The 144,179-nt window shown below is 39.5% G+C and overlaps 3 protein-coding genes across 4 annotated transcripts in view; all 3 read left to right on the forward strand.

Annotated features, from left to right (window-relative positions):
* The first annotated feature begins 841 nt into the window (after window positions 1–841).
* On the forward strand, window positions 842–81,516 carry LOC307169623 (uncharacterized protein). Of its 2 annotated transcripts, none has more exons than XM_079890351.1 (3): window positions 842–946; window positions 16,292–18,440; window positions 24,674–25,751. In XM_079890351.1, the coding sequence occupies exon 2, from the start codon at window positions 16,297–16,299 to the stop codon at window positions 18,409–18,411; it is 2,115 nt and encodes a 704-aa protein (XP_079746477.1). In that variant the 5' UTR covers window positions 842–946; window positions 16,292–16,296; the 3' UTR covers window positions 18,412–18,440; window positions 24,674–25,751. The 2 variants fall into 2 exon arrangements, with proteins under 2 accessions (XP_079746477.1, XP_079746478.1); XM_079890352.1 differs by lacking the exon at window positions 24,674–25,751 and adding an exon at window positions 81,461–81,516 and having other exon boundaries at window positions 852–946.
* LOC307169526 (uncharacterized protein) lies at window positions 52,867–82,628 on the forward strand. Its single transcript, XM_079890225.1, has 3 exons — window positions 52,867–52,944; window positions 70,541–73,517; window positions 81,458–82,628. The coding sequence occupies exons 2-3, from the start codon at window positions 70,546–70,548 to the stop codon at window positions 81,462–81,464; spliced, it is 2,979 nt and encodes a 992-aa protein (XP_079746351.1). The 5' UTR covers window positions 52,867–52,944; window positions 70,541–70,545; the 3' UTR covers window positions 81,465–82,628.
* A 22,339-nt stretch (window positions 82,629–104,967) lies between these two features.
* The window catches only part of LOC307169556 (uncharacterized protein), a 42,930-nt gene continuing 3,718 nt past the window's right edge, over window positions 104,968–144,179 (forward strand). The window contains exons 1-2 of the mRNA XM_079890283.1: window positions 104,968–105,056; window positions 135,893–138,074. Of these exons, the coding sequence (XP_079746409.1) occupies window positions 135,898–138,074 (2,177 nt within the window). The 5' untranslated portion in view covers window positions 104,968–105,056; window positions 135,893–135,897. The remainder of the gene's footprint in view (window positions 105,057–135,892; window positions 138,075–144,179) is intronic.

Consider the following 144,179-nt stretch of genomic DNA (forward strand, 5'->3'; position numbering starts at 1 on the left):
AAAATGAGGGCAAAGTGAAGTTTCATAGCTTTATTTAGTCTATTTAACTTTAACGTTGTAGCCTAGAGATGTAGCCTAACGTTGTAGCCTAGAGAGTCAAACTTATGTTTGACTGAATCGTTGGCTTTATTATTGTATATTATTGTATAGCTTCTTATACCTTTTACTTTTCTTATACCTACTTATACTTTTATAATGGCTATTACTGATCATTAAAACTGACATTTAACAAAAAAGGTTATGTCATTTTATTTTATATATTTAAAACATAAAATAGCCTACATGTTGCCTACATCCTCTTCCCTGTATGCACATATATAATAAAATAAAATGACACAACCCTGTCTCTTTTTGCTAAATGTTAGTTTTAAAGATCAATATTATAATGTTTTTTTTTTTATTGATCATATTTTTAAAATGAAAACAAAAAGAGTCAGAGTTGTGCTTTATATTTCGTGTTGTTATAAATATGCAGTGAAGATAATCAATTGCGTTGCCTGAACCACATTTGTGTGGCCATTATGTTTAAGATTTTTTTTAAATGAAAATGAAAAGAGCCAGAGTGGTGGTATATAACATATTTTGTTTTATTTGTAGCCTAGATATACATAAAGAGATGACCGGAGTAGCCAGAGCGAGCTGAGTGACGCGATCAAGTGCGCCACTGTTTCCATTTCAGAATGACCGGACTCGAGTCCTTCCGTCCTATAGGGAGTTCGTTCTCCTGAGTCGAACTTCTTGGTATTGAGAAACGGCTATTGTCTCTTATCTATTACCCACAGTAGATGGCGGTAATGGTCTTTTAAGAATGCGAACCGCCAATAAAGCCCAAAGAAGAAGAACTGAGGAATGCGGAAGTGACGCGTGTCGCGTAGCAAACACCGACAGCTCCAGCACTGATAAACCCCATTCATTCATTTCCAGTGTTTGTGAAGCACGCTCGCTGGTAAGTTGATGAAATTACTGTTTTTTTTCACCTTTAAACACTTCAGCCGTCCTCTCATGAATCTAGGCAGTAGTTGTGTTTTATGTAGCCAGCTTTAGTTAGTGTTTATTGGAAGAGAATAGTTAACTGCAGCTAGCTTAGTGACCAACACTTCACTAATGTTCGCTACCAGTCAGAAATGTGTAAATTAAACCCTGAGGTCATAGTTAAATAATGTGATGTTGCACTTCAGAGTTTTTCTGTCAGCCCTGTTTACATGCATGAGGTGGTCAGAATATTAGAAACACATCTGGATATATAAAGCACATAAGTACAGCAGCAGCACCCCCACAAATCCTCAATGCTAAAACCTGTAAATGTGTATAAAATCCTGAACATTATAGAAAAGCTGAATGTATGGCTGAGCATACAGTATCATAATGCAATAGACATATAATTTGCATATTGTGTTGGATGAGCAAAATGATCATCCGCCTTCTTCCATAATGTTGTTGTGTAAGAATAACAATTTGAATAACTAGGCCTATAGTGTTTTGTATATATATATATATATATATATATATATATATATATATATATATATATATATATATATATATATATATATATTGTTTTTATGTGTGTTCTCATTTAAAGGTACAATATGTACAATTTTTTTTGTCAATGACGCAATATCCACGCTATCCTCGGTTTCCGAGGTTATAAATGTTAATGTTATAAAGCTCAACCTGATGAAATGTTAGAATATGATCATCATGTTATTCTTATGTTGATCTAGCTTACTGCTAGTTTCATATAGCAAACGAACTAATACATAGAATAACATTAACTTTCACCACACTCAAATGCATTGTATATAAGTATGTTATGATCGACAGTGTCAAATGCAGCACTGAGGTCGAGTAGTACCAGCACTGATAATTTTCCTGAATCAGTATTTAAGCGAATATCGTTTATTATCTTTATGAGCGCTGTCTCTGTGCTGTGGTGCGGTCGGAAACCAGATTGAAAGTTGTCAAAGTATCCATTCAAGCTCAAGAATTTGTTCAGCTGATTGAAGACAACTTTTTTAATGATCTTGCCTATGAAAGGAAGATTTGAGATCGGTCTATAGTTGCTTAATATGGTCTTATCCAGATTGCTCTTTTTCAGGAGGGGCTTGACAACTGCAGTTTTCAGGGAGTATGGAAAACTCCCAGAGAGAAGTGAGGCATTTACCACTTATAGAAGATCTGCTTCTAAACTGTTTAACACACTTTTGAAAAATGATGTGGGAAGTGTGTTAAGAGCGCAGGTTGATGTTTTAAGGTGCTGTACGGTTTCTTACAAAATTTTGCCATCAATTTCTTTGTCAACAGAGTCAGCAGATATGCTTGGTGTTAAGGATATAGCCTTCATAAATAGTACACTAGTGTTCTCATTTAAGCATCTCTTCTTGACAGACACAGATCTAGCTTCAGTGGCAGGAGAGATCAATATATCAAAGAAAATACAGAAATGATCAGACAGCGCTACATCCTTAATAACAATCAGTGAAATGTTTAGACCCTTACTGATAAGTAAATCTAGAGTGTGTCCACGATTGTGTGTGGGTCCATGTATATGCTGAGTCAAAAGTTTTTAAAACAGTTATTAACAGATATTCAAAAGATGTGTAACTCCCAAATGATATTTGCTTACATTGATAGTAGGGCTGGGCGATATGTTCCCAAAAAAAAATCACAATATTTTTTTTATATCAGTCGATATCGATAATTATCACAATAAAAGTTTATAGGCATGGTTTATTTCTTTCAAGTTTATAGGCAGATTTTTGCTCCTAAGTGAAAGTTGTAGAAACCAGAGCGTTAACTGTGGTTTTAAACTACTCTTTTGTCAGAGCATATCATGACAAACACTTGCCAAACAGGTGAACATTTCACAAATCTGAGGTGGAACATTCAAACATTTGTCATTTTTCCTTATCAAAATAAATATATTTATTGGACAATTTCTTAGTTTCTGCATGTGCTAATTTTTTTTTTTATTATTTGCATGAACATATGAAAATGAATAGACTTTGCTGCACGCCGGAATGTTATTGTGTGTAACACAATGTAGTGTCAGGTTAGAAAGCGAATGCGAATGGTCATTTACTGTGTCTGTCAGATGTCTGCTTCACTTCTGAGTGGCTTGTTTTACGGTGCTGGGCGGAGCAGAGCGAGTGTATTCAGTTCATTCACGCTCGCTCTGTTCGCGTCAGTGGAAAAAAGCGCTAATGCAGTCACAATGTAGTTTACATTTACATTTAGTCATTTAGCAGACGCTTTTATCCAAAGCGACTTACAAAGTAGGACTAAATTAAGCGAGTCATCATGAAGAGGCAAAAACAACAACAACGCAAGGAGTGCTCAAAATACGAAGTTCAGGCATTATTCAGAGTAGCATAAGCCTGATAAGTGTTGTTTCAAAGGGAAAGGAAGTTTTTTATTTATTTATTTTTTTATGAGGTTAAGTGCTCACGGAAGAGATGGGTTTTCAGCTGTCTTTTGAATGTTGTCAGGGATTCTGCATTCCGGATGAGGGTGGGGAGAGCGTTCCACCAGCAGGGAACTGTGAATGAGAATGTTCTGGAAAGTGATTTTGTGGCTCTCTGTGATGAAACCACGAGGCGTCGCTCGTAGGGCTGTCACTTTACGTTGAAAATCGATTGCACAATCGATCGGACCAACCAACACAAGTTTCGAAAACGAAAATAGGGAATCGATTTTAACGGTCTTTTCTCGGAACGCGTCCAGATCGTAGGCGTCTGGTAGGGATGTAGACTCCTAGGAGTGAGTGAAAGTAGGAGGGAGCTGAGCCTGTGACAGATCTGTAAGCAAGCGTCAATGCCTTGAACTTGATGCGAGCAGCGAGAGGTAGCCAGTGCAGAGAGATGAACAGTGGAGTGACGTGGGCCCTCTTGGGCTCGTTGAAGACAAGACGAGCTGCAGCGTTCTGGATCAACTGTAGGGGTTTGGTTGCACATGCTGGAAGTCCGGCCAGAAGAGCATTACAGTAGTCAAGCCTAGAAATGACCAGGGCCTGGACGAGAAGTTGTGTTGCATGCTCAGTTAGGAAAGACCTGATCTTCCTGATGTTACTTCATCCTCTACAGTAAAAGACCTGGGTGTTATACTTGACTGCAACCTGTCTTTTGAAAATCATATTTCATATGTTACAAAAACAGCCTTTTTCCACCTTAGAAACATTGCTAAGCTACGTAATATGCTATCAGTTTCTGACGCAGAAAAGCTAGTTCATGCATTCATGACCTCGAGACTAGATTACTGTAATGCTTTATTAGCTGGTTGTCCTGCATCCTCAATAAACAAGCTACAGTTAGTCCAAAATGCTGCCGCTAGAGTTCTAACTAGATCAAGAAAATATGATCATATAACACCAATTTTATCATCACTACATTGGTTACCTATAAAGTCCCGTATTAATTACAAGGTATTGCTACTGACTTATAAAGCCCTAAACGGCTTAGCTCCAGTCTATTTAACCGATCTTCTATCGCCCTATAATCCATCGCGCTCTTTAAGGTCACTAAATTCGAGGCTTTTGGTCATACCTAGGATATCCAGATCCACCAAAGGAGGGAGAGCATTTTCACATTTAGCTCCAAAACTCTGGAATAGTCTTCCGGATACTGTTCGTTGCTCAGACTCGCTCTCCCAGTTTAAAACTAGATTAAAGACGCATCTCTTCAGCCAGGCATTCATATAATACTTTTAATCTTACAGTTAAATCCGGTCTCTAGTTCATAAACGCCAGAGGAGAACTGGCCCCCGACTGAGCCTGGGTTCTCCCAAGGTTTTTTTTTTCTCCATTAGGTCACCTGATGGAGTTTTTCGGTTCCTTGCCACTGTTGCCTTTGGCTTGCTCAGTTGGGGATATTTGGATATTTAATTTAACTAATCAATCAACAATACTATTGATCAGCATTACCAAACATGGACGTTCCATTAGAAACAAACATTGATGTATTGTTTTAATTTATTACTGTGAAGCTGCTTTGATACAACCTATCTTGTGAAAAGCGCTATATAAATAAACTTGACTTGACTTGACATGTTGTGCAGTGCAAACCTGCATGATCGAGCTGTCTTTGAAATGTGATCTGTGAAGGTCAGCTGGTCATCAAACGTTACTCCAAGGTTTCTGACCGACCTTGATGGGGTGATTGATGATGAATCTAGCTGGATGGTGAAGTCGTGCTGTAGTGACGGATTGGCAGGGAGGACGAGAAGCTCAGTCTTTGCCAGGTTGAGCTGTAGGTGATGTTCCTTCATCCATGTGGAGATGTCCGCCAGACAGCTTGAGACCCGTGCAGCTACTGTGGGATCATCTGGTTGAAACGAGAGGAAGAGCTGTGTGTCATCAGCATAGCAGTGGTAGGAGAAGCCGTGTGCCTGTATGATGTGTCCCAGTGATGTGGTGTAGATGGAGAAGAGGAGGGGACCAAGAACTGAACCCTGGGGAACCCCTGTGGTCAGTTGATGTGCTCTGGATACCTCGCCTCTCCATGCGACCTTGAAGGACCTACCTGTGAGATGGGACTCGAACCAGTGGAGAGGAGTTCCTGTGATGCCCAATGCTGAGATGCTGGACATAAGGATCTGATGATTCACAGTGTCGAAGGCAGCAGACAGATCCAGGAGAATGAGGACTGAAGATTTGGAAGCAGCTTTTGCGATCCGTAGGGCTTCTGTGACTGACAGTAATGCAGTCTCAGTTGAATGCCCTTTCTTGAAGCCAGATTGGTTGACATCTAGCTGGTTGTTCAGAGACAAGAAGGATGTTACTTGGTTGAAAACAGCTCTTTCAAGTGTCTTCGCAATGAATGGTAGGAGAGAGATGGGTCTGTAATTCTCTACAAATGATGTGTTTAGCGTTGTTTTTTTAAGCAGTGGAGTTACCCGAGCCTGCTTGAATCTTGTGGGGAAAGTGCCAGTATGGAGAGATGAGTTGATGATGTGTGTGAGTGATGGTAGAAGTGTGGGAGAGATGGCTTGTAGAAGGTGTGAGGGGATGGGGTCTAGAGGCCAGGTGGTAGGATGACTGGAGAGGAGAAGTGTAGATACTTCTTCCTCGGTTAGCGAAGAAAAGGAGGACAGAGGGATATTGGCTGTGGAAGGGGTCAGTCTGGGTTCCTGTGTGTGTGGAGCTGAGAACTGACTGCTGATAGCTGTTGTTTTGTTGGTGAAGAAGTTCGCAAAATCGTCAGCAGTGAAAGAGGAGGCGGGTGGTGGTGAAGGTGGACAGAGGAGAGAGTTGAATGTCTTGAAAAGTGATCGTGTGTTGGAGGAGCTGTTGATCTTGTTGTGGAAGTATGAAGATTTTGCAGCATGAACATCCACAGAAAAGGAAGAGAGGAGAGATTTATACATACTCGGGTCAGATGCGTCTTTTGATTTGTTCCATTTCCTCTCCGCTGCCCTGAGTTCGGTCCGGTGTTCACGAAGAACCTCAGACAACCAGGGGTTGGAGGGAGTAGCGCGTGCTGGCCTGGAGGAGAGAGGGCAGATAATGTCTAGAGAAGAGGTTAGAGTGGAGCATAAGGTGTCCGTTGCGGTATTCACATCCAGAGATGAGAATTGTGAGGGTGGGGGAAGAGAAGATGACACGGCAGAGGAGAGATGGGAAGGGGAAAGTGAGCGCAGGTTTCGTCTGAAAGTGACTGGTGGTGGGGGTGCAGGGGTAGAGAGTTGTAGACTGAAAGTAATGAGGAAATGATCTGAAACATGGAGAGGTCTCACCAAAATGTTCTCTGTGGTGCAGTTGCGTGTGTAAACCAGGTCCAGTTGGTTGCCTGATTTGTGAGTACCTGTAGTGATGAGTCGTTTGAGATCAAAAGAGGCTAGGAGAGAGGTGAAGTCTGTTGCATACAGCTTTTCGAGATGGATGTTGAAGTCACCGAAGACTAGAAGCGGGGTGCCGTCCTCAGGGAAAGTGGACAGCAGCACATCCAGCTCATCTACAAAGTTACCCAGCTGACCTGGGGGGCGATAAATGACTACAATATGGATCTTAGTGGGAGTTGTAAGTGTAATAGCATGATATTCAAATGAGTTATTGCATAGAGAAGAGAGCGTGGAGTATTTGCAATTGTTAGAAACGAGAAGCCCTGTACCCCCACCTCTCCCAGACTGGCGAGGGGAGTGGGAGAAGGAGAAATTGCTAGAGAGAGCAGCAGGGGTTGCTGAGTCTTCTGGACGAATCCAGGTCTCAGTCAAGCCCAAGATACTAAGAGTAGAATGAGATGCAAAGGCTGGAATGAAGTCAGCTTTATTGACTGCTGACTAGGGCTGCACAATGTGTCGTTTAAGCATCGATATCGCGATGTACGAATCCACGATAGTCACATCGCAGGGTGTGCGATGTAGGCTGTCGTAGTTGATCCGTTATACATTAACTGTACAGGCCAGCTGCTCCCCGGCCCTTGACGAATGTGATTTGCGGATTAATTGCTCAGCTTATGAGCGAGAGAGCGAGCGAGCGAGCCCCGGCCGCGCGCGCTCACCTTCACCATCTTCAAACAACACGAGCGCTGTCTTGCTCTCTCTCCCTTGTGCACATTAAAGGAACACTCCACCGTTTTTTGAAATAGGGCTTATTCACCTTCTTTCCTACCTTTAGATAGGTGGGCAAATGCATTTTTGTCTCAGTGCATGCATTGTTTTAGTTTGACAGGGTCGGCGCTAGCTTAGCTTAGCATAATGAATGGAATCCTTTGTTGCCAGCTAGCATGTCCTGAGTAAAAGTGATATAAAAAATATAAAAAACCCCACCTAATTACTTCTTGTGGCCTGCGTATTCACAACAAGTACAAATAGCGATGCAGATTAACACTAGGTGATTTCCTAGGCAGATATTGACTTATATATTAAGGACTATATTAGGGGGAAGCACAGGCGAAGCACTGCTACTTGGGCGTGATATCTCTGCGCCCAAGAAGCAGTGCTTCGCCTGTGCTTCCCCCGAATATAGTCCCAAGTCAATATCTGCATAGGAAATCGCCTAGTGTTAATCTGCATCGCTATTTGTACTTGTTGTGAATACGCAGGCCACAAGAAGCAATTAGGTGTTTTTTTGTTTGTTTTTTATATCACTTTTACTCAGGACATGCTAGCTGGCAACAAAGGATTCCATTCATTATGCTAAGCTAAGCTAGCGCCGACCCTGTCAAACTAAAACAATGCATGCACTGAGACAAAAATGCATTTGCCCACCTATCTAAATGTAGGAAAGAAGGTGAATAAGCCCTATTTCAAAAAACAGTGGAGTGTTCCTTTAATCAAAATAAATTGACACGATGGTGTTGAACAAAAGAAAAAAAAAACTATCCAGTGATGAAATGTTTTCTGTGTTGTCAAATCTTGTGTGATATCCTAAACTGCCGAGATAATTACACAATGCGTGCCGTAACCGTCCGATTCGCGAACTAATGATTCCTTTGAACCTATTCAATTTAATGAATGGTTTAAACAACTGACCTGTCCAACACTGAACTCACGAGACGTCTGAATTGGTGTATAAAAAAATGTGTAACACTTTACAATAATGTTCTATTTATTAAACTATTTAACTACATTAGTTAACATTTACTATTACTAAACTGCACTTCGACAACATTGTTAATTTCAACATTTAGGCTATAGCCTACATTTTTTAAATCAAAAGTTGTACAGTATTTGTTAACATAGTTAATGCACTGTGAAGTAACATTACCAAACAATTGAACAGCTGTGTTTTTATAAACTAAGATAAACAAAGATTAATAAATATAGTAACATACGTATTGCTCATGGTAAGTTCATGTTAGTTAATATGTTAACAATTCAAACCATATCCTAAAGTTACAAACAAATAATTTACTCTAATTTAAATAATACTCTGATGTTTAAATCATTTAAAATGAGAATGTAAGTGTGCTCACCCCATTTTTGTTTATAAGAAAAAATTAGATTAGATTTCATATCGCAATATATATCGCAGAAAAATAAAATATCGCAATGTTATTCTGCAGCCCTACTGCTGACTGACAATTCCATAGACCCACGGAAAGAGAGAGAGGAGTGTATGAGGATGAGAGAATGGGACGCAGATTGGCAGTATTGCGCTGCCTTTTGCGCGTGATGAAAGGGCGTTGCCGAGAGATAACAGGAATGTATTGAAAGCACATGTTGATTAAGGTGAATAATAAGATAAAAAGAGGGAAGGAAAGGGGGGAAAGGAGATACTTAAGTGCTTTTCTGGTGTCCTTGCTCGGTGGAGTCGCGCAGGTAGAGTCGATGGTCTTTACCCGAGTCGGTCTTCACACGAGGAGGCTGAACACGAGAGCTGAACGCTTCCGCTGACGCTTCCGCGACAGCGCGCAAATTACACCGATATACAGATAATGCTTTCACCGCTTGAGTGAGTACAGCTGTTTTGGTCGGGCAATTAAGTGAATGACACGAAAATGTGCCAAATCGAAAGTGCTAGGAGCAAAGGCTTACGTGCAAATTAGACTGCAACAATAATAAGTTTCACTCGCGGCTGTAACTTGTTAACTAATGAACCTTATTGTAAAGTGTTACCAATGATTTTTTGTCTGAAGGATTATATTGCTCATTAGAAATAACAATAGGATGTTGGTTAGAAGTCTATTATTAAATGCCAGAGATTCAGAATATGCTGAAGTTTGTATTAATTTACTACAAGTACGCTGCTAGTAAAGGCACACATTTATTTTCCTGTTGGTTCTTTGCAATTTTGGGACAAATGCTGGCAAATGTATCCTAACAGTTAACTTGCCAAATCACTTCCATTTGTTTTATTAATAAAATTAATATATTGGAAGTAAGTTTGTTATGGGTCATCATAAATAGCCTACTTTGCTTTAAAAGTACCAAGTAAGTAAGTAAGTAAAAACATTTTTGCTTAAGTTAAAATTAGATGATAAAAGGATATAAAATATAAAAATATAGAAGATAAAATATAAAAGCGATAGAGCAAAGTACGTCCGAACATTAGCTGAGCAGGAAGTCAAAAAAAGCTTAGCGCAGTTTCGTTCTGCTTGTTGGGCAACGTTGTGGTGTCAGCACGACTGCTAACAAAATTTTGCTCGCACAGAATCGTTTGGTTTGTAATGCGTACCGAACGCTTTAATACGAATATGTGTATTGTTACAACCCTAGCCTGGACACGACAACAATGCAGTCCTGAAGTGTCAACTAGTGTCCTCTCCCCTGTGAAGGTCGATAGGTATGCGCGTTTGAATACACTCACCTAAAGGATTATTAGGAACACCATACTAATACTGTGTTTGACCCCCTTTCGCCTTCAGAACTGCCTTAATTCTACGTGGCATTGATTCAACAAGGTGCTGAAAGCATTCTTTAGAAATGTTGGCCCATATTGATAGGATAGCACCTTGCAGTTGATGGAGATTTGTGGGTCGAAGCTCCCATTCCACCACATCCCAAAGATGCTCTATTGGGTTGAGGTCTGGTGACTGTGGGGGCCATTTTAGTACAGTGAACTCATTGTCCTGTTCAAGAAACCAATTTGAAATGATTCGAGCTTTGTGACATGGTGCATAAAGGGATGGACATGGTCAGAAACAATGCTCAGTGTGCCAAGAAAACATCCCCCACACCATTACACCACCACCACCAGCCTGCACAGTGGTAACAAGGCATGATGGATCCATGTTCTCATTCTGTTTACGCCAAATTCTGACTCTACCATCTGAATGTCTCAACAGAAATCGAGACTCATCAGACCAGGCAACATTTTTCCAGTCTTCAACTGTCCAATTTTGGTGAGCTCGTGCAAATTGTAGCCTCTTTTTCCTATTTGTAGTGGAGATGAGTGGCTTCACAAATGCAATTTGCTGCATACCTTGGTTGTAACGAGTGGTTGTTTCAGTCAAAGTTGCTCTTCTATCAGCTTGAATCAGTCGGCCCATTCTCCTCTGACCTCTAGCATCAACAAGGCATTTTCGCCCACAGGACTGCTGCATACTGGATGTTTTTCCCTTTTCACAACATTCTTTGTAAACCCTAGAAATGGTTGTGCGTGAAAATCCCAGTAACTGAGCAGATTGTGAAATACTCAGACCGGCCCGTCTGGCACCAACAACCATGCCACGCTCAAAATTGCTTAAATCACCTTTCTTTCCCATTCTGACATTCAGTTTGGAGTTCAGGAGATTGTCTTGACCAGGACCACACCCCTAAATGCATTGAAGCAACTGCCATGTGATTGGTTGATTAGATAATTGCATTAATGAGAAATTGAACAGGCGTTCCTAATAATCCTTTAGGTGAGTGTATGTGCGCAGGCGTGTATTCCTTCACAAATCAACCCTCAACAAACTACTTGTTAGGCCTTAATGTATAGTTCAGAAATTGTCACGTCTGCGTAGCCACACAAACCGGAATTATCCCGACAACGTTTTATCTGTATAGACGTAAAGGGAAGGAGGCCTTCACAGGGGAGAGACTAGTTGACACTTCAGGACTGCGTTGTCATCGTGTCCTGGCGCTGGTCCTTCATCAGATCTGGATATGGCCTGGATCCGGCAGACAGCGGTCCCTTGGGATAAACAGAGAGACTAATATTAGCGTATACGCCATCCTTTTTATGATGTACCAAGTACATCAGGATTTATGGGAAGTGTTCCCGGTCCTTATTCATTAAAGTGAATAAGATATTGTTGCACCCATTAGAATAAAAAAGGTCAGAGAGAAAAGTAAAGCACCATGGTACAACAATACTACGCATGTTCTAAAGAGAAAAACACGTAATTTAGAGCGTAAATGGAAAAAATTAATTAAGAGGTCTTTAGAATCGCATGGAAAGACAGTATGTCACGTTATAAAAAGGCCCTTAAAGCGGCCAGGGCTGAGCACCTCCGCAAACTAATAGAAAACAACCAAAACAATCCTAGGTTTTTATTTAACACCATGGCTAGACTAACAAATAAACAGATGTCACCTGAACAAAATATTCCGTTACAGTTTAGTAGTAATGATTTCATGAAGTTCTTCACTGAGAAAATGGAAAACATCAGAACCACAATTGTAAACGTTCAATCCTCAATAGCGCCTTATAATTCAGCCTCAATTATCACCCCGCAAGAGCAATTACAGTGCTTTACAACTATATGAACAAAATGAGTTAAATAAACTTATCACTTAAAGGGGTCATGAACTGGATTGTTTTATTATTTTATAATGTTGCCTGGGGTGCCCTTATAATGTTAGTATGATTTTACATCAAAAATTGTCATAATTTATAAATAAAAGCCATTTTCCCAAGCCTGATTTCAGCTTCAGATTTGAACGCTCTGTTTTAAGGGCCGTGTCTGCTGTGAGACTGCAGTGCAAACGCCCACTGCTGTGATTGGCTGACATGCTTGCATATGAAATGGCTAGTATTACATGAACTCTCTCTAAAACTTTTACTACGTTTTTACTGTTACAGCCATCGAGATTTTACAAATCGTGAAAAGTATCGTTTAAAGCATTATATTTAAATCTATTCCATCACATGAAAGGTTGCAGCATGATGAGCACTGACTGAGCAGATGACAGACAGTCTGTTGATCGCGTGAATAAAGATCTTATCATTGCAACGCAATTTTTGCACTCTCACAAATGCTTACACCAAATCACAATGCAAACACGATGTGAATACACAGTAAGAGCTTCGTTGTGTAGTGTAACAGTGTCATTATTTCATCACGAGTTTGGTAAGTGTCCAGATAAGCTCTCACGGCTCGAGCTGTGCTGTTTGATTGACAGCTTGGGCGATTGGAAAGGGATCGTTCTTTGATCGCTTTCTGTATATAATTTCATAACAGTTTAAAAAAGATTATTTTCATAATACTACGAGAAATTATGTGAAGTTGATCGTTTAGTCACTGATGCATAAACAGTAGCCTATTGAACGATTTTAAGAGAAATATCTGTATAATATAATTACACAGAAATCACTGATCGCTGATCAGGCATTAGAATACACATGGTTACTTACATGTTGCTGGCAGATCCGTGTCGGGAAATTGTGATTGACTGATTTAATAAAGTTTAACCATGCTGGAATCCGAAGGAAGCTTATGCAGACGGTCTTCTTCCACAAACAGGCACTGCACAATATTTAGTAAACAGCATGTTTATTGCTTGGAAGTAGCTCGATCCGGTTTAGCAATTATCATGTCGTCCTATGTTATTTAGCATGTTTGGGCGAATCGGTGGGCGGGGCTAAACAGGCCGTGTTGAAGAAGGCGTTGATCTTCTTTTGTGGAGGCGGTGTTTTATCCTCTTTGACGTCATAGTTCCCCACTTTGAAAAACGAGTCGTTTGCTGAGCCTGATGTCTATAAAAGCTTTTATTGGACTAACAAGGTAGTTTTCAGTTCTGAAACTTACAGGATATTATTATAGTATGATTATCTCTTATATGTCAAAAGCTCAAGGAAATTTTGATTTCTCAGTTCATCACCCCTTTAATCTAAAACGACATGTTCATTAGATCCTATACCAACTAAACTACTGAAAGAAGTGTTACCTGTAGTGGAAGAGCCACTCCGCAATATTATTATCTCATGTTTATCTTTAGGTCATATTCCAAGAACATTTAAACTGGCAGTTATAAAACCTCTCATTAAGAAACCACAATTAGACCCACATAATCTAGCAAATTATAGCTTAAATCTACCTTTTATGTCTAAAATACTAGAAAAAGTTGTGTCCGCCCAACTGGGCTCTTTCTTACAAGAAAATGACATCTATGAAAAGTTTCAGTCTGATCTTAGTGCTGCGTTCGATACTATAGATCACACAATACTCTTAGATCGACTACAAAATTATACTGGTGTTCAAGGACAAGCATTAAGCTGGTTCAGATCATATTTATCTGACCGCTACCATTTTGTCTATGGAGTGCTGCAGGGATCTGTGTTAGGCCCTCTGTTATTCTCAATATATATGCTGCCACTTGGAAATATTTGAAGGAAACATGGAATGAGTTTCCATTGTTATGCTGATGACACTCAAATCTATATTTCATCACGGCCAGATGAAAATGCTAAATTATCCAAATTGACAGAGTGTGATAAAGATATAAAAGATTGGATAACGCGCAATTTTCTTTTATTAAATCCTGACAAGACAGAGGTACTAATCATCGGTTCAAAAAACCACCAACAAAACCTCTCACAATACAACTTTAATATAGTAAGATGTCCTGTTACTTTATCCTCTACAGTAAAAGACCTGGGTGTTATATTAGACTGCAACCTGTTTTTTGAAAATCATATTTCATATGTTACAAGAATAGCCTTTTTCCAACTTAGAAACATTGCTAAGCTACGTAATATGCTATCAGTTTCTGACGTAGAAAAGTTAGTTCATGCATTCATGACCTCGAGACTAGATTACTGTAATGCTTTATTAGCTGGTTGTCCTGCATCCTCAATAAACAAGCTACAGTTAGTCCAAAATGCCGCCGCTAGAGTTCTTACTAGATCAAGAAAATATGATCATATAACACCAATTTTATCATCACTACATTGGTTACCTATAAAGTTCCGTATTAATTACAAGGTATTGCTACTGACTTATAAAGCCCTAAACGGCTTAGCTCCAGTCTATTTAACCGATCTTCTATCGCCCTATAATCCATTGTGCTCTTTAAGATCACTAAATTCGAGGCTTTTGGTCAAACCTAGGATATCTAGGTCCACCAAAGGAGGGAGAGCATTTTCACATTTAGCTCCAAAACTCTGGAATAGTCTTCCTGATACTGTTCATTGCTCAGCCTTGCTCTCCCAGTTTAAAACTAGATTAAAGACGCATCTCTTCAGCCAGGCATTCATATAATACTTTTAATCTTACAGTTAAATCTGACCTCTAGTTCATAAACGGCAGAGGAGAACTGGCCCCCGACTGAGCCTGGGTTCTCCCAAGGTTTTTTTTTTCTCCATTAGGTCACCTGATGGAGTTTTTCGGATCCTTGCCACTGTTGTCTTTGGCTTGCTCAGTTGTGGATATTTAATTTAATTAATCAATCAAAAATACTGTTGATCAGCATTACCAAACGTGGACGTTTTTCACTAGAAACAAACATTGATGTATTGTTTTAATTTAATACTGTGAAGCTGCTTTGATACAATCTGTGTTGTGAAAAGCTATATATATAAACTTGACTTGACTTGACTTGTCTCTGTTCTTTTTTGCAAATTCCAGCCTGGCCTTCATATTCCACTTGCTAATGAGAGGTTTGCATCTTCTGGTCTAGCCTCTGTACTTTTGTTCATTAAGTCTTCTGCGAGCAGTAGATTGTGATACCTTCACTCCTGCCCTCTGGAGGTTGTTGCTGATGTCTATACTGTCCTATGATGAAAAACCAAACTCTTAATTTACTTTTAGAGAGGTCAAAACAATGTCACTAACAGTTGTTTTAGGGTCTTTCTTTACAGCTCTCACAATGTTTCTGTTGTCAACTGCTGATGTTTTCCTTGGTATACCCTTTTGAGGTCTGTTACTTAGTTATACCAGAGGTTTCTTTCTTCCTCAGGACATTCCAAATGGTTGTACTGGCTATGGCCAATGTTTGTGCAATGGTTCTGATTGATTTTCCATTTTCTCTCAGCTTCACAATTGCTTGTTTTTCACCCATGGACAGCTCTTTTGTTTTCATGTTGGTTACATGTCTAACTATAAATGCAGTCTGCACAGGCAAAACCAAAATCTGAAACTGAGCGCAGACATTCAGTGCTATTTATTGTTTGAATAATCAATGTAATTGGACACGCCAGGGCAACAAAACACACCTGCCAGTCACATGTTCCAATACTTTTGGTCACATGAGCAATGGGTGGATTCAAACCAAAGGTTATATCTTCTAAGTTGTGTATCAGATCCAGATGTAAATACCTGAAAATAAAAGCTGAAATGTTGATCTCTTTCCTCATATTCAAACCCAAATATTTTGAGTCTACAGAAAAATGAAAGGAATTGCCACTGTTCCAATACTTTTGGATGGGACTGTATATCTCAAGATAATAATAGGCAGATGCAAATTATCAATTTGTCACCATTCACTTGCCTTTTGATGCCACCTTTTTCACCTCTTCACAATCATGGAAAGTTTCAAGGACATATCAATTTATAAAAAGGCATCAAATTATCATAATATTTTATAACAGTTGTCTACCTTCTACCATTACATCAGGGCTCACTTTCATGTCCTTTCACTTTATATTTCTCTCGGTTAATTATTTTGATGTACTGAAAATTAAATTTAATATTTTTTTCTTTCATGTCAGACCTGATGGAAGTGAAGGAGGAGAGTGAAGAACTGATGGAAGTGAAGGAGGAGAGTGAAGAACTGAGTGAAGTGAAGGAGGAGAGTGAAGAACTGAATGAAGTGGACGAGGAGAGTGAAGAACTGAGTAAAATGGAGGAGGAGAGTGAAGAACTGAGTGAAGTGAAGGAGGAGAGTGAAGAACTGATTGAAGTGAAGGAGGAGAGTGAAGAACTGAGTGAAGTGAAGGTGGAGAGTGAAGAACTGATTGAAGTGAAGGTGGAGAGTAAAGAACTGAGTGAAGCGAAGGAGGAGAGTGAAGAACTGAGTGAAGTGGAGGAGGAGAGTGAAGAACTGATGGAAGTGAAGGAGGAGAGTGAAGTGGAGGAGGAGAGTGAAGAACTGAGTGAAGTGAAGGAGGAGAGTGGAGAACTGACATTTTTAAAGGAAAGAAGAGCCAAGAAATCTTTCACCTGCACTCAGTGTGGAAAGAGTTACACAACCAAACAAAATCTTGAGATTCACATGAGGATCCACACCGGAGAGAAGCCGTTCTCATGTGATCAGTGTGGAAAGAGTTTCACAAGCAAACAAAATCTTGAGCGTCACATGATGATCCACACCGGAGTGAAGCCGTTCTCATGTGATCAATGCAGCAAAACATTTCCTAGTGCATCAGTCCTGAAGACACACCTGAGAGTTCATACGAAGGAGAAGCCACATTTATGTTCTGTGTGTGGAAAGAGTTTTTCACTTCTGCCATATTTACACGCACATCAGAAAATTCACACTGGTGTGAGAGAGTACATGTGCTTTGAGTGTGAGAAGACTTTCACTACAGCAAACAGTTTAAAACTGCACCTGAGAATTCACACTGGAGAAAAACCTTACAAGTGTTCACACTGCGACAAGAGAATCAGTCGATCAGGACATCTGAAAACACATGAGAGGATCCACACTGGAGAACAACCTTACAAGTGTTCACACTGTGACAAGAGATTCAGTCAGTCATCAGCTCTGAAAACACATGAGATGATGCACACTGGAGAAAAACCTTACAAGTGTTCAAACTGTGACAAGAGATTCAGTCTGTTAGGAAATCTGAAAACGCATGAGAGGATCCACACTGGAGAACAACCTTACAAGTGTTCACACTGTGACAAGAGATTCAGTCTGTCTGCAAATCTGAAAACGCATGAGAGGATCCACACTGGAGAACAACTTTACAAGTGTTCACACTGTGACAAGAGACTCAGTCAGCCATCAACTCTGAAAACACACGAGAGGATCCACACTGGAGAACAACCTTACAAGTGTTCACACTGTGACAAGAGATTCAGTCTGTCTGCAAATCTGAAAACACATGAGAGGATCCACACTGGAGAAAAACCTTACAAGTGTTCAAACTGTGACAAGAGATTCAGTCAGTCATCAACTCTGAAAACACATAAGATGATCCACACTGGAGAACAACCTTACAAGTGTTCACACTGTGACAAGAGATTCAGTCAGTCATCAACTCTGAAAACACATGAGATGACCCACACTGGAGAACAACCTTACAAGTGTTCACACTGTGACAAGAGATTCAGTCTGTCATCATCTCTGAAAACACATGAGATGATCCACACTGGAGAACAACCTTACAAGTGTTCACACTGTGACAAGAGATTCAGTCAGCCATCAAAGCTGAAAACACATGAGATGATCCACACTGGAGAACAACCTTACAAGTGTTCACACTGTGACAAGAGATTCAGTCAGCCATCAGATCTGAAAACGCATGAGATGATCCACACTGGAGAAAAACCTTACAAGTGTTCACACTGCGACAAGAGATTCAGTCAGTCAGCACATCTGAAAAGACATGAGATGATCCACACTGGAGAAAAACCTTACAAGTGTTCACACTGTGACAAGAGATTCAGTCTCTCAGGACATCTGAACAGACATGAGATGATCCACACTGGAGAAAAACCTTACAAGTGTTCACACTGTGACAAGAGATTCAGTCATTCAGCATATCTGAAATCACATGAGAGGATCCACACTGGAGAGAAGCCGCACATATGTGATCAGTGCGGGTTGAGTTTCTCTATTAAAAGTCGCCTGAATCTACACATGAAGATCCATGCAGTGTAGAAACCACTTAAACACAGTCTGAGATCACGGTAAGTAGTTTATTTTCATGTGCTGAGCAACAAAGTCTCTTCTGTGTAAGTTAGCCACACATCACCCTATAGCCAAATCTCTCCTCTACACCTATAGCCGGTGTGTGGTGTGTGGTGTGCCGGTTGTTGATTGATATCTACTAACTTGTGTCTATTTTGTCAGTTCAGATCAATGCAAAAAAACAAAACACAAATTCACTCTCTGACTACGGTTAGGGTTAGTAATAATGACATCAGGATTTATGGGAAGTGTTCCCGGTTCCAGCTGACCTAATCTATCCAGCCTTACATTGAATTATAGAAGTCTATAATGTACTATGTGTACTCCAAAGAGATGTCTTTAATCTAGCTTTGAACTGACAGAGTGTGTCTGCTTCCCGGACAATGGTAGGAAGACAGTAGGAAAAGGATCTACTGCCAGCAGTCGATTTTGATATTCTAGGTATTATTAACTGGCCGGAAGTTTGAGATTGCAATAGACGTGAAGGACTATACTGCGTTAAGAGCTCGCTCAAGCACTGCGGAGCTAAACCATTTAGTGCTTTGTAAGTAATAAGCAATATTTTAAAATTTATATGACGTTTAATAGGCAGCCAATGCAGTGTTGACAGAACTGGGCTAATATGGTCATACTTCCTGGTACTGGTAAGAACTCGAGCTGCTGCGTTTTGGACCAGCTGTAGTTTGTTTATTAAGTGTGCAGGGCAACCACCCAGTAGAGCATTACAATAATCTAGCCTTGAGGTCATGAACGCATGAACTAATTCAGTCCCTCCACGATTTCACGATTTTTTGTGTGATTTTTGCGATCAAAATGACTGATTTTGTGGTGGTGTAGCACATTAGCTCAATGAAATATGAATAGGCCTAATCAATAATAACTGGTTATAATTGATTATGAACATTTGGATCAGTTAATATAATTAACTTACTGTCTCTATTAAATGTCTTTTTTAATTTACAGTACTACTAAGAGCAGTAGCACAAATCTAAATGATTAGTGACTCCAGTTATGAGCTTGAGACATGGACAACTTTACGTGTGACATGAACAAGATTTTATTAACTAGTCTAAACACTTAAACTACTCTAACATACACACACATACATGCATACAGTTTACCAAGGGAAAGAGAGCTGAAGAAGAATGCAGAATGCAGGAAAGCAAGAAGTTATAGCATTGTTTGAAATTCATCAGATCAACAGCCTAGTTCTAACATGCCCTTCTTTAAAGGGGTAAGGATACTTAATGTATCAAATAATGAGACTAAGTTTGATACTTGCATGTCTCGCCCATTTGAATTAAACTGTCCTGATGCAATTTGTTGAGGCTCCAGTTGATCTTTGTTGATGTGGTCTTGATGAGAGAGAACCAGTGGTTTCCAGAGTATCTTTGGTGAATGGAAAGACAAGGCCGCAGCCTGGCACAAGCTTGGTGGGTCCTTAGAGGCTTCTAGTTCAGCATCATCTTCACGTCAGCATTTCAGAAAGGGACTAAGCGAGAGCTAAGAGCTGATCAGTGACTTTAAAGCATGAAGATGGCACAGCTTCTGGAGCTGTGTGAGCCAATGAGAAGATTTCCCTTTGGAGGGAAATTTTTCCGACCCATTGTCCCTTTGAACATGCAATTTGATTGGATGTTTAACACAAGAATCTTTAAGATGCTTATAATACTAATGCGTCACAAAGTTAACAGAATGTAATGTAAATTAACAAAACGGGGATGAAGATTGGAGTTTATAGATACCAAAAATGCCACACATTTGATTTGGTTAACCATATTATCCAAAGTCTGAAATATGAACCCAATAGAGTTTACAAGAATACAAAAGACAACCACATTAAAGGAAAATCATGAGATCGGAAAATTAGATACATGTTTACACATTTCTCAAATGGTTATATATAGAATACATAGAATTAAGTCGCAGCTTTCTGGACATTCTTTTGGATCGTAAAATCCTCTTATCAGTCTCTGTGTGTCCTGTAACAAGACACAGTGTTCTGCCAGTGTGTTAGCTTAATTTGGGATGTTAGTTTTTCGGGGAAGTTTCACAGGCATGATTATTGATTAAATAAATGAATAATTTTTGTGTGTCTGATTGGTCCAGGTGCTACAGTGGTAATTTCTTTATGGTGATTTTTATATTTTATAATTAGTTAACTCTGCTACAATAATATATCAGCAGCATGTATGTAAAAGTTTGTAGTTTTGAGATAATGACATTTATGCGTGGTTTGTGAAAATACAAAAAAAAAAAATTCTCACTGAAATAAGGTCATGAAACCCATACTGATTATTTCTTCACAAGACTTTTGAAAATTGTATGACGTAGCCTAGAATATTTGCTCTAAAACTGTGAAAATCACCCTGACTGCTCATTCAGAGAAGACAATATATTGATTTAAAAATTTTACGACGTGTTTTGTGTGAAAAAGCTTTATGCGGAGGTCATTAATATGTAATTGTTTTCATTATGTTTTCACACCTGAGAAAGACAAAGACCCTCCCCTAACGGCCCTATTAGGAGCTATCAGGCCCTGTCATTCTGAGCAACCTTGCACAATACTGTAAATGAGGAATTTAAAAAAGAATGGCTTTTAAATTGTTTGGATTTATTTACAACACAACGTAATCCAAAGATACACACAACAACTGCCAAAAAAACACTTATTGAAAACAATGATCCAAAGACAGAGACCTTTGTGCCATTCCTAAAAACATTATACATACCTTTCATTTCCAAGGTGTTTGATTTTCACTTTACCATGTTCATGTACAGAGAGACTCATGTGAATGTTGAAGTCCTCAGTGGCATCTGGGCCCTGAAAAAAAAAGTGAACATACTGATATCAAGAGAAAGGCCTGCACGATTTTGGAAATACATATTAGATTTTTCTGGTTAAAATTGCTTTTTAAAATTCACAGAATACACACACACACACACACACACACACAAATGTTTCCAACAATATATAATATAATGAACACCAGGTTTGTTGTGCCTTGTAGGCATAAGCTATGTGCAGTGCTGGATAAAATAATAATAACAATAACCTATAGCAGTATAAATCTTCCAAAAGATTTCAGTAACAACTAAGCTAGAGAAAAATATATTGATTATCATGTTACTTCAAATGTTTCCATTCGTTATGATGATATGAAATGAGATAATAGTAAAAACATGAAGCCGTTTGGTGCGAGTGGGCTTGGCCAAATTAAATCTAATGAGCAAGCGTTTGAGAAGCTGGACATCTTGTTGGTTTTATACAAATTACTTAAACAGAGAATATTTGTTTTCGTTTTGAATCCGATCATTTAAAAGTATACACTTAAATGTTTATAAAGGTATATGGCTCATAAACGTGTGACAAGTATTCGCTGAGTTTGGTTTCAGTTTATAGACGTGCTCAAGAAAAAAAAGTTCACCGCGACGGAGAGGCAGAACGCACACCCTCTTTATTTTCTTTATTTTACAAACGCACAATGTTTTGATTTGATTGTAAGTGGACACATACAAAAGTAGAAATATCACAGATTCTTTTTTTATATTTCTTTTTTCTGTATGACCATAAATGACGGAGTAATTTAAGTTTATAATGCTACAATGTGGAGAAAATCCAGCAAAACACGCCCGCGCGTTTGCCGACCTCAGAGGGTTAAGCTACGCAATACGAACTGACCATTCAAAAGAGAACTACTCGGTTACTATCGTAACCTCAGTTCCCTGAGAGTAGGGAACGAGTATTGCGTAGCCAGACGCACTATAGTAACCTGGCAAGTTGTCGCTTGGGACTAATATAGGCTAAGGCCGCGCCCCCTTGGCGGGCTCTGACGTGTAATGGTGTGATGCTGGCTCATTTAAAATAGTAATTAGACGTAATTTATAAATGTATAATTGTAAATTAGCAATGAATGAATACAATTTTTCGCCAGGGAGACTACAATGCACTGGTTGATGCGATACTGTAGTAGACGATTGCATAGTTATAATTTTGTCCATGATATTATTTTTAAGTGTAGAAGTTTATAAAGTCATTACTGCTGTGTTGCTTGGAAACTTCTGAGGTTGAAGCTTTCTTTTTCATTAGTTTTTTTTTTTTTTTTCAAATACCTAGGGTTTTGTTTATTTTCTTCTAATAAGGTTGAAAAATAAGCAGATCTAGCAGCTTTTAAGGCTTCTCTGTATGCAATCGAGCTCTCCTTCCATGAAATGCGAAGTTGAAGAGAGTTGAAGGTGCTGTATGTAGCTTTTCTACCAAAACGAATCCTTTTTTTTATTGCCTGTGTGAGAAGGGGTTGTAATCCCACATTAAAATTATCCACTTTGCGGGTTTTGCTATTACCTCTGAAAGCAAGTATTCTTATTTTTATGTGAAGGTCCCGGGTTGGATTTACCGCCAGTGACGTCACCTGCATGCGCGCTCCCGAGCCTCTCGTCTCGTCTAGCTTACTGACTTTGCACTCAACAGCGACGACACTGCAACTCATGACATGTCTGATAACACTAAGAAACGACCTGCGCCCAGCAAAACACAGACTCCAACAAAAACTCCACATATTGATATATATATTAAAAAAAAAGAAGTTTTTTCTGCTGAAGCTCGTAAGGCCAGACGTGAATCGGATGAACTTCGGATAAAAAACACGGCTCAACATCGGCAGGGCATTTGAATCATGGAGAAACCTTATCTACAAACCTAGAATGTACATTTCCTAAAGAAAAAGTGAAGTAGTGCTTGCAGTGGCAAAATTCGGCACGTTGATAGGGTTCCATACTTATCATGGTATGAGCATGGAGCATTAGTTCAACGTCAAGCTGATAAAAGTAGCCTATTATTGTAACGTTGCAGTGGGAGTTTACCTGAGTTTCCAGCATGCATGTTGTGGGATGCTTTCTCCCGTGTGTTGCGTGACTCGTCTCAGTCTGGCCAGTACCTACAGTGCTCGCTCATAAATTCGAGCACGCGTAAGAGCACGCGCTTGTAAACTTATTGGTTGCAATCTGAAACATCACCGCTAGAGGCCACTGAAAACTACATACAGCTCCTTTAAAAGTTTCCGTTGCTATATCTAGTTCTGCTAAGCTATCTGGGATGCTGAGATGATGAAACTGATCAGGAAGATTATTAATAAAGCATTCTTTAGTGGCAGAAGAAGTGATAGGTCTAACATATTTGTAACACGGAGTCGACTTTTCAGCCTTGGCTAAATGAAGTTTACACAAGACTAGATAATGATCTGAGATGTCATTACTCTGCTGCAGAATTTCAACGGCATAATTCACTAATATTAGATCTAGAGTATGATTACGACAATGAGTAGGTCCTGACACGTGTTGTCTAACTCCAAAAGAGTTAAGGATGTCTTTAAATGCCAATCCCAATGCATCTTTTTCATTATCTACATGTATATTAAAATCACCATCAATTAGTACTTTATCTGCAGTCAATATTAATTCTGATAGAAAGTCCGCAAATTCTTTGATAAAGTCTGTATGGTGCCCTGGTGGCCTGTATACAGTAGCCAGCACAAATCTCAAACGTAATTTATCATTTACACTAGATAGTGTTACATTAAGCACCAACACTTCAAAAGAATTATATTTTAAACTAGACTTCTTAGTAATTCTGATAATATTACTGTAAATTACAGCAACATCTCCCCCTTTGCGTTTCAGACGAGGCTCATGTTTATAACTGTAATCTTGCGGGGTGGACTCATTTAAAGCAATGTAATCGTTTGGTTTTAGCCAGGTTTCTGTCAAACACGGCACATCTAGGTTATTATCTGAAATCATATCATTAACAATGAGTGCTTTTGAAGTAAGCGATTGAATATTCAGCAACCCAAGCTTTATCATTTGCTCATTTGTATTATATCTGTCTTTTATTTGTTGGACATTTATTACATTTTTACCCTTGAATATATATAATATACCTTTAATGGGTTTAGGAGTTTTTTGTATTTCCTAATTCTGGGAACAGACACAGTCTCTATATGATGATATCTAGGTGAAAGAGGCTCTATGTGATGGGATTTATCTGACCTGGGTGACGTGAGACCGCTAGCAGACGGTCGGTTTAGCCAGTATTATGATTGCAAGTGACTTAAGATGTTTTTCAGTTCATAATCAATTAGCATTCAGCTGCAACTTCTACAATCCAACATAACAATATTAAAGTTCTGAGCTTCATTTCACTAAGTTTTCTTTCTACCACTGTGATTTTCAGGTGCTGAAGATGAACAAGATGATCAGGAGTGTCTGAGGATTGCTCTGATCGGGAAGACAGGAAATGGGAAGAGTGCAACAGGAAACAGTATTCTGGGAAGAGATGAGTTTGTCAGTGAATTAAGACTAGATTCAGTCACGACGGTTTGTGAAAAGAGAGTTGGTGAAGTTGATGGTCGATCAGTAACTGTTGTTGATACTCCAGGTCTCTTTGACACGACACTGACGAATGATCAAGCAGTAAAATAAATATTGAAATGTATTTCCATGTTGTCACCTGGACCTCATGTGTTCATCATTGTGTTGAGTTTGGGAAGATTTACAAGAGAGGAGATGGACAGTAGATCTGATAAAGATGATCTTTAGTCCAAGAGCTGCTCAGTTCAGCAACAAAAGAGTGAGAGAGAACAAATGAAGATGATGGCAGATCTTCAAAGAGAGAAAACAACATGGTATGAAATGTAATTATACAGGATTCGGGAGAAATATGATGCCAGAACTAAAACAGAGGAAATGTATAAGGAGCAGATTTGGGCTCTCAGGGATAAGCTGGAGGAAGAACATGATGGATAGGAGTTACTGCAAGAACAGAGTGAAATCCTTCAAGATGAACTAGAGAAGAAAAGAAATTGCTGTAATCTCCTGTGATCAGACTCCCAAATAACTACTACTGCTTATTAATATTACTACTACTGCTTACTACTATTAATATTCTGTTTGCTTAGGATTCTGATATTCTCTATTTGTATTTTCTCTGATAAAATTATATTGTGTCTGTGTTTGATTTGCCTTGACTGATTTTTGTCATAATTGTCTTTAATTCTATTTTTGTCAAAATGTTGGGGGAAAAAAAGTGTGTGTTGAGTGTGTGTGATGACCTACACTCATTTGACGTGTGCCAACAACGGTTAGTTGGCTTGCCAGTTTATCCTTGTGAGGGACCTGGAACATATTAGATAATTTTAGTGTTGACTTCTTAACTGTGGATAACTAAAAGGTATTGTGAAAGCAGGCATTTACTTCATTTTCTGTTGGTAATTAAAATGTATCATATAACTTCTTATTAGCTCTGTTCACTTGATTATGGTTATCTGGGAAATGTAGGGAGAGTGTGTTAGAGGTCTTCACGGGTCCAAAAATTCGTGCCCGAACCCGAAAGAGACCCGTACTGTGCTACACCGAACCCACCCGGACCCGTCTATTATTTCAAAAGCTGGACCCGGACCCGTGCAGATCCGAGAAATGCCTAACCGGACCGGACCCAGACCCGTCTATTATTTGAAAGCTGGACCCGAAACCGTGCAGATCCGAGAAATGCCTAACCGGACCGGACCCAGACCCGTCTATTATTTGAAAGCTGGACCCGAAACCGTGCAGATCCGAGAAATGCCTAACCGGACCGGACCCGGACCCGTCTATTATTTAAAAAGCTGGACCCGGACCCGTGCAGATCCGAGAAATGCCTAACCGGACCGGACCCAGACCCAGATCATCTCCGTGCTCTCTGCTCTGCATCGAGTCTGAATCTGACCACTAAAACTTTAAGATTAAACAAGACGGTTAATTTATATTGTAAAATCTAAAGCGTGGTTTGGCGGTCCCTCACTGAAGCTCTGGTAACTGGTTGCCATAGAAACATGACACGCGCTTGAGACTGCACATGCGCGCTAGCTGGAACAACCTAAAATATGCTTTTTAACGCAATTTATTTTGAGTGTTCTAATTTTACAAGTTGCAAGTTGCAAAAAAACACAAGCAGTGTCTAATCACGGCCTGGTTTTCTCCGAGTCTGATATGATGACTCCGATCGCACGGGTATTACACACAATGTTAAACAGACCCGGGACCCGAAGTAATAGATTCGGACCCGACCCGGACCCGGCTGATCATTTAAAATATAGACCCGAACCCGCATGGGTCCCGTGTCGGGTCCTTGGTCGACGGGTCTCGGGTTCTCTGTGAAGACCTCCAGAGTGTGTTTTTTATTTTTATTTTGTACATATATATTTTCTCAAATTTCTGGTTAGAGAGGCAGCTCATAGTGGAGCAGGTAAGTGATATAATCGTTCAGTTTATGATATAAGCGTGAAAATTGGCATGAGAGAATTGCTCCACTAAGGTGGTGGCCATCTTGAAAAATGGCCGCCATCTTGAAATTTCAAGTAGCTGTTGGTGGCTTATTGTCAAGTGACCCACAGAGACTGCTCATGCCAATTTTCATGCTTGTATCACCAAATAAACCACGTAGCTGTGTCCCAATGTGAAGTCTGCATCCTCCAAAGGCCGTATTTGAAGGCCGATTGCGTCACAGCGGCGCAACGAAACGTCACAGCGGAGCGACGAAGGATGTCCCAATTCAAAGGCTGCACACTTCGGAGGTCGCATTTGAAGGCCGATTCCGTCACCGCGGCGCTATGAAGGCTGTCCCAATTCAATTCTGCATCCTCCGAAGGCCGTATTCGAAGGCCGGTTGCGTCATCGCGGTGCGACGAAGTCTAAAGCGACGCCAAATGCACCCTTCGTTTCCCCGTGAAAGGAAGGATACATAAATGGACACTTAGCGGACTATCCTACCCCATAATTCATCGTTCGCTGGTGGATGGCAAATTCACATTTAAATGTAAGTATTATGTTTTCATTTACTCAAATAGCAACATATATATACGCGTATAGCGTGTTATCTATACGCATTTTAAGCTATCCGCGTGCATGTCCAAGCCGAAACGAACGGTCATCTTCCGCGTGTATGTCTACGCCGTTAAATGTCCGAGCGAAACGAAGCAAAATGTATATCTACATCTGGGGAGCGATATTTTTTTTCCTAGGATGGTAGGGGAGACTCATAAATGATATTAACCCCAGTGACGGGTAGGTTTAGGGACGGGGTTTGGGTAGTAGGTCATATATATTTATATATACAGTAATGTAACGTGAAGTCAACGGCGTTGATAAACACGCTGAAAGCACGCCAAAAATGGAAATACGAATTGGCGTGTCATACATACGGCAATTCATGAGATCAGTCTGCAAATAGCTAGTGAAACCTGAGTTAAAAGCCACAAGTTTTTCTTTCTTATAAACTTCACCTTAACTCCTTCTTCACCATTGCATGGCTTCATTTGTCAGGTGGTCTGAGGCAAAACTTGTGCTAATAGTTTAATAATTGTTTCAGAGAGCAAGGAGCAGACAGCTCAATTTATTATACTGCAGTTAAAAAAAAAAAAAACTAAATTAATTAAATTAAATTTTATTGTAATATTTGCACTAGTCTGTCTAACTTGTGTAAATAAGAAATATCACTCACCCTATAAAGCCCACAACAATAGGAAAATCAGTAGATAAGGCAATGGGGTTTCACTTTTATGTGTTTGTAGTGCTGTCATGCAAGCTATGTCTACAAAGGTTTTAACCAAATTTGAGTATTCATGAATATGATTTCTGAATATGAATATGATTTTAAAAAATACAAAGTAAGAAAGTTGAGATCACATCTTTGCTGAAATGTATTGTGCTGTTGTTGTTAACAAGCCATGGTTAATTTGCTCTGCCTTAGGATTGCACGTGTCCTGGGACAGGTGAGGGTGTGAGTGGGAAACCCACTGCTGAAACTTGGCCCTGGTTTGTCCTCATGGATGAGATGTTGGGACAGAGGCATTGCACCCTCATTGCCTCAATCCCTGAGGACACACCAGGGCCGAGTTCAGCAGTGTGTGACCAAGAAGAGGAGGAGCCAGGGGTAGCATCAGCACCAGCACCACGAAGAAGGCGAGACAGAGAGGATGAGTTTTTGGACTTGATTAGAGAAGACATGGGACTGCAGAGGCGAGGAGAGCACAGGAGAGAATGGACAGGCTGTTTTCTCTTCTTGAAAGAATGATTGAGAAATATGTGTATATATATATATATAAGGAAAAAAAAAATGATGCAACTCTAAATGTGTAAATAAAAGAGAATTCATTGCTCTGGACATTGTTTATTTTTGTAATGACATTCATAATTTCTACATGAAACAAATTCTTCTATAACGTTTTTCCCCCAACTATTTACAACGTACGTTAAACATCTCAAAATCAACATTAACAGTACATAAAATAAGAAAAATGATGTAGACTTTTATTCAGCTGAGTGGGAGACCCTGGTGTGCCGCTGGACCGGGATGGGCTCCACAATAGAGACCCTGGTAAGGCCTCCTGCTGGTGGGACATCATCTGGGATGCTCTCCAGAGTGTTTGACTGCATATTTACACTATCCACTAAGTTGTCTACCAACAGGTTTGCAGGGCTGACTCATGGAATAAATATTGAGATACTTTATTACACTAAAGTACTTTTAATAACCACTAATGCCGCATTGGGGAAAAACTACTAGTCATATTTCAAACCTTAGTTAAGCAAAATTATCTTGCATAATCTAATGTACTTAAGGTATCAAGAGTAAAAGTAAAGCCTTGTCAGGGTTTTTATGATGGTTCTGCTTTTATATTACTGCATATGTTGCATTTTACTTCTGAATATTTTCAAGGTTGATACATTTAAACTATATACTTTTGTGTAGTTTATTGTAAAACAATGCATCATATTGTAAAATAACATAATTTTGTAGTGTTGCTGTCCTGTGTGGGAAAATCACTTCGAGTATTAACAATGTAGTTCCTTACATACCACCACTGGTTATTTTGAAAATTAAAGTAAATATAGGCCTATTGTCACAATATTAACAAATTGTTGCTAACTACAGCTCCGTCCCATTTCAAAGGGCGCATCTGAAGCGCTCGGACCGGTCTAGCCTACGGAGGATTGTTCTTGTCGCCTAGCAACAGTGACTGACAGCTGCCGATGAAGAGCGGGAGTAACATTCGCACTGGACTTTTTATATTCAACTGGGTTTTATATTCAAATGTACGGAAGCGTATTGCATTCACTTGAGGAAAAAAAAATCTACTCTGTTTTTCTGAATTAATGACTTAATTATCTCAGAATTATGAGATCATTTTTCATAAAATATTTTGTTCTGTTTTTCTGAATTAATGACTTATTTATCTCAGAATTATGAGATAATTTTTCATAAAAAAATATTTTGTTCTGTTTTTCTGAATTAACGACTTAATTATCTCAGAATTCTGAGATAATTAAGTCATTAATTCAGAAAAACAGAGCAAATTTTTTTAAAATTAAAAATTATCTCAGAATTCTGAGATAATTAAGTCGTTAATTCAGAAAAACAGAACAAAATATTTTATGAAAAATGATCTCATAATTCTGAGATAATTAAGTCATTAATTCAGAAAAACAGCAAATATTTTTATTTCAAGAAAAAATTCTCAGAATTCTGAGATAATTAAGTCATTAATTCAGAAAAACAGAGCAAAAAAATTTTATTCATGAAAAATTGTCTCGTAATTCTGAGATAATTAACTCGTTAATTCAGAAAAACATAGCAAAAAAATTTTTTTCATGAAAAATTATCTTGTAATTCTGAGATAATTAACTCATTAATTCAGAAAAACAGAGTAGATTTTTTTTCCTCAAGTGAATGCAATACGCTTCCGTACAAATGGGGTTAAAAACCTGTGTAAATATATTTACCATGGTCCATTTATGTGCATAATAAAAAGAATACACTAGCCTACAAAATCGCATCCAGGTAAGATATAAATGAACATTTGAATCTTCGGCTAAGCCGAAAGTACATGACCTGAAACATCCTTAATACCATGTCCTCCAGTAAAATATAAAACATAAAAATGACAATAGCCAATTCTGGCTCCATAGCTGTTTACTCAATTATATCAAATGAATTATCAGGATGGCAGCATACTCTCGCACCGTTGCTTGCCGCCTGGAGCACAAAAAACACCTGGCTGCACAATAGGGTATATGTCGAACGTAGCATGACGAAACCGGAAACCTGGTCTCATCGCATCCGCTTGTCATAGAAAGTGTTAACAGCCGTATGAACTGATGCCGATATCTATGGAATTTTAAGGTAATCAGCTAACCTACCTATCTCACTTTGTTATTGGCTTTTTATTCTATTTAAATATCTAAACGTTAGTGTGAAGATTTTTTTTTTTTTTACTTTTAAATATCGATCTTCACATGCGAGGGACATTGGTTATGATCATCTTTGCTCGCTCCTTTTAAGTTATCTTGAGTAAAACAGTAAAAAAATGCATGAAGCACATACAAAAGACCTGAACCGGAAGCGATGCGTTCTGTTTTCCGGTTTCGTAATGCGGCGTTCGACATATACCCTATTAGGAAATCCTACAAAGGCTGCATGGTGTGCTGTTCGGAGGACGCATAGGCCTTCGAAGGATGCAGTCTTCACATTGGGACACAGCTAGTATCACTTAACTGCTCCACTAAGGTGTCGGCCATCTTGAAAAATGGCCGCCATCTTGAAATTTCAAGTGGTTCGGACAATTTTCTTGTCAAGTGACCCATAGAGACTGCTCATGCCAATTTTCACGCTTGTATCATAAACTGAACAATTCTGCCAAACATAAGCACTTAGCCGCTCCACTATCAAGGTAAAGTTTGTTGTTGCTTCTGTTCTGTTATTATTTTAGGCCTTACTCTCTCCTGAAGATTTATTCCCATCTTTTGTTAAGCCTTTTTGATATATGATGGAAATAAATACTTTTACTTTTCCTTAAAGCTGTGTTATGTTTTCACTCTTAGACTGAAGTGTGTTTTGCACATATTTCTACATCTCTACGTTATCATACTTTCTTTTCCTTTGTTACCTCTCCTCCGACCCCTAGACTGGGAGGGGAACGCGTCACGGATCACTCTGAGACTTTAGTAAGATCCAAGCGCAGCTTCACTGGAAAATCCAGAATCGTAGTCATATGCCAGACAAAGGGTCAAAACACTTGCAAACAATCCACAATAAAAACACAAGAGACAAGGGAGAGCACTCAGACGTACAGTGTGACAACTACAAAACCTCGATGAGAAATAACAGAGAGAACATGGTATAAATAGGCTGAGACAAACAATAATGACAAACAGGTGAATGCAATAATTCATGATGAGTCCGGACAAAGGATTATGGGTACTGAAGTTCATGGCTGAGTGGCACAGGTCAGAGGAGGAGTGCCCTCTAGTGGCCGACCTGGGCACACCAGCTGGTGACTGAGACAGAACACAAGATTAAAGGTGCACTATGTAAGAATTTTGCAGTAAAATATCCAAAAACCATTAGGCCATTGTTATATACTTTGTTTATTTGATTACTAACAATATCCCAAATGTTTCCAACTATTTGTAAGCCGTGAGAAAATTGCGAATTTAACCAAGGACGTGTGAGGGAGTCGCCAGTCAATGGCGTCAAACTGTGTTACCCTCGGTTTACCGCTCGTACTGCCAGTGCCGGCCCGTGGGGTTGTGGGGCCCTAGGCAAGATCATGAAGATTGGCCCCACCGGAGTAAAACACTGTCATTACACTGTTATGAAGGAAGAGAAAGCACATGAGACGACAATTTCAATATTTAAGTTTATAAATGTGTATTAAGTGTAGCATTCAACATACATATGAATAAATATTTACATGAAACTCAAATAAATAAAATTAAATTTATGAATTGTACATAAAAAAAAAAAAGTATATATAAATTATATACACTACTGGTCATGTAACGATCACCAGCTGGAGTGCCCATGAGAGCCACCAGAGGGCACTCCACACCAGACTATCTTGTTCACTCTCACTTGACTTGACTTGACTCTCAGATTACATTTCCCATAACTCACTGCCCGGACTCATCATCACTGATTGTATTCACCTGTATCTCATTCACCTGTATCTCATCACCTTGTTAGTTTCAGCCTATTTATTCCTTGTTCATTCATTCAATCGTTGTTAATATATTTTAAAATGTATTGTATTCCTGTGATCAAAGCTGAATTTTCAGCATCATTACTCCAGTCTTCAGTGTCACATGATCCTTCAGAAATCACTCTAATATGATGATTTGATGATCAAGAAACATTTATGATTATTATCAATGTTGAAAACAGTTGTGTACATTTTTTTTTTTCAAAATTCTTTGTTGAATAGAAAGTTCAAAAGAACAGCATTTATTTAAAATAGAATATTTTCTAACATTATAAATGTCTTTACTGTAACTTTTGATCAGTTTAACTCATCCTTGATGAATAAAATTATTGATTTATTTTATTTCTTTTCCCCAAAAATAAAAATAAAATTCTTACTGACCACAAACTTTTGAAGGGTAATGTTTAATGTTACAAAAGCTTTAGATTTCAGATAAATGGTGTTCTTTTGAACTTTCTATTCATCATCATGAAATAAAAATGTAAATAACTGTTTTCAACATTGATAATAATCATAAATGTTTCTTGAGCATCAAATCATCATATTAGAGTGATTTCTGAAGGATCATGTGACACTGAAGACTGGAGTAATGATGCTGAACATTCAGCTTTGATCACAGGAATAAATTACACTTTACTGTATATTCACATAGAAAACAGATGATTTACATTACAATAATATTTCACAATATTACTGTTTTTGTTTGTATTTTTAATCAAATAAATGCAGCTTTGGTGAGCAGAAGATACTTCTTTTAAAAACATTAAAAATCTTACAGATCTAAAACTTTTGACCGGTAATGTATATATAAAAAAGAATTACGCTAAAGATTGTCAATATTTAAGTGTAACATTAAACGTACACATGAAAAAAATATTTACACGAATGAGTGCAAGTGAGCTTGAAAAATGAAACTAAACATATATACATGACACACATATAATATAAATAAATTGTTCATAAAAACTAAATCAAAAAAAAAAAAAAAAAAATTCTATAATAAAATATAAGTCTACAGATTTAGATTTTTACTTTGCGTGACTTCAAAGTCGTCAATCACCTCATCGTATGACACAGTCTCACATGTTTGGTGGTTGATACTCAGAATAGTCCTGATAAGCGCTCCTGGGCCATTGTGGATCTCAGGTGTGTGTGGATTAGTTCGCGCTTTGAAGAGCTTCTTTCTGCACTGACTACAGTAACAGGTAAGGTCAATGCTGAGTGTGAATAAATGACAGGAGGCTAAGCAGGGTCATTTCGCTTGACGGCAGCTGTGGGAAGTTTGTCAACTCAAGAGCAAGTTCCCTTCCACTGATGTCTGCATCTTTGTTTGTCGATAGAGTTTTACTAAGTGTCTCACATTGTGCTCCCAATTCACCTAGTGTCAGACTCTTGAAGTTGAGGAGCACGCTGAACTTGTCTCTCACTTCACTGAAACTGACAAACCTGTCTTCAACAGAAGATTTGACAGCATCTACAACCGTGTAAAAGAATGTCACTTCTAGCATCTTCAACGCATCCATGAATGGTTCATCATGAGCTTCATAGGCGAAGTGTTTCTTTGTGCTTTAGTCAGGGGGCCAATTCTGAAAAGGGCTTCCGTTAAGACTTTTGCGGACATGTTTTGGTACAAGCTGTCACCCTATTTTTTTTAGTTAGAAGACACCCATAGGTAAGATATTAGGGTGGTTGTCAAGCTGAATGTTTTTTTTTATGACTTGGCCAATTTTTTGGTTTCCTGCTCAACACGACATGCCAACAGTAAATGTTGAATATCTCCACAACCACAAGGACCATATTCATAAAAATGGTATCAAATGAAAGCCAACACTCATGGGATGTCTGCTGAAGTGTCAGAATGAACATTTATTGTACAGTGTAAGAGACAACAGAACTAGAACATGAAAAAAACAATCTCCGCCTAAAGAGAACCAGTTTTCAAAGTGAATATCAGCTTGGAAACATAATCTAGTATCCCAAAACCTCTATCAATCAGTACCCATATCTATGGGAATGAGTCAAGCCAAGTTTAAAGCTTGTAGGGAGAGACAGTGCAATGCTGCACAAGTTATAATACTTTAATGTCAAGGCGGAAATTTAGAACTGTAGATGATGGTCTATGGTGCTATTTGACTTAATTAGTGTACCAGGTTGTAACACAAATTATATTTAATTCACATATCACTATAGTTATTAATTCCATCCTAACAAAACTGCTCTCTCACTTCTTTAGGGTTAGGGGTTAGTAACTAGTTAGTAGTAATAACTATGTAATAGTCGTATGGCAAAGGCATGTTTTTCCCCATCAAAGCAGTGGCTCTCAGGTTGGCTCTCAGGTTGTCAGTCTCATCCCTTTGAGACTGAATGGATTGAATAAGCAAGGTCAAGCTAAGCGCAATGCAAATAATGGTGTGTGTCGATTATATTGCAACAATATTGCACAATATTATACTACAATAATCTCCAGAAAGAGACCACTTCCTGAAAAATCACTTCAATCAAATGGCTTTATCTTGGCTGTATTTTCCATATTTGTCTTGACAAATGAAACATTTTTCCCAATCAATATCTCTTCCTATTTGTTTTTCTTTGGACGCTAGGCTTACAGCTCCCTCTGGATCCATGTTATCTCATCTGAAGGCAAAGAAATTTTTCACTACACTAGTCTGATTGGTTTCTGAGTGGATCACTACAATGTCCTCTGACATAAGCTGAGGGCTTTGCTATCTAACAAACTTATTAACACTTTTAGCTATAGCAGACTGTAAAATAGGCTGCTGTGCAGCAAATAAATTAAAAACATAATATTTTCCATTACACATCTGCACAAAACTTAATTTACCTATTAGTAAGTAAGCTAGTAATTATGGAAGTAAATTAGCCTAGCTATACACTCACCTAAAGGATTATTAGGAACACCTGTTCAATTTCTCATTAATGCAATTATCTAATCAACCAATCACATGGCAGTTGCTTCAATGCATTTAGGGGTGTGGTCCTGGTCAAGCCAATCTCCTGAACTCCATACTGAAAGTCAGAATGGGAAAGTAAGGTGATTTAAGCAATTTTGAGCGTGGCATGGTTGTTGGTCTCCAGTCAGAGGAGAATGGGCCGACTGATTCAAGCTGATAGAAGAGCAACTTTGACTGAAATAACCACTCGTTACAACCGAGGTCTGCAGCAAAGCATTTGTGAAGCCACAACACGCACAACCTTGAGGCGGATGGGCTACAACAGCAGAAGACCCCACCGGGTACCACTCATCTCCACTACAGATAGGAAAAAGTGGTTACAATTTGCACGAGCTCACCAAAATTGGACAGTTGAAGACTGGAAAAATGTTGCCTGGTCTGATGAGTCTCGATTTCTGTTGAGACATTCAGATGGTAGAGTCAGAATTTGGCGTAAACAGAATGAGAACATGGATCCATCATGCCTTGTTACCACTGTGCAGGCTGGTGGTGGTGGTGTAATGGTGTGGGGGATGTTTTCTTGGCACACTTTAGGCCCCTTAGTGCCAATTGGGCATCGTTTAAATGCCACGGCCTACCTGAGCATTGTTTCTGACCATGTCCATCCCTTTATGATCACCATGTACCCATCCTCTGATGGCTACTTCCAGCAGGATAATGCACCATGTCACAAAGCTCAAATCATTTCAAATTGGTTTCTTGAACATGACAATGAGTTCAGTGTACTAAAATGGCCCCCACAGTCACCAGATCTCAACCCAATAGAGCATCTTTGGGATGTGGTGGAACGGGAGCTTCGTGCCCTGGATGTGCATCCCACAAATCTCCATCAACTGCAAGATGCTATCCTATCAATATGGGCCAACATTTCTAAAGAATGCTTTCAGCACCTTGTTGAATCAATGCCACGTAGAATTAAGGCAGTTCTGAAGGCGGAAGGGGGTCAAACACAGTATTAGTATGGTGTTCCTAATAATCCTTTAGGTGAGTGTATGTCTGGTAAGTATATACTGTAGCTAGTTGGAAAACAGTTTAGCTTACCTGTTTCTGGCAACATTTGATGGTAGAATGGTAGAATCTTGAGGTAAATGTTTGTGTAGACAAATAGATCAAGTTAATCTGTTGTGTGATTGTGTGATTCACTCCTATATAAGTTTTGTTCAGACTGTACTGTTGACACCTGCTGTCTCAATCTGCTGCCAAATCACAGCTGTGCTGACACAACAGTGCCCCTTGTGGTGTGATACTCTTGTGGTATTTATTGATTATTATTTTGTAATCATCATGCTTGCACATAAGTTGGATTATATTGCACATTTGCCCAAAATTACAATAGGTAACATGGAAGAAAATGGAAGCACTTTGGGAAAAAAATCCGCTTTTACCATTTTTAAGAATATAGTGTTAAAATGGACAAAAAAACATTTTCTAAGCTGACAACCTGGCTAGAACACATGTTGAGGGGTTAAATATTAATACTGGATAGGTTGTATACTTGTACCAAAAAGTGTCCAACAAAGTTTTAATATCAGTTTTGGCCCCCTGACTACTTCTCAGCCTTTTCTGCTTCAGTGTGGCTGAACAAAACAAGAACGCTTCTAGCACGTGTATTCACCTGTGTCAGCTGTGCTGTGTGTTTGCCTGTGTCAGCTGTGTTGTCGATGCCTCAAGAGAAAAGAAAGTGCAAAGTGACTGAAGGATTGCCGTAAAGCAGTATCTCTGGTCGTACGATGTGTATGACGTCATTGACACTTTAAAAGACTTTTTAAACTAATAAGTGACTCTAAAAATCCAGCAATGTGTAATTTCTTTGCATCTCCTTTTGAATACAACATTCAAATTACTAGACAAAAAATTATATCCTGAGAAAAGTGGATTTTGAGGGGTATAGCGCCATAGACCTCCATTCATTCTGCACTCGTCCTGTGAGCGCCCTCATGTGGAGCCAGAGTGGAACTGCACTCGTCCTGTGAGCGCCCTCATGTGGAGCCAGAGTGGAGCTGCACTCGTCCTGTGAGCGCCCTCATGTGGAGCCAGAGTGGAACTGCACTCGTCCTGTGAGCGCCCTCATGTGGAGCCAGAGTGGAGCTACACTCATCCTGTGAGCGCCCTCATGTGGAGCCAGAGTGGAACTGCACTCGTCCTGTGAGCGCCCTCATGTGGAGCCAGAGTGGAGCTGCACTCGTCCTGTGAGCGCCCTCATGTGGAGCCAGAGTGGAACTGCACTCGTCCTGTGAACGCCCTCATGTGGAGCCAGAGTGGAACTGCACTCGTCCTGTGAACGCCCTCATGTGGAGCCAGAGTGGAACTGCACTCGTCCTGTGAGCGCCCTCATGTGGAGCCAGAGTGGAACTCACGTGGAGCCAGAGTGGAACTGCACTCGTCCTGTGAGCGCCCTCATGTGGAGCCAGAGTGGAACTGCACTCGTCCTGTGAACGCCCTCATGTGGAGCCAGAGTGGAACTGCATTCGTCCTGTGAACGCCCTCATGTGGAGCCAGAGTGGAACTGCACTCGTCCTGTGAACGCCCTCATGTGGAGCCAGAGTGGAACTGCACTCGTCCTGTGAGCGCCCTCATGTGGAGCCAGAGTGGAACTGCACTCGTCCTGTGAGCGCCCTCATGTGGAGCCAGAGTGGAACTGCACTCGTCCTGTGAGCGCCCTCATGTGGAGCCAGAGTGGAACTGCACTCGTCCTGTGAGCGCCCTCATGTGGAGCCAGAGCGGAACTGCACTCGTCCTGTGAGCGCCCTCATGTGGAGCCAGAGTGGAACTGCACTCGTCCTGTGAACGCCCTCATGTGGAGCCAGAGCGGAACTGCACTCGTCCTGTGAACGCCCTCACGTGGAGCCAGAGTGGAACTGCACTCGTCCTGTGAGCGCCCTCATGTGGAGCCAGAGTGGAACTGCACTCGTCCTGTGAACGCCCTCATGTGGAGCCAGAGTGGAACTGCACTCGTCCTGTGAGCGCCCTCATGTGGAGCCAGAGTGGAGCTGCACTCGTCCTGTGAGCGCCCTCATGTGGAGCCAGAGTGGAACTGCACTCGTCCTGTGAGCGCCCTCATGTGGAGCCAGAGTGGAACTGCACTCGTTCTGTGAGCGCCCTCATGTGGAGCCAGAGTGGAACTGCACTCGTCCTGTGAACGCCCTCATGTGGAGCCAGAGTGGAACTGCACTCGTCCTGTGAGCGCCCTCATGTGGAGCCAGAGTGGAACTCACGTGGAGCCAGAGTGGAACTGCACTCGTCCTGTGAGCGCCCTCATGTGGAGTCAGAGTGGAACTGCACTCGTCCTGTGAACGCCCTCATGTGGAGCCAGAGTGGAACTGCATTCGTCCTGTGAACGCCCTCATGTGGAGCCAGAGTGGAACTGCACTCGTCCTGTGAACGCCCTCATGTGGAGCCAGAGTGGAACTGCACTCGTCCTGTGAGCGCCCTCATGTGGAGCCAGAGTGGAACTCACGTGGAGCCAGAGTGGAACTGCACTCGTCCTGTGAGCGCCCTCATGTGGAGCCAGAGTGGAACTGCACTCGTCCTGTGAACGCCCTCATGTGGAGCCAGAGTGGAACTGCACTCGTCCTGTGAGCGCCCTCATGTGGAGCCAGAGTGGAACTGCACTCGTCCTGTGAACGCCCTCATGTGGAGCCAGAGTGGAACTGCACTCGTCCTGTGAGCGCCCTCATGTGGAGCCAGAGTGGAACTGCACTCGTCCTGTGAGCGCCCTCATGTGGAGCCAGAGTGGAACTGCACTCGTCCTGTGAACGCCCTCATGTGGAGCCAGAGTGGAACTGCACTCGTCCTGTGAGCGCCCTCATGTGGAGCCAGAGTGGAACTGCACTCGTCCTGTGAGCGCCCTCATGTGGAGCCAGAGTGGAACTGCAAGCAGTTTAGAAGCCGGAAGTGTACTGAGAGTGGAACTTCTCTCTGTGAAGCCTCACTTTCTGTCCAATCACGTGCACGTTTCACTTTGGGTGTCAGATTGGGTGTTAGTGTTTGGTGAAGGGTTTGTATTTAGAGCAGGGTTCACCAATCTCGGTCCTGGAGGGCCGCTGTCCTGCAGAGTTTAGCTCCAACCAGCTCCAACACACCTGTTTGAAAGTTTCTAGTATGCCAAGTGAGACCTTGATTAGCTGGTTCAGGTGTGTTTAATTGGGGTTGGAGCTAAACTCTGCAGGACAGCGGCCCTCCAGGACCGAGATTGGTGAACCCTGATTTAGAGCAATGGCAACAGCCAAAAAAAAAGGAAGACTTCCCCTATCTGGGAATATTTTGAGCTTATAGATTCCAATGTATGTATGCATTTCTAAAAAAGAAGAAAAAATAAAAATGTATTTATTTATTAATTTATTTATTTATTATTAATTTATTTTTTATTATTTTATTTTATAATTTGTTGACTGTTGATGTGTCTTATATTCAGTCAATGTACATGTACAGTAATTTTTCTCCTCACACTTCTGGGGTGGAAACCTTTGTCTTCTGTTGGACAGTGCTGTAGACCAGCACAAACAAAGCTCAAACACGCACTCTGTGTGTGTGTGTGTGTGTGTGTGTGTGTAGAGTGAGAGAGTGAGTAGGCCTACGTTAGATCTTATTGAATCATATAAGCTCATTTTATATTTTACTGTTACACTTTAATGGGTAAAATAATTTATTTAATGGACAAATCAAACACAAACGTGTAAGGCTTTTATTTGTTCACATAACACTGAGAGTGTGTTGTGGTTGCTTCATCTGCCCTAACTTAGGCTTCTGGCTGCTTTATTTTAAATAAGCACCAGGTGGCGCTGTTCTCCACACTCTCGAAACTTTGAGTCTTTCCCGGAACAGTCAGGGGAAAGCCTCAGTGATTCACGAGGCTTCATTTCCCCATCCCTACCACCATACGTCCCCTTTTCCCGGACATGTCCTCTTTTTGGACCTTAAAAAATGATCGCCCAAAAAGCCCGGGATTCAGCTTTTGCTTTATATACCCAGCAAACACAAAAACTTTGCAAAAACGTTTTTTTCACGTCGTGAAAAAGTTGTCACAACGTTTTTATCCTACGTATTTAATACGACAGATGTCGGGTTTTTTAAACGTTATAAACACGTATTTTCACAACATGGCTGAAACATTTTTTAAACGTTATAAACACGTATTTTCACAACATGGCTGAAACATTTTTTAAACGTTATAAACACGTATTTTCACAACGTGGCTGAAACATTTTTTTAATGTTATAAATACGTATTTTCACACCATTGATGAAATGTTTTGTAAAAAAACGTTGTTTTTTTAACGTTGCTTCGACGATATGCGTCATGTTCAACATTTTCAAAATGTCAAATATCACGTCTCATGTGGTACTTTTTTTCCTATTGGTTTTTACCACGTTCACCCGAAAAATTCACTGAAAGAACGTGTTAATCACTAAAACCTGAGATGTTTCCATCCTTGGATGTAGCCTGTAAGTGTTTGCAACTGCTGCCACGTCCGTCTTCAAAGAATCCAGTGTGAAGAGTAATCGATCCAGTGGGCTATAAACACAATTCTTTCTGGGACCCGTTAAAAACATTGAAAAATCACTGGACACAAAACATAAAAGTTAAGTTGATTAATAACACAATATGATTGATATATGATTAATGATTTTAATTAATGAGTGCATTTCTGTAATGTATTATTAATTCTAGAATAAATAATGATACAATCTATTATATATATATATATATATATATATATATATATATATATATATATATATATATATATAACATTTATGATTATTATCAGTTGTACGGCTTCATATTTTTGTGGAAACTATGATACAGTTTTCAGTAAGAGCAACATTTATTTAAAAAAATTTTTTTAAAACAATTTAAAAGTTTTTACTGCAACTTTTGATCAAATTAATCTATCTTTTCTGTATAAACATTTTTTTCAAAACAATAAATCTTTAAAATATTGAAAATGTTTATAAAACAGAACAATGGCCAATTATAACCACATTAGAAAACAGTAAAGGGATAGTTCACACAAAAATGTAAATTCTGTCATTAATTACTTACCCTCATGTCGCTCCAAACCCATAAAACTTTTGTGGAGAACACAAAAGAAGATATTTTTAACAGATACCTTATGTGCGCATACAATTACATCTTTATTCACAAATTATGTATCTCCAACGCATGTTGCGCCATGAGATCGCTGGCTCTCTCTCCAACACAACACTGATGAATCGTGGTGCTCCGTGAACACGTGTCAGAGATGTATATTTTGTGAATAAAGATGCAATGGGTTTTTTTGCAGTAAAGCTCTGCATGTAAGTGGACCTTGAGAGACAATGTTGAGATCTCCTGCAATATGTTCTGAACTTACAACACTGGGACACCTGAACACTGGAACACCTGAACACTGGAACACCTGAACACTGGGACACCTGAACACTGGAACACCTGAACACTGGGACACCTGAACACTGGGACACCTGAACACTGGGACACCTGAACACTGGGACACCTGAACACTGGAACACCTGAACACTGGAACACCTGAACACTGGGACACCTGAACACTGGAACACCTGAACACTGGGACACCTGAACACTGGAACACCTGAACACTGGGACACCTGAACACTGGGACACCTGAACACTGGGACACCTGAACACTGGGACACCTGAACACTGGGACACCTGAACACTGGAACACCTGAACACTGGGACACCTGAACACTGGAACACCTGAACACTGGGACACCTGAACACTGGGACACCTGAACACTGGAACACCTGAACACTGGAACACCTGAACACTGGGACACCTGAACACTGGGACACCTGAACACTGGAACACTGAGACCAAAGTCCTGCAGAGTTTCTGGTGATCCTTGATCAGCTGCTCAGGTCTGCTTAATTGGGTTTGGAGATAAACTCTGTGATCAGAACTAGATGGCAAACAATACTGTAAAGGGGAGAAGACAAACAATATTATTTTGTTGTAAATAATTTGTTCTCTGTTCATCTGCTTACCTGTACAAAGTATGCATCATGAATAAGCGGTAGGCTATATATTTAATTTGATATTTTAATAACACTGTTTTACTACATTAATACTAACTACAAACCTGATAAAAATGACTGGGCAGTGGAGGAAAGCCTTAGTTTGCCCTCCAGGTGGGCGTAATGGTGCGACGTGACGTCACATGATAACTATGAATTAACCATACAGTGCATACTTTTATATAAATAAATTAGCTTATTCCCATTCATCCATTGACCAATTGTCAGCAAAACCTTTACAAAAATATCTCATCTACACATAAGTGATTAAAAGCCCAAACTTACAGCTCAAGTTCAGTCAACCTAACGTTACCTCTAACGTTAGCTAGCTAAAGTTAGTTAGATGCTAACGGACTTTTTCGAAGACACTAAACCATTTCTATTAAGTAAATATTCAACGAAAGCGAGTGATTTACATGAAAGAAAGTCTCAGAAACATTTGTATGTACTATTTGTGTAATTTTATGTACTAAACTTACCTTAAAGTTGTTAAAACAACAGTGATAGACGGAGTTTCGCTGATTGTCGGTTGAGCTGCTGCCTCGTTTCCATGGTAACGCCCTCCGCTCCAGTTCAAATGCGGCTTGAATGCCTATGCGTCCTCCGAACAGCACACCATGCAGCCTTTGTAGGATTTCCTAATTGTGCAGCCAGGTGTTTTTTGTGCTCCAGGCGGCAAGCAACGGTGCGAGAGTATGCTGCCATCCTGATAATTCATTTGATATAATTGAGTAAACAGCTATGGAGCCAGAATTGGCTATTGTCATTTTTATGTTTTATATTTTACTGGAGGACATGGTATTAAGGATGTTTCAGGTCATACTTTCGGCTTAGCCGAAGATTCAAATGTTCATTTATATCTTGATGCGATTTTGTAGGCTAGTGTATTATTTTTTTATTATGCACATAAATAGACCTTGGTAAATATATTTACACAGGTTTTCAACCCTATTTGAATATAAAACTCAGTTGAATATAAAAAGTCCAGTGCGAATGTTACTCCCGCTCTTCATCGGCAGCTGTCAGTCACTGTTGCTAGGCGACAAGAACAATCCTCCGTAGGCTAGACTGGTCCGAGCGCTTCAGATGCGCCCTTTGAAATGGGACGGAGCTGTAGTTAGCAACAATTTGTTAATATTGTGACAATAGGCCTACATTTACTTTAATTTTCAAAATAACCAGTGGTGGTTATACAAAATTATGTTATTTTACAATATGATGCATTGTTTTACAATAAACTACACAAAAGTATATAGTTTAAATGTATCAACCTTGAAAATATTCAGAAGTAAAATGCAACATATGCAGTAATATAAAAGCAGAACCATCATAAAAACCCTGACAAGGTTTTTTTCCTGCAGAATTCCTTTACTTTTACTCTTGATACCTTAAGTACATTAGAGTATGCAAGATAATTTTGCTTAACTAAGGTTTGAAATATATGACTAGTAGTTTTTCCCCAATGCGGTATTAGTGGTTATTAAAAGTACTTTAGTGTAATAAAGTATCTCAATATTTATTCCATGAGTCAGCCCTGCAAACCTGTTGGTAGACAACTTAGTGGATAGTGTAAATATGCAGTCAAACACTCTGGAGAGCATCCCAGATGATGTCCCACCAGCAGGAGGCCTTACCAGGGTCTCTATTGTGGAGCCCATCCCGGTCCAGCAGCACACCAGGGTCTCCCACTCAGCTGAATAAAAGTCTACTTCATTTTTTCTTATTTTATGTACTGTAAATTTAAATGTTTATGTTGATTTTGATATGTTTAACGTTTGTTGTAAATAGTTGGGGGGGAAAAAGTTATAGAAGAATTTGTTTCATGTAGAAATTATGACTGTCATTACACAAATAAACAATGTCCAGAGCAATGAATTCTCTTTTATTTACACATAAAGTTGCATAATTCTTTTTTTCCTTTTAAAAAATATAAGTGAAAAAAGTTAAAGAATATATATACATATTTCTCAATCATTCTTTCAAGAAGAGAAAACAGCCTGTCCATTCTCTCCTGTGCTCTCCTCGCCTCTGCAGTCCCATGTCTTCTCTAATCAAGTCCAAAAACTCATCCTCTCTGTCTCGCCTTCTTCGTGGTGCTGGTGCTGCTGCTGCCCCTGGCTCCTCCTCTTCTTGGTCACACACTGCTGAACTCGGCCCTGGTGTGTCCTCAGGGATTGAGGCAATGAGGACAGGGGTTGGTGCAATGCCTCTGTCCCAACATCTCATCCATGAGGACAAACCAGGGCCAAGTTTCAGCAGTGGGTTTCCCACTCACACCCTCACCTGTCCCAGGACACGTGCAATCCTAAGGCAGAGCAAATTAACCATGGCTTGTTAACAACAACAGCACAATACATTTCAGCAAAGATGTGATCTCAGCTTTCTTACTTTGTATTTTTAAAATCATATTCAGAAATCATATTCATGAATACTCAAATTTGGTTAAAACCTTTGTAGACACAGCTTGCATGACAGCACTACAAAAACACATACAAGTGAAACCCCATTGCCTTATCTACTGCTTTTCCTATTGTTGTGGGCTTTATAGGGTGAGTGATATTTACACAAGTTAGACAGACTTTACAATAAAAATATTACTTTGCAAATATTACAATAAAATTTAATTTAATTTATTTAGTTTATTTATTTATTTTAAATTGCAGTTTAATAAATTGAGCTGTCTGCTCCTTGCTCCCTGAAACAATTATTAAACTATTAGCACAAGTTTTGCCTCAGACCACCTGACAAATGAAGCCACGCAATGGTGACGAAGTTTATAAGAAAGAAAAACGTGTGGCTTTTAACTGTGGTTTCGCTAGCTATTTGAGTAAATGAAAACATAATACTTACATTTAAATGTGAATTTGCCGTCCACCAGCGAACTCTCGGCCGTCATTTATTTATTTATTTTTTAATAAAAATGCTGTCGTCACCGCCGCACGATGAATTATGGGGTAGGATAGTCCGCAAAGTGTCCATTTATGTATCCTTCCTTTCACGGGGAAACGAAGGGTGCATTTGGCGTCGCTTTAGCCTTCGTCGCGCCGCGATGACGCAACCGGCCTTCGAATACGGCCTTCGGAGGATGCAGAATTTAATTGGGACAGCCTTCATCGCGCCGCGGTGACGCAATCGGCCTTCAAATGCGACCTCCGAAGTGTGCAGCTTTTTTTGGAGGGTTTTCCAAGATGGCGACCTAACCGCTCCTGTTTTACCGAGCGCGTGTGCAAAAAATACAAAAGTTAAGTGACTGACTATATTTAGATCCTGAGCAGAGTCTGGATCTGATCAATCGTTTACCCATATGTCTACACGGGATAAAAAGAGAGCGATGAAGGCTGCTAAACAGGCAGTTGCAACAGGTTCGGCAAACCCTCTCGTGTCCAGCTGTCATGACTACTCTAACTCGGTAGGCCAGCTGTCCTTGATGGCCTCTGAAGATGATTTTCCCTCGTACCCGGCTACACCATGTAAGCCTCCTGCATCTAAAAAAGCTCTTCTGAGAGATGATTATGCGAGCTCTCCATCTAACTCGGACATTGTTGATACCCTCTCGTCACTGATCAACACGAGATCGGACGCCATTGAAAAAATGGTAGGTGAAAATACTGTGAAAATAGAGGGTCTAAAGATGACAATCGACTTTGCCTGCAGAGAAATAAAGGATGTGAAAAAAAGGGTTGAAAATGTGGAGAAATGCATGAAGAAAGAAGAAGAAGAGGTCGTTCATCTTAAAGTCAGAGTCACAGAGCTGGAAAACTACTCAAGAAGATGGAACTTTAAACTTTATGGAATTCCGGAATCGATTGTGGATGTTAAGATCGAGACCATTCAGATCTGCCAAGCCATACTTCCTCAAGATCAGAATAAATTGGCGGAGGCAATTGACATCGTACATCGACTAGGAAAGAGGCAACCGGGTGTGACAAAACCAAGAGGCGTCATACTTCGCTTTCTATCGAGATCATATCGGGATGCAGTATGGGCCGCAGCGAAGAACAACTCATTTTACGCGAAAAGGGCCTCAGATTTGCTGAAGATCTTCCACAGGCTGTTAAGGAGATCAGAGCAAAATTATGGCCTGCCATTCAAAAGGCACGCAGTGAAGGGAAATCGGCGTACTTCGTCGGGGCGCGTGCCTTCATCGGTGGCGTTGAACTTCGTCTACAACAGATCGAGGAGGATCAGCGGAATGCAATTGGTGGCGAGGACATTATGTCTTAATATGTTAATACCCGTATCGTATGTTGCCCGTCTGGGTGCTTTTGGGACTTTTCAGTTCAGGTAAAGATCACCTAAGGTCTTGTTTGCTCAGCGGTTAATTGACTTCACTTGTCATATGTTATCGTTGGAGGGGATTTTAACATCACTCTTAATAACCAAATTGATCGCTGGCCCCCTGGTAAGGATTCTTCGACAACTAAGCAACTAAATCTTTTTTTTAGATAGATAGGATTTAATAGATATTTGGAGGGAAAAATTTCCAGATGATTCAGGATTTACTTGGTCCAACAAGAATCTTAGTAGCTGCTCGCGCATTGATTTCTGGTTGATATCAAAGGACTTAAATAAAGAGGATATCTCAGTTTCTGTTCACCCGACTCCTTTGACAGACCATAAAGCAATTATGATACGAATACATTTTTTCGCACTAGACAAGGGAATCAGAACGTCTTATTGGAAGCTAAATAATTCGTATTTAAAAATGGAAACTGTTAAGGTAGAAATGAATCGCTTACTTGATTGCTATCTAAAGAAAGCTATTTCAGAAAATTCTTATTCGAATAATTGGGAGTTATTTAAGTACGAATCCTCAAAATTTTTAAGGTCTTTTAGTAGTTCCTATATCCGGGCTGGAAGGGCAGAGGAGGATACTGTTATTTCAAGCATTTCTTCTATTATGGAAAAGGGGTTAGATACACTTACAAATGAAGATCAATTAAGTCTGGCAGAATTGCAGAACAAATTAGACGAGATCTATAAAAGGAAAGCTGAGGGCGCTTTTATTCGCTCCAGAAAGAAATGGCTCGAGGAGGGGGAGCAGAATTCTGCTTATTTTTTCCGCTTGGAAAAACAACGTGCTAATTACAATACTATACACCAAATCAGTATCAATGGCACCGTTACCTCTGATTCGAAGTTGATTTCTAAATTCTGCTCAATGTTCTATAGTAAGCTTTATACCACTAATTACTCTGAACAATCTACATCCTCCTTTTTTGTCTCTCTAGATAAACCTAAGAGTATACTACCAGAAGATAAAGATCTTTGTGACAAACCTCTAAGTATTAAAGAAATAACAGACTCAATTGTTCGATTAAAAAATAACAAATCTCCTGGGACGGATGGGCTTACTGGAGAATTTTATAAGTGTTTTCCCCTAAAACTGGCGCCGTTTTTATTTAACGTATTTAATGAAAGTATTTCCGTTGGCCAGCTTCCACCAAGCTTAAATCAGGGTCTTATTACTTTAATACCCGAAACCAAAAAAGGATTTATTATTTATTGATAATTGGCGTCCTATTTGCCTTCTAAACAACGACTATAAAATACTTGCAAGTATTTTTGCTGAGAGAATTAAGACCGTCCTAGATTCGATTATTGATCAAACACAATCTGGTTTCATGAAGAACAGACATATTTCCAATTATATTAGATTAGTTTTAGATGTTCTTGATTATTCTCATCTGATTTCGGATCAAAGTTATATTTTATTTTTGGATTTCTGCAAAGCATTTGATACTCTTGAGCACAAATTTATTTTTCTTAGTCTGGAAAGATTTGGTTTTGGCCCTTTTTTTTTGTGATGCAGTTAGAACTTTATATTGTAATGCCAACAGTTCAATTAAACTAAAACACGGGACTTCTTCTAGATTTGATGTTAAAAGGGGTATACGTCAAGGTTGTCCTATATCTCCCTATTTGTTTTTATTAGCAGCTCAACTCTTAGTAGACCATATTAAGCAAAGCAACCTTGTAGGTGTCTCAATTGCAGGCAGGGAGGTGATCATCAGCCAGTTGGCTGATGACACCACTCTTTTCTTAAAAAATAGTGATCAAGTTGCAGTAGCGCTAGGGGTAATTGATGCATTCTCTAAAGCTTCTGGTTTATTCCTTAATATATCTAAGTGTGAGTTATTACCTATTACAGAGTGTGATATTTCATCCATTTGTAATATTCCTGTAAGAGAAAAAGTCACGTATTTAGGAGTTGTTATAACTAGGAATCAGGCTACACGATGTTCTGAAAATTTTATTCCTGCTATTGACAAAACCCGTAAAAAACTCAACCAGTGGCTCCAAAGAAATATTTCATTAAAAGGCAGGGTCTTGCTTACTAAAGCTGAAGGGTTATCTAGATTAACATATGCAGCAATAGCTTTATATTTGGACAATAAAACTTGTAAAATGATAGACAATCTTTTATTCAATTTTGTTTGGAGGAATCGTACTCACTATATTAAAAAAAACTGTGGTAATGAACACGTATGAAAATGGAGGTCTAAATTTTCTAGATTTTAAAACGTTAAATTACACTTTTAAAATTAATTGGATGAAACACTTCTTAAAATGCCCCTCTTCAATTTGGAACTTTATCCCAAATTATATATTTTCCCAGCTGGGTGGTCTTCAGTTTCTTTCGTTATGCAATTATAACATTGAAAAATTACCTGGAAAGCTCTCTTCATTCCACAAACAAATGCTTCTGGCTTGGTCTCTTATTTATAAACACAACTTTTCCCCACATTCATATTTCATATGGAACAATCATAATATTCTCTATAAAAACAAGTCCTTATTTTTTCAAAACTGGTATGATAACAGTATTACGTTAGTACGTGATCTTTTTAATGATGATTGATGTCTATATACATATGGCGAATTCCTGGAAAAGTTTAATTTTCCTGTCACGCCTAGAGAATTTGCCATCGTTTTCGATGCTATTCCCACAGGCGTTATTACATTGTTTAGAGGTTTGGATAGGACTTTGTTTACCACACCACCTATTTTTGATCCCACTCAAACAATGATGGGCAAGATTTGTTTAGTTCCATATTCTACCAATAGGTCCATTCGTGCTCTCTTTCAGAGAGATATTATTACCAAACCTTATGTAATTACCTATTGGAGCAATTTTGTGGATATTGTGGACTGGAGAAAAGTTTGGTTATTGCCACATAAATACCTTATAGTAAATAAAGTCAGAGAAGTCTCATTTAAATTAATTCATAGATTCTATCCAGTGAAAAGTCACCTAAAAAAGTGTAAACCTGACATTGATATAAAATGTGATTTCTGTAATGCACAAGATGAAACTACTGTACACTTGTTTTGGGACTGTAGCTATACCAAAATGTTTTGGAAGACCTTTTGCAGGTATATTATTGATTTTGTGTACCCTCATTTTTCCTTATTTTGGAAACATGTTATATTTGGATTTATTAATACGGAGAAAAACTTTGAGAAAGAATTTTACTTTATAAATCTTTTACTTCTCCTAGCAAAATTTCATATTCATAAATGTAAATTTTCCAATCATAAGCCATTATTCAAAGTTTTTCTCAACGAATTCCATCAATACCTTCACTGGAACGCAGCACCAGTCCAAAACTGTCATGCCCTTCACTCGCTAACTTCCCTTCGTCTCGTTCACTCGGATGTACGTCATTGCGAGTGCCCACTACTGGCGGAAACTGCAATGGGATGAACTGTGCTGCGTTCCAGTCCACTTTTAGACACGCACTTGCGAACTTCCCTAAGCACTTCCCCTCGGGGGAATCCCTGCCGCCATTTTGAAGTGCGTTCCACTTCGTGAAGTGGACGAGGGAAGTTTATATGGACAGACCCTCGTTCCCTCGATTTTGACAGAGGGAGCGAGTCTGCTTCAAATGTACACTTCAGGCACCTATATGCAGGGCCGGTTCTAGACATTAGGAGGCCCTAGGCAAAATTCATGTTGGAGGCCCCCCACCCCCAATAAAAAACACTTGAAACAAATATGATCCCTAACCTTTTTATTAATACAACATTTAATTTTAAATTTAGTATATTTTAACTTACACAGAACATAAGTTTGGACACATTACTATTTTTAATGTTTTTGAAAAGTCTCTTATCCTCATCAAGCCTGGATTTATTTGATCAAAAATACAGAAAAATAATATAGTGAAATATTATTAAAATTTAAAATAATGGTTCTATACTTTAAAATATATTTCTGTGATGCAAAGCTGAATTTAGTGTCACGTGATCCTTCAGAAAACTTTATAATCTGATGTATTATCAAATGTTAGAAATGGTGCTTAATATTTATTTTATAAATATTAAGGATTTTTTGATTATTAAAAAGTTGTTTTAAAAAAGTCTTCACTATCACTTTTTATATATTCCTGTTTTTTTCTGTATTTTTGCTCAAATAAATGCACGCTTGTAGAGCATAATAAGAAACTTATTTCAAAAACATTAAAAATAGTAATGGGTCCAGGCTTTTTACCAGTACTGTATGTACATTAATCAAACTTAAAAGGTAATCTCTTTTTTGTTTAATGAAGATGTTATTGTTGTTGTTGTTGTTGTTATTTTAATGTTTTATTCAATTTATTCACAGTAGATGAACATAAGTGCTTTTATTATTTTTTTTCATAGCTGCGGTATGGGCAGGATTTTTCCCTTCCATTTAAACAATATTGACTGCAGATATTGTCATATTATTAATATCAGTAATATGATATTATGTATTGCATTGTTACCTTAAATATGCTATACACAAATTAAGTGGAAGAGAAAGACACGATCGCTAGGCCTACTGAGCAGGAAAAAAAAATCTAAACTGATATTATTAGCGTAAGTAGGCTATGATGTCAGGGTATAATCTAATCATCAGCAAAATCCTTTATTTGAAACATTTAAAAATGTTGTACTTTTGTAGCTTTGTTACTAGTCAGCTCCCGACACGATGTTATTCATTGTACGCGCAAATTCAAAGCGTCGCGTCTGGGCACATTAATGACGCTCGCGCTCTTTTAAACTCGCAATAAAGCGGTGAATGATTTTTTCCAGAAATAAACGCTGATCTACAGTACAAGTTTATATTTAGAAGAGATTGCCATCACTCCAAAATAGATGACGACAACTCACACACCTGCATAACGAGCTGTGCTTCTTTGCGTGCCTATTTTGCGTCGCAGCACCTGATGGATGCGTTCGTTACACAAACTTTCAGAAGCCGACACCCGCTTTGAAACGGAAACATTAATTGGTTTAACTGCAGATGAGTGACAATTCAACAATATCCAATGAACAACGAGGCTAGTATTTCTGCCTGTCTTGACTGGACTTTATATATAGGGGATGTTACGGTTATGGAGGCCCCTCCTCAAAGCCCGAGGCCCTAGGCAATCGCCTGCTCTGCCTATAGCTAGCGCCGGCCCTGCCTATATGTCCCACAATGCAACACGATTGTGACGTCACCGCATATCTCGTCTAATCACCACCACACAGACAACTCTATGATATATTAATTATAATTTTTTATTTATTTAAAACAACCCAAACACACCTATAAACATTTGGATGCTGCATTAAACAAATTCTTAAAGGGAAAAAAATGTAAATAATAAATCAACTCCACAGCTGATTCCAAGTGATCAAGGGCTTAGGATGTTCCAGTTCAGCCCATTGCAGTTTCCGCCAGTAGTGGGCACTCGCAATGACGTACATCCGAGTGAACGAGACGAAGGGAAGTTAGCAAGTGAAGGGCATGACAATTTTGGACTGGAACGCAGCCCTGGAACGTCCTAAGCCCTTGATCACTTGGAATCAGCTGTGGAGTTGATTTATTATTTACATTTTTTTCCCTTTAATAATTTGTTTAATGCAGCATCCAAATGTTTATAGGTGTGTTTGGGTTGTTTTAAATAAAAAATATTTATATAATTAATATATCATAGAGTTGTCTGTGTGGTGGTGATTAGACGAGATATGTGGTGACGTCACAATCGTACTGCATTGTGGGACATATAGGTGCCTGAAGTGTACATTTGAAGCAGACTCGCTCCGGAACGAGGGTCTGTCCATATAAACTTCCCTCGTCCACTTCACGAAGTGGAACGCACTTCAAAATGGCGGCAGGGATTCCCCCGAGGGGAAGTGCTTAGGGAAGTTCGCAAGTGCGTGTCTAAAAGTGGACTGGAACGCAGCATATGTGCAGACTTCACATTGGGACACAGCTAGCGTGTGCGTTTGTGCATTGCTTTAGGTCCCGCCTTCTCGCACGCCACCATTGGTCGGTCGGTCGGTCATGTACGTAACGCCGCGGGAACTTTGGAATGCGGAAGTGACGCGTGTCGCGGAGCAAACACCGATAGGTCCAGCACTGAACCCCATTCACTCTCAGTGTTTGTGAAGCACGCTCGCTGGTAAGTTGATGAAATTACTGTGTTTTTCACTTTTAAACACTTCAGTCGTCCTCTCGTGAATCTAGGCAGTAGTTGTGTTTTATGTAGCCAGCTTTAGTTAGTGTTAATTGGAAGAGAGTAGTTAACTACAGCTAGCTTAGTGACCAACACTTCACTAATGTTCGCTACCAGTCAGAAATGTGTATTAAACTCTGAGGTCATAGTTAAATAATGTGATGTTGCACTTCAGAGTTTTTCTGTCAGCCCTGTTTACATGCATGAGGTGGTCAGAATATTAGAAACACATCTGGATATATAAAGCACATAAGTACAGCAGCAGCAGCACCCCCACAAATAATGAGACATTATAGAAAAGCTGAATGTATGGCTGAGCATACAGTATCACAATGCAATAAACATAATTTGCATAATGTGTTGGATGAGTAAAATGATCATCCGCCTTCTTCCATAATGTTGTAGTGTAAGAACAATTTGAATAACAATAGTGGTATATATATATATATATATATATATATATATATATATGTTTTGTTTTTTGAGTGTTCTCATTTAAAGGTACAATATAAGAAAAAAATCCCCAAAATCACTATATTTCCTGCAGTTGTGTACTTACAATATCCCAAAAGTCTCCAAATATTTTTTTATTTCAGAGAAATTACAATTTTAAATAATGGCCCGTCCCGTATTCAAGATTTCAAATAAACACTGTTCTTTTGAACTTTCTATTCATCAAAGAATCCTGAAAAAATGTGTACACAACTGTTTTCAACATTGATAATAATAGCGTTACCTTTAACGGGATTCATTTCAGTCTACATTTACATTTACACTTGCTGTACATCGTATGACTGTATCTGTGTGTGTTCTGATGAACGGTTTGAAAGGAAGTAGGGGTACATTAGCCATACTGAAATGATTTTAACAGAAACGTTAATGCTAGGGATCGTATTTAGGAACATTTCACTCCATAGCATTTGGGCTTTCCTCCACTTGGGCTTGAGTCTTGGATATCACCAAATATTGGGTCTGACACAATGTTAGCTTGTTTTTCTTATGATTTGTACTTGATTGATTTTCTTATTTTCAAACAAAACAATAAATTATATAAACAATCATGTACTTGACATATAACCAAACCACTAAATCAAGAACGTGTACATAAAACAAAAGTCAATCAATAAATTGTAACAATATATAACAATATAAATAATAAGTGAATACATAAATAAATACAATAATATGAAGTAAAAAACAAAACAACAAGGAAGAAGAAGAAAAGGATGGACAGGGGTGTTGCCAGCACCATAAGTTCCCACTGTATGCTAAATCATATTTACCATGACTATTATTTTATTTTAATAGAGTTGTTCCCTGTAGTGGAAGAGCCTCTTCTCAATATCATCAACTCGTCTTTATCTCTAGGTCATGTTCAAGATCTTTCAAGCTGGCCGTTATTAAGCCTCTCATCAAGAAATCACAATTAGATCCAAATGAATTAGCAAATTACAGACGTCTAAAATACTAGAAAAAGTCGTGTCTGCTCAATTGTGCTTTTTTTTGTGCAAAATAATATGTAGGAAAAGTTTCAGTCTGGATTTAGGCCACATCATAGCAACGAAACTGCACTCGTTAAAATTAAAAAAGACTTCTAGCTTCTGACCAAGGCTGTATCTCAATACTAGTTTTACTTGATCTTTGTGCTGCGTTCGACACAATAGATCATCAAATACTCTTAGGCTATGTTTACACGCAAACGATCTGAAGAGAAAACGCAAAAGTGGCGTTGCGTTATCACTTTTTATTCTGCGTTTAGACGAGCGTTATGGGGGGGAAATCTGCATGCATATGGTGACGCAAAAGTGTGTGAAATTCGATGTAGTATGCACTCCAGGCGGCTAGGTGGCAATGTGAAGCACTGCCACACAACAACACCAAGTCCACGCGGCTGCATACAACCTCCCTTCTACTTCTCTCCCTAGCAGACTTTTGCGTTTTTACCCTTTAGACGGGAACGCGGCGGTGGAGCGTTTTTAAGATTTCCACTCTGGAGGGTGGTTTCACTTTTTTGCGTTTTTAAGCCCCAAAAACGCCTTCGCTGTCTAAACGAAAGGCACATATTTTTACGTTTTCACCCGCGACCGTTCTTGTGTAAACAGGGCCTTAGATCGACTACAAAATTAGCCCATACATGACCATATTAGCCCAGTTCTGTCAACACTGCATTGGCTCCCTAATAAACATCATATAAATTTGATAAAGATATAAAAATATAATATTGCTGATTACTTACAACGCACTAAATGGTTTAGCTCCGCAGTACTTGAGCGGCTCTTAATGCATTATAGTCCTTCACGTCTATTGCGATCTCAAAATTCCGGCCAGTTAATAATACCTAGAATATCAAAATCGCTGTGTGAGCTGCAACTGTCTTATGGTGTTTTTGGGAAGGCCAGTGAGGAGTCCATTACAATAATCCACCCTGCTGGTGATGAAAGCATGAACAAGTTTCTCTAAGTCTTGTCTGGAAACAAAGCATCTAATTCTTGCAATATTTTTCAGATGATAGTATGCTGATTTAGTTATTGCTTTGACATGACTACTGAAACTAAGGTCTGACTCTAGTGTCACACCAAGATTCCTGACTTGATGTTTAGTTGTTTGACCCCTAGAGTGAAGGTATGCGTTCACCTTGAGAACTTCATCTTTGTTTCCAAACGCAATGACTTCAGTTTTGTCTTTGTTTAACTGAAGGAAGTTTTGACACATCCAACTGTTGACTTCATCAATGCATTGGCACAGGGAGTCAATGGGGCTGTAGTCATTAGGCGATAGGGCTAAGTAGAGCTGTGTGTCGTCTGCATAGCTGTGGTAAGAGATTTGGTTCTTTCTCATTATTTGGCTCATTGGGAGCTAGGGCTGGGGAAAAAATCGATTTGATTTAAAAATCGAGTTGGTAGGTCAAATCGAATCATATTTTCAAAAAAAATCGATTTTTTTGATTTTTTTTCCCTCCCCCTTTTCAGTATAGCGTACAATACATATATTTTGCATTCGCCAAATCTTCCTTCAGGGTTTCCGTAGCATGCTCCCTGGCGCAGCCCTCGATGCTTCACGACATCACGACAAAAATACGAGCATGTTTAATTTTTTAACGGTCCTCCACGACGACGGCACGCGAGTGAGTGAGTGAGGGAGAGTGAGTGAAAGTGTGTGTTCGCGAGTGAGTGAGCGAGTGTTTGTGCGCGAGAGTGAGTGAGTGAGTGAGTGTGTGTGTGTGTGTTTGTGTGTGTGTGTGTGTGTGTGTGTAGGCTATATGAGCGAGCTTATATGTGCGAGTGAATGAGTGTGTGAGACGGCTCGCGATGACTGGTCGGAAAACAACGTGTAGTCTGACATGTTTCTTGTCGAATCGAATCGTAAATCGAGTTTTTTATAAAAAAAGCGCAGATTTTTTTTTAGGGGAAAAAATCGCCCAGCTCTATTGGGAGCATATCTAAGTATGACCTGAACCATTTTAGGACTATCCCAGAAAGCCCCACTCAGTTTCCCAGCCTGTCCAGAATATGTTATGATCGACAGTGTCAAATGCAGCACTGAGGTCGAGTAGTCAGCACTGATAATTTACCTGAATCAGTATTTAAGCGAATATCGTTTATTATCTTTATGAGCGCTGTCTCTGTGCTGTGGTGCGGTCGGAAACCAGATTGAAAATTGTCAAAGTATCCATTCGAGCATAAGAATTTGTTCAGCTGATTGAAGACAACTTTTTCAATGATCTTGCCTATGAAAGGAAGATTTGAGATTGGTCTATAGTTGCTTAATATGGTCAATCCAGATTTCTCTTTTTCAGGAGGGGCTTGACAACTGCAGTTTTCAGGGAGTTTGGAAAACTCCCAGAGAGAAGTGAGGCATTTACCACTTATAGAAGATCTGCTTCTAAACTGTTTAACACACTTTTGAAAAAAAATGTGGGAAGTGTGTCAAGAGCGCAGGTTGATGTTTTAAGGTGCTGTACGGTTTCTTCCAAAATGTTGCCATCAATTTCTTTGAAATCAGACACAGTAACTACTTTCTCAGGTGGTCTGATCTGTCTGACCCCAGCGCAACTCAAGGATGTGCTGATCACCTTTCTGATATTATTGATTTTCTCAGAGAAGAAAGAAGCAAACTCACTGCACTTGCTGTCTGAGAGTATTTTACTGGGAATCTGGCTTGAGGGGGTTGTCAGTCTCTCTACAGTAGCAAAAAGAGTGTGTGTGTGTGTTGTTTAAATTGCTGTTTATAATATCTGGGAAGAAAGTCTGTCTAGCTTTGCCTAGTTCTATATTGAAAGCATGGATGCTGTCTTTGTAGATGTTATAATGGACTACAAGTTTTGTCTTCCGCCACATGCGCTCTGCTTTTCTGCCTTGTCTTTTCATATTTTGCACTGCTGTTGAGTTTCTCCAAGGTGCTTTTTGTCTGCCACTCTTCTTCCTGACTTTCGCATCTAAACAGAACAGAACGCGATGCTGTGATCATCTGCGATTCCATCGTTCGGCACGTACACGCTACGTTAGGTAAAAGTAAGGTGCACAGTCACTGCTTTCCTGGTGCTCGTGTTTCTGAAATCGCTGCTCGCATTCCCGAGATTCTGAACGGTGACGAGCACGTCGGAACTGTGGTCCTGCACGCGGGAGTGAACGACATCAGGCTGCGCCAGACGGAGGTTCTGAAGAAAGACTTCAGGAATCTGATCAATACGATACGCAGCACATCGCCTGAAACAACGATCATTGTGTCTGGACCGCTTCCCACGCACCGACTAGGACATGAAAAGTTTAGTAGATTATTAGCGCTAAATGAATGGTTAATGTCATGGTGCAATGAGCAGAAACTGCTCTTTGTAAATAATTGGAATCTGTTTTGGGAGCGTCCTAGGCTTTTCCGTGCTGATGGGTTACCCCCAAGTAGAATCGGAGCAGATCTTCTGTCTGATAACATCTCCAAAATGTTAAATACCTTTTGACTAGTAACCAAAAGTCCAAACATAGTCTCTGCTGCACCAATTTAACTGATATAAATACTAGTGTACAACATTGCATAGAAACTGTGTCTCTTCCTCATTTAGTGAGATCAAATAATAAATCTACTGCAGGATCTAGGAAAAATCTAATTGTTATTAAAACAGAAAATGTTGCTATTAGTGAACAAAAACAAATTTTAAAGCTAGGTCTTCTAAACATTAGATCACTCACACCTAAGGCAGTTATTGTAAATGAAATAGTCACAGATAATAGCTTCGATGTACTTTGCCTTACTGAAACCTGGCTTAAACCAAATGATTATTTCGGTCTAAATGAGTCTACTCCATCAGGATACTCCTATAAGCACGAGCCCCGTCTGATTGGTCGTGGCGGCGGTGTTGCAACAATCTATAGAGATATTTTCAATGTTACTCAGAAAACGGGTTTATTTCGTTTGAAGTACTTGTACTAAATGTTACGCTCTTAGATGTTAGAAAAACATCCCTATTATCTCTAGCCTTGGCTACCGTATATAGACCGCCTGGGCCTTACACTAATTTTTCCTAAAAGAGTTTGCAGATTTTCTCTCAGACCTATTAGTCAATGTCGATAAAGCATTAATTGTTGGAGATTTTAACATACACGTAGATAATCCAAATGATGTGTTAGGGGCTGCGTTTACAGATTCATTAAACTCCTTTGGGGTCAAGCAAAACGATACCGGACCAACTCATCGTCTTAATCATACACTCGATTTAATTATATCATATGGAACCGATTCAACCGATGTAGATATCATTCCACAAAGTGATGTCACTGAACATTACATGGTAACTTGCATATTATGTACTCCTGTAATATATCATGCTGCGCTGCGTTATCGATCAGGCAGAACAATCCTTCCATCCACCATAGATAATTTTTCAAATTGCTTATCTGATCTGTCTCTGCTGCTCAGTGAACCCAAACAAACAGATGAACTAGAGGAATTAACTAGCACTATGAGCACCATTCTCTCTGGAAAATTGGATATTGTTGCACCCATTAGATTAAAAAAGGTCAGAGAGAAAAGTAAAGCACCATGGTACAACAATACTACGCATGTTCTAAAGAGAGAAACCTGTAATTTAGAGCGTAAATGGAAACAAACTAATTTAGAGGTCTTTAGAATCGCATGGGAAGACAGTATCATGTTATAAAAAGGCCCTAAAAGTGGCCAGGGCTGAGCACCTCCGCAAACTAAAAGAAAACAACCAAAACAATCCTAGGTTTTTATTTAAAGGGGGGGTGAAATGCTATTTCATGCATACTGAGTTTTTTACACTGTTAAAGAGTTGGATTCCCATGCTAAACATGGACAAAGTTGCAAAAATTAAATTGTACGTTTGAAGGAGTATTTCTGTGCCAAAAATTTTCCTTCCGGTTTGTCACAAGTTTCGGAAAGTTTTTTTCGAGTATGGGTCTGCTTGACGTCAGCTGGGGCGTAATTTCCTTATATGGGTCGTAAGGGCACTTCTCCCGGAACAGCGCGGGCGCGCGCGCACTCGTAGACCAGAGCAAGAGAGCGAAAGCAGTACGCCATCAAAGCGCTCTGCTCGGCTTTTGAGAAGTCAATGTCACCAAAGTGGGTTTTTGGTTGCCAGGGCAAGACAACCCTACACAGATTCCCAAAGAACCCAGCGTTAAGGGACCAGTGGATGGAGTTTGTTTTTTCAGAGCATCATCAATGGAGTTGTGCAAGACTGTTTGTTCCCTGCATTTCGACGATGATTGTTTTATAAACAAAGCCCAGATCGACGGATTTGCAGATCGTCTAATGCTTAAGGATCGAGCAGTCACAATGATAAAGGTTCGCGGCCGTGCGTTGGAACCGGGCGGTGAGTAAAACTGCTTCAAATGTCTCTGTGTGTTGTTAGCTCGGCGCGTTAGCACAGCTTTAGCTCCGCCCACACGGCCCGCCTTCAGCCGCTCGTTTTTTTTCCGGAAAGACTCGGTACAGCCTATCTTTCTTTTATAAATATAATAAAACTAAAGACTTTTTGGAGATATGAAGGATGCAATACTACTCTATAGGTACTCAAGATTAACCTGTTAAGCCTCACCAGTGCGTCGGCGCACTGAAGCGTTTTTTTTTTTATTTAGTTCAAATTTACTATCAGATTTAATGTTATACCTTGACACACTATACATCATTAAAAAGATATAATACTCAAGTTTCAGTATTTGACCACTATTGTATTCTGAGAAACTCATAGCGACAGTTATTTCTTAATTTGTGTCAGGAGTTATGAAATGAAAAAATGAGTCGATACCTTTGATATGAATTATGCACGTCAGCCGCTTTCATTCATAAAAAAACTCCCGTGCCGTCGTCATGACAGCGATACACAAAACAACGTCCTTCTAGGCTTTAGCTCAAAAATGTGCAGATTTGGAGAAATATTGATATATTCTCATAGGTTTACATCAGATTTCTATAGACAGGAATAATATTTATTAAATTTATACTCAAATGCGTCGATGTAATCATTATACGCGAATGCATAACTCTGATATGTGTTTTCAATTCATACCAATAGCCTGAGGGCGCCCTCGCCGCCCTGTGCACAGTTTTAGTCCATATATAGAACACATGAAGAAGTGCCATAATCATGTGACATTCGGCTTCACTGATACACACAAAGCTAACAAGACATGCAGATACAGACGTTTTGAAGACAATAAACATGTTTGCTATGATATTTGAGTTACCTGTGTTTTTCAAGCCATGCCAGGTATTTCCATAATAATATATTATATTTATAATGTAATGCTAATCTATATAGACTATCATTGTGCAGAATGCTATACCAATAGTATATTTTCTGTCTGATTTTTTTTTTATCTGAAGCCAAATTAGATCACAGAAGATTATTTAAAATACTCGATTTGCTTTATAAAGTAAGTTTATAAGCACAAACATGGTTTTAATCTCATAAATTGTCGTGTATTGATGGTGTGCTAAGCTAACATGCTAGCTAGCCCTAGGTGCACCTGCCAGGCTGCCACCTAGAAGTTATACTTTTATGATTTTTTGAACGCTTACTGAAATGTTTCTTTATTCAAAAAATGCATTTGATACAGTTTAAAATGTGGGGTGAACTTTGAGAAAAGAAATTAGGGATTGAAACCCTATGAATAGTATGTGAATAGCCAGTCGTTAGTAACTATAATGCAGACAAAAGAAATGCATATTTAGAGCCATAACCAGGCTGGAGAAGTGTGAATGTGTGCAGGGGGAGACTGAGACTGAATGGGGCTCGTTTGCACCACAAAACAATAGAGACAATATACTGGATAGATGGTTAGAAGATGGCAATAAACATCAGAAGCATCTTAGCGTCAAATCAAAATAAAGTCACATGACATGGTCTTGAAAAACATTTAACTAAATACAGAGTTTTGGACTTATTATCTTCAGATTTTAAACATAAAATGTTTAGACATGTGACTTTAGTTGTAGTGCATTTCTAGATTGCTAGAGTGCCAACTTCAATTTTATTTTCATGAGGATGTTTCATAAAAAATAATTTCTAATAATTTTACAAAACTTTGAAGCTATTTATAACATTTTTTTTCATTATGACAATAATTAATTCTACATTTACAATAAACTGCCAGGTGTCAGCTTTCAAATGAGATCATACTTGTGCTGTTAGTACAAAGGGTTCATGAACTGTATCTGTTTCAGTTTGGGTATGTCATTTCTGGGGATTTTTCAAAAGTGGGGTTGCAGCTTAACAGGTTAACAGGAGATTGAGTGAAAATGAGCATTTCACCCCCCCCCCCCCCCCCTTTAACACCGTGGTTAGACTAACAAATAAACAGACTTCACCTGAACAAAATATCTCGTTACAGTTTAGTAGTAATGATTTCATGAAGTTCTTCACTGAGAAAATAGAAAACATCAGAACCACAATTGTAAACGTTCAATCCTCAATCACGCCTTATAATTCAGCCTCAATTATCACCCCGCAAGAACAATTACAGTGCTTTACAACTATAGAACAAATAGAGTTAAATAAACTTATCACTTCATCTAAAACAACAACATGTTTATTAGATCCTATACCAACTAAACTACTGAAAGAAGTGTTACCTAGTGGAAGAGCCTCTCCTCAATTTTATTTTATCTTTATCTTTAGGTCATGTTCCAAGAACATTTAAACTGGCAGTTATAAAACCTCTCATTAAGAAACCACAATTAGACCCGCATAATCTAGCAAATTATAGACCCATTTCAAATCTTCCTTTTATGTCTAAAATACTAGAAAAAGTTGTATCCGCCCAACTGTTCTCTTTCTTGCAAGAAAATGACATCTATGAAAAGTTTCAGTCTGGATTCAGACCGCATCATAGCACTGAAACTGCGCTCGTTAAAATCACAAATGATTTACTATTAGCTTCTGACCAAGGCTGTATCTCAATACTAGTTTTACTTGATCTTAGTGCTGCGTTCTATACTATAGATCACACAATTCTCTTAGATCGACTACAAAATTATACTGGTGTTCAAGGACAAGCATTAAGCTGGTTCAGATTAGGGGTGGGCGATATGGCAAAAATATCATATCACGATTTTTTTCAGGAAAATCCCGATTAACGATTTTATCACGATTCTTTTTATGTTGGTTTTACTATTTTGTGACTTATCATTAAAACCAATCTAATGTCTATATTCTAAAAACAAAGCCTTAGGTAACAAAATAACAAAATAAAAAAATGGCAGACAGGGGCAAAGATAAAAATATTTGTCATTATTTTCTTTGTTATTAAATATTAAGATCAAAGATACACATTACACATACACAACTTAATATACAAATTAAATAGGCTAACAGTGCTTTATGTTTTCAGCTACAGTAGGTGTATTTAACAGTAGCATTGAAGAAAGTAATTAAATGAACAAATATGAAAATAAAACAAAACAGGCTTCACCGTATAAATTATACATTGATACTTAATTAAAGCTACTTCAGTCAAGAGCAGTGAGTGATTTTCTCTTTGCATTTTGTTGTTTTATTAACATTAAAGGGATAGTTCTCCTAAAAATTCAAATTATTATAATTTACTCTCAAGTTGTTTTAAACTCGAATAAGTTTCTTTCTTCTGTTGAAAATAAAAGTTATTTGGAAGATTGTGGGTAACCAAACAGTTGATGTACCCCAGTGACTTCCATAGTATATTTTTCTCCTATGGAAGTCAATGGGGACCAGCTACTGTTTGGATAGCCACATTCTTCAAAATATTAATATTAGAAAATATTAGAAAATATTAGAAGGAAATAAATACTGGTTTGGAACAACATTAGAGTGCGTAAATGATGAGATTTTTTTTGGGGGGGGTGAACTATCCCTTTAAGGACAAGCGGCAGCGTGTTCACTATTGCTACCGTCTCTTTAAGAGTTGCGCATTACGCGTCTAATATACACGCATTTGACAAGCAGATTTTCTCTAAATTTTCTCAAGTTTGCTTTCACTTTAGACATAACCGACTTTGTCTATGTAAACCTTGTGTGTATTTAACAGTATAAGCACAATAAGACTCGAAAGATAACAGTATCCAGGCGCTGGTAGACAGGCTTTTAGTGCATGTGAGCTTCACATGTACGCGCTGAGAAACGCACACGTTAGAACAGCGCATCAGCACGCGAATTAAATGTTTAACTGACAAGGCATTAAAGCACATGCAAATTTTGTGAACTGCAGTGTCCCGTTCCGCTGCGTTAACATTTTATGTGAATATACGTCGCGTTGTTCAGTATGTTGGGACAGAGGCGCCAGAACAGATATAATGCACGATTCTACGATATTTCTTCAAAAGCAGATCGTGGAGACATTTTAATCGTCCACGATCAAAAATCGTCGTATCGCACACCCCTAGTTCAGATCATACTTATCTGAGCGCTACCATTTTGTCTATTTAAATGGAGAAAAATCTAACTCTAGTAAACTATGGAGTGCCACAGGGATCTGTGTTAGGCCCTCTGTTATTCTCAATATATATGCTGCCACTTGGAAATATTATAAGGAAACATGGAATTAGTTTCCATTGTTATGCTGATGACACTCAAATCTATCACGGCCAGATGAAAACGCTAAATTATCCAAATTGACAGAGTGTGTTAAAGATATAAAAGATTGGATGACGCGCAATTTTCTTTTATTAAATCCAGACAAGACAGAAGTACTAATCATCGGTTCAAAAAACCGCCCACAAAACCTCTCACACTACAACTTTAAGATAGTAGGATGTCCTGTTACTTTATCCTCTACAGTAAAACACCTGGGTGTTATACTAGACTGGAACCTGTCTTTTGAAAATCATATTTCATATGTTACAAGAACAGCCTTTTTCCACCTTAGAAACATTGCTAAGCTACATAACATGCTATCAGTTTCTGATGCAGAAAAGTTAGTTCATGCATTCATGACCTTGAGACTAGATTACTGTAATGCTTTATTAGCCGGTTGTCCTGCATCCTTAATAAACAAGCTACAGTTAGTCCAAAATGCCGCCGCTAGAGTTCTAACTAGATCAAGAAAATATGATCATATAACACAGAATTTATCATCACTACATTGGTTACCAATAAAGTTCCGTATTAATTACAAGGTATTGCTACTGACTTATAAAGCCCTAAACGGCTTAGCTCCAGTCTATTTAACGGATCTTCTATCGCCCTATAATCCATCGCGCTCTTTAAGATCACTAAATTCGAGGCTTTTGGTCATACCTAGGATATCCAGATCCACCAAAGGAGGGAGAGCATTTTCACATTTAGCACCAAAACTCTGGAATAGTCTTCCTGATACTGTTCGTTGCTCAGACTCGCTCTCCCAGTTTAAAACTAGATTAAAGACGCATCTCTTCAGCCAGGCATTCATATAACACTTTTAATCTTACAGTTAAATCCGACCTCTAGTTCATAAACACCAGAGAAGAACTGGCCCCCGACTGAGCCCGGGTTCTCCCAAGGTTTTTTTTTCCTCCCATTAGGTCACCTGATATTTGGGGATATTTAATTTAATCAATCAACAATACTATTGATCAGCATTACCAAACGTGGACGTTTTCCATTAGAAACAAATATTGATGTATTATTTTAATTTAATACTGTGAAGCTGCTTTGATACAATCTGTATTGTGAAAAGCGCTATATAAATAAACTTGACTTGACTTTCACAGGAGCAGTATCATCAATTACACTTTTAACTTTTGAGTTAAAAGAATCAAGGAGAAAATCAACAGAGTCTGCAGATATGCTTGGTGTTAAGGATATAGCCTTAATAAATAGTACCTTAGTGTTTGTGCCATTGATTTGTAAGTCGATCGGCTTGTTTCTCTACCTGTCGAGGAGCACTAGTTTCATGGGACTCACCGGTTATATGCCTTTTTCAGTTGTTGTTTGTTTTGGGGGGTTACTCCCTTCAGTCTCTTTTTTTAGCAGGTAAAATGCATGCTCTATGGGAGATTGACTTTGCCAGTCAAAAACTTTCGACTTCTTGCCCCTGATCAAGTCAAGTCATCTTCATTTATATAGCGCTTTTAACAATGGAGATTGTTTCAAAGCAGCTTTACAGAGATAAGCATATAATTTAAGGTAACAGAGATTGTTTTGGCTTTATAGCAGTTCTTTAATAAAGTTATTTTCCAGCTTAAGTTAGTTTTGATTGATTTGTTTTCATGGCAACGATCATTTGTTATTAAATTAGGGGCCGTTAAGACGACACCATTCTCTCTAAACAGACTTTAAACGCGAACCCTTGAGAAACGCTGATGGCGTTCACATGCGCATTTAGAATTGGTTCTATAGTTATGTGCATTTGAATATACGCAGGTTTGGAATTCCCTACAAGCCAAGCCTAAACAAACAAAGTACTTGTCTTTCCTTATAAATTTTGATAAAGAATTTTATTTTATTTTGTCGCTTCCGGGTAGGAATGCGAAACGAATTTTCCCGACAACGCCTTATCTGTAGAGTGGTAGTGGGATCCTCCATAGGGAGAGACTAGTTGGCACTTCAGCACTGCGTTGTCATCGGGTCCAGGCGAAGGTCCTTCGTCAGATCTGGATACGGCCTGGATCCGGCAGGCTGCAGGAAAACCTTGGGATAAACACAGACACTAAAATTAGCGTAGATGCCATTCTTCTCATGATGTAACGAGTACATCAGGATTTATGGGAAGTGTTACCGGTTCCGGCTGACCTAATCTATGCAGCCTAACATTGAACTATAGAAGTCTATTATGTAATATGTGAATGCTAGGTCAAAGAGATGTGTCTTTAATCTGGCTTTGAACTGACAGAGTGTGTCTGCTTCCCGGACAATGGTAGGAAGACTGTTCCAGAGTTTTGGTGCTAAATAGGAAAAGGATCTACCGCCAGCAGTCGATTTAGATATTCTAGGTATCATTAACTGGCCGGAATTTTGAGATCGCAATAGACGTGAAGGACTATAATGCGTTAAGTGCTCGCTCAAGTACTGCGGAGCTAAACCATTTAGTGCTTTGTAAGTAATCAGCAATATTTTAAAATTTATGTGATGTTTAATAGGGAGCCAATGCAGTGTTGACAGAACTGGGCTAATATGGTCATACTTCCTGGTTCTGGTAAGAACTCGAGCTGCTGCGTTTTGGACCAGCTGTAGTTTGTTTATTAAGCGTGCAGGGCAACCACCCAGTAGAGCATTACAATAATCTAGCCTTGAGGTCAAGAACGCATGAACTAATTGTTCCGCATTTGTCACTGAGAGCATATGGCGTAATTTAGATATATTTTTAAGATGGAAAAATGCGGTTTTACAGATACTAGACAAGTGACTTTCAAATGAAAGATTGGTATCAAAGAGCACACCCAGGTTCCTAACCGACGACGAAGACTTGACAGAGCAGCCATCAAGTGTTAGACAGTATTCTAGGTTATTACGTGAGGAAGTTTTGTCCAATAATTAGTAACTCTGTTTTTTTTTCAGAATTTAGAAGTAGGAAATTACGAGTCATCCAATTTTTTATATCAGCTATGAATTCCGTTAATTTTGTGAATTGATAAATTTCGTTAGGTTTTGAAGAAATATACAGCTGAGTATCGTCAGCATAACAGTGAAAGCTAATTCCATGTTTCCTAATGATATCTCCTAATGGTAGCATGTACAGAGTGAACAGCAGCGGTCCTAGTACTGAACCTTGTGGTACGCCATACTGAACTTGTGATCGATGAGACTTCTCTTCATTTACTGCTACAAACTGATAACGGTCAGATAAGTATAATTTAAACCATGCTAGTGCGATTCCACTAATGCCAACATAATGTTCGAGTCTTTTTAAAAGAACGTTGTGGTCAATGGTGTCAAATGCAGCACTAAGATCGAGTAGGCTAACACTAATAGAGAGATACAACCACGATCGGATGATAAGAGCAAATCATTAGTGACTCTAACGAGAGCTGTCTCGGTACTATGGTACAGTCTAAAGCCGGACTGGAAATCCTCGCAGATATCATTTCTTTCAACAAAGGAACACAGTTGTGAGGATACTGCCTTTTCTAATATCTTTGACAGAAAAGGTAGATTCGAGATCGGCCTGTAATTGACTAATTCTGTAGGATCAAGTTGCGTTTTTTTTTAACAAGCGGTTTAATCATAGTCAGCTTAAAGGTTTTTGGTATATATCCTAGAAACAAAAATGAATTAATGATATTAAGAAGAGGATCTATGACCTCTGGAAGCATCTCTTTCAGTAGCTTAGTCGGTATATGGTCTATCATACATGTTGTCGATTTAGATGATTTAATGAGTTTAGTAAATTCTTCCTCTCCTATAGCAACGAATTAATCAAATTTTTCCTCAGGGAGACTACAATGCACTGCCTGATGCGATACTGTAGTAGACGGTTGCATAGTTATAATTTTGTCCCTGATATTATCAATCTTATAAGTGAAGAAGTTCATAAAATCATTACTGCTGTGTTGCTTGGAAACTTCGGTGCTTGAAGCTTTATTTTTCGTTAGTTTAGCCACTGTTTCAAATAAATACCAAGGATTGTTTATTTTCTTCTAATAGGGTTGAAGAATAAGCAGGTCTAGCAGCTTTTAAAGCCTCTCTGTAAGCAATCGAGCTCTCTTTCCATGAAATGCGAAATACCTCTAGTTTTGTTTTCTTCCAGTTGCGCTCCATTTTTTTGGCTGCTCGCTTAAGGGCCGAGTGTGCTTGTTGTACCACGCCGTTGGACTATCTTCTTTAAGCGCAATGGAGCAACTGTGTCTAAAGTGCTGGAAAAGAGAGAGTTAAAAGTTTCTGTTGTAATATCTAGTTCTTCTAAGCTATCTGAGATGCTGAGATGATGAAACTGATTAGGAAGATTATTGATAAAGCAATCTTTAGTGGCAGAAGTGATAATTCTAACATATTTGAAACACGGAGTGCTTTGCAGCCTTGGCTTAATGTAATTTACACGAGACTAGATAATGATCTGTGATGACATCGCTCTGCTGCAGAATTTCAATGGCATCAACATCTATTCCGTGTGATAATATTAGATCTAGAGTATGATTACGACGATGAGTAGGTGATGAACTCCCTGATGAACTCCTTTGTTGTTTTGGCACTGTGTTTTGGGTCATTATCTTGCTGCATGATGAAGGATCTCCCAATCAGTTTGGTTGCATCTTTCTGTAAATTCACCCTTCGCAAAGACCCGCCCCCCTTAGTTACTGTCGTTATGCCCGACAAGCTACGCCGTTCTCACGCCACACCACATGTTCTCACGCAGTGAAAAATACATCGCAGAGCAGAGAGGAGACTGACAACACTCTGACAGACAGGACAGACCAGGTTACTTTTCGGTTACTTTTGATATTAAAAATATTAAACAAAGTCTCACCTTTCAAATTTGGTCATTTTTTAAAAGAAATTTAAACGATACATACCGTTTTGTGGCTCTTAAATGTGTCTGACAGATCGCTGTAGAGCATCAGTTAAAGCTGCTCGTGAACCGATCATCTCTTCCTTCTAGTTCATTTATAGCATCAAATATACACAAATGAACATAAGAAGGAATTTTGTTTTAAACTGCGGAAAGGCGTCAGTACACTCTTTCAAGTTCAAATCCTCCCATGTTAATCTGCTATCTCTCCTGACTGCTTTGTCGGACAAAATGGCGGATGGCGGATTATGATTGGTTAGATCGCCTGTCAATCAAGCTCTCTACGAAGGGTCAATTGGCAGACAAAATGTGTCTGTAAACTTCTGAGTTCATTTTGCTGCTGCCATCATGTGTTACATCATCAGTGAAGATTAATGAGCCCATCCCAGAAGGCATGCAAGCCCAAGCCATGGCATTACCTCCACCGTGTTTCACAGATGAGCTTGTGTGTTTGGGGTCATGAGCAGATCTTTTTTTTTTCTCCAAATTTTAGCCTTTCCATCACTTTGGTAAAGGTTCATCTTTGTCTCATCAGTCCATAAAACTTTGCCCCAGAATGTTTGAGGCTTGTCTGTACTTTTTGCCAAATTCCAGCCTGGCCTTCATATTCTTCTTGCTAATGAAAGTTTTGCATCTTCTGGTGTAGCCTCTGTACTTTTGTTCATGAAGTCTTCTGTGAACAGTAGATTGTGATACCTTCACTCCTGCCCTCTGGAGGTTGTTGCTGATGTCACTAACAGTTGTTTTAGGGTCTTCCTTTACAGCTCTCACAATGTTTCTGTTGTCAACTGCTGATGCTTTCCTTGGTATACCCTTTCGAGGTCTGATACTTAGTATACCAGAGGTTTCTTTCTTCCTCAGGACATTCCAAATGGTTGTACTGGCTATGGCCAATGTTTGTGCAATGGCTCTGATTGATTTTCCATTTTATCTTAGCTTCACAATTGCTTGTTTTTCACCCATGGACAGCTCTCTGGTTTTCATGTTGGTTACATGTCTAACTATAAATGCAGTCTGCACAGGCAAAACCAAAATCTGAAACTGAGCGCAGACATTCAGTGCTATTTGTTTGAATAATCAATGTAATAGGACAAACCAGGGCAACAAAACACACCTGCCAGTCACATGTTCCAATACTTTTGGTCACATGAACAATGGGTGGGTTCAAACAAAAGGTTATATCTTCTAAGTTGTGTATCAGATCCAGATGTAAATACCTGGAAATAAAAGCTGAAATGTTGATCTATTCCCTCATATTCATCTTTTGATGTCAAACCCAAATATTTTCAGTCTACAGAAAAATGAAAGGAATTGCCACTGTTCCAATACGTTTGGAGGGGACTGTATATCTCCAGATAATAATAGGCAGATGCAAATTATATCAATTTGTCACCATTCACTTGCCTTTTGACGCCAACTTTTCCACCTCTTCACAATCATGGAAAGTTTCAAGGACATATAATCAATTTATAAAAAAAGCATCAAATTATCATATTATTTTATAGCAGTTGTCTACTTTCTACCATTACATCAGGGCTCACTTTCATGTCCTTTCACTTTATATTTCTCTCGGTTAATTATTTTGATGTACTGAAAATTAAATTTTATATTTTTTTCTTTCATGTCAGACCTGATGGAAGTGAAGGAGGAGAGTGAAGAACTGATGGAAGTGAAGGAGGAGAGTGAAGAACTGATGGAAGTGAAGGAGGAGAGTGAAGACCTGATGGAAGTGAAGGAGGAGAGTGAAAAACTGAGTGAAGTGAAGGAGGAGAGTGAAAAACTGAGTGAAGTGAAGGAGGAGAGTGAAGAACTGAGTGAAGTGAAGGAGGAGAGTGAAAAACTGAGTGAAGTGAAGGAGGAGAGTGAAGAACTGAGTGAAGTGAAGGAGGAGAGTGAAGAACTGAGTGAAGTGATGGAGGAGAGTGAAGAACTGAATGAAGTGAAGGAGGAGAGTGAAGACCTGATGGAAGTGAAGGAGGAGAGTGAAGAACTGAATGAAGTGAAGGAGGAGAGTGAAGAACTGAGTGAAGTGAAGGAGGAGAGTGAAGAACTGAGTGAAGTGAAGGAGGAGAGTGAAGAACTGAGTGAAGTGGAGGAGGAGAGTGAAGAACTGAGTGAAGTGAAGGAGGAGAGTGAAGAACTGAGTGAAGTGAAGGAGGAGAGTGAAGAACTGAGTGAAGTGATGGAGGAGAGTGAAGAACTGAATGAAGTGAAGGAGGAGAGTGAAGACCTGATGGAAGTGAAGGAGGAGAGTGAAGAACTGAATGAAGTGAAGGAGGAGAGTGAAGAACTGAGTGAAGTGAAGGTGGAGAGTGAAGAACTGAGTGAAGTGGAGAGTGAAGAACTGAGTGAAGTGAAGGAGGAGAGTGAAGTGAAGGAGGAGAGTGAAGTGAAGGAGGAGAGTGAAGTGAAGGAGGAGAGTGAAGTGAAGGAGGAGAGTGAAGTGAAGGAGGAGAGTGAAGTGAAGGAGGAGAGTGAAGTGAAGGAGGAGAGTGAAGTGAAGGAGGAGAGTGAAGAACTGAGTGAAGTGAAGGAGGAGAGTGAAGAACTGAGTGAAGTGAAGGAGGAGAGTGAAGAACTGAGTGAAGTGGAGGAGGAGAGTGAAGAACTGAGTGAAGTGGAGGAGGAGAGTGAAGAACTGAGTGAAGTGGAGGAGGAGAGTGAAGAACTGAGTGAAGTGAAGGAGGAGAGTGAAGAACTGACATTTTTAAAGGAAAGAAGAGCCAAGAAATCTTTCACTTGCACTCAGTGTGGAAAGAGTTTCACAAGCAAAGGAAGTCTTGAGATTCACATGAGGATCCACACCGGAGAGAAGCCGTTCTCATTTGATCACTGCGGAAAAACATTTGCTAGTTCATCAGTCCTGAAGACACACCTGAGAGTTCATATGAAGGAGAAGCCACATTTATGTTCTGTGTGTGGAAAGAGTTTTTCACTTCTGCTGTATTTACATAAACATCAAAACATTCACACTGGTGTGAGAGAGTACATGTGCTTTGAGTGTGAGAAGACTTTTACTACAGAAAACAGTTTAAAACTGCACCAGAGAATTCACACTGGAGAGAAACCTTACAAGTGTTCACACTGTGACAAGAGATTCAGTCGATCAGCAGATCTGAAAACACATGAGAGGATCCACACTGGAGAGAAACCTTACAAGTGTTCACACTGTGACAAGAGATTCAGTCGATCAGCAAATCTGAAAATACATGAGAGGATCCACACTGGAGAGAAACCTTACAAGTGTTCACACTGTGACAAGAGATTCAGTCAGTCAGCAAATCTGAAAACACATGAGATTATCCACACTGGAGAGAAACCTTTCAAGTGTTCACACTGTGACAAGAGATTCAGTCAGTCAGCAGATCTGAAAACACATGAGAGGATCCACACTGGAGAACAACCTTACATGTGTTCACACTGTGACAAGAGATTCAGTCGATCAGCAGATCTGAAAAGACATGAGATAATCCACACTGGAGAGAAACCTTACAAGTGTTCACACTGTGACAAGAGATTCAGTCGATCAGCAGATCTGAAAACACATGAGAGGATCCACACTGGAGAACAACCTTACAAGTGTTCACACTGTGACAAGAGATGCAGTCGATCAGCAAATCTGAAAACACATGAGATGATCCACACTGGAGAACAACCTTACAAGTGTTCACACTGTGACAAGAGATTCAGTCGATCAGCAGATCTGAAAACACATGAGAGGATCCACACTGGAGAGAAACCTTTCAAGTGTTCACACTGTGACAAGAGATTCAGTCAGTCAGCAGATCTGAAAACACATGAGAGGATCCACACTGGAGAAAAACCTTACAAGTGTTCACACTGTGACAAGAGATTCAGTCGATCAGCAGATCTGAAAAGACATGAGAGGATCCACACTGGAGAAAAACCTTACAAGTGTTCATACTGTGACAAGAGATTCAGTCGATCAGCAGATCTGAAAACGCATGAGAGGATCCACACTGGAGAACAACCTTACAAGTGTTCACACTGTGACAAGAGATTCAGTCAATCAGCAGATCTGAAAACACATGAGATGATCCACACTGGAGAACAACCTTACAAGTGTTCACACTGTGACAAGAGATTCAGTCTGCCATCATATCTGAAAAAGCATGAGAGGATCCACACTGGAGAGAAACCTTTCAAGTGTTCACACTGTGACAAGAGATTCAGTCTGTCAGCAGATCTGAAAACACATGAGAGGATCCACACTGGAGAACAACCTTACAAGTGTTCACACTGTGACAAGAGATTCAGTCAGTCATCAAATCTGAAAACGCATGAGAGGATCCACACTGGAGAGAAACCTTTCAAGTGTTCACACTGTGACAAGAGATTCAGTCTGTCAGCACATCTGAAAAAACATGAGAGGATCCACACTGGAGAGAAACCTTACAAGTGTTCACACTGTGACAAGAGATTCAGTGATTCAGTAAATCTGAAAAGACATGAGAGGATCCACACTGGAGAGAAGCCGCACACGTGTGATCAGTGTGGAAAGAGTTTCTCTATTAAAAGTCACCTGAATCTACACATGAAGATCCATGCAGTGGAGAAACCACTTAAGCACAGTCTGAGATCACAGTAAGTAGTTTATTTTCATGTGCTGAGCAACAAAGTCTCCTCTGTGTAAGTTAGCCACACATCACCCTATAGCCAAATCTCTCCTCTCCACCTTTAGCCGGTGTATGGTGAGCACAGGACACTTTGTTGATTGATATCTATTAACTTGTGTTCAACCAACAGGAATGTCTAATTTGTCAGTTCAGATCAATGCAAAAAAACACAAATTCACTCTGACAGCAGGTGGCGCTCATGTAAAGCAGAAATACAGCACTATACAGGGCTCTAGACTGCGAGTAAATGGTCTCATTTTGCGACCTTTTTTTCCTGGCACACGGCAAACAAAAGCAGAATGAATCCACGCTACTTGTTTGAGCTGCGCAGCGCAAAGAGTTTATCAGCTCAGAGCAATACTAGACAGCGGTTTACTCGTAGGCCGATCTCGATCACGCAACACCATTACTACACAGAGCAGGCAGATTCATGCTACTGCTAACCTGGACGTCGAAGTCACTTCAGTGATTTGGGAAAAGCACGTAAAAGCATCGCTTTCTGCCAGGACTTTTTCAATAGATCTGATGCCATCACTAGGCTGATTTTAAGAATTGAATTTAGGCTGCTTTATTTAACAGTGAGTTCTTTTCATTCAGGTGTGAGGATGGTGGATCAGGAAAGACAACAGGTAGGTCTAACATTAGATGGAAGTGTAGGGGAGCCACTTGATACCAACAGATTCATTTCTTATTATTAATATGGAAAAAGTAATATGGAAAATCTATTACATAATGTTTGTTTGACAATATGTCTTAAGTGGAGAAGAACACAGACATCAAGTACAGATGAGACCAGTGATGACATCAGGTAGGAGTTCTATTAGTTAGACCACACAAAACTAAATGTCCAGTATGGTCTGAAGTTCTGTTGACCAACCTATTCACTGTGTCCTTTTTGGGTAAAAAATAGTTAGACAGAGATGGAAAGCCACTCACCACTGAGGAGGAATTGGAGGAGAATGTGGAAAAGAGAGGTGAAGATGAGGTTTACATTTACATTTAGCAGACGCTTTTATCCAAAGTGACTTATAACTAAGGACTAAAGCAAGCGAGTCATCGTGAAGAGGCAAACAACTATGCAAGAAGTACTCCAAAATACAAAGTTCAGGCATTGCTCAGAGTAGGTGGAAGAGAATGCGGAACATTGAGGTGAAGAGGAGAGGGAGGTGGAAATGGAACAGAGGTGAAGAGGAGAGGGCTGAGACAAGGCATTACTCAGAAGATCCATCTGACTGGCCACCACCACACCAGATTGGGGACTCATTTAGGCAGTGTATGGTTGAGAATATGGCCCACAGAAATGTCCTGATGGGCCGTATCCAAGATCAGACAAGAGTAGACAGTGTTTTTCCAAAGCATACTGTTTTCGTTCAATGTCCAATGGAGAAAAAGTGCAGTGGGATTGGTTACTGTACTCCAAAAGGACAAATAAAGTGTATTGTTTTGTGTGTAAGCTTTTTGGTGGAGCTAGAGTTGTTGACACGCTTTGTGGTGGGGTACAATAACTTTCAGTGTCTTTCAAAAAATGCAGAAGCATCATGAAACCAGTGTTTATCACATAAATGCTTGCCACTGAAGGGGAAAAATGCTAAGTTAGGAGATCCTAAAAATGGAAATTTCCTGGGTGTCCTTGATGTCATAGCACAATATGTTGTCACACTAGCAGAGCATCTTAGAAAGATAGCCTCTAAAGAAACCACGAGATATATTTCGTGGTGCACTCAAAATGAATTTATAGATTAAATTTCTAAATGTGTACTTGGTCAAATTTGTGCCCAGCTCAAAGCCTCCAAGTACTTTGCAGTGGAGTTGGATTGCACACCTGACATTTCAAAGCAGGAACTGGCCTCCGTAATAATCCGGTATGTTCATACAGACGACAACAAGAATGCCACCATCAATGAGTCTTTTGTTGGCTTCACAGTCATGAAGGACACAACTGGTAAAGGCCTCACAGAAACACTGACTGGGGTGCTGGATAACCTGGGGTTGGAGTTGGCTAACTGTAGGGGCTATGACAATGGCTCAAATATGAGGGGTATACACAAGGGTGTGCAAGGATTGGACACTTCTGCTGCACCAGAGTAGAGGTCTGCTACCCGACCAGAGCCCGACGGGTCCCGAAAAACTCACAGGTTTCGGGTCGGGTTCGGGTTAATGTTTAACTATTTATCCCCTGCTGTAGCCACAGTCTGAACCTCCTGTTATGTGATGCTGCGTCATCAAACAGAGTGTGTCTAACCTTTTTTGGCACTCTCCAAAGAGTGTATATACACTCACCTAAAGGATTAGTAGGAACACCTGTTCAGTTTCTCATTAATGCAATTATCTAATCAACCAATCACATGGCAGTTGTTTCAATGCATTTAGGGGTGTGGTCCTGGTCAAGACAATCTCCTGAACTCCAAACTGAATGTCAGAATGGGAAAGAAAGGTGATTTAAGCAATTTTGAGCGTGGCATGGTAGTTGGTGCCAGACGGGCCGGTCTGAGTATTTCACAATCTGCTCAGTTACTGGGATTTTCACTCACACACCATTTCTAGGGTTTACAAAGAATGGTGTGAAAAGGGAAAAACATCCAGTATGCGGCAGTCCTGTGGGCGAAAATGCCTTGTTGATGCTAGAGGTCAGAGGAGAATGGGCCGACTGATTCAAGCTGATAGAAGAGCAACTTTGACTGAAATAACCACTCGTTACAACCGAGGTATGCAGCAAAGCATTTGTGAAGCCACAACACGCATAACCTTGAGGCGGATGGGCTACAACAGCAGAAGACCCCACCGGGTACCACTCATCTCCACTACAAATATGAAAAAGAGGCTACAATTTGCACGAGCTCACCAAAATTGGACAGTTGAAGACTGGAAAAATGTTGCCTGGTCTGATGAGTCTCGATTTCTGTTGAGACATTCAGATGGTAGAGTCAGAATTTGGCGTAAACAGAATGAGAACATGGATCCATCATGCCTTGTTACCACTGTGCAGGCTGGTGGTGGTGGTGTAATGGTGTGGGGGATGTTTTCTTGGCACACTTTAGGCCCCTTAGTGCCAATTGGGCATCGTTTAAATGCCACGGCCTACCTGAGCATTGTTCTGACCATGTCCATCCCTTTATGACCACCATGTACCCATCCTCTGATGGCTACTTCCAGCAGGATAATGCACCATGTCACAAAGCTCCAATCATTTCAAATTGGTTTCTTGAACATGACAATGAGTTCACTGTACTAAAATGGCCCCCACAGTCACCAGATCTCAACCCAATAGAGCATCTTTGGGATGTGGTGGAACGGGAGCTTCGTGCCCTGGATGTGCATCCCACAAATCTCCATCAACTGCAAGATGCTATCCTATCAATATGGGCCAACATTTCTAAAGAATGCTTTCAGCACCTTGTTGAATCAATGCCACGTAGAATTAAGGTAGTTCTGAAGGCGAAAGGGGGTCAAACACAGTATTAGTATGGTGTTCCTAATAATCCTTTAGGTGAGTGTAGTAATAATAATAATAATAATAATAACTAAATGTACACCATTTGTTTGGCTTCAGTGAAGAGGTGGGATATTCTGAAAGAATTTGTGGACATTACACTGAAGCCTCTGAGTGATACCAGGTGGGAAGCAAAAATAAATTCCGTCAAAGCTGTAAGTTTCCAGTTAGGGGGGATTCTTGATGCTTTGGAAAAGCTTGAGGAAATGGAAGAAGATGGCAAAACTGTCTCAGAGGCAAAGTCGCTGTCTGGCGAGTTCCTCACGTGTCTCTTGGTTTGGTATGATCTATTGTCAGAGATCACCTATTTTAGCAAGGCAATGCAAGCAGTGAACATCTCGATGGACACTGCCATTGGAATGATAGACTCTCTTAAAGAATTCTTGCTTAAGTATAAAGTGGAGGGCTTTCAAAAATCCATTGACATTGCACGCCGAATAGCCATTGAGATGGATGCTTCCCCTGAGTTTAGAGAGAGACGTTTCAGAAAGCAAAAGAGATTTCATGGTGATGATTCCAGCACTGGCCATTATGAACAGGAACCTGAAACGCAAAATTGTTGCTGCATACTCCTCTGACACTGGGTAGTTGCGGAGGCCAGCTCCTGCTTTGAAATGTCAGGTGTGCAATCCAACTCCACTGCAAAGTACCTGGAGGCTTTGACCTGGGCCAACATGACATCATGACTTTGCGTAAACATACACGCCACTTTCAAGTCAAGTGGCGTGTTATCTATACGCATTTTGAGCTATCCGCGTGTATGTCCACGCCGAAACGAACCGTCATTTTTCGCGTGTATGTGTACGCCGTTAAATGTCCGAGCGAAACGGAGCAAAATGTATATCTACATCTGGAAGGCAATTTTTTTTTTTCCTTGGATGGTAGGGGAAGACTCATAAATGGCATTAACCCCAGTGACGGGTAGGTTTAGGGACGGGGTTGGGGTAGGTCATATATATTTATATATACAGTAATGTAATGTTAAGTCAACGGCGTTGATAAACGCTGAAAAGCGATTATGTGTGTTGATAGCACGCCAAAAATGGAAATATGAATTGGCGAATTGGAAATACGAAACGCCATTTCATGAGATCAGTCTGCCTGGGCACAAATTTGACCAAGTACACATTCAGAAATTGAATCTAAAAATTCATTTTAGACGACATTCTATTAACAACAATAAACAATTCTGAATAAGAGACAAATGTTCAATCAATGATTATAATGGTTAATTTCTTGCAAGAAAGGCTCACAGTCAGTCAGGAGAATGTGAGAGTGTGCACCCAGAGGGGAGGCTCTCTCCCTCTTTATCTCTGCTTCTCATAACATAGATAACATGGGGCCATAGCCCAGGCTCTTAGCCAATTTAACCTTTCTCTGCCTTATTAGGAAAGTACATGATTTATTATAGGGAAAGATCATTTAATATGAATAAAATAATGCATAAAACAACTATTTTCATAACACTGGGTATTGATTAGGGCTGGGTATTGACACACATTTCACAATTCGTTTAGATTTCGATTGAATATTGATTATTTTGGAAATCAGGTATAATACATGGCAAATTTTCTCAAGGAAAACAAATCTCTTAACTAATGCTATAAAATATGGAGTCAATTGTAGCCTATAGGCTTCATTAGCCTACTATGATTTTGAAGGTAAAAATGTACTTATTTGTATACAAACACTTAAATTACAGTTATTTTTATAATAATAAAATTATATGAAATATAAACATTTAAATGGTGGCTGTCATAAAAACTTGCCAGCTTTATTCAAACATGCATTATGAATATATAATATGGTGCATTTATTTAGCAAAATGCTCCTCTCTAGAGTTAATTTTTCTAGCCGACCAACGAGTTTATGGCCACTGGATATGGTTTTTCTGAGGTAAATGTGGCGTTACATGACATTGTTTACCAGCTGTTTTACTAACGTCTTTCCACGGTTGAAACACTGATTGAGCGATTCCATGTGACATGATACGGATTTCGATAAGTTGTACTCTATCATTCAACACACTTTCAGATGCTCATTCATGTTTATTTGGTGCTGTAACTGGTGTTATTAAAGGGGACATATCATGCTAAATGCACTTTTTTAGCCCTTAAATGTATTTTGTTGTATATTTGGAGTGTTTAGAAGTACAGAAAAGATTAAATTATTCTCTTCAGGTGCTTCGTTGATATCTGTATATTCTGTTTTGGTCATATTTTTCAACCTGTTCAGATTTTTCTGTTATCTATGACGTTTTTTGAACTATCACGTCACAGTATTTGCAGCGGAACTGCCAAATAAGGACATTGACTTCCGGCCCAACACTTCTAGCGATCCGCCATTATTATTTCTCGCTGCAATTTTGTAGTCCAAGCTAAAGGATGCAGAAGTTACGAGACTCGGAGAGGGTAAGTTAAAATGATCGGTTGTTGGATGTAGTAACCCACACGCTTCATTACACCGTCTAATGTAGATGAACTGCCGCGCTTGTGGCGCATGTTTGACTGAAAGAACGAGCAGAGAGAGAGAGACCCGGTCTCGCGCGCGCTCGCACTCTCTCTCGGAGCCCGGCGAAAGTGTAAACAAGACATCACCGTCTCCAAACTAGACGCTGTCTTGCTCTCTCTCCCTCGCACATATTAATCAAAATAAATCGACACGGTGGTAAAAGGTCGGAAGACCAAAGTTTCATGTATAAATACAGTAACACACCATTGCGATACATCCATATGAAGACGTTGTTCTGCAGGTTTGTCGTCTTCATTTTCATCTCGCTCCGGCTCCGACTCTGGCTCGAACATGTAAGGCTGGCTGGACAAGTCTTCCGTTGTTGACATTTTGTTAATAACGTGTGAATAAAAAGTTTCTGTGCCGCTAGATAATCTTATCTCTGCAAATCTCCCATCAGACTACAAAATCCCATCAGACTACAAAAATGGCCGAACGGGGTGAAGTTGAACCTCTGCAACCTGGAGAGAGGGCGGGTTATGAAGTGTCTCAATTGCATTTAAAGAGACCGCACCAAAACGAGTTGCTTTCAGAAGCACCTCAGAAAAGGGGTAAAAAAGGGGCCCGTGGAGCTATAATAATGAGGAATTCAGACCCAAGCATTGCAGTTCCGCTTTATATAGACCACAAATGTATGATTTATATGTAAAAAGGAACAATTAAAAAAGCATGATATGTCTCCTTTAAGGCGGAAGAGAAGATCATGTGCTTCTCTTGAGCTGAGCCAGAGCGATCTCACGCCACAGCGCCAAAACGGTATTTATGTTTTTGAATTTCGTAAGAAAATGGAATTTGAATCAGAGACTTTGTTTTATATCAATAGTAACAAAGCACAAAGATTATTGCGATTTATTGGATGGAATGTGCGCAACAATGTTCCATTCATTCTTCAACTGTTAAAACAAGATGACTAATCTATTATTGGGATTTAACCCTCTGGGGTCTGAGCTGTTTTCTGGGCCTGGAGGTGTTCTGACATGCTCTGACATTTGTGCTTATTTCTGTTACTTGTGACATTTTCATGGCTAAAGTCTGATTACACTGTATTCAGCACAAACTCTGCTACAATAATATATCAGCAGCATGTATGTAAAAGTGTGTAGTTTTGAGATAATGACATTTATGCGTGGTTTGTGAAAATACAAAAAAAAAAAAATTGTCACTGAAATAAGGTCATGAAACCCCTACTGATTATTTCTTCACAAGACTTTTGAAAATTGTATCACGTAGCCTAGAATATTTGCTCTAAAACTGTGAAAATCATCCTGACTGCTCATTCAGAGAAGACAATATATTGATTTAAAATTTCTAAGACGTGTTTTGTGTGAAAAAGCTTTATGCAAGGGGCAAAAATGAGAATCGATTAAAATCGAGAAATCAATATTTTTTTGCCCAGCCCTAGTATCCATCCATTGAGTTTATTATTATTTTTATTAGGGGTTCAAGCACTTCAGTGCTGAAACTCTATTGTAATTGTTAATTTACCCTTTGGGTAGCTATAACAGGGTCATTTTGAAAATGGGTGTGGCAAAAACACTCAAAAGCCTATAAATCCTTAACGAGAACTTCATGAAAATTGGTGAGCATATGTGACAACATTCTGAACAAGCATGCAACATTTTATGGAGATCAGACCATAGGTGGTGCTATAACTGTTAAAAAGCTTTTAAAACCACATATTTCATTAGTAAATTGCCTTATCTGCTTAAAGGCCTTAAAATGCTTGAACCCTGATAAATGCTGCTTGCAGCTTTAATTATCATTATTATTATTGCAAGTGACTTGAAGTTTTTTTTTCAGTTCATAATCAATTAGCATTCAGCTGCAACTTCTACAATCCAACATAACAATATTAAAGTTCTGAGCTTCATTTCACTAAGTTTTCTTTCTACCGCTGTGATTTTCAGGAGCTGAAGATGAACAAGATGATCAGGAGTGTCTGAGGATTGCTCTGATCGGGAAGACAGGAAATGGGAAGAGTGCAACAGGAAACAGTATTCTGGGAAGAGATGAGTTTGTCAGTGAATTAAGACTAGATTCAGTCACGACAGTTTGTGAAAAGAGAGTTTGTGAAGTTGATGGTCGATCAGTAACTGTTGTTGATACTCCAGGTCTCTTTGACACGACACTGACAAATGATCAAGCAGTAAAATAAATATTGAAATGTATTTCCATGTTGTCACCTGGACCTCATGTGTTCATCACTGTGTTGAGTTTGGGAAGATTTACAGGAGAGGAGATGGACACAGTAGATCTGATAAAGAAGATCTTTAGTCCAAGAGCTGCTCAGTTCAGCAACAAAAGAGTGAGAGAGAACAAATGAAGAAGATGATGGCAGATCTTCAAAGAGAGAAAACAACATGGTATGAAATGTAATTATACAGCATGCGGGAGAAATATGATGCCAGAAATGTGTAAGGAGCAGATTTGGGCTCTCATGGATAGTCGCTGTAAAGCCTTAAATCTAACCTTTGGTTGATTGACTCACAGTGCATATTAATATTCTGTTTGCTTAGGATTCTGATGTTATGTATGTGTATTTTTTCTGATAAAATTCTATTGTGTCTGTTTTGATTTGCCTTGACTGATTTTTTTCATAATTGTCTTTAATTCTGTTTTTGTCAAAATGTTGCAAAAAAAAGTGTGTGTTGAGTGTGGGATCTACGCTCATTTGCTGTGTGCCAACAACGGTTAGTTGTCTTGCCAGTTGGTCCTTGTGAGGGACCTGGAACATATTATATAATTTTAGTGTTGACTCTTTACCTGTGGATAACTAAAAGATATTGTGAAAGCAGGCATTTACTTCATTTTCTGTTGGTAATTAAAATGTATTGTATAACTTCTTATTAGCTCTGTCCACTTGATTATGATTATCTGGGAAATGTAGGGAGAGTGTTTTTTAATTTTGTACATATATATAAATTTCCTCCAGTTTCTGGTTAGAGAGGAAGCTCAGAAAAGTTTGTGTTGCTTCTTTTCTGTTATTATTTTAGGCCTTACTCTCTCCTGAAGATTTATCCCCATCTTTTGTTAAGCCTTTTTGATATATGAAGGAAATAAATACTTTTACTTTTCCTTAAAGTTGTGTTATGTTTTCACTCTGAGACTGAGGCTGAAGTGTGTTCTGCACATATCTTTACATCTCTACGTTATCATACTTTCTTTTCCTTTGTTACCTCTCCTCCGACCCCTAGACTGGGAGGGGAACGCGTCACGGATCGCTCTGAGACTTTAGTAAGATCCAAGCGCAGCTTCATTGGAAAATCCAGAATTGTAGTCATATGCCAGACAAAGGGTCAAAACACTTGCAAACAATCCACAATAAAAACACAAGAGACAAGGGAGAGCGCTCAGACGTGCAGTGTGACAACTACAAAACCTTGATGAGAAATGACAGAGAGAACATGGTATAAATAGGCTGAGACAAACGATAATGACAAACAGGTGAAAGCAATAATTCATGATGAGTCCAGGCAAAGGATTATGGGGACTGAAGTTCATGGCTGAGTGGCAAAGGTCAGAGGAGGAGTGCCCTCTAGTGGCCGACCTGGGCACACCAGCTGGTGACTAAGACAGAACACAAGATTAAAGGTGCATCATGTAAGAATTTTGCAGTAAAATATCCAAAAACCTCTAGGCCATTGTTATATACTTTGTTTATTTGATTACTTACAATATCCCAAATGTTTCCAACTACTTGTAAACCGTGAGAAAATTGCGATTTTAACCAAGGACGTGTGAGGGAGACGCCAGTCAATGCCGGTGCCGGCCCGTGGGGTTGTGGGGCCCTAGGCAAGATCATGAAGATTGGCCCCACCGGAGTAAAATACTGTCATTACAATGTTATGAAGGAAGAGAAAGCACATTTCAATATTTAAGTTTATAAATGTGTATTAAGTGAAGCATTCAACATACATATGAAAAAATATTTATATGAAGCTCAAATAAATAAAATGAAATGAATGAATTGTATATTTAAAAAAATAAATAAATAAAAAATATATATACACTCACCTAAAGGATTATTAGGAACACCATACTAATACTGTGTTTGACCCCCTTTCGCCTTCAGAACTGCCTTAATTCTACGTGGCATTGATTCAACAAGGTGCTGAAAGCATTCTTTAGAAATGTTGGCCCATATTGATAGGATAGCATCTTGCAGTTGATGGAGATTTGTGGGATGCACATCCAGGGCACGAAGCTCCCGTTCCACCACATCCCAAAGATGCTCTATTGGGTTGAGATCTGGTGACTGTGGGGGCCATTTTAGTACAGTGAACTCATTGTCATGTTCAAGAAACCAATTTGAAATGATTCGAGCTTTGTGACATGGTGCATTATCCTGCTGGAAGTAGCCATCAGAGGATGGGTACATGGTGGTCATAAAGGGATGGACATGGTCAGAACAATGCTCAGGTAGGCCGTGGCATTTAAACGATGCCCAATTGGCACTAAGGGGCCTAAAGTGTGCCAAGAAAACATCCCCACACCATTACACCACCACCACCAGCCTGCACAGTGGTAACAAGGCATGATGGATCCATGTTCTCATTCTGTTTACGCCAAATTCTGACTCTACCATCTGAATGTCTCAACAGAAATCGAGACTCATCAGACCAGGCAACATTTGTCCACTGTTGGTGAGCTTGTGCAAATTGTAGCCTCTTTTTCCAATTTGTGGAGATGAGTGGTACCCGATGGGGTCTTCTGCTGTTGTAGCCCATCTGCCTCAAGGTTGTGCGTGTTGTGGCTTCACAAATGCTTTGCTGCATACCTCGGTTGTAACGAGTGGTTATTTCAGTCAAAGTTGCTCTTCTATCAGCTTGAATCAGTCGGCCCATTCTCCTCTGACCTCTAGCATCAACAAGGCATTTTCGCCCACAGGACTGCAGCATACTGGATGTTTTTCCCTTTTCACACCATTCTTTGTAAACCCTAGAAATGGTTGTGCATGAAAATCCCAGTAACTGAGCAGATTGTGAAATACTCAGACCGGCCCGTCTGGCACCAACTACCATGCTACGCTCAAAATTGCTTAAATCACCTTTCTTTCCCATTCTGACATTCAGTTTGGAGTTGACATTCACCCCTAAATGCATTGAAGCAACTGCCATGTGATTGGTTGATTAGATAATTGCATTAATGAGAAATTGAACAGGTGTTCCTAATAATCCTTTAGGTGAGTGTATATATATATATATATATATATATATATTATACTATAATTTACTTTATACTTAAATTATATACACTACTGGTCAAAGGTTTTAGATCGGTCAAAGCTGAATTTTCAGCATCATTACTCCAGTCTTCAGTGTCACATGATCCTTCAGAAATCACTCTAATATGATGATTTGATGATCAAGAAACATTTATGATTAGAATCAATGTTGAAAACAGTTGTGTACATTTTTTTTTCCAAATTCTTTGATGAATAGAAAGTTCAAAAGAACAGCATTTATTTAAAATAGAATATAAAACGGTTAGTTCCGATCCTTGATTCTGATTGGAATCAAGTTGCCTTTGTTGCCTTTTGCCTTTGGCTTGCTCAGTTGGGGATATTTATTTAATTTAATTTAATCAATCAACAATACTATTGATCGAATGCAAGGACTTCCGGTGATGCAGCTGAGCTAGGAAGACGTGTGCTCCGGAGCTCTTCAGGAAAACTCGGTTTTAAGTTATAAATAACTCCTGCTGTACCTCAAACTTTATCCAACTGGTGAAATAGGAACTTGAGATCTGGAAATAAGATGCAAAGCTCAATTATTGACCATTTTTCTTCTCAAGCAACACGTGCAACGAGCACCGAACACAACATGGCTGCGGAAGAGCAATGTGAAGTGGAAGGAAGCCAGGCTATACTACAAGAAATAAAACGCGGTAATGAAGCACTCTCACAGAAGCTCGATGCCAAAACTGCCGAAATTAACCACTCTATTTCGGGGTTGAAAACAGTGGTGGACGGGATGTGCTCACGCATCACGGAGGCAGAGGAGCGAATTAGCACAGCCGAAGATAAGCTAACTGAATTAGACTCCCATGTCCTCCGCCTGATGAGACTTTCTCGTAGACAAAATAGACCAACTAGTAAATCAAAGCCGACGCAATAATATCCGCATCGTTAACCTTCAGGAGGGCGGAGAAGGAACAGACCCGGTGCAGTTCTTTACAGATTGGATCCCTTCGGTGCTTGGACGACAGCACTTTCCCGAGCCGTTGATAATTGAAAGAGCGCATCGGTCCCCGACATCCCGCGCACCAGGGGATAAGCGACCCAGACCTATTCTCATCCGCCTACTCAAGTACCAGGACCGAGATAAAATCCTCCGAACGGCTGCTAAGACATCCAGAGAAAGAGATGAACCGATCACTTTCAAGGGAGAGGCGGTGATGTTTTTCCCAGATCTGAGTGCAAACCTGGTGAAGCGAAGAAAGGAATACAATCATGTTAAGAAGGAGCTGCATGACGCAAAGAAGCTTCAATTCAGTCTCCTCCATCCAGCGACCTTGAGAGTCATTCTACCTAATGGAGAAAAAAAGTTCTTCAAATCACCAGAAGCAGCGGCATCCTTTCTCCGAGACTTCCCGGGAGGTGATTAATCCTGCGTCTCGCAGGTGATTACAGGTGCAGCACCATAACTCCTCTGACTCTGAGGAGGAGCGATTCCTACAGATCCACGAACTATCTAGTGACTATTATGTAAGTGCAACGATATCCCCGCCACATCTCTTTATATTTTTATTTATTTTTATTCATTTTTTGGACATTAAGCAAACTTATCTTATTGTTGTGGGGTTGCACTTGAACTTTGAACTTTCATTTACCTCTGGTTAGAGTGGGTGTTACAATGTTTACACTTGAGGTAATATACCGAGTGATTACAAACTTAAATACAAGAGAGCTCCGGGAACAATAAGGTATTAGTTGGGTATGAGAGTTTTAGGGAGCATTCAACGGAGGTCCCGATTGGTGTTTTTGGATGGCGCCGAGTGTTCAGGGGGTCGGTGCCTGGGGGAATGGGGAGGTTTTGTATTGTTTTTTGTTTTTTTTTCTGTTGGTTTCCGGAGAGGCATTTTCTTTATGCTTATTGTCGAGAGGCTATTAGGCAGGTCACTGTCAATTCTTTAAACTTTTTACATGAATAAGGTAGTGAAATTTGTCAGTCTTAATGTTAATGGTCTTAACGGACCCGTTAAAAGGAAGAGGGTGTTAACATATTTAAAAAAGATTCAAACAGATATAGCCTTTGTCCAGGAGACTCATCTGACTGTGCAGGAACATAATTAAATTAAAAAGAGGATGGATTGGTCAAGTCTTCTCTTCATCTTTCAGCTCTAAAGCCAGAGGAGTTGCTATTTTGATAAACAAAAACATTCCCATTACTGTTCAGGAAACAATAAGTGACCCATTAGGTCGCTATGTCTTAATAAACTGTCTAATTTATTCTGAACAATGGACCTTACTAAACCTTTACGCCCCTAATTATGATGATACTTCCTTTATTCAAGACATTTTTCTTAAAGTATCGGGGGGTCCGGAACATATTCTTATGGGGGGAGATTTTAATTTCTGTTTAGACCCGATTTTGGACAGATCAGCAACCTCCACTGCAAAGTCTAAAACAGCCACAACTGACTATGAAAGATTTAAATCTAACAGATGTTTGGAGGCAAATACACCCCCAGACCATAGACTATTCTTTTTATTCAAATCGTCATAATTCACATACCAGAATTGATCTTTTCTTACTGTCAGCACATGTGGCTTACAGAGCATTAGAGTCTGATTATTTGCCAAGGATACTTTCTGATCATTCTCCACTCACTCTATCTATAGTAATGCCTGAGAAAATGGCCAGCATATACAGGTGGCGTTTGAATCCAACCCTCCTGAAAAAAAGTGACTTCTGTAAATTTGTCAGGGATCAAATCAAACTATTCTGTGAAACAAACTGTCCTTCTTCTCCTAATAGTTTCATATTATGGGATACATTAAAAGCTTATTTAAGAGGACAAATAATCTCGTATACAAAAGGACTTAAAAAAATCATATGTAGCAGAAGTGGAAGAATTGGAAAAAGAAATTCTTGAGCTGGAAAAAGACTTTCAGCAACATAGAGATAAGAAGATATATAGTTTATTGGTAAAAAGAAAACTCAAGTATAACACACTATGCACTTATAGGGCTGAGAAAGATATTTTGAGAACGAAACAAAGGTACTATGAGCTGGGGGAGAAGGCTCATAAAGTCTTATCCTGGCAATTAAAGAAAGAGGAGAGTTCAAAAACAATTAACCAAATTGAAGATGAAAGTAGCTGTATTACACAGAACCCAAAAGAAATAAATGAAACTTTTAAAAAGTTTTATGTTCATTTATATGAGTCGGAATCACCAGAAGATCCGTCCACGATAGATACATTCTTAAATAATATTGATCTGCCTAAACTGAGTCAGGACGAACAGAGGTATTTAGATTCACCATTTACCTCCAAAGAGATCGAAAACGCTCTAGCTACACTGCAATCTAATAAATCCCCGGGGGAGGATGGGTTCCCCCCCGAATTTTATAAAGAGTTTAAGGATTTGCTTATACCTCTCCTTATGGATGTAATTAATCTAGCATCTAAAACACAAAGCCTCCCCGATTCATTTTCAATGGCTATAATTACAGTGATCCATAAAAAAAACAAAGACCCCTTAAAATGCTCCTCTTTCCGACCAATCTCACTCCTAAATGCGGATTATAAATTGATTTCTAAAGCTATAGCATGCAGGTTGAGTGAATTCTTACCAAAATTGATAAACCGAGACCAGGTCGGCTTTATCCAGAAGAGATCCTCTGCTAATAATATGTGTAGGTTATTTAACGTTATTCATATGGCAACCTCCAGTACTGAACCTAGTATAGCCGTGACCCTGGACGCGGAAAAGGCCTTTGATAGGCTTGAGTGGCCATATCTATTTAAGGTTCTATCTAAATTTGAATTTGGCTCCTATTTTATTAATTGGGTTAGAACGCTGTATAAAAAACCACAGGCCAAAATAATTACCAATGGACAAATGTCCACTGCTTTCCCCCTTAGCAGATCGAGCAGACAAGGGTGTCCATTATCCCCCGGGCTTTTCGTTATAGCTATTGAACCTCTGGCCGAGATAATCAGACAAGATTCAGATATAAAAGGTGTGAAAGTGGACCAGACGATGCATAAAATCAATCTTATGGCAGATGATATAATTCTGTATTTAACAAAGCCATCTGACTCCCTTGCTAAATTAAAAAACGTTTTGCATGCATTTGGATCTGTTTCTGGATATAAGGTAAATTACGACAAATGTGAAATTCTCCCACTCTCGAATTTTGACTACACTGAACATCAGCAAAGAGGTCCATTTAAATGAAACCTTGGAATTATGGTGGATAACAATCTTAAAAATGTGTATAAACTCAATTACTTACCACTAGTTAGTAGAATAATAGAGGATTTACAGAAATGGAGAAATTTACCGATTACTTTGATTGGCCGAATAAATTGCATTAAAATGAATATACTACCAAGGCTGCAGTACCTCTTTCAGTCCTTACCGATTCCAGTGCCATCCAGTTTTTTTAAAAACCTGAACAAACATATTAGACAATTCATATGGAATGGTAAGACTCCAAGGGTTTCATTGGAAAAACTTACATGGGACTACAAACTCGGGGGTCTTCGACTGCCTAACCTTGAAAAGCATTATCGGGCTGCCCAAATGCGACTTCTCTCTTTTTTATTTGAAAAGGAAAATGTCCCACCTTGGGTTTCAATTGGAATGTATGCTCTTAAAGAAAATGTTCCTGCAGACTTTATCTATAAATGGACACCTTCAACCATCTCCAGAAGAACTGACAACCCTGTCTTGACTCATATCATCAAAACATGGCATGGAGTCCGGAAAAATATTGGACTAAAAAATATATTTTCACCCAGAACACCATTGAAACAGAATGAACTCGTACCTATGTCAGTGGATAATAAGATCCTGGAAACGTGGCACCAAAAAGGGATTCATCATTTGGAGGACTGTTATAAGGATGGATGCCTAATGTCTTTTGAGGACCTAAGGAGGAAATATGATCTGTCCAGCAGAAACTTCTTTTGTTATTTAGAGTTAAGATCATTTCTTAAATCTGTTTTGGGACCTGAAATGACTTTACCCACGCTCAGCGATCTGGAAAAACTGCTTCATGAGGGTAACACACCTCGTCTTATCTCAAAAGTGTACTCCCTCTTGATGGATGATGCTTTAAAACCAGGTTTACATAAATCAAGGGAGAAATGGGAGTCTGACTTGGGTGTGACAATGGGTACAGAGCTCTGGGCTGAATTGTGTCAAAAAAGTTTAACTGCCACTCTTAATTCCAGATACAGGCTGACTTATTATAACTTTCTTCATCAAACCTATCTTACACCACAGAAATTACATAAATATAAACCTGAGATATCTAACCTGTGTTTTAGATGTAGTATAGAGGAGGGTTCATTTCTACATTGCACTTGGTCATGCACAAAACTTAATACATTCTGGCACGACTTCTCTGACATCATGACCAAACTCCTAGGACTACATCTTCCATTAGATCCTCAAATCTGCTTATTAGGAGATACTACAAATATTGATACACGATTAAGAAAAGCTCAAAAGAGGTTCCTCTCACTGGCTCTGTGCGTTGCAAGGAAGTGCATTGCTATCACATGGAAGTCGGACTCTCAACTTTCCATAGGAAGATGGGTTTCAGAAATGAATAGCTGTCTTCCACTTGAAAAAATTACATATATACTCAGGAATAACTATAATACTTTTACAGAGATGTGGCAGCCCTATTTAGCATATATGGACATGTTGTCAGCTCCTATGATGGACAGGTTGTAGTCTTCACAAGCTCTTTGTTGTCAGTGCTTACTGTTGTCTTCCCTGCCTCTCGAAATTATTATTATTATTATTTTATTTTTTCTAAATTGATTAATTCATTTTATCATTATTAGTACTAGTATTATTTTTATTTTTATTTTCGTTATTTATTAATTTTATTTATCTAATTACTTTCTCTCCTCCTCTCTTTCTAGTTCGTGGGTGGGTTGGGGAAGGGGTTTGGAGTTGTGTGTTTGTGTTTTCATGTATATTCTGGAATTGAAAACTGAAAAATAAAATATTCTAAAAAAAAACAATACTATTGATCAGCCTTACCAAACGTGGACGTTTTTTTTCCACTAGAAACAAACCTTGTTGTATTATTTTAATTTAATACTGTGAAGCTGCTTTGATGCGATCTGTATTGTGAAAAGCGCTATACAAATATACTTGACTTGACTTGACTTGACTTGATTGATCAATAGTTGTGCTTTATTCACGATAAAACACGGCTATGACCGCTTCACCCAACGGCATGTCAGGTGACTGCATAAGCTTGTTTGCATGATGGACAGAGGAAAGAATGTCGTACCACACCACAGAGCAAATGGAGAAGCGGGATGAGCCCACTTCAGTTCTGATGTTTCCATCAGTGGCCTTGTCCCTCAGGTCCAAGAGAGCTTCCCTTACCTCTGAGGCCTGATAGCGCAGAGCCTCTACGCTTCTAATCCTGCTCTCCCATCTTGTTTCTGTCCAGCCCTTTACACTGATCTCAACATGTTTTTTTAAGTATTGCCCACCTTTGAGGAGCTGCTGAAAAAAGGCAGTAGATTTTCTGGAGGTATCCAAAATAACTCATTGCATCTGAAGAAGCTTTGGCTGCATCACCACAACCAGATTTAGTGTGTGTGCACCACATGGCACAAAAAAGCACGAGGATTCTTCTTCAGCAGCCTTGCCTGGACACCCTTGTGTTTACCTTTCATGTTAGATCCATTGTCATACGCTTGACCTCTGCAATCATCAAACTGAAGATTGTGTTTTTCCAGCTTTTCAAGAATCAGCTTTGACAAGCATTCACCGGTGGTTGCTTCAGCTACAAGGAACGTCACTGAGACAGACAGTCCGTAAGACTACAGACATTTGCTCCTGGTGGCTTACATCAGGAGTGCAATCCAGTATGATTGAGAAGTATTTAATGTCTGTCACTATTTTATCTATTACTTTGCCACTCATTGCCGCAATTAGCTCATTCTGAATGGTCTTCCCCAAGTAATGTGGTTGCTTGCCAGCAGCACGTTGTGCCCTTGCAATATGTTGCTGCATTACAGGATCAAACTTAGCTAAGAGTTCCAGCTCTTTTAAAAAGTGACCATTGTTTGGCTGATACAGGTTTCTGCGAGAAAGGGACTGGATTATGGCCACTAAGCGGGTAAGAGCCTCCCTCCAGCGCCTCTTCTCAAACACTAGAAGTGACATTTCCTGCATGTCTACTGTTTCCCCCTTTTCCAGACGCATCTCTAACTCCTTCCATGCAGCCAGATGTTTGATGTGTTCAGGTGAGTTCTCGTGGGTGTTTAAAGGGGATGGCGCATTTTCCAGTCATTCTGATTAAGTTGTACTCTTTTACTGAAAACAGTTTACAGCAAAATCAGAAGAGTGCATTGCTTTTAGGTGAATAGCTTAGCCAGCTTCCACTAATTTGCTCACCATTTACCAAAGTCCTGTAAAAGTAGTGTTGATGACATGATCTACCATCTTCTCTTCTGGGAAAGATTTTGGTTACATTGGACATAGATAATAAAGGCTAGATGTCTCGTCCGCGCTGCTGGCCAATGGAGGTCGACGTCCGCACACGGCGGCCATCTTACCACAGGGAGCTCGCTCATTTGTAACTTGGTGCATGTACTTTTAAATAACCATAATTTGCTCAATTTTCTACCGATTTTCAAACGGTTTGGTTTGTTATAAACGTCAGAGATGTAGTTATGACACTGCATACATATGATTAATTATAACAATGGACTTCCATATGAAAGAATTATAGCCACGTTAATAACGTTTGTAAGAAACCAAACTGTTTGTAAATCCGTCAAGATTTCAGCGAGATAAGAGGATTTGTGTGCATGCTGATCACTCACCTTAATTCACAGCTTCCCTGTGGTAAGATGGCCGCCGGTGATGCCGGAAGTGACTCCGCCGTAAGACATCTAGCCTTTATATGATATCTATGGCATTGGACCTCTGTTTACTAAATCAGATCTCATTGCACCTGAGAAGACAAAAGGCCAGTCGGCTGGTTCAAGAGGTGGAGCGTGCTGGACTTTAGCTGGAACATCTGCAGAAGGTGCCTCATTTGTAGGAGTCTCTTTTGCTTGGGAATCAGATGGATGGGATTCTGAAGACTGAGGTTTTGCCTCACACTGAAAAAAATGATTTATTGAATTTACAAAAAAAATGTATGGTAAGTGGTCGCACACAATTTATTTAAGCTACATTTAAACAAATGCATTAAGTTGAACTAAAATTTAATAAGTTCAACTTAATACATAGCTAAAATCAATTGTGTGCAACCACTACCATAAAAAAAATTGTAAATTCAACTATCATTTTTTTCAATGCAGGAGGATCAGCAGATGACTCTTAAATATTAAATATACACTCACCTAAAGGATTATTAGGAACACCTGCTCAATTTCTCATTAATGCAATTATCTAATCAACCAATCGCATGGCAGTTGCTTCAATGCATTTAGGGGTGTGGTCCTGGTCAAGACAATCTCCTGAACTCCAAACTGAATGTCAGAATGGGAAAGAAAGGTGATTTAAGCAATTTTGAGCGTGGCATGGTTCTTGGTGCCAGACGGGCCGGTCTGAGTATTTCACAATCTGCTCAGTTACTGGGGTTTTCACGCACAACCATTTCTAGGGTTTACAAAGAATGGTGTGAAAAGGGAAAAACATCCAGTATGCGGCAGTCCTGTGGGCGAAAATGCCTTGTTGATGCTAGAGGTCAGAGGAGAATGGGCCGACTGATTCAAGCTGATAGAAGAGCAACTTTGACTGAAATAACCACTCGTTACAACCGAGGTATGCAGCAAAGCATTTGTGAAGCCACAACACGCACAACCTTGAGGCGGATGGGCTACAACAGCTAAGAAACAACACTAAGAAATTAGGCTGAAATGTAGTACTGCATTTCTAGTCATTATGCGTAATTGTAACAGTATCTTATGCATTTACAAAAACACCTTTAATTTATGCTTTATTTTATATGCTTCTGTGTTGCACGTCACACGCATCCCACACATTACCAGCGTCGGCCAATAGTGAGCCAGCGTGTGACGTACAACACAGAAGCGCTGCGCAGTTATACTACGTGAACTCACTCGAGGCCCAGAGAGAAGGAAATGAATAGTGGAATAAAGTCATTATTTTGGGGGGGGGGGGGTTTGCGCACAAACAGTATTCTTGTCGCTTTATAAACTTAAGATTGAGCCACTGTAGTCACTTGGACTATATTAACGATGTCTTTAATACATTTTTCTGGGCCAGCAAGTTATAATGTCTATAGAAGCCTATGGAGGAGTGATCCAGCTCTCAGATTTAATCAAAAATATCTTAATTTGTGTTCTGAAGATGAACGAAGGTCTTACGGGGTTGGAACAACATGAGGGAGAGTAATTACTGACAGAATTTACATTTTTGGGTGAACTAACCCTTTAAGTGATGAATCTCTTAAAATCATTCTAGAGTTTATAACAGTAAGAGTTTATATTTACCTAAGAGATGGAAAGAAGCTGTAATAATTCCCATTAAAAACCAGGTAAAGATCCAAGTATTCCTTTAAACTACAGACCGATAACGTCACATCTAGGTAAAGTAATGGAAAAAATTATTACAGATCGAGAATAATGTTTTTTTCCTCATATCAAAATGGTTTTAGACATGGAAAGGGTACAATGGACTCAATTATTAATAATAATCAGATATAAGGAAAGCTTTGATGAATAAAGAAACTCTAATAGCAGTTTTCTGTGATTATGATATGTTATGGAAGGAGGGTTTGTTGATAAAATTAGATCAAATTGGAATAGACAGAAAATTATATAATTGGATTAAAGAGTTTTTAATTGAAAGGAATATTAAAGTAAAGATATATGGGTGGGTGACGTGACATGGCAGTTTTGCTGTCTTCAGTGTCAAACATGTATGAATACAAAATATATTTGCCAAAAACCTTCTCAATATTGTGCAGAACATTATGCTTTATGTGAACATATTCAACATTAAAACAGTTCATAACTAATTTTTTCAGAATTTTCAACCAAACATAACAAAACTCATATGGTGTGACTGTCCGGCACTTGTTTCTCAAAGTGAGAACTTGAATAAAACTAAAAATAAATGCAAAAATTCTCAAAAAAAACCACAGAAAAATAATACAGATGTCTATTTGTGAGCCTACTCTTTTCAAAGTCCAAGCATAATGTTTTGAGTCAGTTCTAATCAAAAAGATTTTGTCACACAAATCAAAATCATATGGTGTGACACTATTTTGGGATATTTGAACGGGCAACTGTTTTGACACCCTTGGGAAGGAGAGGACCTTCTTCAGCAATGTTGTACAGAACTAGCAGTGTATTGCTACTGTTCAACCTGAGGTGAGTTATCATTTTTATTTTTACAATAAATCAGATCTTGTTGGCACTCTGACAAAAGTCCCACTTCCAGGTGTCTTTTGGTGTGACACATTTTTTTTATAAAAATGCTAAAGAAATGTTATTATTTTGTCATAATTATATGTAAATCTATGCTGCTTTGTTATAGCTAGCATGTTGTTAGTATGCTAATGTGTAGCTACAAGACTCAAGGTTGTGCTAAGTGCAGAAAACATCATATGGTGTGACACTTCATCATATGGTGTGACATGTCACGCCATATGATTTGATTGTCACACCATATGATATGAATTGTAATTCCCTGCATATATAACAATAAATAACAAAGTCCAATGTATGTTTTGTCCTTTTAAACATTTATTTGGGTCCATCATCACATAAAAGCTGTAATTATCCACCATTGATTGTGTTTAGTTTAGTTTAGTTTTATTCGGTGATACAGATTTCTAGTTCATCAGACAGACCACTTCACAGAAACCTTAGCATGCTGTTTAAGTATAAACAATGTTGTCTTCATCTCAAACCATACATTTCCTTTTCTTTTGTCAACTTGATGCAGATAATGATGACAAGTGCACAGAGGACAAAGAGATACAGGGAGAGAGTGAATTTAGACCCTGCAAAGAGAGAGAGGAGTTGCTGAGGAAAAGAAAAGAAAAGTAAACAACAACTGTCTGTTTCCAGGCAGATTTCTTGAAGCCTGGCAATACATGATAGCTAAAATACATGATAGCTAAAATACATGATAGCTAAAATACATGATAGCTAAAATATCATCACTGTAGGCAGTGCAACTAAGAGGAACGCAGTTAGGAAATGAAGAGAATAAACAATGTTGAACAGCTGTTAAAATGTTCACACCATTCTGTTAACAGATATCAAGAAAAGAAACAGAAAAGGGAGATGCCTAAATTTAGAATCCAGACTCTCCCACCGTCAAGAAGAGAGAAGCTGAGGGAGATATGGAGAAATTCTCAAACAAAATATAGAGCCAAAAGAAGAAATTAAAACGCATTCTCAACATGACTCCCCCAGATAACTCCATCTATGATGGAGACATCCAGGTAGACCCAGGTCAAGTCCCAGGTCCTACGTCACCACCACCAAGCCCACACACTGAAAAGATAAAGAAGCTGAATAAATCATTAAGGTGACTGAAGGATCAGAACAAAAGGCTCCAGAGAAAAGTCAGCAAAGAAAAGAAGAGGGCTGAGAAATATAGGAAACAGAGTGTGAGGCAAAACTAACAGTCAGAGAAAAATCCAACTTGCCAGCCAGGAAAAAGTAAAAAAATGAGAAAAAGGCTCAGGTGGAATCCTTCCTGCTGTTAGATGAAAATAGCACTGTGCTTCCTGGGAAGAAGGACACAGTAGGCAGGAAAGAGAAAAGACAAAGACGAGTGCTGACTTCCTCACTAAAGGACCTTCATAAGACCTACATGCAAAAATGTGAAAAAAAGCACCAGCTGTCCTACAGACAGTTCATAAGGTATAAACCTTTTTATGTCACAGAGGCTAGGTCCAGCGACCGCAACACGTGTGCCTGCTGGGAACATGCGAACATCTCGCTCCTAATTGATGCTCTTTCAAGCAGAGGCTTGATCACGACAAAAAGCCTGTCAGCACTGCTGTCAGGTATCACATGCACTCTAAAAAATGCTGGGTTGTTTTTTAACCCAGAATGCTGGGTCAAGTCTGTTGGGTAATTTTGTTGGGTTATTTTATCACATTTTAAACACCTTTGGGTAGTTTTAATTTTCCAGTTTTTGGGTTAAACCTGCTGGGTCGCAACGCTGGGTTGTTTCACGAGCTTCCCGCCTTGGAGATGTTTAAATTCGCTCCCAAGCTGTCATTTTGAGAGGACAAAGGGGCAAAGCAGCTGGGTGCAACTGTTTAAGGTAAGTTTATATAATGTTTTATTTTATTTTTTATTAATAATTAGTTTGAATTAGCACAATTATAACTTTTTTCGCACCAATAATTATTAAACTTATATAGTCAGACTAAAATTAGTGATGCAACTTGTTCGACAAACAGTACCTCAGAATCAGAGATTGACTCGCATAGTCATTTTAATGTGAGACGACAGATTAATACAGTTAATGATTCTGTATCACACGGAACTATGAAATATGTGAATATCTGTGAAAACAGAGGAAAGAGTCGTTTCTGTCACTGACAAGCGAATTGAACAAAGTGAGTCGAGTCACTCAAAACGAGTAATATGACTCGCTGCTCTTAGGTAAAACGCCTGCAATTGTCCTTAGCTACCGACATGTAAAAGACATAAAAAGTAGCCTACGTAAATGTCGTGGGACCGCAGGCAAAGAGTATAGAAGTAACAAGAGGCGAAACTCCGTTGCAGTTTTGACAACAGCCACTAGGTGGCACTTCGGTAGCGCGGCCGCCATTTTGGACTGAACAAACGGCTTACCGTTAGCACAACTACTGTACAGCATTAACATTATGTCTGGAAATAATTGGAAACAAAGAAAAAAACAGTGTTCTGCCATCAACTGCAACAACTACCAGTGTACAACCAATCAACTAGCATTTCATAGATTCCCCAAAGATCCAGAGAGGTAAAGTAGAAAAGGTTTTATTAACTTTAAAGTGAGCTAACGTCAACGATAACAGGTGCTGTAACGTTAATGTAAGCTATTCCATAACCGCAGTAACAGTTTGCTAATGTTATGTATTTGGTCGAAATTGTCAAGACTCGAAATGGGCTTTTTAAATCGCATACTTTCAGAGATATATGAACACCTAACCTGGCAAATGACCGCTTTATTAATTCATTGTTATCGCTAAATTAACCCTTTAACTGTCACCTTTTTTTCGCATAAACATGAAAATCACTATCCAAACTTAAATGGGTTGTAACGTTAATTCAAGAATGCTTTGGAATTTAGACCTATGGTTGGTCTTGTTTTAATTTGTCAGATTATTGTTGAAGTGAAATAAATTATGAAAGTGAAACAGAAAAAAGTTATATAAGTTTGAGTTTATTAAAATGTACAAATTTAAAAATATAATTATTTATATTTTATATAAAATATATATATTACAAAATATATTTTACTTTAGAACTGCAAGAAAATGAAAGCAAAAAAAATCTGAACAAGTTGTGTTCCATATTTTAGGTTGATATGTTGATATCTCGCTCCCTCACCCTTTCTGCCGTGTGCTCTAACGTTACACGGTTTGGAGCTGCGCGCTCTTGCTTGCTCGCTCGCTCTAGATTCCAGGTGATTTTAGCTAATTTGTGGGCATCAGGGAGCCGCTATCAATATGCGGGAGACTCCTGGATCTTCCGGGAGACATGGGATGTCTGCTCTAGAGATATTAAAATGTAGAAACTACTTTTTAGTTCATTTAACCGCTTTTGAATTTGAACCGGTATCGTTCAATCCTATGACAGCTGTGTTGCGTTCAGTCCAAGATGGCGGAGCTGCAGCTCTGCGCATGGGGGAGTTTGTTGCAATGGAACGTTCTATTGAGTTTCGCCTCTTGTTACTTCTATACTCTTTGCCGCAGGTATAAAAGAAACTACTATACGGTTCAAATAAACCGGTTCACACTTGCAAGTTTGAAACAAAATGATTCCCGGAAATGAATCGACTTATCAGCACCGCGAACACTTTCAAAGTGCGTGCGTGCATCAGTGCCGTGGGTTGGACCAGTGAGGTGATTTGGTGTGGTACAAAAAGTATTTTTTACATAGGCTACATAAATTCGTTTTTGGTAAGTGATGTAATTTAAAATTTCGTTTTTTTTTCCTAGTTAGAAAACCATATGGATATGAACTCTTCTCTTCGAGTGGCAGTTACGCAGTCTTATTGACAAGTTTAACGGTAAGTTCATGTTTATTATACACTTTTGCTGCTTTTACATATATAATTGACTGCCTGTGATAATCAACTCAACCTCGCGAAACTTAACGCATATAAATTTGATCCGTGCTTAGATGTAGCTCACAACAAGGCTGCCAACTTCTGAATTTAGCAATTTATACCTAAGCTTGTGGTTCGATTCCGATCTTGACTCAATGTCGATTCATTTGGATAAATATCAGTAGCTAGGCCTACATGTACATTTTTTAAAGTAAAAAATTACTTAAAGGGGCCCTACTATTCTTTTTAATTTTTCTTCAACTTAGTTAGTGTGTTGTGTTGCTGTTTGCATAAAAAAGATCTGTAAGGTTACAAAAATCAGTCACTCCAAAGGGAGATAGCCTATTTTATGTAACAGAATTTTAAGGATTGCAATTAATTTACAAAAATGGAATCAGTCTTTGGAAAATATTCCACAAGGTGATGTTTGTTGTTTTAAATCTTAAATACAACATAAAAGGCAAGGTATTTAGTATCATTATTGCATATTTATTTTTTTATGTCTGTAGCTTATTGCACAAACTTTAGTATATTTGTTGTAGCTGGTCCTGTTTCTGAGATGTTATGTCTCTTTTCTGCAGATAATAGAGGTGATTTTGCTCTTTTGGTCCTTCCCCTTCTTCTTCCTGCCACAGTGTATTGGTCAGAAGGTAAATCGGCCATCTATTGACGAAGCTAGAAAGGCTTTCATTGATCTTCATCTAGTAAGTATAAAACCGCATAACTGCTATTTTTGCATTGTAACCTGACTGGAACTGCCTGTTCATTACGCAAGGGATACTGTACATCCAGCCAGTTGATATTGCAGAATAAACTTAAACAGGGTAATCAACACAAAGTGGAGGGATCTCGTATCACCCTGAAGGAGTTTATTTTGTGATGAAAACTGACTGGATGTACATTACCTCAAAACAATTCCTGTTAAGCAACTTTGATCCTAGACAAAAAAACAAGATCAAACAAGACATAATGTAAAGCATACCACTTATTATATGGCTTTTCGCCAAATAAAAATATTGATTGTTGAAATCATGACAAACTGAACTGACTTCAACTGAATAATGAAACCGTTGCCATTTAAACAATCTGTATTTTTGTGTTTATTTTCTTTTATAGGTCGGAACGCACATGGTGAAATTTCTAAACCGGGCAGAGTCTACAAAACCCGCGTCTAAGAGTCGTCTTCTTCTTCGGAGTCAAAAAAAAAGTAAATTTCACTGTGTATGTACAAAGGCCTACAATTTTGCACATCTGTGAATTTCACTTTAATTTCCTAAGAATTAAATGGTATAAATTACATTGTTCAAAACTAATTTTCTTTCTTTCTTAACTGTATTTGACTTTATTTAACTATACTTGTGTACATTTTTGCATATTTTAAAAATGATTTTGCATTTGCTGAAATGAATTGTCTGTTGATTTCACTGCGTATTTAGACCGTTACACATGTAATAGTTAAACGTATAAATGTCATTGTTCAGAAATAATCTTCTTTCTTTCTTTAATTGTATTTGACTATTTAATACTTGATGTATTTTTAAATGATTTTGCATTTGCTGAATTTAAAATATAATTGTCAATGTCACTATATTTAAACCGTTAAACATGTAATAGTTTTAGAACTAATCTTTATTTATTTATTTATTAAAACTGAAAATATTGAACTACTTTAATGTCAGCACTAAATGATTTTTGCATTTAAATTTAATGTGCAGTTTGTTGTCATTGTTGCCAATTTTAACACATTTGTGAATGTCAGTTGACAAGCATTAAAAATTATTTTAAGTCTAAACATGTTCTTCATTGTTTCTTAATTCAAAGTTTTACAGTAAAGCACAGGTGAAATTATAAGAAAAATAAAAATAACCCAGCAAAAATAACCCAGAATAGCAAATCCATTAATGGTAAAAAAAATTACTACATCTTGGGTTTCTAGACAACCCAGCCTGCTGGGTTAAAATGTCACTGGGTTAATTTAACCCAGCATGTGTTCTGTCCAATATTTACCCAGCACTGGGTTGCCAATTGGGTTGTTTTTAACCCAGCCAATTTTAGAGTGTGTGATACTGAAAATACAAAATGCATGCAACGTGTGTGCACAAAGTGCTGTTATGATGAGCCCAACCTGCAGGACCACAACCCAGCTGACACTGCAACATGGGAGCAGTGGGAGAAGCAGGATGTAGTAGTGGGAGAGAGAAGCTACAAGAACTGGGTGAAGAAAAAGAAGAGGGGAGCTAACTGGTGTGTTCAACCAGAGGCTCAATGCAATTGCGAGTCATCAGTTAAACTGGCTTCATCAGGTGAAACAGTTCAGACACATCAAGGAGAACATCCATGCTAATGAAATGGTCTTACACATAGACTTTTCGGAGAACTATGCATGTAAACTCAACACTGAAATTCAGGCCTTTCATTTCGGTGGCAATAGGCAGCAGGCCACAATGCATACTGGAGTTGCCTACTCAGTTGGTGGCTCCCAGTGCTAGCGTGCCGTGTGGGCACACATCAAGCCAGTTATTGATGATTTCCGAAGAAGACATGAAAATGCAATCGACACCCTGCATGTCCTCAGTGATGGGCCAGCAACCCAGTACCGGAATCGATCAAACTGCTTCCTCATGAGCAGCATTCCCTATGCATGGGGATTCAAGAGGGTCACCTGGAACTTTTCAGAGCGTTCCCATGGGAAGGGTGCACCTGACGGTGTGGGAGGAGTGCTGAAGCGTAAGGCAGACATGTATGTCCTCGGAGGCAGTGACCTACAAACACCAAGGGATCTGTATGAGTATTTACTAAAGTCCTCTGAAAATGTCACCATCATGTGGATTGAAGAAGAGCAGATCTCCACCATGGATGTAATGCTCCTTCCGTCAGTGCGTCCAGTGACTGGAATCAGCAGTACACACCAAGTTCTGTCTTTTGCTCCAGGAAAGATATTCGACAGAGATCTTAGTTGTTTCTGCCAGTATCCAGGGATGTGCACCTGTCACAAGCTGCACCAACTTGAGTTTGACCATGTTTTCCCTGATGAGGTGCCAGGTGACAAGACAAGTGATGAGTAAGTATTATGAGTTTCCATTAAATTATTTACATTTTACAATAATAAATAAATACATGATTTTCTTCCTTTGACTTTGAAGTGGTGGCCCATCTGCTGAAGTGCCCTCTGTCCAACCTAGCTGGCCCACTACAGATTCCCGAGCCCAGTGAGTATAACATATTTAGCTAACTTTAGGACATTCTGGTGATAACATTTCACTGCAAACAAACATTTCCCTGACAAATAAATCTCTTTCTTTGACTTAAGTGATGGTGGCTCTGCTACGGAGGTGCCTTCTTCTCCATCCAGCTTGCCCACTAGAGAGCCCCAAGCCCAGTCAGTATAAACCCTACATATTTGTAAATTGGGCAAACCCAATTTGATGGAGCAGAAGCTAGTTATTGCAATCACTGCAGACAGTCGTGTCACTAACATATATGGGTGATTCTCCAACTAGAAGCACTTTTGGCACTGTGAGTTTATGTAAAATTCACTCTCTTAAAACACTCTTAAAACAATCTTTCTAGCTTCATTCATTTGTCTTCTAACACAATATAACAGTGGGCAGTTTTAGAATTCCATGGATTATTATTATTTTTAACAGTTTTTCTGAAGAGCCATGTCATTTCCACCACTTTTCAATTTATGTATTTTATTACAATATAATATTGTAAAACTGTTATATAAGATTATGTATCTGTCAACAACATCAGTGGCTACCCAATCATGTAACAAAATAAATCTTAATACTTCATGAACTTAATGCATTTTCATTTAAAGTTGCTAAAATGCCACGAGTTGCCACGAGTTGGGATTTTTGCCTACAGCATCTCATTTTTGCTCAGGTCTATGTTATTATAAGTCACTCACACATATATTGTAAGTAATGAACTATTACTACTTATTTTAAAATACATTTAGATCCACATCATTGGTTATTCTTATTTTTTTTCTTAAAAACTGTAGTGGTGGAAAGTGGTGGAAATGACGGTTTATGGTGGAAAGATTGTTTCTGTTTATTTTTACTTAAATTGCCAGTCCAAAATATTTTTAACCATGTATTTTATTATTTAACATATATGACTTGAATAGTATACCTAATAGTTTTAAAAATAATGATTACAAATGATATGCAAATTATATAAACCTGCTCAAAACATTCATATAAATATAGATAAATAAAAATACATTTAGAGTGTACTGGAATGGTGATATATAAAGTTTTCAGTCCAAAAGCACAAATATGTCATGAGAACATGCCAATAGCACTCAAAAGACAGTTTGTCTTAATTAAGTATGAGGGAAAACCATATGTGGGACAAATTGTTGCCATAAGTATGGAGGGGCTGCAGGTGAACTGCATGAAACCAAATAGGCGAGACTGTATTTATTATCAAGATCAGGAAGTTGTTTGTGGCTTATCACAACCTCAGCAAGGCAGTCGGTTTGCTACTCTCTACAAATTTGACTGGCTTATGTACAATGGAGTCTAGATGAACTGATTTATTTGTGGATCCACTCAGCTACGCTGTATGCTCACGGTTCATATGATATATAAATATATATATAAAAAATGGTTGTTTTACTTATATTAATACATATTGCAGACCAGTTTTGAATTGAAATGAAATTTGATACACAAACATATGTTCATATGGTTCATACAATATTAAAAAAATGTTTGTTTTATTGTTAAATATCAAATAAATCAATAAAATTTGAATATTGCCTTCCAGCATTTAAGAGTGGTTAAATATTTCCTGCCATATGAGTGATCAGTACTCACCAATAAGTAGATAATACATGGTTTGCATTGACACATGGCGACATTATCATATGGTGTGACACTATATCATTTGGTGTGACATTCCAAATTGTGAAAATAACATACCTTTATTAATGATAAAACCTGAAAATGTTCATGGAATACATAGAAAATAGTATCAGCAAGAGTCACAAATATTTTTTATAATTTTCTAGCAAGGTTTTTCACAATAAATAGAAAATATGTTGAAAGACCGACGGCATAGGTCTCACATGTTTTAGAAAATAATACACAAATGTAATTAATTTTCACCAAACTATAATGGATCACAGTTTAGTTATGATAAATGACTTTGATAAAGTGAGTAACTTAAGAAAGATATAATCCATTTTCAGTTTATATACAATTATTTTCATGTCACACCATATGACGGTTGTACGCACTAATACAACAAATTGTCACATAAATTCTGATTCCAATTGAAAATTTTGAAACAACATATGTTTCTATAAAGATGAGAGTTAGTAGAACAAAAGTCAACCATTTTTATGCCTGTTATTTGAAATTTTTGAAAAAACACTTTTTTATGGTACATCACTGACCCATATATCAAGGAGAGGAATAGTTGAGAATGGAACTGTGTTATAAGCCCTCTGTTGTTTATTATTATGATTAATGGTGTATTTTCAACAATAGTATAAATAAATCGCTGTTCGGGGATGATGCAGCTCTGTGGCTCAGAGGTAGGAATGTAGAGGATATTAATAAATATTACTAGTATAAATATTCAGAGAAAAGAAGTAAGATAATTAAAGAATTTCAGATGAAAGGTAATCAACAATTAACATTAAAGATGATTTTACACTCAGTAGAAGGGGGTAGATTAATAATACAGTTTTTAAATAGAACAAATTTAATCTATAGAATATAGATAGGCTATTAGTGGTATTATTATTAGTATCATTATCCCTGATCTCTGGAATGTGATGGACTTTGGCTGGAGATGGAGGAGCTGAACACGCAGCGACACTGAAAGCTCGAGCCCGGATTGTTCTGGGAGTTGTGATAAACTGTCTCTGATCTATTGCCTACAGTAGATGGCGGTAATGCTCTTTTAAGAATGCGAACCGCCAATAAGCCCGAAGAAGAAGAAGAAGTAGTTCCAGCAAACACCGACAGCTCCAGCACTGAACCCCATTTATTTCCATTGTTCCCGAAGCTCGCGCGCTGGTAAGTTGATTAAGTTACTGTATCTTTCACTTTTAAACACTTCAGTCGTCCTCTCATGAATCTAGGCAGTAGTTGTATTTATGTAGCCAGCTTTAGTTAGTGTTTATTGGAAGAGAATAGTTAACTGCAGCTAGCTTAGTGACCAGCACTTCTCTAATGTTCGCTACCAGTCAGAAATGTGTAAATTAAACCCTGAGGTCATAGTTAAATAATGTGATGTTGCACTGTTTACATACATGAGGTGGTCAGAATATTAGAAATACATCTGGATATATAAAGCAAATAAGTACAGCAGCACCCCCACAAATAATAAGACCTCAATGCTAAAACCTGTAAATGTGTATAAAATCCTGAACATTATAGAAAAGCTGAATGTATGGCTGAGCATACAGTATCATAATGCAATAGACATATAATTTGCATAATGTGTTGGATGAGCAAAATGATCATCCAGCTTTTTCCATAATGTTGTTGTGTAAGAATAACAATAGTGCTTTATGTGTGTGTGTAATATATATATATATAATTTAAAGGTACAATATGTAAGAATTTTTTGCACAGTGTGATATATTTCCTGCAGTTGTGTACTTACAATATCCCAAAAGTCTCCAAATATTTTTTATTTCAGAGAAATTCCAATTTTAAATATTGGCCCGTCCTGGAAGACGTGGACAACCGCGCAGTGCGTAACGTTTAGCGGCACGCTGTTCTTGTTTCGTTCAAACGATCTGTATGTTATTCTAATGTTGATCTAGCTTACTGCTAGTTTCATATTGCAAATAAACTAACACATAGAATAACATTTTAGCTTTCACCACACTCAAATGCAGTTTAGTGTGATAGTGTAACGTTAGACCCAGTGAAACAGCGCTGCGTTTCCTCAAGTGTGATTCGTCTGATGACCTGACCTGTGTGTGAGCAGTAATTCAGCACTTGCGTGTAGTTCGGTAGAAGGAAATGTCCTTATTCCTTTATATCCGTGGGACTTGTGTGTGATATCTGTCTATTATTAGCAATCGTGACCTGATTCATACCACAGTCATGATAAAAACATTGTTTTCACTCATCCATTAACATTATTAGATCCATCAGCTTGACAGCAAGTCCCATCGTTCAGCTCGTCACTGCGTCATCAACCTACGCCTTTGTTATTGTAAGAGGCTAGCGACCCCTAGCGGTGAAAAAAATTACATATTGTAGCTTTAATTTAAATTATGTACTTCAGAAATCATTCTAATATGATAATTTGATGATCAAGAAACATTTCTCATTATTATCAAAGTTGAAGATTAAATTTTTTTTTCATTTGTGCTGCGTTCGACACTATAGATCATCAAATACTCTTAGATCGACTACAAAATTAGCCCATGACCATATTAGCCCGGTTCTGTCAACACTGCATTGGCTCCCTATTAAACATCGTATAAACTTTAAAATATTGCTGATTACTTACAAAGCACTAAATGGTTTAGCTCCGCAGTACTTGAGCGAGCTCTTAACGCATTATACTCCTTCACGTCTATTGCGATCTCAAAATTCCGGCCAGTTGATAATACCTAGCTCTTAGGGCTGTGCCGGTAAACTTGACAACCGCACCACCGCGGTTGTAAAGCGCCACCGCGGTGGCTGAGTAGTACCGGCGGTTGTTCGCCTAAAAAAAATTTTGTATATGAATGCTGTTTTACATTAATATTATGACACACAAAGCTTTGTTTACAAAATAAATAATAGGTTAGTAGCAATTAAATGTTATATCGTGACGCAGCCATGGAAAAGTTTTAATTCATGACGAATGAGAGAGTTGTGAGCCCATAAACTTAAGCTTTGTCGGTTTTGAATTCTGGTTTGCGATCTGGTCACCCGATTATTAGCGAATTTAAAAATATTCCATTAGTTATTCCTTATAGAAAGCTTGAATTGTCTACTTTTAAACAAAACAATTCAAAACGGAAAATAAACCGACTAGCATATCCGTATGAAGTGTGCATTTCTCTCTCGCGTTCACTGCGAAGAGTGCATCGTCAACTTCATCTTTGCAGCCCGACACTGACACACACACACACACACACACACACACACACACACACACACACACAAAACACTTTATTAATAAACAATTCAAATGTCTCCTTGCAATATTTGAAACGTTCATAATCATTACTTTTGCCGGTTCTTTGTGACATTATGTGCGTTATTGGCAGCGTCACCCTCCGGTTACATGAACGCGTCACCGCCGCATCAGCACCAGAACATGGAGATTTTATTTTAGAGAATGATCGCACAACAGACATTAGAACATTAGATATTCTATAATTAAATCAACTAATCGAATATTCAAAAATCGTGACTCATCCCTGCATGGAATCTCTTTTTTCTTTTCCCATATCTTCACTCGCGTCTCACCCAAAGACGCGTTATAAACGTTTCTTCCTTTCTTCGCTTTTAGGTCGATTATCTTCGTATTCTTTACTGTGATAAAGTAGCCTAGAAAAACGCTGTAGGTCAGATAGCCTACATTTTTACTTGTACGTCAAATTCTTTTTAACACAGTTTGTGCTTGTTATTAGACATATGGTAATTGGTAAGGCGCGTCAAGTTCATTTTGTAAAGCGCGTTTCACACGCGCGGGGGATTTTAGTTTTGCTTTCTCTGGCAGCGCGCAAACAGCCTAAATGCCTTGCCCTTGAAGATAAATTCGCTCTTCATACCTTTTACAAGTAGAAAACATGAAGATATCAGAAAAGAGATCGATGGTATCTCTCCTGCTCGTGTCCCACATCCCTCTCAAAGCGCAGAGCGGTAGGCTTTATCACGCGCCTTTGTGTGGAAATATTAAACGAAATAAAAAAAAAATAAAAAAAAAAAGATTCAACTTTATTATATTATGTAAGTTTCCAGTATTTACTGATATTTATTTCAATGCTTTACAGGCTTTAGTGTGTTGTTTCTTTTTTTTTTTTTTTTTTTTCAAAACACCCCCCCCCCCCCCCCCCCCAACCACCGCAACACCGCCGGTATTTGGGTCCATTACTACCGCGGTGGTAAAAAACTGCCACCGTCACAGCCCTACTCTTAACGCATTATTGTCCTTCACGTCTATTGCGATCTCAAAATTCCGGCCAGTTGATAATACCTAGAATATCTAAATCGACTGCTGGCAGTAGATCCTTTTCCTATTTAGCACCAAAACTTTGGAACAGTCTTCCTACCATTGTCCGGGAAGCAGACACACTCTGTTCAGTTCAAAGCCAGATTAAAGACACATCTCTTTGACCTAGCATTCACATAACACATTATAGACTTCTATAATTCAATGTTAGGCTGCATAGATTAGGTCAGCCGGAACCGGGAACACTTCCCATAAATCCTGATGTACTTAGTACTAGGGCTGTCACTTTACGTTTGAAAATCGATTGCACAATCGATCGGACCAACAATACAATACAATCGTCTACATAGGTGAATTTGTTTGACATTTCTAATGGTAAACACAGCCATGTTGAATCCTGCATAATGTTCTTCACTGATGTTATGGCAGTCCACTCTGCTTATTGTTTTTGGAGAATGTTGCACTCCTGTTTGTCATTGTGCACGAAACTTCACGGCAATAAATTATCAGGAATATTGCTGACTTGTGCGCGTCTCAAGCGCCCTCGTTACATTCGTCCTAATGCCTGTTAGTTGTCTGTGGATTTGCCTATATTCGGCGTTGAAAATAGAAACGTCTTTAGACATGCAAAATCGATTTTACAATCGATTCAATGAACACGTATGCAGGGTTCCAGACTGCAACCAATTTTTGGAGAATGTGCGAGTTAAAATTTTATGTGGTCGCATTTGTGCGAGTGCATGGTCATGTACTACTCAGTTAAATTCACGCATGAATTTTCCTGCATTGAACTTGTTTTAGCGCCCACCACAGTGAATTGTTGTCCCGCCAAAGTCTTATTTGATCGGTGAGTAATGTAGATGAACTGCTGCGTTTGTGACAGGGCGCGTGTTTAACTGAAAGAACGAGCGGAGACAGAGAGAGAGACCAGGTCGCGCACTCTCTCTTCGGAGCCAGGCGGAAGTGTAAACAAGACTTCACCGCCTCCAAACTAAGCACTGTCTTGCTCTCTCTCCCGCACGCACATATTCATCAAAATAAATCGACATAAATAAAAAAAAAATTTCCCTTAATTACCGCTGGGTATGAATTGTGCTAAATAAACTGCCTTATCTTCTCTGAAAAGCGTTCATTCAGCTGACATAAAACAACACTTTAATTAAACAAAAAAAAAAAAACTATCCAGTGATGAAATGTTTTCTGTGTTGACACAAATCTTGGATGTCAGTGTCCTAACTGCTGGGATAATCACACAACGCGCATGACACGTCCAATGCGCGAACTAATGACTCATTTGAACCGATTAATTTTAATGAATGGTTAAAACAACTGATCTTTCCAACAGTGAACTCAGGAGACGTCTGAATCGGTGTATAACTAATAGGGCTGCAACTAACGATTATTTTGATAATCGATTAATCGGTCGATTATTTTTACGATTAATCGATTAATCGGTTTATGTACTTATATTTTAGTTTTGCCCATTTTTTCCCAAGTAAATTATTAATAAAGGGTCTTTATCATTCAACATAGACTTTTTAGAGATTTTAACCATTTTGCATTGTCATATCCTCATCAAAAACATACCTGGAGTTGTGTTTTATTATGTGTTACTAATCCTTTGTCGAACTCTTCTGCAATCAAAACACTGACCCATACGTACTCTAGCAAATTTCACAAGGAGATTTCAAATAATGTTTTCACCATGGCAGTCCTTAGGGCTCCTAAAGTACAGTAGTTTAACATCCCGAACAAAGCTTATTAAGGAATCTTTCAGAACATATTTTCACTAAGAATAAGAATAAAACAGAATAAAATTATTTATTTTTTTCCCTGTAAACACACAGCTTATACCTGGGAAACAGCTTTATAGCTTATGCTATGAAATTGTAAACAATCCTTCGAATAAAGTGCCAATGGCATGAAACCTGAATGGAATTCATTTTAAAATAAAATTTAAAGTAAAATCCATCAGAAGGTTGTCCAGAAAAAAATTGGACACACACAAAAAACCTGCTGTATGAAAAAGAGCAGTGCATACTTAGAAAAAAAGTGCATTTCAAATACATTTAAACATTTACCTCTCTCATTCAGTCATAATTAGGCTGCAAGACTGAATTATGAACTGGTAAACGACAAACTGATCACAGAACATGTTTGTAAAGCTTTAAACAGCAATGTTATCAGCTTTTACGACTAAACATTTGCAAACAACATTGTACTGCAGAATCTGCGTATCAAATGATTTTGATTAATATGCGCGAGGGAGAGAGAGAGCAAGACAGCGCTCGGGTGAGTGCGCGTGCGCGGCCGGGGCTCGCTCGCTCGCACGCTCTCTCTCTCTCTCTCTCTCTCTCTCTCTGCTCGTTCATATGCAAATGATACACTAACAATCATAGAGTGAAAGACTATGCAATTAATTATTTTTTCTGAGAGAAGCCAGCTTCCATTGAAAATGAATGACTTCCGGTAACTTTGGAAGCTCAAGTCGGCGGCGGCCTGCCTCCGCCATCTCGCTGAATGCTGCAGAGACGCTGTGCGGGACGCACGTGACATAAAACGAGGCCAGCTATTGGCTATTCGCTACTTCTCCTGCTGTACTGGCTGAGTAAAACCTCCGATGGCTCATTACTGCCACACTTTGGTCACCGCAGATTTAAAATATGCATGAAATGAGCCGCTTACGGCAAATAAAAGTTATTTAGCAACTAATCGATGACTAAATTAGTTGACAACTATTTTAATAATCGATTTTAATCGATTAAATCGATTAGTTGTTTCAGCTCTAATAACTAATCAGTAACACTTTACAATAAGGTTCTATTTATTACTTAAATTACATAAAAAGTACAGTTTGCTTTCTCAAGCTTACCCACTGCGCAATGTGACGTCGGAGTGACGTCATTTTCATGTAATTTTTGGACGTCCAAATTCGTTCCATTGAAGGGGTTGTTTTGTGACGCCAGGCGACGTCTTTTTTCGACGTCTTCCGCACGTCTAATGTTGACGTACGTCCACAAAAGTTTGTTTGTGGGAAGAAGGAAGGAGACGGGGCGGCTTGCTGTTGATCGTGTGTTTTATTAGATAAGTCTTTTCCAAACAATATGCGTATTCTATGCGTATTCGTATTGAACCGTTCAATATGCATCAGCATGCATTGATAAATCCCATGGCATGTAGCAAAAAAAAAAAAAAGGTGCGACCAAATCATATGCTGGTGCGACCAACTGAGAAAGTTGGTAGCACCAGTGCAACCAGTGGAAAAGTTAGTCTAGAGCCCTGGTAAGTCTTAAAAATCGAACAGGATTTTTCAAAAGTGACAGCCCTACTCGTTACATCATAAGAAGAATGCCGTCTACGCTAATATTAGTCTCTCTGTTTATCCCGAGGTTTACCGCAGTCCGCCGGATCCACGCCGTATCCGGATCTGATGAAGGACCTGCGCCTGGACTAGGGGTGTAGCGGTTCACAAAATTCACGGTTCGGTTCGATACGACACAGTGGTGTCACGGTTCGCTATGTTTTTCGATACAGTAAAAAGAAAGAAATGCCAGAGAAATTTCCTTGATTTTTAATTTATTAAAAAATATTCTTTTTTAAATCTTGAAACGTTTAGTTTTATAAATGGGGGTATTCTTTGAAGGATGAACACATAATGTTTTGGTCGTCATCACATTAAAAATAGCGGCACAGTGCTCATTCAGTAAATGCTAGGGCTGTAGTCAACCAAAGAAATGCTTAGTCGACCAAAGTCATGTCCTGCGCAACGATTAGTCGACTAAAAAAAAAAAAACATTTTTGACATTTATTAAACATTAATTTAAAAAAAACATTTATTAAACATTTGTCATGGAGCATTTATAAAACAACAACAAAAAAAAATCAATAATACATAAAACTATAATAATAATACAATTCTTTGAAAATTAAGTGATTTGTTTTAACTGCAAAGTGAGGAGCTCTGTCCTAGGTCTATAGTGACAGTCACAATCGCGCACCTGACCACACCACACGCTACAAAAAATATAACTGCTAAAATTGCCAAATAATGAAAAAACCTAACAAAAGCTCTCGTTTATACAGGCTGTAACTTATATTCTTCTTTACTTTCAAATCTATGGGTTAACTTTTGTCCAGCCGATCTAGGCGTTTTAAAACAAACACACAAAAACCCCAAATAGCCTAAAAAACAATCCTAATAATAGGCTGTATAGAAGGAAGGCCTATAGGTTTATTTTCGTTTTGTTTTGTAATAAATAAGAAGCAAATACGGTATAACAGACAATATAATCGGGCGCCCGCGCGGTCACATTGCACGTTAACTGGAGCGCATCTCATCCTAACTTAACGAAACTAAGTGTATGCCTCACACAGACATGAGGAATACATCAAATACACAAAGCTTGAAATGTCTTTAAACGAAATAATTCAAAAAGAAAAAAAAAAAATAGGCTACTCTCTGATTATGATCCATTATGTGCATTTCTCGGCTCGTTCACTACGGAGATGGCGATCGTCAACATCGGCACTCGTCTCCGGATTTATGCACATCTTGCTTTTTGCACGCACACATATTATGTCGAAATAACGAGATATGTTGAAATAACATTATTAATAATAGCCTACATCTTTTAAAATATTTGATTGAATGCTGAATGTTGCGCTTGTTCAATTTAATAATAATTTAAACAATTTAATAACTCCGCTTCGCGTCGTGACCGCATTACAACCTGGGGTGTGCATTATTTTTCTAATAATTCAACGGCCTGTCGTCAATTATTCCTTACTTGTTCCGTTACCTCCAACCCCCGTTTTAAATCGCCGGATCCACCCTTCCTTTGCACTCCGGGACCTCCCACTTTACAAATTAAGCACTGGTTCTAACTGAATGAATACAGCAAAACTACCTATATTCCTTACTGAGCGCGAAGCAGCAGTGCAGCCAGCCACAGGTGCGGTTCCCGAGTGTTCTATGTGGTGCGCTAAACTGTGGCACTGTTACAAAATAGCCTGAATTAAAGCATTTAAAGTTGGGGATAAAACATAGGCTAATTATATTTAGAATACAGTAATATATAACTGCTTATAAAGGAATACATATCAAGGAGTAAATCAATGAAAATTTCTTTATTGGTGAAAAAAAAAAAAAAAAAAAAATGCAACTGGTCGACCAATGAGAATGTCAGTCGACCAAGACGGCATTGACCGATTAGTCGACTAAACGACTAAAGTTGACAGCCCTAGTAAATGCACAGCTAAACAGAAGTGTTTTGAGTCTGGATGTGAATGTGACTACTGTAGGAGCACATCTGATCTCCTCTGGAAGCTGGTTCCAGCATAATAGCTAAAAGCGGACCCGCCATGCGTAGAGTGAACCCTTGGTATTTCTAGCTGATATGATCCTAGTGATCTGAGTGATCTGTTGGGTTTATATTCAGTGAGCATATCTGCAATATATTGAGGTCCTAGGCCATTGAATGATTTATATACCAGTAATAATACTTTAAAATCAATCCTAAATCTAACTGGGAGCCAGTGTAAAGACCTGAGGACTGGTGTGATATGTTCATATGTTCTGGTTCTGCTCAGAATCCTGGCGGCAGCGTTCTGTATGAGCTGCAACTGTCTTAGGGTCTTTCTGGGAAGGCCAGTGAGGAGTCCATTACAATAATCCACCCTGCTGGTGATGAAAGCATGAACAAGTTTCTCTAAGTCTTGTCTGGAAACAAAGCATCTAATTCTTGCAATATTTGTCAGATGATGTAGTATGCTGATTTAGTTATTGCTTTGACATGACTACTGAAACTAAGGTCTGACTCTAGTGTCACACCAAGATTCCTGACTTGGGGCCCTATTTTAACAATCTGAAACGCAAGTGTCAAAGCGCAAGTAACTTTGTTCGGGTCTCGGCGCTGTTGCTATTTTCCCGGCGGGATAAATTACTCTTGCACCCGGCGCAAATCTAAAATGGGTTGGTCTGAAGTAGCTTCTTTATTCATAGGTGTGGTTTGGGCGTAACGTGAAATAAACCAATCAGAGCATCATCTCACATTCCTTTTAAGAGCAGACGCGCTTTTTCCTTGGCTTATTGCTATTATAACGGCGGATTTGCCAGGCGCGCGCCAGGAGCGGTTCACAGCCGAGGAGAGCAACGCTCTCGTCACGGCCGTAAAAGAGAGAGAAGTGACATTGGGGATGGAGAAACACACCCAAATTAGCTTAGGTTAAACAGGTATATAATAATGTTGGTAAATGTGTAAGCTAGATGTATGCTTTTATAATAAATTGTCTATCTATCTATCTATCGTTCTATCGTTTGTAATAATATGATTTGCAAAAATGAAAACTGCTGCTTCTGTGTAGATTAGAGAATCAAAGTGTATGCGCGTTGTGCACGCTATACATTATGGTCAAGCATGCGCCCTTAAAATAGCATAATGAACAACGCGCCACTGACTTTAGACTAGGTTTTTTCTGGCCAGTGGCGCAATTGTTTTATGGAACAGTAAAATAGCACCAGGGATTGTTTGCGCCGGTACACGCCTCCTTTTTTGCGCTGAACCGCCCAGGGAGCGCAAGTTCATTCCCTAGTTTAGCGACGTGCTTCTGTGGAGGGAAAAGCGCGCTTTGTGCGGGTGCAAAATAGGAATGAAACATACGTCGGTGTACAAAGTCAATTGCGCTGGGTGCAAGATAGGGCCCTTGATGTTTAGTTGTTTGACCCCTAGAGTGAAGGTATGTGTTCACCTTGAGAACTTCATCTTTGTTTCCTAATGCAATGACTTCAGTTTTGTCTTTGTTTAACTGAAGAAAGTTTTGACACATCCAACTGTTGACTTCATCGATGCATTGGCACAGGGAGTCAATGGGGCTGTAATCGTTACGCGATAGGGCTAAGTAGAGCTGTGTGTCGTCTGCATAGCTGTGGTAAGAGATTTGGTTCTTTCTCATTATTTGGCTCATTGGGAGCATATACAGGTTGAACAGGAGTGGCGCAAGAATTGAGCCTTGAGGGACTCCGCATGTCATGGATGTCCACTCAGACTTGTGGTCTCCTATACTCACATAATAACCTCTCCCATCTAAGTATGACCTGAACCATTTTAGGACTATCCCAGAAAGCCCCACCTAGTTTTCCAGCCTGTCAAGAAGTATGTTGTGATCGACAGTGTCAAATGCAGCACTGAGGTCGAGTAGTCAGCACTGATAATTTGCCTGAATCAGTATTGAAGTGAATATCGTTTATTATCTTTATGAGCGCTGTCTCTGTGCTGTGATGCACACACTTTTGAAAAAAATATGTGGGAAGTGTGTCAAGAGCGCATGTTGATGTTTTAAGGTGCTGTACGGTTTCTTCCAAAATTTTGCCATCAATTTCTCTGAAATCAGACATAGTAACTACTTTCTCAGGTGGTCTGATCTGTCTGACCCCAGCGCAACTCAAGGATGTGCTGATCACCTTTCTGATATTATTGATTTTCTCAGAGAAGAAAGAAGCAAACTCACTGCACTTGTTCTCTGAGAGCATTTCACTGGGAATCTGGCTTGGGGGGTTTGTCAGTCTCTCTACAGTAGCAAAAAGAGTGCGTGTGTTGTTTAAATTGCTGTTTATAATATCTGAGAAGAAAGTCTGTCTAGCTTTGCCTAGTTCCATATTGAAAGCATGGATGCTGTCTTTGTAGATGTTATAATGGACTACAAGTTTTGTCTTCCGCCACATGCGCTCTGCTTTTCTGCATTGTCTTTTCATATTTTGCACTTCTGTTGAGTTTCTCCAAGGTGCTTTTTGTCTGCCACTCTTCAGATTTGAGATAACAGACTTGATTACAGTTCTGTAAAGTCCTCAGCAAAGACTGGAGAGTATTTTGGAAGCCTGTAAATAATAATAAGTAAAATGCGTGGAGCACCTTTTAACACAGTACCCAGATATATTTGAAAGACGGGTAATTCCCAAATGATATTTGCTTACATTGATAGATATCTTTAAAAAGAGCAGCTAGACCCCCACCTCTCTTTACAGCTCTGCAGACACTCATAAAAGTAAAGTTAGGAGGGGCTGCTTCATTGAGGACTGTTGCACTGCAGCTGTCTTCTAGCCAGGTTTCATTTAGAAGCATAAAATCCAGGTTGTTTGTGGTTAAGTCTTTGACTAGAAGTGATTTTTTTAAGTTAGCGGATGTTTAATTTAATTAATTAACAGTCTTACTTTTTCTTACATGTAATAGGCACCAGATTAGTTGGGTTTGCTGTACGGCTATTGAAGACCTTAGACTTTCTATCTTGTAATAGAACAGCAATAGAGAAAGATACAGGCAAACTGGGTTCCCGCTTGTTCTTTAAACATTTGAGAAAGTTACTGCTATCATAGCGGGCACCCAACACATATCACTGAGAGCTGGTATCAGTTGTTTTTGGTTCACCTCGAGCAGATGGAGGAGGTTGTGGGCCCTGGCGTTGTGGCAGAGGCTGAAGAGCTCTCACAGGAGGAGGGGGAGGGCGAGCTGGGCCCGCAGGCTTTGGTGGTTGCTGTGCCTGCTGTTTTTTGCTTGATATCTGGGGGCTTGCAGCAAAAGAGTGGGATAGTTTGGTTCCAGCATACACCAGTTCTTCCATTTTCTGTGAGAAGCACAGAAGTGGAGATGCTGGAGAGAGGGATAAAGTGTCTGGTGAAAGGGGCTGTTGCTCTGGTGTTATCGGAGGCTGTAATATGCTGACCTGGCTTCCCTGGCTGTTTTCCAGGAAGTCTTCCTTGGGTGCTGAATCTTGGAGCAGAGATATATCAATTAGATATTGTCCTTTAGCACTCTTGAACCAAGTTTGTTTTGGTGGTGGCCATCCTGATGAAACAGTTGTCTCTGACTCCAGAAAAGATTGAAGTTGTCAGTGAAGTTCACTCCTTTTATATTGCAGGTTTTTTGCAGCCATGTATTTAGTCTAGGGATGCACCGATGTGAAAATTGTGGCCGATACCGATAACCGATATTAATATTGCTGTTATGGCCGATACCGATATTTACCGATGTCGATATCTCTGTATAGAAAACAAATTTTAATGATTATCAAATAAAGAGCTATTTTCCAAAACACTTTTTTTTTTTTTTACTTTAGAAATGACTGATATTGGGCACCTTTACCTGTATGCAAAATATGTCACACATACGACACACATGCATTATATTGCATTGCATATAATGTGTGCTGGTCAACTTGTCTAAAATTAAGAAACCCTTAGAAAACAGGAAAAAAAAAACAGGAACATTGTGTACAATTAAGATAGGCTACTTAATTTATTATTCCAATATCCAAATATGATACTAAATAGCACAGGGAAAAGGGCTTCTATTTGTGACGTGCTGTCTTTGCCTTTGAACATTGCACATTTTAAACAGGACACGCATTAGCTGAATAAATGTTAGCCAATTCAAACATATTTAAGAAAACAGTTGACAATGAATAGACAGGAGTCCAATAATAGCATAACGAATCACTTATTCTAAAAATAATAACAAGTATGCTATAAGACGAATCCGACATATGGGCTGTGTTAACAGTAAAACGTCCGTCATTTAACGAATTTTAAAAACACGGATGGATAATACAAAATGCTTTCTGACATTTTGAAAGAAAAAAAAAAACAAGCAAGAACAAAATTTAAACTTAGCCCGTCAATTTTTCATTTTACAATTATCTTCTCTCTCTCTCTGTGTGCGCGCGTCCGTGTTTGTGAGGGAGAGCTCACGCAGCACTGATACATCGGTAGCCTACTTTTTAATCCATAAGTAACGAACGCGCTAGTTTTCATACAAAATAAATATGTAACATAATTAGGTAGGATACTTTAGTTATTATTAACACAATAACGTAACACATGAAGGCTACGTTTCTCAACACTGAGAATGAATAATAAACGCCTGTTTCTCCACTCGCGCTTATCAGTAATCCACAAATCACACGTGCGGTCACTTTTGAGAAAAATCAAATTCGAACGGGTATCAAATATCAAGCAATATTCAAATATCTACGAGTCAAAAAACGATCAATCAAAAATGTGTCATGAAGAGGGAAAAATCATAAGTCGCACTGGACTGCGTTAACAATGTTACTGACGGGACAGTTCTCTGTAACGCACGTCCAAAGACTGCTTTAAAACTTTCACAGAGACCTCAAACAGAAAGCACAAAGCCTGTCTTTAAATTTAATTTCGTTTTGTATTAATTGTATCTTAATTTTGATCAATGTTTCATCAAAAATAAACAACGTAAATATTAGAAAATATTTAATCAGGACATGGAGGCGAAAGCGCGTGAACTGAAGCGCGTCTCAAATGAACCGAAACCTACCTGCCTCACAGACCTGAGACATAGCCTATATAGAAAGCTTGAAACATCTATTTTTAAACAGAACAATTCAAAATGAAAGAAAACAGACTGTTCTCTGCTTATGTCATCTGTATGAAATGTGTATTTCTCTCAGGCGCGTTCACTGCACGAGTCAGCATCAGTAACTTAATCTTCAACTTCACACGTCAAATATCGGCCTGTTCACATCGGCCCTATTTTGACATCGGACCGATACCGATGTGTAAAAAAAATGACCATATCGGCCGATATTATATCGGCGGCCGATATATCGTGCACCCCTAATTTAGTCCAAGAAACCGTGAAAACCTGTTTGTTCCTCTTGCTGGGAGAGGTCCATTGATGAATGTTTGAACTTTCAGTCTTTTAAGTGTTTCAAAAAATTCATTGAAATCCTTCTTAAGGAGTTCTGACTGCTCTTTATGAAAATCATTCTTCCCCACATGAATGATGAGTTGATTTGCAGTCTTATGTTTCATCAGAATGTTCTGAAGTTCCCTGTTTACATCAGAAGTTGTTGCTTGTGGAAGGCAGCATGTAGTTGTGTCCCTGCTGCTAATGTTTCTGATTATGGAGTCTCCCACTATCAGAGTCCTGGACTCGGCTGCGCTCTGAGCTGAGTGCCGCTGTCTGCTCGACCTTGAGCGCCAGTTAGCATCAGTGTTAGCTACAGGCTGATTCAGTCTGTGTTCGATCACATTCATCACGTTTGGGGATTCCTCATTTACATTCATTAGTATTTCAGATCTGTTCTCAAGATGTATAGGTAGTGGTAGGAGACCAGTGTTTGCAATCCTTGTTAGAGCTGTATCTGGGGTAGAGGATGCTACTGCTGCAATATGTGATGCTCGTGACAATCTGATGTCTCAAGTAGGGCTGTCACTTTACGTTCGAAAATCGATTGCACAATCGATTGGACCAACCAACGCAAGTTTCGAAAACGAAAATAGGGAATCGATTTTAACGGTCTTTTCTCGGAGCGCGTCCAGCTCGTCACGATACGCCCGCAGTGAACGCGCGTCACACAGCAACTGCAGGCTCTGACACACACATAACAGCAAATTATCTTTCTGCATAATGCGTCTCTTTTTACTACAAAACTGTGAATTCTGCCGGTATGCAGACAGTCTCATGCATTCAGATACAAATTCGGGCTACGCGTCTACAATCGCCTACGTAGGCGAAATTTGTATGACATTTCTAATGGTAAACACAGCCATGTTGAAGACTGAGGTAATGTTTTTCATTTATGCTATGGCAGTCCACTATGCTTATTGTTTTTCGAGAATGTTGCACTCCTGTTTGTCATTGTGTACGAAACTTCACGCCAATAAATCATCAGAAATATTGCAGAATTGTGCGCGATTCAAGCGCCCTCAATTACGTTCGTCCTAATGCCTGTTCGTTGTCCGTGGATTTGCCCATATTTTGCGTTTAAAATGGAAACGTCTTTAGACATGGAAAATCGATTTTACAATCGATTCAATGAACACTTATGTCTCAAAAATCGAACAGGATTTTTTCACAAAAGTGACAGCCCTAGTCTCAAGTGTAGGGATGTTAACCGATGACCGTTTGACCGATGGTTGACCGTATCAACGTTAACCGATCAAAGCTGTCGGTAGTCGGTTAAAAAAAATCTCTAAATTAGGCTATTATAGACAGTGGGCTAAATGCTACTACAGTTAGCCATCTCATTCCAGGATATTTTTGTGTGAAGTGAACAAATCTCTCACACTCAATTTTTCATAACTCGTCTGTTTGTACTTAATACACCAATAAAAACATTTGGCGCGAGGCGCAGCATTTGGGTTCGCGCGCGCACAAGGTTTGCGAAAAGTAAAGGCTACAGGCTAAAACACTCGAGGTTAGAGCCAGGGCAGACGACAGGATGAAGCGTTCGAAGAAAAGTAGTGTGTGGGACCATTTCACCAAAAAGAATGACACTGATGTAAGTTGTTTGTGTGATACAGTGCTGTCATCATCTTTCTTTATTATTGTTAGCACTACCTTAAACTAAAGTCTCTTTGGAGCTGTCATTTTCTTAAATGAGCCGCGGCAATGTTTCAAATGAGCTTCTAACGCTAGACAAATGCCTTTATTTTCAACGCGATCACCTTGTACCCAAACATTTCGAAACTAAGGATCCATTTGTCCTCCGATTACATACAAGCTCTTCGGTGCCGCGTTTGCAGGACTCATGTTTCACGCTGTAGTGGATTTAAAAAAAGTGACGTGAGTGGAAGGGCGGTGCCAGGGCTGTGTGTGTGTGAGCGGGAGGCAGAGTGGTAGAGAGATGCGACAGAGTTGCAAAATTGCAGACGCGGCTCGAAATGGCTGTTATTTCAAATAGCGTAGCATATTTTAAACTAATCGGTTAACCGGTTTCAACCGGTTAATGAGGCTCGGTGGTCGGTCAAGATAATTTTTAGTTTTCGCCATCCCTACTCGAGTGCCTTTGGGTCTCGCTCCGTTTGTGCAATCGATTTGTAAGTCGATCGGCTTGTTTCTCTACCTGTCGAGGAGCACTAGTTTCATGGGACTCACCGGCTATATGCTGAGGGTGTCCATGACGAAGCTCTGTTGTGTGTCCCGTCTGGTTTGGTGGTCTTATAAGTAACTTTGTTTCAAGAACTGCAATCCTTTGTAAAAGTCTGTGGCAGTTAGTGCAGAAAGTAGATTCTTGAACCAGAAGAGACATTTTCTCTCTTATCTTTATGAATGTAGGCAGTTGTGTTTTCCTTTCCCTGGAATGTAAGCTGGACGGGTGAAAGAATTCTGCGTTTTTGTAGTAATCCAAACTTCGTTGGTTGAGCACTGTGCTGTTTGCTGAAGTTAAAATTAGGTGATAAAAGGAGATAAAATATAAAAGTATAGAAGATGAAATATAAAAGCGATAGAGCAATGTGCGGAGCACACAAAAAGTGCCTGGTGTCTCAATAACGCACTCCCTGAAATAGGTTTCGAAGGAGCAAACGATTATCCATTTTCTCTGCGCAAACCTCAAAAACGCAGACGGCGTGCACATGCGCATCACATGTTTGGTCGATAGGTATGCGCGTTTGCGTGTATTCCTTCACAAATCAACCCTCAACAAACTACTTGTTAGGCCTTAAAAATTTATAATTCAGAAATTGTCACGTCTGCATAGCCACGCGAACCGGAATTATCCCGACAACGTTTTATCTGTATAGAGGTAAAGGGAAGGAGGCCTTCACAGGGGAGAGACTAGTTGACACTTCTAATATGATTCTTTAGGATCTAAATTAAAAGTTTGTAATATACTTTAATAAAAAATTCTCACTAGTATTGTAAGAAAACACTAATTTCACCTGGTCAAAAACAGCTGTTTTCAGCACGCCATTTAAAGGGGTGGTTGATTGCTATTTCACTTTTTTCAAGTCAAGTCATCTTCATTTATATAGCGCTTTTAACAATGTAGATTGTCTCAAAGCAGCTTTACAGAGATAAGCGTATAATTTAAGGCAACAGAGATTGTTTCGGCTGTACAGCAGAGTTAAGTTATTTCCATCTAAAGTTAGTTTTAATTGATTTGCTTCTGTCGCAATGATCATTTGTTATTAAATTAGGGGCCGCTAAGACGACACCATTCCCTCTACACAGACTTTAAATGCGAACCTGTGAGAAACACTGATGGCGTTCACATGCGCATTTAGAATGGGTTCTATAGTTATGTGCGTTTGAATATACGCAGGTTTGGAATTCCCTACAAGCCAAGCCTAAACAGAATACTTGTCTTTCCTTATAAATTTTGATAAGGAATTTTATTTTATTTGTTGCTTTGGGGTAGGACCGCGAGACGAATTTTCCCGACAACGCCTTATCTGTAGAGTGGTAGTGGGATCCTCCATAGGGAGAGACTAGTTGGCACTTCAGCACTGCGTTGTCATCGGTCCAGGCGAAGGTCCTTCGTCAGATCTGGATACGGCCTGGATCCGGCAGGCTGCAGGAAAACCTCGGGATAAACATAGACACTAAAATTAGCGTAGATGCCATTCTTCTCATGATGTAACGAGTACATCAGGATTTTTGGGAAGTGTTCCCGGTTCCGGCTGACCTACTATATGCAGCCTAACATTAAATTATAGAAGTCTATAATGTATTATGTGAAAGCTAGGTCAAAGAGATGTGTCTTTAATCTGGCTTTGAACTGACAGAGTGTGTCTGCTTCCCGGACAATGGTAGGAAGACTGTTCCAGAGTTTTGGTGCTAAATAGGAAAAGGATCTACCGCCAGCAGTCGATTTTGATATTCTAGGTATTATCAACTGGCCGGAATTTTGAGATCGTAGTAGACGTGACGGACTATAATGCGTTAAGAGCTCGCTCAAGTACTGCGGAGCTAAACCATTCAGTGCTTTGTAAGTAATCAGCAATATTTTAAAATTGATGCGATGTTTAATAGGGAGCCAATGCAGTTTTGACAGAACTGGGCTAATATGGTCATACTTCCTGGTTCTGGTAAGAACTCGAGCTGCTGCGTTTTGAACCAGCTGTAGTTTGTTTATTAAGCGTGCAGGGCAACCACCCAGTAGAGCATTACAATAATCTAGCCTTGAGGTCATGAACGCATGAACTAACTGTTACGCATTTGTCAATGAGAGCATATGGCGTAATTTAGATATATTTTTAAGATGGAAAAATGCAGTTTTACATATACTAGACACGTGACTTTCAAATGAAAGATTGGTATCAAAGAGCACACCCAGGTTCCTAACCGACGACGAAGACTTAACAGAGCAGCCATCAAGTGTTAGACAGTATTCTAGATTATTACGTGAGGAAGTTTTTTGTCCAATAATTAGAAACTCTGTTTTTTCAGAATTCAGAAGTAGGAAATTACAAGTCATCCAATTTTTGATATCCGCTATGCATTCCGTTAATTTTGTGAATTGGTAAGTTTCGTTAGGTTTTGAAGAAATATAGAGCTGAGTATCATCGGCATAACAGTGAAAGCTAATGCCATGTTTCCTAATGATATCTCCTAAGGGTAGCATGTACAGAGTGAACAGCAGCGGTCCTAGTACTGAGCCTTGTGGTACGCCATACTGAACTTGTGATCGATGAGACATCTCATCATTTACTGCTACAAATTGATAACGGTCAGATAAGTATGATTTAAACCATGCTAGTGCATTTCCCGTAATGCCAACATAATGTTCTAATCTATTTAAATGAACGTTGTGGTCGATGGTGTCAAATGCAGCACTAAGATCGAGTAACACTAATAGCGAGATACAACCACGATCGGATGATAAGAGCAAATCATTTGTGACTCTAACGAGAGCTGTCTCGGTACTATGGTACGGTCTAAATCCTGACTGGAAATCCTCGCAGATATCATTTCTTTCAAGAAAGTAACACAGTTGTGAGGATACCGCCTTTTCTAATATCTTTGACAGAAAAGGTAGATTCGAGATCGGCCTGTAATTGACTAATTCTGAAGGATCAAGTTGCGTTTTTTTAACAAGCGGTTTAATCATAGCCAGCTTAAAGTTTTTTGGTACGTATCCTAGAGACAAAGACGAATTAATGATATTAAGAAGAGGATCTATGACCTCTGGAAGTATTTCTTTCAGTAGCTTAGTCGGTATAGGGTCTAACATACATGTTGTAGATTTAGATGATTTAATGAGTTTAGTAAATTCTTCCTCTCCTATAGCAACGAATGAATCAAATTTTTCCTCAGGGAGACTACAATGCACTGCCTGATGTGATACTGTAGTAGACGGTTGCATAGTTATAATTTTGTCCCTGATATTATCAATCTTATAAGTGAAGAAGTTCATAAAGTCATTACTGCTGTGTTGCTTGGAAACTTCGGTGCTTGAAGCTTTATTTTTCGTTAGTTTAGCCACCGTTTCAAATAAATACCTAGGATTATGTTTATTTTCTTCTAATAGGGTTGAAAATAAGCAGATCTAGCAGCTTTTAAAGCCTCTCTGTAAGTAATTGAGCTCTCTTTCCATGAAATGCGAAATACCTCTAGTTTTGTTTTCTTCCAGTTGCGCTCCATTTTTCTGGCTGCTCTCTTAAGGGCCCGAGTGTGCTCGTTGTACCACGCCGTTGGACTTTTTTCTTTAATCTTCTTTAAGCGCAACGGAGCAACTGTGTCTAAAGTGCTGGAAAAGAGAGAGTTAAACGTTTCTGTTGTAATATCTAGTTCTTCTAAGCTATCTGAGATGCTGAGATGATGAAACTGTTTAGGAAGATTATTAATAAAGCAATCTTTAGTAGCAGAAGTGATAGGTCTCACATATTTGAAACACGGAGTCGGCTTTGCAGCCTTGGCTAAATGAAGTTTACACGAGACTAGATAATGATCTGAGATGTCATCGCTCTGCTGCAGAATTTCAACGGCATCAACATCTATTCCGTGTGATAATATTAGATCTAGAGTATGATTACGACGATGAGTAGGTCCTGACACGTGTTGTCTAACTCCAATTGAATTTACAATGTCTTTAAATGCCAATCCCAATGCATCTTTTTCATTATCGATGTGTATATTAAAATCACCAACAATTAGTACTTTATCTGCAGTCAATATTAATTCTGATAGAAAGTCCGCAAATTCTTTGATAAAGTCTGTATGGTGCCCTGGTGGCCTGTATACAGTAGCCAGCACAAATCTCAAACGTGATTTATCGTTTACACTATATATTTTTACATTAAGCACCAATGCTTCAAAAGAATTATATTTAAAACTTGATTTCTTAGTGGTTTTGAAACTATTACTATAAATTACAGCAACACCACCCCCTTTGCGTTTAAGACGAGGTTCATGTTTATAACAGTAATCTTGCGGGGTTGATTCATTTAAAGTAATGTAATCGTTTGGTTTTAGCCAGGTTTCTGTCAAACACAGCACATCTAGGTTATTATCTGAAATCATATCGTTAACAACGAGTGCTTTTGAAGTAAGCGATCGAATATTCAGCAACCCAAGCTTTAGCATTTGCTCATCTGTATTATAGCTGTTTTTTATTTGTTGAACATCAATTAAATTTTTAACCTTAGTTGGGTTTAAACGTTTTTTGGATTTCCAAATTCGGGGAACAGACACAGTCTCTATATGATGATAGCTAGGTGAAAGAGGCTCTATGTGATAGGATTTATCTGACCTTGGTGACGCGAGGCCGCTAGCAGACGGTCGGTTAAGCCAGTCTGTCTGCTTCCTGACCTGAGCCCCAGATTGTCATGTTTGAGCTCTAAGACTATGAGCCATATTACTAGAGAGAAGAGCAGCACCATCCCAGGAGGGATGAATACCATCTCTTTTCAACAGGTCAGGTTTGCCCCAAAAACTTTTCCAATTGTCTATGAATTCTATATTATTAAGCGGACACCACCGAGACAGCCAACCGTTAAGCGAACATAATCTACTAACTATCTCATCACTCCTGCGAACAGGAAGGGGGCCAGAGCAAATTACAGTCCTTGACATCGTACTTGCAAGTTCACACACCTCTTTAATATTAATTTTGGTGATCTCCGACTGGCGGAGTCGAACATCATTAGTGCCGACATGAATAATGATCTTAGAGAATTTACGATTAGCATTAGCCAGCACTTTTAAATTTGCTTTGATGTCAGGCGCTCTGGCTCCCGGCAAACATGTGACTATGGTGGCTGGTGTCTCTATTTTCACGTTCCGTGTGATAGAATCGCCAATAACTAGGGCACAATCATTCTCAGTGGGTGTTTCACTGAGCGGGGCAAATCGATTTGTTATGGTAATCGGAACGGAAGAGTGGTTTTTAGATCCGCGACTAGAGCGATCCCTCACTGTCACCCATTTGCCCGGCTGCACGGGCTCTACTTCAGCCAGAACCGCGTCATGTAAAGAGTTCTCTATTCTATGCGCATCCAAAACATCTAAAGCACTAGCACTCTTACTATCCTCAATTAAAGTTTGGATGCGTGTTTCTAATTCTGAAATCTTCTCTGTCAACCTAACTGTCTCCTTACATTTATCACATATAAATCCTATATTGCCGACAGAGAAGGCTATGCTAAACATGTGACATGAAGTGCAGGTGACAATAACAGGACAAGACATTACTCACCGTGTTTGTTGAGTGATTCTTACTCACCTGAGCTTTTTATGAACTCAAAGGCGCGGACGCGCGAGAGAAAAATAAATAAATAAAATAGCTGAGCGCACGGGTGGCGCGTTAACAGGCTAGCGAATTACTAGCGTTTTGTGCTAGTAGTACTAATAACAAAAGCTAGCGATGTCAGGTTAATCTGAGATGTTGGGTAAAATGTAGTAGTATAAACAACTAGAAATAGTAGTAAAATGATGGTTCAAAACAAAGAAATATAAGGCTAAGACGGAGCTTACAGCACCGAAGCACACAAACACACTCACAGCAGGCAGCGAGGCAGACAGGAGCAATCGATCAGCGATCAGACAGGAGCAAAAGTCAGAGAGCAACCAAATACTTTTCATTTTAAATACTGTGTAATGTTGCTGTTGGTGCATGAACAGTATCTGCAAAGTTGCTGTGCTGAAAGTTCAACGTAAGCGGAGATATCGTCTTTTAAAAATCAGGAAGTTTAATGCCTACAAAAACGACTCAAATGGGACTACAACGAGATACTTCCCGGGTTTTATACGTAACTAACCCATACATTTACATCAACCCTCCCTCCGGAACATGTTCTGCTGTCGAAGAGGAGGAGTTATAGTGGAGAGCTGTAGCCGTCAAAGTGTGTTATTTTCACCCAGCTGTCAGGTCTTCTGTGTTCAGGCTTCCTACAGACGCTGTAGTTCGTCAACAATGGTTAAAATTTATGTTTGATTATGTTCCTGACAATTACAATCATAGTTTAGCTCTCTGTGCTGCGCATTTTACGGAAGACAGCTTCCAGAATCTACACGAGTTCAATGCCGGATTCAACAAGAAACTATTACTACAACATGAAGCAGTTCCAGCTTTAAAACCAGAGGCAGCAGTTGTTGGGCCACAACCTGCAAGTAAGATTTAATCATTTTAAATGTATTTGCCTGTATAATTTAAGACGTAATGTTTTAGTTTTATCAAGGATGTAAACAAATGCCAGCGCTGGCTTTAGCCACTACAAACGCGTACAAACATTTTGGACCCGAATTTGTAATATGTACAAATTTTGTAAACGTATTTTCCATGTATACTTTATGACGTAATTTTTTTTATTTGATCAAGAACGCAAACCAATGCCAAAGCGGTTTGGTTATAGTAGCTAGTTAGTTCGATGCTATTTTGTGTGTATAAGACAAACGTGTACAAACTTCAAAAAATTATCGCAACAGCAAACTTCAGCTGCTGTTATCACATGTACACCTAAAGAAAACGACAAACTGAGTAAACTAAGTTTTGTGAATAGTTAAACGGTTGTTCATTCTATCAATAAAACAATATCTTTAAAAAACGGTATTACTCAGTCATGTATTCAGTTTTAAATGTTTAATCAGGGGGAAACCGTATCTCAAAAGCTAACAAACAGCAGTAGCATTTTCAAGTAACAGCGTATGGAAATTCTTTGAGAGAATAATAATAAAATAAAATAAATTACCATTCAGAAATGTTTAGTAAGAGCCGTGTTTGCGGAGGTTCTGCTTGACTCTCTTCATCACCGCTCTCTGGGTCTGATTCTGGCTCATACTGATACGGCAATATTGACACCATTATTTACATTTGACCGGAGCACATACAACTGTCGCCTGTAAAGGTAATGGGCGTGAAGATTCCGGACACAGTTTAGCCAATTACAACACACCGGCCAAACTAACCAATCTGAGCCCATTGCCTGTTTCTGAGGGAGTGGTTTCATAGACTCAGGAAGTCAACTGGTCGTTCAATTGACAGAGGAGGAAGCGGCTTACAATAAAGGTGACATTTTGGAAAAATAAGGCGTTTTTTAACAAACGAAACACGAAGACATGTTATATTGCAGCCCATAAACACAATCAAGCAAAGAAAAAAGGCAGTAAACCACCCCTCTAAGTGCATGTGTCTTTAACCTGTTAAGCCTCACCAGTGCGTCGGCGCACTGAAGCGTTTTTTTATATATATAGTTCAAAGTTACTATCAGATTAAATGTTATACCTTGACAAACTATACATCATTAAAAAGATATAAGACTCAAGTTTCAGTATTTGACCACTATTGTATTCTGAAAAACTTATAGCGACAGTTATGTCTTAATTTGTGTCAGGAGTTATGAAATGAAAAAATGAGTCGATACCTTTAATATGAATTATGCGCGTCAGCCGCTTTCATTCATAAAAAACTCCCGTGCTGTCGTCATGACAGCGATTCACAAAACAACGTCCCTCAGGGCTTTAGCTCAAAAATGTGCAGATTTGGAGAAATATTGATATATTCTCATAGATTCACATCATATTTCTATAGACAGGAATAATATTTATTGAATTTATACCCAAATGCGTCGATGTAATCATTATGAGCGATTGGATACTCTGAGACTGTGTTTTCAATTCATACCACTAGCCTGAGGGCGCTATATGCACAATAATAGTCCATATATGGAACATGAAGAAGAGCCATGATCATGTGACATTCCAGGACGTCACTGATACACACAAAACTACAGAGATCGCACTGTAACATGCAGATAAAGATGTTTTGAAGATAATAAACATAATTGCAATGATATTTGAGTTACCTGTGTTTTTCAAGCCATGCCAGGTATTTCCATAATAATATATTATATTTATAATGTAATGCTAATCTATATAGACTATCATTGTGCAGAACACCATACAATAGTATATTTTCTGTCTGTTTTTTTTTTATCTGAAGCCAAATTAGATCACAGAAGATTATTTTAAAACACTCGTCTTGCGTTATAAAGTAAGTTTGGAGCACAAACATGGTTTTAATCTCATAAATTGTCGTGTATTGATGGTGTGCTAAGCTAACATGCTAGCTAGCCTAGGTGCACCTGCAACCTAGAAGTTATCTTTTATGATTTTGTTTCTAAATAGGAATGCTTGCTGAAATGTTTCTTTATTCCAGAAGGGCATTTTATACAGTTAGATACAGTGAGAACTTTGAGAAAAGAAATTAGGGACTGAAACCCTATGAATAGCCTGTGAATAGTCAGTCGTTAGTAACTATAATGCAGACAAAAGAAAAGCATATTTAGAGCCATAACCAGGCTGGAGAGGTGTGAATGTGTGCAGGGGGAGACTGAGACTGAATGGGGCTCGTTTGCACCACAAAACAATAGAGACAAAAGACTGAATAGATGACTTAGAAGATGAAAATAAACATCAGTTGCATTTTAGAGTCTAATCAAAATAAAGTCATGACATGATCTTGAAAAACATTGAACTAAATACAGAGTTTTAGACTTATCTTCATATTGTACATATAACATGGTCAGACATGTGGCTTTAGCTGCAGTGCATTCCTAGATTGCTACAGTGCCAACTTCAATTTTATTTTCATGAAAATGTTTCATAAAAATAAATTTCGAATAACTTTACAAAATTTTGAAGCTATTTATAACTATTTTTTTCATTACGACAATAATTAATTCTACATTTACAATAAACTGCCAGGTGTCAGCTTTCAAATGGGATCATACTTGTGCTTTTAGTGCAAAGGGATCATGAACTGTATCTGTTTCAGTTTGGGTATGTCATTTCTGGGGATTTTTCAAAAGTGGGGTTGCAGCTTAACAGGTTAAATGATAATGAACTTTGCTCACCCCGCCCCTCTGTTCTGTGGGGCGTTTTGACACAACCGGACACAACACACGTGGAGTGTTGCCTTGACAACAGTTGAGGGTATATTTTGAAGAATGGCAGCAGGAGTCTCTGAGGACACTGAGCAACCGTATAAATTTGAACCGGAGTCGGAAAACAGGACGTTTCTGATTGGTTGGATAGCGTAATGTCACTTTGATCTATCTTTGTATGTACTGGCAGGGTAGAGTAGTGAGATACGAACGCTATGTGTTTACTGATGTATACGTTAGTTCATTGACAGATTGATTGCATTTTTTGAATGGCCTGTACACAACCATTCAAAAAACCCTTTATGAGTAACACTAAATCGAGGACCGTGACGTCGCCAGGTATGGCACAGCCGGGGCCCCACCCTGGAGCCAGATTTTCCCCACACATAACTATAAAGTGAACTGTATAAAACGAGTTTTAATTTTTTTATTTTTTTAAATAACCCCCCAACCACCGCTGGTAGTTGGTCCATTACCGTGGTGGTAAAAAAATCTGCCACCGTCACAGCCTATATATACTAAATATAATAAGATAACCTTGTTTGAAATACTATATTGACTGGGTTAAATAGAATTACATTACTTAAAAGAGACTAAAATACAACTTTCATTGACTAAAACTAGACTAAAATGTCATCAGTTTTCGTCGACTAAAACTTGACTAGACTGAAAAGAGTATGAACGTGACTAAAACTAATAAAAACTAAAATGACAGCTTGACACAAAGACTAGTCTAAAACTAAAATTAAAACAGGCCGCCAAAAACAACACTATTCACCACCTACAGGAGGGACTGTATGGGGCCGGTGCTGAGAGGATCGGGTGGCAGTCGAAGGCGGAGGCCTCGACAACCCGGTCCCTGGACACGGAATCTAGCTCTAGGGACGTGGAACGTTCCCCTGGCGGGGAAGGAGCCTGAGATTGTGCGTGAGGTTGAGAGGTTCCGACTAGAGATAGTCGGGATCACCTCTACGCACGGCTTGAGCTCTGGAACCACACTCCTTGAGAGAGGATGGACTCTTCACCACTCTGGAGTTGCGCATAGTGAGAGGCGGCGGGCTGGTGTGGGTTTGCTGATAGCCCCCCAGCTCAGCCACCATGTGTTGGATTTTACCCCGGGGAACGAGAGGGTCGTTTCCCTGCGCCTACGGGTCAGGTATAGATCTTCACTGTCGTGTGTGCCCACGGGCCAAACGGCAGTGCAGAGTACCCGGCCTTCTTGGAGTCTCTAGGAGGGGTGCTGGAAAGTGCTCCGACTGGGGACTCCGTCGTTCTACTGGGGGACTTCAATGCCCACGTGGGCAACGACAGTGACACCTGGAGGGGCGTGATTGGGAGGAACGGCCCCCCTGATCTGAACCTGAGCGGTGTTCTGTTATTGGACTTCTGTGCTAGTTACAGCTTGTCCATAACGAACACCATGTTCAAGCATAAGAGTGTCCATCAGTAGGCTTGGGCGGTATTCGAATTTTGATACCGTCAAACCCCCTCCCTATTTTACCGGGGTATACAGTATTACCGTGACTAATTAAAAATTATGACATAATGGGCTCAGATGGCGTCACCAAACTGTTGGTTTGTGCCTACACAGTTCAGAAACTGAATGCCAGATCGGGCAAAAAAAAACAAAAACAAAAAACAAATCAAGCCGTGCACGTTGGCATTAACTGTTATTATGAGCCAGAGCCCACCATTATTCAACATAATATCTGTGTGCGTGCAACAAGCAAGAAGTGCCTTTGTAATCCGGTGACGCGTGTCCATTTGATTTTTATTAATAAAACTTTTCTGCAAAGATGGAAGTTGACGATCGCCATCTCTGTAGTGAACGCGCCTATAGAGAAAAATGCACATCATTGATTAATCAGACTATATTTCTTTTCGTTTTGAATTGTTTCGTTTAAAGAAATTGACGATCGCCATCTCCAGTGTAAAATGCACATCATGGATTACAGAGAGTAGGCTAGTCTTTCTTTTTGTTTTGTATGGTTTCGTTTACTGAAATTGATGATCACATCTCCGTATGAACGCGCCTAGAGAGAAATGCACATCATGGATTAAATAATCAGAGTGGCCTTTTTCTTTTCGTTTTGAATTGTTTCGTTTAAAGAAATTGACGATCGCCATCTCTGTGAACGCCATAGAGAGAAATGCACATCATGGATTAATCAGAGAGTAGGCTACCCTATATTTCTTTTCGTTTGAATTATTTTGTTTAAAGAAATTGACGATCGCCATCTCCAAGTTTCGGTTAATTTATGACATTTCAATACAAGTGACCGCGGCATGCCATCGCCCATCATGTCATGATTATATTAAATATATAGGCAATTGGTTGATGAAAAATTTATTAAAATTAAGATACAATTTATACAAAATGAAATTCGTTTTAAAGAGGCCTTTTACAAAACGAAATTTATTGAAGTGGTCAAATCGTCTGACTCCCGATGCATCCCATCTTATTTGTGCTGTTCACTTTTCATAATCAAGAAAGATGGAAAAAATAACATTATAATATTTTAACAAATACGAAACTTAATGCGCTTATTTAATGAACTCGAGAACAAAATGCATCCTGGCAGCAGTGAGTGGGTGGTTGTTTCGGAGATGCGACATTAGGTTAGAGGTGTTTACATCTCTTGCGGTCACCTTTTTATGGCACAATTTACAAATTGCCTCGTCAGTATTTACCGCCTCTCCCTTCTCATTCGGTTGGAACCAGAAATATTGCCAAACTGCAACCACACATAAGCATTTTTTAGGCAATAAATAAATTATATATATTATAGGCTATAAGTGCCGGTAATGACGGTATTGAAACTGATACCGGTGCTATTTTAAGATCCCGCGGTATCCGATATTACCGTAATACCGCCCAACCCTATCCATCAGTGCACGTGGCATCAGGACACCCTAGGCTGTAGGTCGATAATCGAGGTCGATAATGGTCATTTCATCTGACCTGCGGCCGTAAGTCTTGGACACTCAGGTAAAGAGAGGGGCAGAGTTGTCAACTGATCACCACCTGGTGGTGAGTTGGATCCGATGGCGGGGGAGGAAGCTGGACAGACTCGGCAGACCCAAGCGTACTGTGAGGGTCTGCTGGGAACATTTGGCCGAGTCTCCTGTCAGAGAGATCTTTAACTCCCACCTCCTGCGGAGCTTCGACCGGATCCCGAGGGAGGCTGGAGATATTGAGTCCGAGTGGACCATGTTCTTCACCTCCATTACTGAGCGGCCGCTCGGAGCTGTGGCCGTAAGGTCTCCGGTGCCTGTCGAGGCGGCAATCCCTGAACCCGGTGGTGGACACCAGAAGTAAAGGATGCCGTCAAGCTGAAGGAGGAGTCCTATCGGGCCTGGTTGGCTTGTGGGACTCCTGAGGCAGCTGACGGGTACCAACAGGCCAAGCGGACTGCGGCCCGGGTGGTTGTGGAGGCAAAAACTCGGGCCTGGGAGGAGTTCGGTGAGGCCATGGAGAAGGACTATCGGCTGGCCTCGAAGAGATTCTGGCAAACCGTCCGGCGCCTCAGAAGAGGGAAGCAGTGCCCTACAAACGCTGTCTACTGTAGAGGTGGGGAGCTGTTGACCTCAACTGGGGATGTCGTTGGACGGTGGAAGGAATACTTTGAGGATCTCCTCAATCCCACCGTCACGTCTTCCATTGAGGAAGCAGAGGCTGAGGGCTCAGAGGCGGACTCGTCCATCACCCAAGCTGAAGTCACAGAGGTAGTCAAGAAACTCCTCGGTGGCAAGGCACTGGGGGTAGATGAGATCCGCCCTGAGTACCTCAAGTCTTTGGATGTTGTGGGGCTGTCTTGGCTGACACGCCTCTGCAGCGTTGCGTGGAGGCCGGGGACAGTGCCTCTGGGATGGGGGACCGGTGGGTGTGTTCCAACTACAGAGGAATCACACTTCTCAGCCTCCCTGGGAAAGTCTATGCCAGGGTACTGGAGAGGAGAATACGGCCGATAGTAGAACCTCGGATTCAGGAGGAACTTCTGCATTCTTCTTTTGTAATGCTTTTCCAGGCATTCATCACAGCCTCTTTTACTTGTTGTTTGTTTTGGGGGGTTATTCCCTTCAGTCTCTCTCTCTCTTTTTTTTTTTTTTTTTTTTACAGGTAAAATGCATGCTCTATAGGGTTTAAGTCTGGAGATTGAATTGGCCAGTCTAAAACTTTCCACTTCTTGCCCCTGATGAACTCCTTTGTTGTTTTGGCACTGTGTTTTGGGTCATTATCTTGCTGCATGATGAAGGATCTCCCAATCAGTTTGGTTGCATCTTTCTGTAAATTGGCAGACAAAATGTTTCTGTACACTTGAGTGTTTCTGATTATCAATGAAGATTAATGAGCCTGTCCCAGAAGAAGCCATGCAAGCCCAAGCCATGACATTACCCTCCACCGTGTTTCACAGATGAGCTTGTGTGTTTGGAGTAATGAGCAGATCTTTTTTTTCTCCAAACTTTAGCCTTTCCATCACTTTGATAAAGTTTAATCTTTGTCTCATCAGTCCATAAAACTTTTCCCCAGAATTTTTGAGGCTTGTCTCTGTTTTTTTGGGCAAATTCCAGCCTGGCCTTCATATTATTCTTGCTAATGAGAGGTTTGCATCTTCTGGTGTAGCCTCTGTACTTTTTGTTCATGAAGTCTTCTGCGAACAGTAGATTGTGATACCTTCACTCCTGCCCTCTGGAGGTTGTTGCTGATGTTACTAACAGTTGTTTTAGGGTCTTTCTTTACAGCTCTCACAATGTTTCTGTTGTCAACTGCTAATGTTTTCCTTGGTATACCCTTTCGAGGTCTGTTACTTAGTATACCAGTGGTTTCTTTCTTCCTCAGGACATTCCAAATGGTTGTCCTGGCTATGGCCAATGTTTGTGCAATGGCTCTGATTGATTTTCCATCTTCTCTCAGATTCACAATTGCTTGTTTTTCACCCATGGACAGCTCTCTTGTTTTCATGTTGGTTACACGTCTAACTGCAGTCTGCACAGGCAAAACCAAAATCTGAAACTGAGCGCAGACATTCAGTGCTATTTATTGTTTGAATAATCAATGTAATAGGACACACCAGGGCAACAAAACACACCTGCCAGTCACACTTGTGGTCACATGAGCAATGGTTGGGTTCAAACAAAAAGGTTACATCTTCTAAGTTGTGTATCACATCCATATGTAAATACCTGGAAATAAAAGCTGAAATGTTGATCTTTTCCCTCATATTCATTTTTTGACGTCAAACCCAAATATTTTCAGTCTACAGAAAAATTAAAGGAATTGCCACTGTTCCAATACTTTTGGTGGGGATTGTATATCTCCAGATGATAATAGGCAGACGCAAATGATCAATTCGTCACCATTCACTTGCCTTTTAACGCCAACTTTTCCACCTCTTCACAATCATGGAAAGTTTCAAGGACATATAATCACTTTTTAAAAAGGCATCAAATTATCATATTTTATAGCAGTTGTCTACTTTCTACCATTACATCAGGGCTCACTTTCATGTCCTTTCACTTTATATTTCTCTCGGTTAATTATTTTGATGTACTGAAAATTATCCATTTACCATTATTTTTTTTCTTTCATGTCAGACCTGATGGAAGTGAAGGAGGAGAGTGAAGAACTGAGTGAAGTGAAGGAGGAGAGTGAAGACCTGATGGAAGTGAAGGAGGAGAGTGAAGAACTAAGTGAAGTGAAGGAGGAGAGTGAAGAACTGAGTGAAGTGAAGGAGGAGAGTGAAGACCTGATGGAAGTGAAGGAGGAGAGTGAAGAACTGAGTGAAGTGAAGGAGGAGAGTGAAGAACTGAGTGAAGTGAAGGAGGAGAGTGAAGAACTGAGTGAAGTGAAGGAGGAGAGTGAAGAACTGAGTGAAGTGGAGGAGGAGAGAAGAGCCAAGAAATCTTTTACCTGCACTCAGTGTGGAAAGAGTTTAAAAAGCAAACAAAATCTTGAGATTCACATGAGGATCCACAACGGAGAGAAGCCGTTCTCATGCGATCAATGCGGGAAGAGTTTCAGAAGAGTAGAAAATCGTAATCAACACATGAGGATCCACACCGGAGAGAAGCCGTTCTCATGCGATCAATGCGGGAAGAGTTTTAGTCGATCATCATACCTTAATGTTCACATGAGGATCCACACTGGAGAGAAGCCGTTCTCATGTGATCAATGCGGGAAGAGTTTCAGAAGAGTAGAAAATCGTAATCAACACATGATGATCCACACCGGAGAGAAGCCGTTCTCATGTGATCACTGCAGCAAAACATTTCTTAGGGCATCAGTCCTGAAGGCACATCTGACAGTTCATACGAAGGAGAAGCCACATTTATGTTCTGTGTGTGGAAAGAGTTTTTCACTTCTGCTTTATTTACATATACATCAGAAAATTCACACTGGTGTGAGAGAGTACATGTGCTTTGAGTGTGAGAAGACTTTCACTACAGCGGACGGTTTAAAACGGCACCAGAGAATTCACACTGGAGAAAAACCTTACAAGTGTTCACACTGTGACAAGAGATTCAGTCAATCTGCAAATCTGAAAACACATGAGATGAACCACACTGGAGAACAACCTTACAAGTGTTCACACTGTGACAAGAGATTCAGTCAGCCATCATCTCTGAAAACACATGAGAGGATCCACACTGGAGAACAACCTTACAAGTGTTCACACTGTGACAAGAGATTCAGTCAGCCATCAAATCTGAAAACACATGAGATTATCCACACTGGAGAAAAACCTTACAAGTGTTCACACTGTGACAAGAGATTCAGTCTGTCATCAACTCTGAAAACACATGAGATGATCCACACTGGAGAACAACATTACAAGTGTTCACACTGTGACAAGAGATTCAGTCATTCATTCTCTCTGAAAACACATGAGAGAATCCACACTGGAGAACAACCTTACAAGTGTTCACACTGTGACAAGAGATTCAGTCAGCCATCAAATCTGAAAACACATGAGATGATCCACACTGGAGAGAAACCTTACAAGTGTTCACACTGTGACAAGAGATTCCGTCTGTTAGGAAATCTGAAAACACATGAGATGATCCACACTGGAGAACAACCTTACAAGTGTTCACACTGTGACAAGATATTCAGTAAGCCATCAAATCTGAAAACACATGAGATGATCCACACTGGAGAACAACCTTACAAGTGTTCACACTGTGACAAGAGATTCAGTCATCCAGCAAATCTGAAAACACATGAGATGATCCACACTGGAGAAAAACCTTACAAGTGTTCACACTGTGACAAGAGATTCAGTCTGTTAGGAAATCTGAAAACACATGAGATGATCCACACTGGAGAAAAGCCTTACAAGTGTTCACACTGTGACAAGAGATTCAGTCAGCCATCAACTCTGAAAACACATGAGATGATCCACACTGGAGAACAACCTTACAATTGTTCACACTGTGACAAAAGATTCAGTCTGTTAGGAAATCTGAAAACACATGAGATGATCCACACTGGAGAACAACCTTACAAGTGTTCACACTGTGACAAGAGATTCAGTCAGCCATCAGCTCTGAAAACACATGAGAGGATCCACACTGGAGAAAAACCTTACAAGTGTTCACACTGTGACAAGAGATTCAGTCAGTCATCATCTCTGAAAACACATGAGAGGATCCACACTGGAGAGAAGCCGCACACGTGTGATCAGTGTGGAAAGAGTTTCTCTACTAAACGTCACCTAAAGCTACACATGAAGATCCATGCAGTGGAGAAACCACTTAAACGCAGTCTGAGATCACGGTAAGTAGTTTATTTTCATCTGCTGAGCAACAAAGTCTCCTCTGTGTAAGCCACACATCACCCTATAGCCAAATCTCTCCTCTCCACCTATAGCCGGTGTGTGGTGAGCACAGGACACTTTGTTGATTGATATCAATTAATTTGTGTTCAACCAACAGGAATGTGTAATTTTTCAATTCAGATCAATGCAAAAAAAACAAAAATTCGCTCTGACAGCAGGTGGCGCTCATGTAAAGCAGAAATACAGCACTATACAGGGCTCTAGACTGCGAGTAAATGGTCACATTTTGCAACCTTTTTTTTCCTGGCACACGGCAAACGAAAGCAGAATGAAACCACGCTACTTGTTTGAGCTGCGCAGCGCAAAGAGTTTATCAGCTCAGAGCAATACTAGACAGCGGTTTACTCATGGGCTGATCTCGATCACGCAACAACATTACTACACAGCGCTGGCAGATTCATGCTACCGTTAACCCGAACGTTGAGGTCACTTCAGTGATTTGGGAAAAGCACGTAAAAGTTAAAAGTAAGCGATGCGTAAGGATGTAGTGTAACGATTAATTATTATTTTTTCCGAAGTGTTGACAACTTAATGTTAACTAATAACTGTTGCAAACTGGTACAACCAACAAAATATTAGTGCATTCCTGGAACTGGGCGTCCGTTACACTACAACCTTATGCATCGCTTTCTGCCAGGACTTTTTCAACAGATCTGATGCCATCACTAGGCTGATTTAAGAATTGAATTCAGGCTGCTATATTTAACAGTGAGTTCATTTCATTCAGGTGTGAGGATGGTGGATCAGGAAAGACAGGGGAAGTCAACAGGTAGGTCTAACATTAGGTGGAAGTGTAGGGGAGGTCGGCGATGGCATCAAGTACAGATGAGACCAGTGATGACATCAGGTAGGAGTTCTATTAGTTAGACCACACAAAACTAAATGTCCAGTATGGTCTGAATTTCTGTTGACCAACCTATTCACTGTGTCCTTTTTGGGTAAAAAATAGTGCAGACAGAGATGGAAAGCCACTCACCACTGAGGAGGAATTGGAGGAGAATGTGGAAAAGAGGTGAAGATGAGGTTTACATTTACATTTACCGTAAATCCTCTAATATAGGCCCGGGCCTTTATTTTACTCAAGCACATTGCGGGCCAGGCCTTTATTGGAAGGAGGCCAGAATTAGAGACGGGCCTTTATTTCTATTTGAGCAAAACGGACTACCAGTAGAATGAATAAAAACAAGATTTTGTGTATATTTGAACCTATAAAATACTAGGTTAATTTATTGAAAACGTACAGTTATGGTATGCATACAGAACATTAACAACAAATACCGGTAATTCAGGCTAAATTCCTGTGTAGAAATATGGTAACAAAAACGTAGCAAACATACCGGTAGTGCATTGTAAACACTTTACCATACACAGTGATAATTAGGCTATTGATTCATAACAAAAGGCAATTTACTGGTTTAGACACCTTACCGCTCCAAAGTTTAACCATCCTCAGATTGTCCAATTATAGTCCTAATCCTCTGTTGTTGTGTGTCCTGTCTCGTTTGGTTTGAAGTAAAAAAAAAAATCCTCCAATTCTGTTTAATCCTCCTCTTCATCTCTCCCTGTAATCTCATCACTCGCGCCGGCCTCTACAACAAGTTCATTATTGTACAGTTCCTCTTCGTCGTCCTCATGTTCCGCTGTGCGTCTGTTCTCTTCCTCACGCAGGCGGGCAGCAGTCAAGGCCTCTCGTCCAGCAGCACAGGGCTGCCATGGTAAACAACGTTAGCCTACCGGTGACTGAAGTATCACGTGCGAGTCAAGAGCGAAGTGATTGACATGACCAGGCTACCGTAGCTATGGCTTGGATTCGTTAACATTGCCCCCCTGTGGTATTTGTATGTTACTATCACAAGCATAATGTTGTGGCCTGCCCAGAAAAACATTGGTTCTAATAATTCCCCCGGCCACTATTAGAGACTATTATCCCCCGACAGCGAGACCGGCCAATGTTAGAGACCCAGCCGCTAATGGAATACAGGCCAATATTAGAGGTTTTACGGTAGTCATTTAGCAGACACTTTTATCCAAAGTGACTTACAACTGAGGACTAAAGCAAGCGAGTCATCGTGAAGAGGCAAAAAACTATGCAAGAAGTGCTCCAAAATAGGCAAGTTTAGGCATTGCTCAGAGTAGGTGGAAGAGAATGTGGAGAATGTGGAACATACTGTTTTCGTTCAATGTCCAATGGAGAAAAAGTGCAGTGGGATTGGTTACTGTACTCCAAGGACAAAAGGACAAATAAAGTGTATTGTTTTGTGTGTAATCTTTTTGGTGGAGCTAGAGTTGTTGACACGCTTTGTGGTGGGGTACAATAACTTTGTCTTTCAAAGAATGCTGTAGCATCATGAAACCAGTGCTGATCACATAAATGCTTGCCACTGAAGGGGAAGAATGCTAAGTTAGGAGATCTTAAAAATGGAAATTTCCTGGGTGTCCTTGATGTCATAGCACAATACGTTGTCACACTAGCAGAGCATCTTAGAAAGGTAGCCTCTAAAGAAACCACAGGATATCTTTCCTGGTGCACTCAAAATTAATTTTTAGATTCAATTTCTGAATGTGCACTAGATCAAATTTGTGCCCAGGTCAAAGCCTCCAAGTACTTTGAAGTGGAGTTGGATTGCACACCTCACATTTCAAAGCAGGAGCTGGCCTCCGTAATAATCCTGTATGTTCATACAGACAACAACAAGAATGCCACCATCAATGAGTCTTTTACTGGCTTCACAGTCGTGAAGGACACAACTGGTAAAGGCCACACAGAAACACTGACTGGGGTGCTGGATAACCTGGGGTTGGAGTTGGCTAACTGTAGGGGCAGAGCTATGACAATGGTTCAAATATGAGGTGTATACACAAGGGTGTGCAAGCATTGGTGCAGCAGAAGTGTCCAGAGTAGAGGTTTGCTATCCGACCAGAGCCCGACGGGTCCCGAAAAACTCACGGGTTTCGGTTCGGGTTAATGTTTAATGAATAGCCTCGGGTTCGGGTTTTTAACTTAGAAAAACTGTATAGGCTTAAACATATACAGTGGGGAGAACAAGTATTTGATACATTTCTGATTTTGCCGGTTTTCCCACTTACAAAGCATGTAGAAGACTGAAATTGTTATCATAGGTACTCTTCAACTGTGAGAGATGGAATCTAAAACAAAAATCCAGAAAATCACATTGTATGATTTTTAAATAATTAATTTGCATTTTATTGCATGACATAAGTATTTGATCACCTACCAACCAGTAAGAATTCCGGCTCTCACAGACCTGTTAGTTTTTCTTTAAGAAGCCCTCCTGTTCTTCACTCATTACCTGTATTAACTGCACCTGTTTGAACTTGTTACCTGTTTAAAAGACACCTGTCCACACACTCAAACAAACAGACCTGTGAGAGCTGTGTAAGGATATCAGGGATAAAATTGTAGACCTGCACAAGGCTGGGATGGGCTACAGGACAATAGGCAAGCAGCTTGGTGAGAAGGCAACAACTTTTGGCGCAATTATTAGAATATGGATTAAGTTCAAGATGACAGTCAATCTCCCTCAGTCTGGGGCACCATGCAAGATCTCACCTCGAGGAGGAAGATGAGGAAGATGTTCAATGGCCTGAAGAGAGCTGGGACCACAGTCTCAAAGAAAACCATTAGTAACACACTACGCCGTCATGGATTAAAATCCTGCAGTGCACGCAAGGTCCCCCTGCTCAAGTCAGCGCATGTCCAGGCCCATCTGAAGTTTGCCAGTGACCATCTGGATGATCCAGAGGAGGAATGGGAGAAGGTTGTGTGGTCTGATGAGACAGAAATAGAGCTTTTTGGTCTAAACTCCACTCGCCGTGTTTGGAGGAAGAAGGATGAGTACAACCCCAAGAACACCATCCCAACCGTGAAGCATGGAGGTGGAAACATCATTCTTTGGGGATGCTTTTCTTCAAAGGGGACATGACGACTGCACCGTATTGAGGGGAGGATGGATGGGGCCATGTATCGCGAGATCTTGGCCAACAACCTCCTTCCCTCGGTAAGAGCATTGAAGATGGGTCGTGGCTGGATCTTCCAGCATGACAACGACCCGAAACACACAGCCAGGGCAACTAAGGAGTGGCTCCGTAAGAAGCATCTCAAGGTCCTGGAGTGGCCTAGCCAGTCTCCAGACCTGAACCCAATAGAAAATCTTTGGAGGGAGCTGAAAGTTTGTATTGCCCAGCAACAGCCCCAAAACCTGAAGGATCTGGAGAAGGTCTGTATGGAGGAGTGGGCCAGAATCCCTGCAGTGTGTGCAAACCTGGTCAAAAACTACAGGAAACAAGAACTGCAAAAAAAGGTTTCTGTACCAAATATTAACTTCTGCTTTTCTGATGTATCAAATACTTATGCCATGCAATAAAATGCAAATTAATTACTTAATCATACAATGTGATTTTCTGTATTTTTGTTTTAGGTTCCGTCACTCACAGTTGAAGAGTACCTATGATAAAAATTACAGACTTCTACATGCTTTGTAAGTGGGAAAACCTGCAAAATCAGCAATGTATCAAATACTTGTTCTCCCCACTGTATACATTTTGCGTGCCGTGTGCTTGGCTGCTTGCTGTGTTGTTATCGTAATTATATAAGCACCCAAGAGAGAAAGTAGGTTGCGTGCGCAGTTTCAGCCGTCCTCCTCTGATTGCGTGTTGTGACCAAAATATTTTTCTCTTCTTTTTTTTCTTGTGTGCTGCTGACTGCTGAGGGGACCGCTGTGCCTTGGTAAAACGGGGTTTGTACATGTAGCCTATTTTTAATTATAGTTGTAAGCAATCATAAAATACAGCGTATTGCACCAAAAAAAAAAAAGGTATTTACTGTGAGAAACATACCTCAGGTTCAGGTTGGGCTCGGTCTTAAAATATAATTGTAATGTAACCGGTCGGGTCAGGTTAAATTAGCTGATGAGCTACAGGTTAGGCTTTCCTGTAGCTCAAACAGTAGAGCGTTGGCGCTAGCAACGCCAAGGTCATCGGTTCGATTCCCAGGGAAAGCAAGAACTGACAAAATGTAAAATGTGTACCTTGAATGCAATGTTATAAGTCGCTTTGGATAAAAGCGTCTGCCAAATGCATAAATGTAAAATGTAAATGTAAATGATTTTGGGTAGGGCCGGGTTCGGGCTAAAGTTTGAAGCCCGTGCAGACCTCTAGTCCAGAGGCACTATTTATCCCCTGCTGTAGCCACAGTCTGAACCTCCTGTTATGTGATGCTGCGTCATCAAACAGAGGGAGTCTAACTTTTTTGACGCTCTCCAAAGACTGTACACCATTTGTTCGGCTTCGGTGAAGAGGTGGGATATTCTGAAAGAATTTGTGGACATTACACTGAAGCCTGGAGTGATACCAGGTGGGAAGCAAAAATAAACTCTGTCAAAGCTGTACATTTCCAGTTAGGGGGATTATTGATGCTTTGGAAAAGCTTGAGGAAGTGGAAAAAGACGGCAAAACTGTCTTCGAGGCAAAGTCGCTGTCTGGCGAGATTGTCAGCATGGTGTTCCTCATGTGCCTCAATAGATCCAATGATCTATTGTCAGAGATCACCATGTCAGCAATGCAATGCAAGCAGTGAACTTCTCGATGGACACTGCCATTGGAATGATAGACTCTCTTAAAGAGTCAGCAGCCATATCACCCTGTAGCCCAAGACTGGTCTCCCACTGAAGCTAAGCAGGGCTGAGCCTGGTCAGTACTTGGATGGACTCCTGGGGAAACCAGGTTGCTGCTGGATTTGGTGTGAGTGAGGCCAGCAGGGGGCGCTCACCCTGTGGTCTGTGTGGGTCCTAACGCCTCAGTGTAGTGACTGGGACACTATACTGTCAAAGAGCACCGTCCTTCGGATGAGACGTAAAACCGAGGTCCTGACTCTCTGTGGTCCGTAACTCCCGACCCAGTGCACCCAGAACCTTGTGTGAGAGCTCGTTGGAAAGGGCCCGCTAGCTTGGCTAGCTTTGATTCAAACTTGGTGTAATTTGCCCTGGGCATTCCAGAGATAAAAGCCCCAAAAGATATGCATTTGA

Source organism: Squalius cephalus (genome assembly GCF_949319135.1).
Source record: "Squalius cephalus genome assembly, chromosome: 1".
NCBI classification, from domain to species: Eukaryota; Metazoa; Chordata; class Actinopteri; order Cypriniformes; family Leuciscidae; genus Squalius; species Squalius cephalus.

Bases quoted from the DNA above. Each gene is read 5' to 3' on its own strand.
- LOC307169623 (XM_079890351.1), top strand. From the start codon at position 16,297: ATGGAAGTGAAGGAGGAGAGTGAAGAACTGATGGAAGTGAAGGAGGAG.
- LOC307169526 (XM_079890225.1), top strand. From the start codon at position 70,546: ATGGAAGTGAAGGAGGAGAGTGAAGAACTGATGGAAGTGAAGGAGGAG.